This window comes from Oncorhynchus mykiss, unplaced genomic scaffold (assembly GCF_013265735.2).
Source record: "Oncorhynchus mykiss isolate Arlee unplaced genomic scaffold, USDA_OmykA_1.1 un_scaffold_119, whole genome shotgun sequence".
NCBI classification, from domain to species: domain Eukaryota; kingdom Metazoa; phylum Chordata; class Actinopteri; order Salmoniformes; family Salmonidae; genus Oncorhynchus; species Oncorhynchus mykiss.
The window spans coordinates 656,192-800,370 of NW_023493660.1; the positions used below are offsets into that span (position 1 = coordinate 656,192).

At 45.3% G+C, this 144,179-nt stretch overlaps 3 protein-coding genes across 19 annotated transcripts; 1 reads left to right on the plus strand and 2 right to left on the minus strand.

The window, feature by feature from the left end:
• Positions 1–2,163: 2,163 nt before the first annotated feature.
• LOC110514595 (rho-related BTB domain-containing protein 1-like) lies at positions 2,164–92,263 on the minus strand. Of its 16 annotated transcripts, none has more exons than XR_005041646.1 (12): positions 89,256–89,293; positions 67,672–67,867; positions 66,176–66,279; positions 19,094–19,279; positions 17,392–17,800; positions 16,637–17,186; positions 14,333–14,451; positions 12,603–12,753; positions 9,107–9,195; positions 6,733–6,838; positions 4,937–6,373; positions 2,164–3,911 (listed from the first exon to the last, which is right to left on the minus strand). XR_005041646.1 is itself a non-coding variant. In XM_036972042.1 (12 exons), exons 3-12 carry the CDS (start codon positions 67,849–67,851, stop codon positions 6,204–6,206), a joined length of 2,064 nt encoding a protein of 687 aa, XP_036827937.1. In that variant the 5' UTR covers positions 67,852–67,867; positions 70,899–70,973; positions 92,221–92,263; the 3' UTR covers positions 2,164–6,203. The 16 variants fall into 16 exon arrangements, 4 of the variants coding, with proteins under 4 accessions (XP_036827937.1, XP_036827935.1, XP_036827936.1 ...); XR_005041643.1 differs by having other exon boundaries at positions 2,164–4,684; XR_005041645.1 differs by having other exon boundaries at positions 2,164–3,945; positions 4,845–6,373.
• On the minus strand, positions 91,898–99,103 carry LOC118947020 (transmembrane protein 26-like). Its single transcript, XM_036972044.1, has 6 exons — positions 98,785–99,103; positions 98,396–98,492; positions 97,983–98,072; positions 97,017–97,225; positions 96,001–96,080; positions 91,898–92,478 (listed from the first exon to the last, which is right to left on the minus strand). Exons 1-6 carry the CDS (start codon positions 98,970–98,972, stop codon positions 92,216–92,218), a joined length of 927 nt encoding a protein of 308 aa, XP_036827939.1. The 5' UTR covers positions 98,973–99,103; the 3' UTR covers positions 91,898–92,215.
• Positions 99,104–100,195: 1,092 nt separating this feature from the next.
• Positions 100,196–114,294, plus strand: cabcoco1 (ciliary associated calcium binding coiled-coil 1). 2 transcript variants are annotated; one of them, XM_036972085.1, is made up of 8 exons: positions 100,196–100,930; positions 101,093–101,187; positions 101,269–101,438; positions 103,628–103,766; positions 103,939–104,011; positions 108,073–108,180; positions 112,261–112,419; positions 114,118–114,294. In XM_036972085.1, the coding sequence occupies exons 1-8, from the start codon at positions 100,856–100,858 to the stop codon at positions 114,199–114,201; spliced, it is 903 nt and encodes a 300-aa protein (XP_036827980.1). In that variant the 5' UTR covers positions 100,196–100,855; the 3' UTR covers positions 114,202–114,294. The 2 variants fall into 2 exon arrangements, with proteins under 2 accessions (XP_036827980.1, XP_036827981.1); XM_036972086.1 differs by having other exon boundaries at positions 100,196–100,835.
• Positions 114,295–144,179: the final 29,885 nt, after the last annotated feature.

Genomic DNA, 144,179 nt, shown 5'->3' on the forward strand with positions numbered 1-144,179 from the left:
GCTGCTAGAATCCTGACTAGAACCAAAACATTTGATCATATTACTCCAGCCTCTCTACACTGGCTTCCTGTTAAGGCAAGGGCTGATTTAAAGGTTTTACTGCTAACCTACAAAGCATTACATGAGCTTGCTCCTACCTATCTCTCTGATTTGGTCCTGCCATACATACCTACACGTACGCTACGGTCACAAGACGCAGGCCTCCTTACTGTCCCTAGAATTTCTAAGCAAACAGCTGGAGGCAGGGCTTTCTCCTATAGAGCTCAATTTTTATGGAATGGTTTGCCTACCCATGTGAGAGACGCAGACTCGGTCTCAACCTTTAAGTCTTTACTGAAGACTCATCTCTTCAGTGGGTCATATGATTGAGTGTAGCCTGGCCCAGGAGTGTGAACGTGAACGGAAATCCTCTGGAGCAACGAACCGCCCTTGCTGTCTCTGCCTGGCCGGTTCCCCTCTTTCCACTGGGATTCTCTGCCTCTAACCCTATTACAGGGGCTGAGTCACTGGCTTACTGGTGCTCTTTCATGCCGTTCCAAGGAGGGGTGCGTCACTTGTGTGGGTTGAGTCACTGATGCCCCCCCTTGGGTTGTGCCGTGGTGGAGATAGTTGTGGGCTATACTCGGCCTTGTCTCAGGATGGTAAGTTGGTGGTTGAAGATATCCCTCTAGTGGTGTGGGGGTTGTGCTTTGGCAAAGTGGTTGGGGTTATATCCTTCCTGTTTGGCCCTGTCCGGGGGTGTCATCGGATGGGGCCACAGTGTCTCCTGAACCCTCCTGTCTCAGCCTCCAGTATTTATGCTGCAGTAGTTCATGTGTCGGGGGGCTAGGGTCAGTTTGTTATATCTGGAATACTTCTCCTGTCTTATCCGGTGTCCTGTGTGAATTTAAGTATGCTCTCTCTAATTCTCTCTTTCTTTCTCTCTCGGAGGACCTGAGCCCTAGGACCATGCCTCAGGACTACCTGGCATGATGACTCCTTGCTGTCCCCAGTCCACCTGGCCGTGCTGCTGCTCCAGTTTCAAATGTTCTGCCTGTGATTATTATTATTTGACAATACTGGTAATTTATGAACATTTGAACATCTTGGCCATGTTCTGTTATAATCTCCACCCGGCAGAGCCAGAAGAGGACTGGCCACCCCTCATAGCCTGGTTCCTCTCTAGGTTTCTACCTAGGTTTTGGCCTTTCTAGGGAGTTTTTCCTAGCCACCGTGCTTCTACACCTGCATTGCTTGCTGTTTGGGGTTTTAGGCTGGGTTTCTGTACAGCACTTTGAGATATCAGCTGATGTATGAAAGGCTATATAAATAAATTTGATTTGTACCCTGTCCCACCCTAACACCACCCTGTATCTGTCCCACCCTAACACCACCCTGCTCCCTGTCCCACCCTAACACCACCTTGCTCCCTGTACCACCCTAACACCACCCTGTCTCTGTGCCACCCTAACACCACCCTGTCTCTGTACCACCCTAACACCACCCTGTCTCTGTCCCACCCTAACACCACCCTGTACCACCCGAACACCACCCTGTACCACCCGAACACCACCCTGTACCCTGTCCCACCCTAACACCACCTTGCTCCCTGCCCAGCAGCTCAGAATGTGATTACCGCTCCTCTTCCTGCGGTTTATCCCGGTAGTGTCCCGCCGTAACTCCTCTCATCCTGCCAAGCCTGGGACTTAGTGCAATCTTCAGTTGACACACAATCCAGCACCACATACACGGTCAGTGGCAGTGCACCCTGCTCTGCACCACTCCTCTTATGTAATAGGAGTTTCCTCTTCTCTCACAAACAAGACACGATGAATGTGGGATGTGCAAAGCAGAGATCGCAAGGGCCAACGTTCCAGAACGCGGACAACATTCTAGAATGCAGAGAGCATATTCTATAGTGCAGACAACATTCTACAATGCAGACAACATTCTATAATGCAGAGAACATTCTATAATGCAGAGAACATTCTACAGTGCCGACAACATTCTATAATGCCGACAACATTCTATAATGCCATCAAAGTTCTAGAATGTTAACAAGGTTCTGGAATACAAATCTTCTAGAAGGTTAACGATGTTCTAGAATATTAACATGAATAACAGCTGTTATAATAGGTTGGGACTTAAGACAGGAAGGAAATGAAGACACTCTTACAGTCCATATACTGGAACTACAACTTACTTTTATTGTAAGTTGATTATAATACACTCATGTTGACATTGGTTATAGAATCACCAGACAATATAATAATGATCATTACTAATAATAGAATGTGACATTGTGTTCCAAAGCTGTTATGTATACAGTGTTGGTCTGCCTCCTCAGTGACAGCTTGGGTACAGGCTGCTCTGCTCCCCTCCTCTCCTCTCCTGACAGAGTGAGGCTGAGTGGTTGTTGCCAAACCTTTCTCTCTCCCTCTGATGTTTACACTTTCATAACAGCAACATATCCTTCTATATAACAGTGTTGTACTGAACTCTAATCAGTTGAATAACTTGTTCTACATGACGGGTTCAGCTGATGGTGCTCCACTCAAAAGCATAAACCCATGATTACAATAGCATTATTAATAGATATGTGAAACAAACATTACATCTGAATTTGATTCATATAGTATTATTGACAGGTATGTGAAACAAACATTACATCTGAATTTGATTCATATAGTATTATTGACAGGTATGTGAAACAAACATTACATCTGAATTTGATTCATATAGTATTATTGACAGGTATGTGAAACAAACATTACTGCTCTCTTGCCAACTCCTTATTGAATTGTCAACCCAAACACATTAACAGGAACAGACTGGCACTCAGGCTCGTCTCAGTATGAGGATTGAAACAGTACATATTGTCTGCATTAAACTTTAGACCAACAGTCCAGACCCTAGGATATACACTGGGCAGTTCAAAGGAAAACTAGAATAAAGCAATTAAGTCAAATAATTTATTCAACAACATTCCCTTTAAATAAGAAAAAGAAGATGAAGGATGATGAGCAGCTAGATCAAAGACCTTTGACAGCTGGAACCAAGAGAACCAGCCACTTGGTTATAAAGAAGATGAAGGATGATGAGCAGCTAGATCAAAGACCTTTGACAGCAGGAACCAAGAGAACCAGCCACTTGGTTATAAAGAAGATGAAGGATGATGAGCAGCTAGATCAAAGACCTGTGACAGCAGGAACCAAGAGAACCAGCCACTTGGTTTCTATAGTAAATATCACCAACAAATAAATAATCACATGGTATATATATTAAAATATGATAAACTGACTAGTTATGGCTTTGGTTAACTAAAGAAAGCCTACTATACAGCTGATGAATAAAAACACATTGATTTCAAGTATAGAGTTTCCCCTTTACCATCACCAGGTGGGTTAAAGGAACAATCAGGTGTTTCAGAATACAGAGAAACACCTCCAGCTGGGTTCAATATACCGACCTGGGGATCGATTCAATCAGGAGCTCTGTTTATCCCTGGAGCTGTATCGGTATCCCAGTGAGCACAAGACGTACTTTCAACGTTGTTGTTGTTGATATTCCAAGGCTGCATGAAGCCCCGTCTATGAACAGGTCCTGTGTTTCATCAGGTTCAGAGTTATTTTTGCATCATTTATGATTCAGACTTAGATCCAGGGCTGGTGTCGGTGGCTGCAGCTAACATCAACAATCACAATTTACATCCATAATGTTACATGTCTAACAGAAAGCACATACCACACTACGTTGACAGGTTGAACAACGTAGCTAGAATACTTCATTTTTATAGGTGCACTGGTGCTCCTAAATTCAAATTGCAGGTTGCACAGCAAAATATTTAGGCGCAAATGTAAGTAAAATGTACCCTCTGTAGAGCCCTGCCATGTGGAGGTTATTCATGTGGACCCAAGCAGAGAGGGTTGGACCTGACAGTGTATCATCAAGAGAAGAGGGTTGGACCTGACAGTGCATCATCAAGAGAAAAGGGTAGGGCCAGACAGTGTATCATCAAGAGGGTAGGGCCAGACAGTGCATCAAGAGAAGAGGGTTGGACCTGACAGTGTATCATCAAGAGGGTAGGGCCTGACAGTGTATCATCAAGAGAAGAGGTTTGGACCTGACAGTGTATCATCAAGAGGGTAGGACCTGACAGTGTATCATCAAGAGGGTAGGGCTTGACAGTGTATCATCAAGAGAAGAGGGTTGGACCTGACAGTGTATCATCAAGAGAAAAGGGTAGGGCCTGACAGTGTATCATCAAGAGGGTAGGGACAGACAGTGTATCATCAAGAGAAGAGGGTAGGGCCTGACAGTGTATCATCAAGAGAAAAGGGTAGGGCCAGACAGTGTATCATCAAGAGAAGAGGGTAGGGCCTGACAGTGTATCATCAAGAGAAAAGGGTAGGGACAGACAGTGTATCATCAAGAGAAGAGGGTAGGGCCTGACAGTGTATCATCAAGAGGGTTGGACCTGACAGTGTATCATCAAGAGGGTAGGGCCTGACAGTGTATCATCAAGAGAAGAGGGTTGGACCTGACAGTGTATCATCAAGAGAAAAGGGTAGGGCCTGACAGTGTATCATCAAGAGGGTAGGGACAGACAGTGTATCATCAAGAGAAGAGGGTAGGGCCTGACAGTGTATCATCAAGAGAAAAGGGTAGGGCCAGACAGTGTATCATCAAGAGAAGAGGGTAGGGCCTGACAGTGTATCATCAAGAGAAAAGGGTAGGGACAGACAGTGTATCATCAAGAGAAGAGGGTAGGGCCTGACAGTGTATCATCAAGAGGGTTGGACCTGACAGTGTATCATCAAGAGGGTAGGGCCTGACAGTGTATCATCAAGAGAAGAGGTTTGGACCTGACAGTGTATCATCAAGAGGGTAGGGCCTGACAGTGTATCATCAAGAGAAGAGGTTTGGACCTGACAGTGTATCATCAAGAGGGTTGGACCTGACAGTGTATCATCAAGAGGGTAGGGCCAGACAGTGTATCATCAAGAGAAGAGGGTTGGACCTGACAGTGTATCATCAAGAGGGTAGGGACAGACAGTGTATCATCAAGAGAAGAGGGTAGGGCCTGACAGTGTATCATCAAGAGGGTAGGGCTTGACAGTGTATCATCAAGAGGGTAGGGACAGACAGTGTATCATCAAGAGAAGAGGGTTGGACCTGACAGTGTATCATCAAGAGGGTAGGGACAGACAGTGTATCATCAAGAGAAGAGGGTAGGGCCTGACAGTGTATCATCAAGAGGGTAGGGCTTGACAGTGTATCATCAAGAGGGTAGGGACAGACAGTGTATCATCAAGAGAAGAGGGTTGGACCTGACAGTGTATCATCAAGAGAAAAGGGTAGGGCCAGACAGTGTATCAAGAGAAGAGGGTAGGACCAGACAGTGTATTGTCAAGAGAAGAGGGTTGGACCTGACAGTGTATCATCAAGAGAAAAGGGTAGGGCCGGACAGTTCATCAAGAGAAGAGGGTAGGACCAGACAGTGTATTGTCAAGAGAAGAGGGTAGGACCTGACAGTTCATCAAGAGAAGAGGGTAGGGCCGGACAGTGTATCAAGAGAAGAGGGTAGGACCAGACAGTGTATTGTCAATAGAAGAGGGTAGGGCCTGACAGTGTATCATCAAGAGAAGAGGGTAGGACCTGACAGTGTATCATCAAGAGAAGAGGGTAGGACCAGACAGTGTATTGTCAAGAGAAGAGGGTAGGGCCAGACAGTTCATCAAGAGAAGAGGGTAGGACCAGACAGTGTATTGTCAAGAGAAGAGGGTGGGACCTGACAGTGCATCAAGAGAAGAGGGTGGGACCTGACAGTGCATCAAGAGAAGAGGGTGGGACCTGACAGTGCATCAAGAGAAGAGGGTAGGACCTGACAGTGCATCAAGAGAAGAGGGTAGGACCAGACAGTGTATTGTCAAGAGAAGAGGGTGGGACCTGACAGTGCATCAAGAGAAGAGGGTGGGACCTGACAGTGCATCAAGAGAAGAGGGTGGGACCTGACAGTGCATCAAGGGAAGAGGGTAGGACCTGACAGTGCATCGTCAGATAGTTATTTCCTGTTTTGATGCTCAGGTGATCTAACAGTAAAACATTGGTACAGCGTGTGTTGTTGGGACCTCTTTGCGGGGTGCAGGGTTAGAAGCTGGAGCACGGGGTAGGAGGCAGATTCCCTGGGCGGTTTGGGGCTAGGCAGACCCTTCTCAGACCTCTCAGGCCACGGCAGGGGAGGTGCTCCAGAAGCACCAACGTCGTCTGCTGTGGTGTTTGTTGAGAACCACGTCCTCTTTCTCCCTCTCCTTCCTCACCCGCTGGTAGTGGTCCTCCTCCTTCAGGTACCACACTGGGGGCCAGCGGTGCTTCTCAAAATATTCCTGGTTCTCTGGGAGGGAAACACAACACCGACAGACCATCAGACAACATGTAGTGTAGCTACCACAGACTGGGCAGTACAGAGCACAGGTGGCAAACTCATTCCATAGACGGTTTTCACTCTTCCCTTGGACTTGATTGATCCATTAAGGTCACTGATTAGTTAGGCAGTCCAATCACCTTGTTTTCTAGGTCTTCATTAAACACAAATGGAAAGGAAATAACAAAAAGCAGCAGACATTATCAAGAGAAGAGGGTATCTGACAGGAAACACATGAATAGAAGTCCAAAACCAAACTGTTCAGTGTTCACCGTTCATTGATTGTGATTGGTTGTGTGCTGATCAGAACCAGCGGACGAATAACTCACCTGCAGATTTGGCCTTGATCTCTTTGCGATAGTTGGCACAGACATTGTTGTAGTGAGTGCAGATGTGATGTAAGCACCAAGCTGCTAACTGGTTAGCATTATGGAACTGGAAGAAAAACAAAACGAAGGGAAATACATTGAAACCTGCAGAACAATCATCCTATATTTAAAACTGTAGATCAATCATCCTATATTTAAAACTGCAGAACAATCATCCTATATTTAAAACTGTAGATCAATCATCCTATATTTAAAACTGCAGAACAATCATCCTATATTTAAACTGCAGAACAATCATCCTATATTTAAACTGCAGAACAATTATCCTATATTTAAAACTGTAGATCAATCATCCTATATTTAAAACTGTAGATCAATCATCCTATATTTAAAACTGTAGATCAATCATCCTATATTTAAACTGCAGAACAATCATCCTATATTTAAACTGCAGAACAATTATCCTATATTTAAAACTGCAGAACAATCATCCTATATTTAAAACTGTAGATCAATCATCCTATATTTAAAACTGCAGAACAATCATCCTATATTTAAACTGCAGAACAATCATCCTATATTTAAAACTGTAGATCAATCATCCTATATTTAAAACTGCAGATCAATCATCCTATATTTAAAACTGTAGATCAATCATCCTATATTTAAAACTGTAGATCAATCATCCTATATTTAAAACTGCAGAACAATCATCCTATATTTAAACTGCAGAACAATCATCCTATATTTAAAACTGTAGATCAATCATCCTATATTTAAAACTGCAGAACAATCATCCTATATTTAAACTGCAGAACAATCATCCTATATTTAAAACTGTAGATCAATCATCCTATATTTAAAACTGCAGAACAATCATCCTATATTTAAACTGCAGAACAATCATCCTATATTTAAAACTGCAGAACAATCATCCTATATTTAAACTGCAGAACAATCATCCTATATTTAAAACTGTAGATCAATCATCCTATATTTAAAACTGCAGAACAATCATCCTATATTTAAACTGCAGAACAATCATCTTATATTTAAAACTGTAGATCAATCATCCTATATTTAAAACTGCAGAACAATCATCCTATATTTAAAACTGCAGAACAATCATCCTATATTTAAACTGCAGAACAATCATCCTATATTTAAACTGCAGAACAATCATCCTATATTTAAAACTGCAGAACAATCATCCTATATTTAAAACTGCAGAACAATCATCCTATATTTAAACTGCAGAACAATCATCTTATATTTAAAACTGTAGATCAATCATCCTATATTTAAAACTGCAGAACAATCATCCTATATTTAAACTGCAGAACAATCATCCTATATTTAAACTGCAGAACAATCATCCTATATTTAAAACTGCAGAACAATCATCCTATATTTAAAACTGCAGAACAATCATCCTATATTTAAAACTGTAGATCAATCATCCTATATTTAAAACTGCAGAACAATCATCCTATATTTAAACTGCAGAACAATCATCCTATATTTAAACTGCAGAACAATCATCCTATATTTAAAACTGTAGATCAATCATCCTATATTTAAAACTGCAGAACAATCATCCTATATTTAAACTGCAGAACAATCATCCTATATTTAAACTGCAGAACAATCATCCTATATTTAAACTGCAGAACAATCATCTTATATTTAAAACTGTAGAACAATCATCCTATATTTAAAACTGCAGAACAATCATCCTATATTTAAAACTGCAGAACAATCATCCTATATTTAAACTGCAGAACAATCATCCTAGGTGAATACCTCTGTCTATATCCTGTTCTAGTAAACCAACCTGAGCCAGTTCTAGACAGGTGAGTACCTCTCCGTCTATATCCCGTTCTAGTAAACCAACCTGAGTAAGTTCCAGAGAGGTGAGTACCTCTCTGTCTATATCCTGTTCTAGTAAACCAACCTGAGCCAGTTCCAGATAGGTGAGTACTTCGCCGTCTATATCCTGTTCTAGTAAACCAACCTGAGCCAGTTCTAGACAGGTGAGTACCTCTCCGTCTATATCCCGTTCTAGTAAACCAACCTGAGTAAGTTCCAGACAGGTGAGTACCTCTCTGTCTATATCCTGTTCTAGTAAACCAACCTGAGCCAGTTCCAGAGAGGTGAGTACCTCTCTGTCTATATCCTGTTCTAGTAAACCAACCTGAGCCAGTTCCAGACAGGTGAGTACTTCGCCGTCTATATCCTGTTCTAGTAAACCAACCTGAGCCAGTTCCAGACAGGTGAGTACTTCACCGTCTATATCCTGTTCTAGTAAACCAACCTGAGCCAATTCCAGACAGGTGAGTACCTCTCTGTCTATATCCTGTTCTAGTAAACCAACCTGAGCCAGTTCCAGATAGGTGAGTACTTCGCCATCTATATCCTGTCCATCTTTGGAGGCTTTCACCAGCTCACTCACAGCATAGTGTTCTGTGGAGCAGACAGAGGAAACCTCTTCAGACAACCTTTAAAATAAACTACATAGAGTTTCAGAACCCAAGTTGAAAGCAATATTCTATAGACGATGCTTCACGGTCACAAGGCACCCAAGAAAAACAATACAGAAAGGGTTAAAAAGGGTTCACTCCGGCAGTATGCAATCCCAGCTACCGCAGCACTGTAGTTACAGTTTTAATACTGTAGTAATACTGTAACTACAATGACACAGGTACAAATACACTGTGAATCTCAGAATACACAGAGCTAGGAGACAAAGGTGTTTCTATATTAAGGCCTGTCTGCTGTCCTAAAGCCCTGCCTGTCTACCGAGCTCTACAGAGCAGAGGACGTTTGTTGTTGTTGATGTTTCCATTCTGTTTGGTATGTTGTTGTTGATGTTTCCATTCAGTTTGTTGTTGTTGTTGTTGTTTCCATTCCGTTTGGTTTGTTGTTGTTGTTTCCATTCAGTTTGGTTTGTTGTTGTTGTTGTTTCCATTCCGTTTGTTGTTGTTGATGTTTCCATTCCGTTTGTTTTTTTGTTGATGTTGATGTTTCCATTCTGTTTGGTTTGTTGTTGTTTCCATTCCGTTTGTTTTTTTGTTGATGTTTCCATTCTGTTTGGTATGTTGTTGTTGTTGATGTTTCCATTCTGTTTGGTATGTTGTTGTTGTTGATGTTTCCATTCCGTTTGGTTTGTTGTTGATGTTTCCATTCCGTTTGGTATGTTGTTGATGTTGTTGTTGATGTTTCCATTCCGTTTGGTATGTTGTTGTTGTTGTTGTTGTTGATATTTCCATTCCGTTTGGTATGTTGTTGTTGTTGATGTTTCCATTCTGTTTGGTATGTTGTTGTTGTTGTTGTTGATGTTTCCATTCCGTTTGGTATGTTGTTGTTGTTGTTGTTGTTGATATTTCCATTCCGTTTGGTATGTTGTTGTTGTTGATGTTTCCATTCGGTTTGGTATGTTGTTGTTGTGGATGTTTCCATTCTGTTTGGTATGTTGTTGTTGTTGATGTTTCCATTCCGTTTGGTTTGTTGTTGTTGATGTTTCCATTCCGTTTGTTTTTTTGTTGATGTTGATGTTTCCATTCTGTTTGGTATGTGGTTGTTGTTGTTGATGTTTCCATTCTGTTTGGTATGTTGTTGTTGATGTTTCCATTCCGTTTGGTATGTTGTTGTTGTTGTTGATGTTTCCATTCTGTTTGGTATGTTGTTGTTGTTGATGTTTCCATTCTGTTTGGTATGTTGTTGTTGTTGATGTTTCCATTCCGTTTAGTTTGTTGTTGTTGTTGTTTCCATTCCGTTTGGTTTTTGTTGTTTCCATTCTGTTTGTTTTTTTGTTGATGTTTCCATTCAGTTTGGTATGTTGTTGTTGTTGTTGTTGATGTTTCCATTCCGTTTGGTATGTTGTTGATGTTTCCATTCCGTTTGGTTTGTTGTTGTTTCCATTCCGTTTGTTTTTTTGTTGTTGTTTCCATTCCGTTTGGTTTGTTGTTGTTGTTGTTGATGTTTCCATTCTGTTTGGTATGTTGTTGTTGATGATTCCTTTCCGTTTGGTGTGTTGTTGTTGTTGTTTCCATTCCGTTTGGTTTGTTGTTGTTGTTGTTGTTTCCATTCCGTTTGGTTTGTTGTTGTTGATGATGTTTCCATTCCGTTTGGTTTGTTGTTGATATTTCCATTCCGTTTGGTTTGTTGTTGTTGTTTCCATTCCGTTTGGTTTGTTGTTGATGTTTCCATTCTGTTTGGTATGTTGTTGATGTTTCCATTCCGTTTGGTTTGTTGTATGTTCTGTTGTCATGTTCCAAAAGAAGCACAGGAATCATCTTGTACATACAGTAATATGCCTGATTTAATAAGCTTCAAAATAAAATCATTTTGAAACAGAAATGGCTGCCAGCAGAACAGTTACAGTCACTCACCCTCAAGACAACATGAAAACAGTTCAACCAGTTTTGCTAGAGAAAGTAAAATGGTCAATGATCAAAAGGTCAGAATGATCAGCTCAACTCTCCTCCTCAGCCAGTGTGTCCTGATCGACCCCGCTCCTCAGCCAGTGTGTCCTGATCGACCCCGCTCCTCAGCCAGTGTCCCCTGATCGACCCCGCTCCTCAGCCAGTGTCCTGATCGACCCCGCTCCTCAGCCAGTGTCCCCTGATCGACCCCGCTCCTCAGCCAGTGTGTCCTGATCGACCCCGCTCCTCAGCCAGTGTGTCCTGATCGACCCCGCTCCTCAGCCAGTGTGTCCTGATCGACCCTGCTCCTCAGCCAGTGTCCTCTGATCAACCATGCTCCTCAGCCAGTGTCCTCTGATCAACCATGCTCCTCAGCCAGTGTCCCCTGATCGACCCTGCTCCTCAGCCAGTGTCCTCTGATCAACCATGCTCCTCAGCCAGTGTGTCCTGATCGACCCTGCTCCTCAGCCAGTGTCCCCTGATCGACCCTGCTCCTCAGCCAGTGTCCTCTGATCAACCATGCTCCTCAGCCAGTGTCCTCTGATCAACCATGCTCCTCAGCCAGTGTCCTCTGATCAACCATGCTCCTCAGCCAGTGTCCCCTGATCGACCCTGCTCCTCAGCCAGTGTCCTCTGATCAACCATGCTCCTCAGCCAGTGTGTCCTGATCAACCCTGCTCCTCAGCCAGTGGATTTCGAACAAACAATCTATGAATGACCCAGAATGCACTGAGGAGCATTAACACATTGGAGTCAATTTAGGAACACCCCCTTAGAGAGTTGGGACATTGGAGTTCTGCATTGTGATGCACTGCAGCCATGTTATCTCCCCATTGACATTACATGGGGATAGTGAATGCTATGTAACTGAAGGTCTAGAACTAGAACAATATTCTACTGTCTAAAAGCCCAAATCTCGAAACAGATGGCTCTGGACAGAGCAGACTGCTGATGGATCAAGCACCTGTGAGGGCGGTCAGTCTGGGGAGACAGTCTGTTAGCCAGGGTTATGGTTAGTACCTGTCAGAGCAGTCAGTCTGGGGAGACAGTCTGTTAACCAGGGTTAGTACCTGTCAGAGCAGTCAGTCTGGGGAGTCAGTCTGTTAGCCAGGGTTAGTACCTGTCAGAGCAGTCAGTCTGGGGAGACAGTCTGTTAGCCAGGGTTATGGTTAGTACCTGTCAGAGCAGTCAGTCTAGGGAGACAGTCTGTTAGCCAGGGTTATGGTTAATACCTGTCAGAGCAGTCAGTCTGGGGAGACAGTCTGTTAACCAGGGTTATGGTTAGTACCTGTCAGAGCAGTCAGTCTGGGGAGACAGAGTCTGTTAACCAGGGTTAGTACCTGTCAGAGCAATCAGTCTGGGGAGTCAGTCTGTTAACCAGGGTTAGTACCTGTCAGAGCAGTCAGTCTGGGAAGACAGTCTGTTAACCAGGGTTATGGTTAGTACCTGTCAGAGCAGTCAGTCTGGGGAGACAGAGTCTGTTAGCCAGGGCCGTCAACTCCATAGGATCCAGCTCTGCCATGGGACAAAGCTGATTGGTGTAGAGATACTCCAGAACAGCCTGCATACACACCCTGCTGGTGCCTGGGAACGAGACCTAAACACACAGATACACACAGACACACACGCAGGCAGACACAGACACACACAGGAAAGAACAGAGACATCATTTGACAACATCTAAATGTCCTGTTTCACTGTCAGTAAAGACCAACATTAGAGACAACAGGGGCTCTGTAAAGACTACAGAGGCCCTGCAAAGACTAGCAGCAGACTACAGAGGCTCTGTAAGGACTAGCAGCAGACTAGAGGCTCTGTAGAAACTAGGACACCGGGTAGTAGCTTGCTACCACACTAAAATAAAGATGTCCCCATGGTTAAAGAGAGAGGTAGTGTTAGACTGTTAGCCTGCTGGTCTGCCTGTCTGCCTGCCTGAGAGCAGTGAAACAGAACAGGACTCTGTTCAGAGAGAGGTAGTGTTAGCCTGCTGGTCTGCCTGTTAGGCTGCTGGTCTGCCTGTTAGTCTGCTGGTCTGCCTGTTAGTCTGCTGGTCTGCCTGTTAGCCTGCTGGTCTGCCTGTTAGCCTGCTGGTCTGCCTGTTAGCCTGCTGGTCTGCCTGTCTGCCTGTCTGAGAGCAGTGAAACAGAACAGGACTCTGTTCAGAGAGAGGTAGTGTTAGCCTGCTGGTCTGCCTGTTAGGCTGCTGGTCTGCCTGTTAGCCTGCTGGTCTGCCTGTTAGCCTGCTGGTCTGCCTGTTAGCCTGCTGGTCTGCCTGTTAGCCTGCTGGTCTGCCTGCCTGCCTGCCTGAGAGCAGTGAAACAGAACAGGACTCTGTGTTCAGACAGTGTCCTTGTCCTAACGGCTATTTAAAGATCTCTGAATGACGTCTATTTTTACTCGTTACTCTGATGAACCGGTCATGTCACTGTTCCTACTGCTACCTGGGGTTTAATCAATGAACTGGAGACAACATCCCATATTCCCTATGGATCCTGGTCAACTGGAGACAACATCCCATATTCCCTATAGATCCTGGTCAACTGGAGACAACATCCCATATTCCCTATGGATCCTGGTCAACTGGAGACAACATCCCATATTCCCTATAGATCCTGGTCAACTGGAGACAACATCCCATTCCCTATATTCCCTATGGATCCTTGTAATCCCTATGGATCCTGGTCAGGTGTGTGCCTTTCCAAATCATATCCAATCAATTGAATTCACCACAGGTGGACTCCAATCAAGTTGAAGAAACATCAAGGACGATCAATGGAAACAGGATGCACCTGAGCTCAATTTCGAGTTTCATAGCAAAGGGTCCGAATACTTATGTAAATAAGGTATTTCTATATTTAATTTTGTATAAAAGTGCAATAAAATAAAAATATGTATTTTCTCTTTGTCATTATAGGGTATTGTATGTGGAGTGATGACTTCGTCAATGTACTTATTAATGAAGCCAACTCCTCACTGGTACTTCCTGTTTTAGTGTTTGCTTGTAAATAAAATACCCTGCTCAAAAGTAGTTTACTACATAGGGAATAGGGTGCCATTTGGGACAAAGATAACCCTAACCCAGACTGTGATGCAGACAAGTTAACTCTCCATGAAGGATCCTTCGAACACAGCATCCTAACCCCAACACTAGATATTACTCTGTGTTGTCGACTCACCTCGTTGTTAGCACTCTCCATGAAGGATCCTCCGAACACAGCAGCCATCCAATCACAGGAGGAGATGAGCAGAGGTCTGTGAGCATTGATGGTTCCATCCTCCAACCTGAAGGTGACGTCTGAGACAGAGACATTATAACAACAACCTGAAGGTGACGTCTGAGACAGAGACATTATAACAACAACCTGAAGGTGACGTCTGAGACAGAGACATTATAACAACAACCTGAAGGTGACGTCTGAGACAGAGACATTATAACAACAACCTGAAGGTGATGTCTGAGACACATTATAACAACAACCTGAAGGTGACGTCTGAGACATTATAACAACAACCTGAAGGTGACGTCTGAGACAGAGACATTATAACAACAACCTGAAGGTGACGTCTGAGACAGAGACATAACAACAACCTGAAGGTGATGTCTGAGACAGAGACATTATAACAACAACCTGAAGGTGACGTCTGAGACAGAGACATTATAACAACAACCTGAAGGTGACGTCTGAGACATTATAACAACAACCTGAAGGTGACGTCTGAGACAGAGACATTATAACAACAACCTGAAGGTGACGTCTGAGACAGAGACATTATAACAACAACCTGAAGGTGATGTCTGAGACAGAGACATTATAACAACAACCTGAAGGTGATGTCTGAGACAGAGACATTATAACAACAACCTGAAGGTGATGTCTGAGACAGAGACATTATAACAACAACCTGAAGGTGACGTCTGAGACAGAGACATTATAACAACAACCTGAAGGTGATGTCTGAGACAGAGACATTATAACAACAACCTGAAGGTGATGTCTGAGACAGAGACATTATAACAACAACCTGAAGGTGATGTCTGAGACAGAGACATTATAACAACAACCTGAAGGTGATGTCTGAGACAGAGACATTATAACAACAACCTGAAGGTGATGTCTGAGACAGAGACATTATAACAACAACCTGAAGGTGACGTCTGAGACAGAGACATTATAACAACAACCTGAAGGTGACGTCTGAGACAGAGACATTACAACAACAACCTGAAGGTGATGTCTGAGACAGAGACATTATAACAACAACCTGAAGGTGACGTCTGAGACAGAGACATTATAACAACAACCTGAAGGTGACGTCTGAGACAGAGACATTATAACAACAACCTGAAGGTGATGTCTGAGACAGAGACATTATAACAACAACCTGAAGGTGACGTCTGAGACAGAGACATTACAACAACAACCTGAAGGTGACGTCTGAGACAGAGACATAACAACAACCTGAAGGTGACGTCTGAGACAGAGACATTATAACAACAACCTGAAGGTGACGTCTGAGACACATTATAACAACAACCTGAAGGTGATGTCTGAGACAGAGACATTATAACAACAACCTGAAGGTGACGTCTGAGACAGAGACATTATAACAACAACCTGAAGGTGACGTCTGAGACAGAGACATTATAACAACCTGAAGGTGACGTCTGAGACAGAGACATTATAACAACAACCTGAAGGTGACGTCTGAGACAGAGACATTACAACAACAACCTGAAGGTGACGTCTGAGACAGAGACATTATAACAACCTGAAGGTGACGTCTGAGACAGAGACATTACAACAACAACCTGAAGGTGACGTCTGAGACAGAGACATTATAACAACCTGAAGGTGACGTCTGAGACAGACATTATAACAACAACCTGAAGGTGACGTCTGAGACAGAGACATTACAACAACCTGAAGGTGACGTCTGAGACAGAGACATTATAACAACAACCTGAAGGTGATGTCTGAGACAGAGACATTATAACAACCTGAAGGTGATGTCTGAGACAGAGACATTACAACAACAACCTGAAGGTGACGTCTGAGACAGAGACATTATAACAACAACCTGAAGGTGATGTCTGAGACAGAGACATTATAACAACCTGAAGGTGATGTCTGAGACAGAGACATTATAACAACAACCTGAAGGTGACGTCTGAGACAGAGACATTACAACAACAACCTGAAGGTGACGTCTGAGACAGAGACATTATAACAACAACCTGAAGGTGACGTCTGAGACAGAGACATTACAACAACAACCTGAAGGTGACGTCTGAGACAGAGACATTATAACAACAACCTGAAGGTGACGTCTGAGACAGAGACATTACAACAACAACCTGAAGGTGATGTGTGCCCCAGAGAAACACATCACATCAACCCCATCCACATTTCCAAACACATGATAACTTCCTAGTCAAAAGCAACAGAAAACACTTTGATCTACGATGCAGCATGGTTTACCTGTGAATGTGTTCTTGTTGAGACACTCCTTGATGCGGTTGGATTTCCTGACGTGGAAGGCCTTGGTGATCTCCTGGTTCATGAAGCCTTCATGGTTCATGATGTTCTCCACCATCATCCTCAGGTCAAACACCTCCAGGACCTCCGCGATCTGGGCGATCTTCATCAGATCCCGCTCCTCTTCATCCAGCTCCCCAGTGTAGAGGAACCTCAACACGGCACTGAACGGACCCAGCTGGATGGAGTAGTCCATCTTCACCACCGTCATGTGAGCCGGGGAGCCCGTCACAGGGTTGGTCACGCTCTCCTTGTGGATGCTGTAGAAGGCCTTGCTCCAGGAGGCCAAGGACAGCTTGGTGCGCCGGTGCTTACCAGAGAAGCTCATCATCTTCAGGGTGCCGTCACTCTTAGAGGCCCGGAGGGAGCAGGGGGAGAGGTTGGGGAGCACAGCCACGTCCTCCTCTGTGTCCAGACTAAGGGTCCTGAGGAGAGAGTCCCGGGCATGCCGCTCCGTCACCACCAGGCACTGGGACTCGTCACTGAAGTCCATCTGGAAACAATCACATTTATAACAGGTTTTTTTTATGTCACAAAGTGCTCTACAGAAACCCAACCGGAAACCACAGAGAGCAAGCAATACTGAGGCAGAAGCACAGTGGCTAGGAATAAAAACCTAGAAGGAAGGAATCCGAGAGAGGAACCTAGAGAGGAACCTAGAGAGGAACCTAGAGAGGAACCAGGCAAAGAGACACTACCTGGAACAGGTCATAAAACTTGGAGGAGGAGGTGGAGAGGTAGATCTTGTGGGCGAAGATGTGGATGTGGTCCTGGAGGATGAACATGACGTCAGCACAAAGAGGACTGTCCAATAGGAGGCCAGGACCCTCCCCGTTGTTGATGACACACTCTGGAATCTTGATGAGAGGGGGCGGTGCTTTGGGCGGCAGGAAGGGCGCCTGGAGGAGGGGCTTCTGGACCTTCCGGAGGTGGGACTTCCAGAACTGCAGGTGTCGACGGGAGATGAGCGCGGCTCGAATGGCATTGTCGAAGATGTCCTTGATGCCAAACTGGTCGAACACACTGGTCTCATAGTAGGAGATGCCCAGCTCCTTGGCCACCTCCCGGCCACTCTCTGGAGGAAGGATGTCTCCGGGCTTTATCGGCCTGGTGGGGAGGAAATAAGAGCGATTCTCAATATGGAAGAATACAAAGTCATTATCTATTAAATGTATGTAAACCGGTTTGCTTAATTTAATAAAATGTCAGTAGTTACTGCACATAGAGTTTCAACTAGCACGAAAATGTATAGATCTCGTCAATCAAAACCAGCTACATGATGACGTAACGCTGATTTTATACCTGGCTAGTGGCCTCCTGGCCCTGTTGACAGTCACATGGTGACATAATGCTGATTCTATACCTGGCTAGTGGCCTCCTGGCCCTGTTGACAGCCACATGGTGACATAATGCTGATTCTATACCTGGCTAGTGGCCTCCTGGCCCTGTTGACAGCCACATGGTGACATAATGCTGATTTTATACCTGGCTAGTGGCCTCCTGGCCCTGTTGACAGCCACATGGTGACATAATGCTGATTATATACCTGGCTAGTGGCCTCCTGGCCCTGTTGACAGCCACATGGTGACATAATGCTGATTCTATACCTGGCTAGTGGCCTCCTGGCCCTGTTGACAGCCACATGGTGACATAATGCTGATTCTATACCTGGCTAGTGGCCTCCTGGCCCTGTTGACAGCCACATGGTGACATAATGCTGATTCTATACCTGGCTAGTGGCCTCCTGGCCCTGTTGACAGCCACATGGTGACATAATGCTGATTCTGTACCTGGCTAGTGGCCTCCTGGCCCTGTTGACAGCCACATGGTGACATAATGCTGCTTTTATACCTGGCTAGTGGCCTCCTGGCCCTGTTGACAGCCACATGGTGACATAATGCTGATTCTATACCTGGCTAGTGGCCTCCTGGCCCTGTTGACAGGCACATGGTGACATAATGCTGATTATATACCTGGCTAGTGGCCTCCTGGCCCTGTTGACAGCCACGTGGTGACATAATGCTGATTTTATACCTGGCTAGTGGCCTCCTGGCCCTGTTGACAGCCACATGGTGACATAATGCTGATTCTATACCTGGCTAGTGGCCTCCTGGCCCTGTTGACAGCCACATGGTGACATAATGCTGATTTTATACCTGGCTAGTGGCCTCCTGGCCCTGTTGACAGCCACATGGTGACATAATGCTGATTCTGTACCTGGCTAGTGGCCTCCTGGCCCTGTTGACAGCCACATGGTGACATAATGCTGATTCTGTACCTGGCTAGTGGCCTCCTGGCCCTGTTGACAGCCACATGGTGACATAATGCTTATTCTGTACCTGGCTAGTGGCCTCCTGGCCTTGTTGACAGTCACATGGTGACATAATGCTGATTCTATACCTGGCTAGTGGCCTCCTGGCCCTGTTGACGGCCTCCAGATCAGCGTAACGCAGGTCCAGCTGACAACCCACCAGGATGACAGGCGTCCTGGGACAAAAGTGCTTGATCTCCATGTGCCACATGGTCTTGACGTGATGCAGAGAGTTGGGGTTGGCGATGGAGAAACACAGCACAACCACGTCTGACCTGGAGAGAACAGAGAGGAGCCAGAAAGACACACCAGATAATCAAAGCCAGAAAGACACACAGAAAGCTACTGTTTACAGGCCTCCTGGGCCGTATGCAGCGTCACTAACTGAGTTCCCTGAATTCCTATCAGACCTTGTTGTCAGGGCAGATAATATTCTAGTTTTTGGTGACTTTAATATTCACATGGAAAAGTCCACAGACCCACTCCAAAAGGCTTTCGGGGCCATCATCAACTCAGTGGGTTTTGTCCAACATGTCTCGAGACTTACTCACTGCCACAGTCAAACTCTGGATCTAGTTTTGTCCCGTGGAATAAATGTTGTGGATCTTAATGTTTTCCTCATAATCGTGGACAAATGACCACGATGTTATTACATTTGCAACAAATAATCTGCTCAGACCCCAACCAAGGATCATCAAAAGCCGTGCTATGAATTCTCAGACAACCCAAATATTCCTAAATTCCCTTCCAGACTCCCTCCACCTACACAAGGACGTCGGAGTACAATTATCGGTTAACCACCTAACTGAGGAACTAAATTTAACCTGGTCTCTGACAAGACAACAGCTACAGTAGTACACCAAACAGAACACCACTCTGACAAGACAACAGCTACAGTACTACACAAAACAGATCATTAACAGTCAGACTGGATCACAGTGTATTGTCATGGCCAGGATCACAGTGTATTGTCATGGCCAGGATCACAATGTATTGTCATGGCCAAAGCCATAGTGTATTGTCATGGCCAAGGCCATATTGTATTGTCATGGCCAGGATCACAGTGTATTGTCATGGCCAAAGCCATAGTGTATTGTCATGGCCAAAGCCATAGTGTATTGTCATGGCCAAAGCCATAGTGTATTGTCATGGCCAAGGCCATAGTGTATTGTCATGGCCAAGGCCATAGTGTATTGTCATGGCCAAGGCCATAGTGTATTGTCATGGCCAAGGCCATAGTGTATTGTCATGGCCAAGGCCACATTGTATTGTCATGGCCAAGGCCTTAGTGTATTGTCATGGCCAAGGCCATAGTGTATTGTCATGGCCAGGATCAGTGTATTGTCATGGCCAAAGCCATAGTGTATTGTCATGGCCAAGGCCATAGTGTATTGTCATGGCCAAGGCCATAGTGTATTGTCATGGCCAAGGCCATAGTGTATTGTCATGGCCAAGGCCATAGTGTATTGTCATGGCCAAGGCCACATTGTATTGTCATGGCCAAGGCCACATTGTATTGTCATGGCCAAGGCCTTAGTGTATTGTCATGGCCAAGGCCATAGTGTATTGTCATGGCCAGGATCAGTGTATTGTCATGGCCAAAGCCAAAGTGTATTGTCATGGCCAAGGCCATAGTGTATTGTCATGGCCAAGGCCATAGTGTATTGTCATGGCCAGGATCACAGTGTATTGTCATGGCCAGGATCACAGTGTATTGTCATGGCCAAGGCCATAGTGTATTGTCATGGCCAGGATCACAGTGTATTGTCATGGCCAAGGCCATATTGTATTGTCATGGCCAAGGCCTGCATTACGATCATACTGTAGAAGGCCTATAACCAAACAGGTACAGAACACAACAATAGTACTAGGTACTCTGGAATATTTAGGGACAACTCATATTCTTGTTGAATATAGTGTTTTCACATCATAACACGATGTGCCTGTGCCTTTAAGTACAGTGATTTAAGTCTTAAGACAGAACTAAGGCAAATAAGTGCTAACCAAGTCCCCTCTCAAGCAAACCTGGGCTCAGGTGCCAAAGCAGAACTTATAATGGGGTCTAGAACCAGTAGACCTTGATTAGAGTCAGAAATCAATGTGTCAGGTGTTCAGCAGCTATCACAGAGGTTATAATGAATGATTAGAGGGGTGTGGGTTTAAACTGCCTACTAGGTAAACAGACAGACAGATCAATGTGTCAGGTGTTCAGCAGCTATAACAGAGGTTATAATGAATGATTAGATAGGTGTGGGTTTAAACTGCCTTCAAGGTAAACAGACAGACCGACCTCATGTCTCGCCGACATAAACAGAGATGTTAGAGGATGATGGTGGCAGCTTGACAACGATCAATCCACCAATCAATGAAAGCTCATCGAAGGCACCAGTTCCATTAAGACCGTCTGAGGCATCATTTAAGAATAACACAGTCGGATACTAAGATCGAGAGTAAACTAATTTACAGGAAATCTAAAACCAGCTGAATATTTTAGTGTCCAGAGGGCCAGAGCCGGGAACCCAGGTCGCTGGCATTGGGCCAATAGGGTTAACCCACTCGGTGGGAATTGTAACATGGCTCATTAGACAGGATCACTACACTATGCATGCAGCCATCAGTCCATGCCAAATACATCAGGACTCACGTCTATTATGCTACACTGTAAATGACTACACCAAACCAGACCCTAGCAGGGTAGTAGATACTACCTAACCAAGCAGAGTAACAGACACTACCTAACCTAGCAGATACTACCTAACCTAGCAGATACTACCTAACCAAGCAGAGTAGCAGACACTACCTAACCTAGCAGGGTAGTAGATACTACCTAACCAAGCAGAGTAGCAGACACTACCTAACCTAGCAGAGTAGCAGATACTACCTAACCTAGCAGATACTACCTAACCTAGCAGATACTACCTAACCAAGCAGAGTAGCAGACACTACCTAACCTAGCAGAGTAGCAGATACTACCTAACCTAGCAGAGTAGCAGATACTACCTAACCTAGCAGATACTACCTAGCAGAGTAGCAGACACTACCTAACCTAGCAGAGTAGCAGACACTACCTAACCTAGCAGAGTAGCAGATACTACCTTACCTAGCAGAGTAGAAGATACTACCTAACCTAGCAGAGTAGCAGATACTACCTAACCTAGCAGAGTAGCAGATACTACCTAACCTAGCAGAGAAGCAGATACTACCTTACCTAGCAGAGTAGCAGATACTACCCAACCTAGCAGATACTACCTTACCTAGCAGAGTAGCAGATATTACCTAACCTAGCAGATACTACCTAACCTAGCAGAGTAGCAGACACTACCTAACCTAGCAGAGAAGCAGATACTACCTTACCTAGCAGAGTAGCAGATACTACCTAACCTAGCAGATACTACCTAACCTAGCAGAGTAGAAGATACTACCTTACCTAGCAGAGTAGCAGATACTACCTTACCTAGCAGAGAAGCAGATACTACCTTACCTAGCAGAGTAGCAGATACTACCTAACCTAGCAGATACTACCTAACCTAGCAGAGTAGCAGACACTACCTAACCTAGCAGAGTAGAAGATACTACCTTACCTAGCAGAGTAGCAGATACTACCTTACCTAGCAGAGTAGCAGATACTACCTTACCTAGCAGAGTAGCAGATACTACCTTACCTAGCAGATACTACCTAACCTAGCAGAGTAGCAGATACTACCTAACCTAGCAGATACTACCTAACCAAGCAGAGTAGCAGGTACTACCTAACATAGCAGAGAAGCAGATACTACCTAACCAAGCAGAGTAGCAGACACTACCTAACCTAGCAGGAACTACCTAACCTAGCAGTGAAGCAGATACTACCTAACCTAGCAGATACTACCTAACCTAGCAGATACTACCTAACCAAGCAGAGTAGCAGACACTACCTAAACTAACAGAGAAGCAGATACTAGCAGATACTACCTAACCTAGCAGAGTAGCAGATACTAGCAGACACTACCTAACCTAGCAGAGAAGCAGATACTAGCAGATACTACCTAACCTAGCAGAGAAGCAGATACTAGCAGATACTACCTAACCTAGCAGATACTACCTAGCAGAGTAGCAGACACTACCTAACCTAGCAGAGTAGCAGATACTACCTAACCTAGCAGAGTAGCAGATACTACCTAACCTAGCAGAGTAGCAGATACTACCTTACCTAGCAGAGTAGAAGATACTACCTTACCTAGCAGAGTAGCAGATACTACCTAACCTAGCAGAGTAGCAGACACTACCTAACCTAGCAGAGAAGCAGATACTAGCAGATACTACCTAACCTAGCAGATACTACCTAGCAGAGTAGCAGACACTACCTAACCTAGCAGAGTAGCAGATACTACCTAACCTAGCAGAGTAGCAGATACTACCTAACCTAGCAGAGAAGCAGATACTACCTAACCTAGCAGAGAAGCAGATACTACCGAACCTAGCAGATACTACCTAACCTAGCAGATACTACCTAACCTAGCAGATACTACCTAACCTAGAAGATACTACCAAACCAAGCAGAGTAGCAGATACTACCTAACCAAGCAGAGTAGCAGATACTACCTAACCTAGCAGATACTACCGAACCTAGCAGAGTAGCAGATACTACCTAACCTAGCAGATACTACCGAACCTAGCAGAGTAGCAGACACTACCTAACCTAGCAGATACTACCTAACCTAGCAGAGTAGCAGATACTACCTTATCTAGCAGAGTAGCAGATACTACCTTACCTAGCGGATACTACCTAACCAAGCAGATACTACCTAACCTAGCAGATACTACCTAACCTAGCAGATACTACCTAACCTAGCAGAGTAGCAGATACTACCGAACCTAGCAGATACTACCTAACCTAGCAGAGTAGCAGGTACTACCTAACCTAGCAGATACTACCGAACCTAGCAGAGTAGCAGACACTACCTAACCTAGCAGATACTACCTAACCTAGCAGAGTAGCAGATACTACCTAACCTAGCAGAGTATCAGATACTACCGAACCTAGCAGATACTACCTAACCTAGCAGAGTAGCAGGTACTACATAACCTAGCAGAGTAGCAGACACTACCTAACCTAGCAGAGAAGCAGATACTACCTAACCTAGCAGATACTACCTAACCTAGCAGAGTAGCAGATACTAGATAATACCTAGATACTACCTAGATACTACCTAACCTAGCAGATGCTACCTAGCCTAGCAGAGTAGCAGATACTTCCTAACCTAGCAGATACTACCTAACCTAGCAGACACTACCTAACCTAGCAGACACTACCTAAACTAGCAGAGGAGCAGGTACTACCTAACCTAGCAGATACTACCTAACCTAGCAGAGTAGCAGATACTAGATACTACCTAGATACTACCTAGATACTACCTAACCTAGCAGATGCTACCTAGCCTAGCAGAGTAGCAGATACTTCATAACCTAGTAGATACTACCTAACCTAGCAGACACTACCTAACCTAGCAGACACTACCTAACCTAGCAGACACTACCTAACCTAGCAGACACTACCTAAACTAGCAGATACTACCTAACCTAGCAGACACTACCTAACCTAGCAGAGAAGCAGATACTAGCAGATACTACCTAACCTAGCAGATACTACCTAGCAGAGTAGCAGACACTACCTAACCTAGCAGAGTAGCAGATACTACCTAACCTAGCAGAGTAGCAGATACTACCTAACCTAGCAGAGAAGCAGATACTACCTAACCTAGCAGAGAAGCAGATACTACCGAACCTAGCAGATACTACCTAACCTAGCAGATACTACCTAACCTAGCAGATACTACCTAACCTAGCAGATACTACCTAACCTAGAAGATACTACCAAACCAAGCAGAGTAGCAGATACTACCTAACCAAGCAGAGTAGCAGATACTACCTAACCTAGCAGATACTACCGAACCTAGCAGAGTAGCAGATACTACCTAACCTAGCAGATACTACCGAACCTAGCAGAGTAGCAGACACTACCTAACCTAGCAGATACTACCTAACCTAGCAGAGTAGCAGATACTACCTAACCTAGCAGAGAAGCAGATACTACCTTATCTAGCAGAGTAGCAGATACTACCTTACCTAGCGGATACTACCTAACCAAGCAGATACTACCTAACCTAGCAGATACTACCTAACCTAGCAGATACTACCTAACCTAGCAGAGTAGCAGATACTACCGAACCTAGCAGATACTACCTAACCTAGCAGAGTAGCAGGTACTACCTAACCTAGCAGATACTACCGAACCTAGCAGAGTAGCAGACACTACCTAACCTAGCAGATACTACCTAACCTAGCAGAGAAGCAGATACTACCTTATCTAGCAGAGTAGCAGATACTACCTTACCTAGCGGATACTACCTAACCAAGCAGATACTACCTAACCTAGCAGATACTACCTAACCTAGCAGATACTACCTAACCTAGCAGAGTAGCAGATACTACCGAACCTAGCAGATACTACCTAACCTAGCAGAGTAGCAGGTACTACCTAACCTAGCAGATACTACCGAACCTAGCAGAGTAGCAGACACTACCTAACCTAGCAGATACTACCTAACCTAGCAGAGTAGCAGATACTACCTAACCTAGCAGAGTATCAGATACTACCGAACCTAGCAGATACTACCTAACCTAGCAGAGTAGCAGGTACTACCTAACCTAGCAGAGTAGCAGACACTACCTAACCTAGCAGAGAAGCAGATACTACCTAACCTAGCAGATACTACCTAACCTAGCAGAGTAGCAGATACTAGATAATACCTAGATACTACCTAGATACTACCTAACCTAGCAGATGCTACCTAGCCTAGCAGAGTAGCAGATACTTCCTAACCTAGCAGATACTACCTAACCTAGCAGACACTACCTAACCTAGCAGACACTACCTAAACTAGCAGAGGAGCAGGTACTACCTAACCTAGCAGATACTACCTAACCTAGCAGAGTAGCAGATACTAGATACTACCTAGATACTACCTAGATACTACCTAACCTAGCAGATGCTACTTAGCCTAGCAGAGTAGCAGATACTTCATAACCTAGTAGATACTACCTAACCTAGCAGACACTACCTAACCTAGCAGACACTACCTAACCTAGCAGACACTACCTAACCTAGCAGACACTACCTAAACTAGCAGATACTACCTAACCTAGCAGACACTACCTAACCTAGCAGACACTACCTAAACTAGCAGAGGAGCAGGTACTACCTAACCTAGGAGATACTACCTAACCAAGAAGGTACTACCTAACCTAGCAGAGTAGCAGATACTACCTAACCAAGCAGATACTACCTAACCTACAGGTTCTGCCCATACAGTATTCTGTGTACAGGTTCTGCCCATACAGTATTGCCAGTGGAGCCATATAGCCCATCATCTAACAGAGTAGAACAGAGCTCCAGATACTACCTAACCTAGGAGATACTACCTAACCAAGAAGGTACTACCTAACCTAGCAGAGTAGCAGATACTACCTAACCAAGCAGATACTACCTAACCTACAGGTTCTGTCCATACTGTCCCATCCTTACTCATCCCATCCTTACCAGTCCCTACCCATCCCATCCTTACCCATCCCATCCTTACCCATCCTTCCTCATCGCATCCTAACTCATCCCATCCTAACTCATCCCATCCTAACTCATCCCATCCCATCCTTACCCATCCCATCCTTACTCATCCCATCTTAACTCATCCCATCCTTACCCATCCCATCCTTACCCATCCTTACCCATCCCATCCCTACCCATCCTTACCCATCCATCCCATCCTTACCCATCCCATCCTTACCCATCCCATCCCTACCCATCCTTACCCATCCATCCCATCCTTACCCGTCCCATACTTACCCCTCCCATACTTACCCATCCCATCCTTACACATACCATCCTTACACATCCTTACACATCCCATCCTTACCCATCCCATCATTACACATCCCATCCTTACCCATCCCATCCTTACACATCCTTACCCATCCCATCCTTACCCAACCTTACCCATCCCATCCTTACCCATCCCTACCCAACCCTACCTGTCCCATCCTTACCCATCCCATCCTTACCCATCCCATCCACCCTTACCCATCCTTACCCATCCCATCCTTACCCATCCCATCCTTACCCATCCTTACCCATCCCATCCTTACCCATCCCATCCTTACCCATCCCATCCTTACTCATCCTTACACATCCCATCCTTACCCATCCCATCCTTACCCATCCTTACCCATCCCATCCTTACCCATCCCATCCTTACCCATCCTTACCCATCCCATTCTTACTCATCCTTACCCATTCCATCCTTACCCATCCTTACCCATCCTTACCCATCCCATCCTTACCCGTCCCATACTTACCCATCCCATACTTACCCATCCCATCCTTACACATCCATACCCATCCCACCCTTACACATACCATCCTTACCCATCCTTACACATCCTTACACATCCCATCCTTACCCATCCCATCCTTACCCATCCCATCCTTACACATCCTTACCCATCCCATCCTTACCCATCCCATCCTTACCCATCCCTACCCAACCCTACCTGTCCCATCCTTACTCATCCCATCCTTACCCATCCCATCCTTACCCATCCATCCTTACCCATCCTTACCCATCCCATCCTTACCCATCCCATCCTTACTCATCCCATCCTTACTCATCCCATCCTTACCCATCCCATCCTTACCCATCCCATCCTATCCTTACTCATCCCATCCTTACCCATCCTTACACATCCCATCCTTACCCATCCCATCCTTAACCATCCCATCCTTACCCATCCCATCCTTACCCATCCTTAATCATCCCATCCTTACCCATCCCATCCTTACCCATCCCATTCTTACTAATCCTTACCCATCCCATCCTTACCCATCCCATTCTTACCCATCCCATCCATCCATCCTTACCCATCCCATCCTTACCCATCCCATCCTTACCCATCCTTACCCATCCCGTCCTTACCCATCCCGTCCTTACCAATCCCGTCCTTACCCATCCCGTCCTTACCCATCCCGTCCTTACCCATCCCGTCCTTACCCATCCCGTCCTTACCCATCCCGTCCTTACTCATCCCGTCCTTACTCATCCCATCCCTATCATCCATCCATCCTTACCCATCCCATCCTTACACATCCCATCCTTACACATCCCTAACCATACTTACCCAACCCTACCCATCCTTACCCTCCCTACCCATCCCATCCTTACCCATCCTTACCCATCCCATCACTACCCATCATTACCCATCCATCCCATCCTGCCCATCCCATCCTTACCCATCCCATCCTTACCCATCCCATCCAATCCCATCCCATCCTTATCCATCCCATCACTACCCATCATTACCCATCCATCCCATCCTGCCCATCCCATCCTTACCCATCCCATCCTTACCCATCCCATCCAATCCCATCCTTATCCATCCCATCCTTACCCATCCTTACCCATCCATCCCATCCATCCCATCCCATCCAATCCCATCCTTACCCATCCCATCCTTACCCATCCTTACCCATCCATCACATCCATCCCATCCCATCCTTACCCATCCCATCCTTAACCATCCCATCCTTAACCATCCCATCCTTACACATCCCATCACTACCCATCCCCATCAATCCCATCCATTCCATCGTTACCCATCCCATCCCATCCTTACCCATCCCATCCTTAACCATCCCATCCTTACACATCCTTACTCATCCCATCCTTACCCATCCCTACACATCCTTACCCATTCCATCCTTACCCATCCTTACCCATCCCATCCCTACCCATCCTTACCCATCCATCCCATCCTTACCCGTCCCATACTTACCCATCCCATACTTACCCATCCCATCCTTACACATCCATACCCATCCCACCCTTACACATACCATCCTTACCCATCCTTACACATCCTTACCCATCCCATCCTTACCCATCCCATCCTTACCCATCCTTACACATCCTTACCCATCCCATCCTTACCCAACCTTACCCATCCCATCATTACCCATCCCATCCTTACCCATCCCTACCCAACCCTAACTGTCCCATCCTTACTCATCCCATCCTTAGCCATCCTTACACATCCCATCCTTACCCATCCTTACCCATCCCATCCTTACCCATCCTATCCTTACCCATCCCATCCTTACTCATCCCATCCTTACACATCCCATCCTTACCCATCCCATCCTTACCCATCCCATCCTTAACCATCCCATCCTTACCCATCCCATCCTTACCCATCCCATCCTTACCCATCCTTAATCATCTCATCCTTACCCATCCTTACTCAACCCATCCTTACCCATCCCATTCTTACTCATCCTTACCCATCCCATCCTTACTCATTCCATCCTTACCCATCCTTACCCATCCCGTCCTTACCCATCCCGTCCTTACCATCCCGTCCTTACCCATCCCGTCCTTACCCATCCCGTCCTTACTCATCCCATCCTTACCCACCAATCCCGTCCTTACTCATCCCATCCTTACCCATCCATCCCCAGCCCATCCTTACTCATCCTTACCCATCCCATCCTTACCCATCCTTACTCATCCCATCCTTACCCACCAATCCCATCCTTACACATCCCTAACCATACTTACCCATCCCTACCCATCCCATCCTTACTCATCCTTACCCATCCCATCCTTACCCATCCTTACCATCCCATCCTTACCCATCCCATCCTTACCCATCCTTACCCATCCCATCCCATCACTACCCATCATTACCCATCCATCCCATCCATCCCATCCCATCCTTACCCATCCCATCCTTACCCATCCCATCCAATCCCATCCTTACCCATCCATTCCATCCATCCCATCCTTACCCATCCCATCCTTAACCATCCCATCCTTACCCATCCCATCCTTACCCATCCCATCACTACCCATCCCCATCAATCCCATCCATTCCATCCTTACCCATCCCATCCCATCCTTAGCCATTCTTAACCATCCCATTCTTACACATCCTTACTCATCCCATCCCTACACATCCTTACCCATCCCATCCTTACCCATCTCATCCTTACCCATCCCATTCTTACCCATCCCATTCTTACCCATCCCGTCCTTACCCATCCCGTCCTTACCCATCCCGTCCTTACCCATCCCGTCCTTACCCATCCCGTCCTTACCCATCCCGTCCTTACCCATCCCGTCCTTACTCATCCCGTCCTTACTCATCCCGTCCTTACCCATCCATCCCCAGCCCATCCTTACACATCCCATCCTTACACATCCCTAACCATACTTACCCATCCCTACCCATCCCATCCTTACTCATCCTTACCCATCCCATCCTTACCCATCCTTACCCATCCCATCGTATCCCATCCTTACCCATCCCATCCTTACCCATCCTTACCCATCCCATCCCATCACTACCCATCATTACCCACCCATCCCATCCAATCCCATCCTTAACCATCCATTCCATCCATCCCATCCATCCCATCCTTAACCATCCCATCCTTACCCATCCCATCCTTACCCATCCCATCACTACCCATCCCCATCAATCCCATCCATTCCATCCTTACCCATCCCATCCCATCCTTAGCCATTCTTAACCATCCCATCCTTACACATCCTTACTCATCCCATCCCTACACATCCTTACCCATCCCATCCTTACCCATCTCATCCTTACCCATCCCATTCTTACCCACCCTTACCCATCCCGTCCTTACCCATCCCATCCTTACCCATCCCTACCAAACCCTACCCATCCCATTCTTACTCATCCCATCCTTAGCCATCCTTACACATCCCATCCTTACCCATCCCATCCTTACCCATCCCATTCTTACTAATCCTTACCCATCCCATCCTTACCCATCCCATTCTTACCCATCCCATCCATCCATCCTTACCCATCCCATCCTTACCCATCCCATCCTTACCCATCCTTACCCATCCCGTCCTTACCCATCCCGTCCTTACCAATCCCGTCCTTACCCATCCCGTCCTTACCCATCCCGTCCTTACCCATCCCGTCCTTACCCATCCCGTCCTTACTCATCCCGTCCTTACTCATCCCGTCCTTACTCATCCCATCCCTATCATCCATCCATCCTTACCCATCCCATCCTTACACATCCCATCCTTACACATCCCTAACCATACTTACCCAACCCTACCCATCCTTACCCTCCCTACCCATCCCATCCTTACCCATCCTTACCCATCCCATCACTACCCATCATTACCCATCCATCCCATCCTGCCCATCCCATCCTTACCCATCCCATCCTTACCCATCCCATCCAATCCCATCCTTATCCATCCCATCACTACCCATCATTACCCATCCATCCCATCCTGCCCATCCCATCCTTACCCATCCCATCCTTACCCATCCCATCCAATCCCATCCTTATCCATCCCATCCTTACCCATCCTTACCCATCCATCCCATCCATCCCATCCCATCCAATCCCATCCTTACCCATCCCATCCTTACCCATCCTTACCCATCCATCACATCCATCCCATCCCATCCTTACCCATCCCATCCTTAACCATCCCATCCTTAACCATCCCATCCTTACCCATCCCATCCTTACACATCCCATCACTACCCATCCCCATCAATCCCATCCATTCCATCCTTACCCATCCCATCCCATCCTTACCCATCCCATCCTTAACCATCCCATCCTTACACATCCTTACTCATCCCATCCTTACCCATCCCTACACATCCTTACCCATTCCATCCTTACCCATCCTTACCCATCCCATCCCTACCCATCCTTACCCATCCATCCCATCCTTACCCGTCCCATACTTACCCATCCCATACTTACCCATCCCATCCTTACACATCCATACCCATCCCACCCTTACACATACCATCCTTACCCATCCTTACACATCCTTACCCATCCCATCCTTACCCATCCCATCCTTACCCATCCTTACACATCCTTACCCATCCCATCCTTACCCAACCTTACCCATCCCATCATTACCCATCCCATCCTTACCCATCCCTACCCAACCCTAACTGTCCCATCCTTACTCATCCCATCCTTAGCCATCCTTACACATCCCATCCTTACCCATCCTTACCCATCCCATCCTTACCCATCCTATCCTTACCCATCCCATCCTTACTCATCCCATCCTTACACATCCCATCCTTACCCATCCCATCCTTACCCATCCCATCCTTAACCATCCCATCCTTACCCATCCCATCCTTACCCATCCCATCCTTACCCATCCTTAATCATCTCATCCTTACCCATCCTTACTCAACCCATCCTTACCCATCCCATTCTTACTCATCCTTACCCATCCCATCCTTACTCATTCCATCCTTACCCATCCTTACCCATCCCGTCCTTACCCATCCCGTCCTTACCCATCCCGTCCTTACCCATCCCGTCCTTACCCATCCCGTCCTTACTCATCCCATCCTTACCCACCAATCCCGTCCTTACTCATCCCATCCTTACCCATCCATCCCCAGCCCATCCTTACTCATCCTTACCCATCCCATCCTTACCCATCCTTACTCATCCCATCCTTACCCACCAATCCCATCCTTACACATCCCTAACCATACTTACCCATCCCTACCCATCCCATCCTTACTCATCCTTACCCATCCCATCCTTACCCATCCTTACCATCCCATCCTTACCCATCCCATCCTTACCCATCCTTACCCATCCCATCCCATCACTACCCATCATTACCCATCCATCCCATCCATCCCATCCCATCCTTACCCATCCCATCCTTACCCATCCCATCCAATCCCATCCTTACCCATCCATTCCATCCATCCCATCCTTACCCATCCCATCCTTAACCATCCCATCCTTACCCATCCCATCCTTACCCATCCCATCACTACCCATCCCCATCAATCCCATCCATTCCATCCTTACCCATCCCATCCCATCCTTAGCCATTCTTAACCATCCCATTCTTACACATCCTTACTCATCCCATCCCTACACATCCTTACCCATCCCATCCTTACCCATCTCATCCTTACCCATCCCATTCTTACCCATCCCATTCTTACCCATCCCGTCCTTACCCATCCCGTCCTTACCCATCCCGTCCTTACCCATCCCGTCCTTACCCATCCCGTCCTTACCCATCCCGTCCTTACCCATCCCGTCCTTACTCATCCCGTCCTTACTCATCCCGTCCTTACCCATCCATCCCCAGCCCATCCTTACACATCCCATCCTTACACATCCCTAACCATACTTACCCATCCCTACCCATCCCATCCTTACTCATCCTTACCCATCCCATCCTTACCCATCCTTACCCATCCCATCGTATCCCATCCTTACCCATCCCATCCTTACCCATCCTTACCCATCCCATCCCATCACTACCCATCATTACCCACCCATCCCATCCCATCCCATCCTTACCCATCCCATCCAATCCCATCCTTAACCATCCATTCCATCCATCCCATCCATCCCATCCTTAACCATCCCATCCTTACCCATCCCATCCTTACCCATCCCATCACTACCCATCCCCATCAATCCCATCCATTCCATCCTTACCCATCCCATCCCATCCTTAGCCATTCTTAACCATCCCATCCTTACACATCCTTACTCATCCCATCCCTACACATCCTTACCCATCCCATCCTTACCCATCTCATCCTTACCCATCCCATTCTTACCCACCCTTACCCATCCCGTCCTTACCCATCCCATCCTTACCCATCCCTACCAAACCCTACCCATCCCATTCTTACTCATCCCATCCTTAGCCATCCTTACACATCCCATCCTTACCCACCCTTACCCATCCCATCCTTACCCATCCCATCCTTACCCATCCCATCCTTACCCATCCCATCCTTACTCATCCCACCCATCCCATCCTTACCCATCCCATCCTTACCCATCCCATCCTTACCAATCCTTAAATCATCCCATCCTTACCCATCCCATCCTTACCCATCCCATTCTTACTCATCCTTACCCATCCCATCCTTACCCATCCCATCCTTACCCATCCCATCCATTCATCCTTACCCATCCCATCCTTACCCAACCCATCCTTACCCATCCTTACTCAATCCATACTTACCCATCCCATTCTTACTCATCCTTACCCATCCCATCCTTACTCATTCCATCCTTACCCATCCCATCCCTACCATCCCGTCATTACTCATCCCGTCCTTACTCATCCCATCCCTACCATCCATCCATCCTTACCCATCCCGTCCTTACTCCTCCCATCCTTACCCATCCCGTCCTTACTCCTCCCATCCTTACCCATCCCATCCTTACCATCCTTACCCATCCCATATTTACTCATCCCATCCTTACTCATCCCATCCTTACCCATCCCATCCTTACTCATCCCATCCTTACACATCCACTCATCCAATTCCTACCCATCCCCATCCATCCTTACCCATCCCAACCCATCCTTACCCATCCTTACTCAACCCATACTTACCCATCCCATTCTTACTCATCCTTACCCATCCCATCCTTACTCATTCCATCCTTACCCATCCCATCCTTACCCATCCCATCCTTACCCATCCCATCCCTACCCATCCCATCCCTACTCATCCCGTCCTTACTCATCCCGTCCTTACTCATCCCATCCCTACCATCCATCCATCCTTACCCATCCCATCCTTACTCATCCCATCCTTACTCCTCCCATCCTTACTCCTCCCATCCTTACTCCTCCCATCCTTACTCCTCCCATCCTTACTCCTCCCATCCCATCCTTACCCATCCTTACCCATCCCATCCCATTCTTACCCATCCCATCCTTATCCATCCTTGTCCATCCTTACCCATCCTTACCCATCCCATCCTTACCCATCCCTACCCATCCCATCCTTACCCATCATCCCATCCTTACTCATCCCATCCTTACTCATCATCCCATCCTAACTCATCCCATCCTAACTCATCCCATCCTTACCCACCCCTACACATCCTTACCCATCCCTACCCATCCTTACCCATCCCATCCTTACCCATCCCATCCTTACTCATCCTTACTCTACCCATCCTTACTCTACCCATCCTTACTCTACCCATCCTTACTCATCCCATCCTTACCCATCCCATCCTTACCCATCCCATCCTTACCCATCCTTACCCATCCCATCCTTACTCATCCCATCCTTACTCATCCCATCCTTACCCATCCCATCCTTACCCATCCCATCCTTACCCATCCCATCCTTACCCATCCTTACCCATCCCATCCTTACCCATCCTTACTCATCTCATCCCATCCTTACTCATCCCATCCTTACCCATCCCATCCTTACCCATCCCATCCTTACCCATCCCATCCTTACTCATCCCATCCTTACTCATCCCATCCTTACTCATCCCATCCTTACTCATCCCATCCTTACTCATCCCATCCTTACACATCCTTACCCATCCCATCCTTACTCATCCCATCCTTACACATCCAATCCTTACACATCCTTACTCATCCCATCCTTACTCATCCCATCCTTACCCATCCCATCCTTACCCATCCCATCCTTACCCATCCTTACCCATCCCATCCTTACTCATCCCATCCTTACTCATCCCATCCTTACCCATCCCATCCTTACCCATCCCATCCTTACCCATCCCATCCTTACCCATCCTTACCCATCCCATCCTTACCCATCCTTACTCATCTCATCCCATTCTTACTCATCCCATCCTTACCCATCCCATCCTTACCCATCCCATCCTTACCCATCCCATCCTTACTCATCCCATCCTTACTCATCCCATCCTTACTCATCCCATCCTTACTCATCCCATCCTTACACATCCTTACCCATCCCATCCTTACTCATCCCATCCTTACCCATCCCATCCCTACCCATCCTTACCCATCCCATCCTTACCCATCCCATCCTTACTCATCCTTACTCTACCCATCCTTACTCTACCCATCCTTACTCTACCCATCCTTACTCATCCCATCCTTACCCATCCCATCCTTACCCATCCCATCCTTACTCATCCCATCCTTACCCATCCCATCCTTACCCATCCCATCCTTACCCATCCCATCCTTACCCATCCCATCCTTACCCATCCCATCCTTACCCATCCTTACTCATCTCATCCCATCCTTACTCATCCCATCCTTACCCATCCCATCCTTACCCATCCCATCCTTACCCATCCCATCCTTACCATCCCATCCTTACTCATCCCATCCTTACTCATCCCATCCTTACTCATCCCATCCTTACTCATCCCATCCTTACTCATCCCATCCTTACACATCCTTACCCATCCCATCCTTACTCATCCCATCCTTACACATCCCATCCTTACACATCCTTACTCATCCCATCCTTACCCATCCCATCCTTACCCATCCCATCCTTACCCATCCTTACCCATCCCATCCTTACCCATCCTTACTCATCCCATCCCATCCTTACCCATCCCATCCTTACCCATCCCATCCTTACCCATCCCATCCTTACTCATCCCATCCTTACTCATCATCCCATCCTAACTCATCCCATCCTAACTCATCCCATCCTTACCCACCCCTACACAACCTTACCCATCCCTACCCATCCTTACCCATCCCATCCTTACCCATCCCATCCTTACTCATCCTTACTCTACCCATCCTTACTCTACCCATCCTTACTCTACCCATCCTTACTCATCCCATCCTTACCCATCCCATCCTTACCCATCCCATCCTTACCCATCCTTACCCATCCCATCCTTACTCATCCCATCCTTACTCATCCCATCCTTACCCATCCCATCCTTACCCATCCCATCCTTACCCATCCCATCCTTACCCATCCTTACCCATCCCATCCTTACCCATCCTTACTCATCTCATCCCATCCTTACTCATCCCATCCTTACCCATCCCATCCTTACCCATCCCATCCTTACCCATCCCATCCTTACTCATCCCATCCTTACTCATCCCATCCTTACTCATCCCATCCTTACTCATCCCATCCTTACTCATCCCATCCTTACACATCCTTACCCATCCCATCCTTACTCATCCCATCCTTACACATCCAATCCTTACACATCCTTACTCATCCCATCCTTACTCATCCCATCCTTACCCATCCCATCCTTACCCATCCCATCCTTACCCATCCTTACCCATCCCATCCTTACTCATCCCATCCTTACTCATCCCATCCTTACCCATCCCATCCTTACCCATCCCATCCTTACCCATCCCATCCTTACCCATCCTTACCCATCCCATCCTTACCCATCCTTACTCATCTCATCCCATTCTTACTCATCCCATCCTTACCCATCCCATCCTTACCCATCCCATCCTTACCCATCCCATCCTTACTCATCCCATCCTTACTCATCCCATCCTTACTCATCCCATCCTTACTCATCCCATCCTTACACATCCTTACCCATCCCATCCTTACTCATCCCATCCTTACCCATCCCATCCCTACCCATCCTTACCCATCCCATCCTTACCCATCCCATCCTTACTCATCCTTACTCTACCCATCCTTACTCTACCCATCCTTACTCTACCCATCCTTACTCATCCCATCCTTACCCATCCCATCCTTACCCATCCCATCCTTACCCATCCCATCCTTACTCATCCCATCCTTACCCATCCCATCCTTACCCATCCCATCCTTACCCATCCCATCCTTACCCATCCCATCCTTACCCATCCCATCCTTACCCATCCTTACTCATCTCATCCCATCCTTACTCATCCCATCCTTACCCATCCCATCCTTACCCATCCCATCCTTACCATCCCATCCTTACTCATCCCATCCTTACTCATCCCATCCTTACTCATCCCATCCTTACTCATCCCATCCTTACTCATCCCATCCTTACACATCCTTACCCATCCCATCCTTACTCATCCCATCCTTACACATCCTTACTCATCCCATCCTTACCCATCCCATCCTTACCCATCCTTACCCATCCCATCCTTACCCATCCTTACTCATCCCATCCCATCCTTACCCATCCCATCCTTACCCATCCCATCCTTACCCATCCCATCCTTACTCATCCCATCCTTACTCATCCCATCCTTACTCATCCCATCCTTACTCATCCCATCCTTACTCATCCCATCCTTACCCATCCTTACCCATCCCATCCTTACCCATCCTTACTCATCCCATCCCATCCTTACCCATCCCATCCTTACCCATCCCATCCTTACCCATCCCATCCTTACCCATCCCATCCTTACTCATCCCATCCTTACCCATCCCATCCTTACCCATCCTTAGCCATCCCGTCCTTACCCATCCCGTCCTTACCAATCCCGTCCTTACCCATCCCGTCCTTACCCATCCCGTCCTTACCCATCCCGTCCTTACTCATCCCGTCCTTACTCATCCCGTCCTTACTCATCCCATCCCTATCATCCATCCATCCTTACCCATCCCATCCTTACACATCCCATCCTTACACATCCCTAACCATACTTACCCAACCCTACCCATCCTTACCCTCCCTACCCATCCCATCCTTACCCATCCCTACCCATCCCATCCTTACTCATCATCCCATCCTAACTCATCCCATCCTAACTCATCCCATCCTTACCCACCCCTACACATCCTTACCCATCCCTACCCATCCTTACCCATTCCATCCTTACCCATCCCATCCTTACTCATCCTTACTCTACCCATCCTTACTCTACCCATCCTTACTCTACCCATCCTTACTCATCCCATCCTTACCCATCCCATCCTTACCCATCCCATCCTTACCCATCCTTACCCATCCCATCCTTACTCATCCCATCCTTACTCATCCCATCCTTACCCATCCCATCCTTACCCATCCTTACCCATCCCATCCTTACCCATCCTTACTCATCTCATCCCATCCTTACTCATCCCATCCTTACCCATCCCATCCTTACCCATCCCATCCTTACTCATCCCATCCTTACTCATCCCATCCTTACTCATCCCATCCTTACTCATCCCATCCTTACACATCCTTACCCATCCCATCCTTACTCATCCCATCCTTACACATCCCATCCTTACACATCCTTACTCATCCCATCCTTACTCATCCCATCCTTACCCATCCCATCCTTACCCATCCCATCCTTACCCATCCTTACCCATCCCATCCTTACTCATCCCATCCTTACTCATCCCATCCTTACCCATCCCATCCTTACCCATCCCATCCTTACCCATCCCATCCTTACCCATCCTTACCCATCCCATCCTTACCCATCCTTACTCATCTCATCCCATTCTTACTCATCCCATCCTTACCCATCCCATCCTTACCCATCCCATCCTTACCCATCCCATCCTTACTCATCCCATCCTTACTCATCCCATCCTTACTCATCCCATCCTTACTCATCCCATCCTTACACATCCTTACCCATCCCATCCTTACTCATCCCATCCTTACCCATCCCATCCCTACCCATCCTTACCCATCCCATCCTTACCCATCCCATCCTTACTCATCCTTACTCTACCCATCCTTACTCTACCCATCCTTACTCTACCCATCCTTACTCATCCCATCCTTACCCATCCCATCCTTACCCATCCCATCCTTACCCATCCTTACCCATCCCATCCTTACTCATCCCACCCTTACTCATCCCATCCTTACCCATCCCATCCTTACCCATCCCATCCTTACCCATCCCATCCTTACCCATCCCATCCTTACCCATCCTTACTCATCTCATCCCATCCTTACTCATCCCATCCTTACCCATCCCATCCTTACCCATCCCATCCTTACTCATCCCATCCTTACTCATCCCATCCTTACTCATCCCATCCTTACTCATCCCATCCTTACTCATCCCATCCTTACACATCCTTACCCATCCCATCCTTACTCATCCCATCCTTACACATCCCATCCTTACACATCCTTACTCATCCCATCCTTACCCATCCCATCCTTACCCATCCCATCCTTACCCATCCTTACTCATCCCATCCCATCCTTACCCATCCCATCCTTACCCATCCTTACCCATCCCATCCTTACCCATCCCATCCTTACTCATCCCATCCTTACTCATCCCATCCTTACTCATCCCATCCTTACTCATCCCATCCTTACTCATCCCATCCTTACACATCCTTACCCATCCCATCCTTACTCATCCCATCCTTACACACCCCATCCTTACACATCCTTACTCATCCCATCCTTACTCATCCCATCCTTACCCATCCCATCCTTACCCATCCTTACCCAGCCCTACCCATCCATCCTTACCCATCCCTACCCATCCTTACCCATCCCTACCCATCCTTACCCATCCATCCCATCCCTACCCATCCATCCCATCCTTACACATCCCATCCCTACCCATTCAACCCATCCATCTCATCCATCCCATCCTTACCCATCCCTACCCATCCTTACTCATCCCATCCTTACTCATCCCATCCTTACCCATTCTTACTCATCCCATCCTTACTCATCCCATCCTTACCCCTACCTACCCCTCACTACCCATCCATCCATCCTTATCCATCCCATCCCTACCATCCATCCCATCCTTACCCATACCTACCCACCCTTACCCATCCCATCCTTACCCATCCCACCCTTACCCATCCTTACTCATCCCACCCTTACCCATCCCATCCTTACTCATCGCACCCTCACCCATCCTTACCCATCCTTACTCATCCCACCCTTACCCATCCCATCCTTACCCATCCTTACTCATCCCATCCTTATCCCATCCTTACACATCCCATCCTTACTCCTCCCATCCTTACCCATCCCATCCTTACCCATCCCATCCTTACTCCTCCCATCCTTACTCCTCCCATCCTTACCCATCCCATCCTTACCCATCCTTACCCATCCTTACCCATCCCATCCTTACTCCTCCCATCCTTACTCCTCCCATCCCATCCTTACCCATCCCATATTTACTCATCCCATCCTTACCCATCCCATCCTTACCCATCCCACCCTTACTCATCCCACCCTTACCCATCCCATCCTTACTCATCCCACCCTCACCCATCCTTACCCATCCTTACTCATCCCACCCTTACCCATCCTTACTCATCCCATCCTTATCCCATCCTTACACATCCCATCCTTACTCATCCCATCCTTACTCATCCCATCCTTACTCATCCCATCCTTACCCATCCCATCCTTACTCCTCACATCCTTACCCATTCTTACTCATCCCACCCTTACCCATCCCATCCTTATCCCATCCTTACACATCCCATCCTTACTCTACCCATCCTTACTCATCCCATCCTTACCCATCCCATCCTTACCCATCCCATCCTTACCCATCCTTACCCATCCCATCCTTACTCATCCCATCCTTACTCATCCCATCCTTACCCATCCCATCCTTACTCATCCCATCCTTACCCATCCCATCCTTACCAATCCTTACCCATCCCATCCTTACTCATCCCATCCTTACCAATCCTTACTCATCTCATCCCATCCGTACTCATCCCATCCTTACCCATCCCATCCTTACTCATCCCATCCTTACCCATCCCATCCTTACACAGCCCATCCTTACACATCCTTACTCATCCCATCCTTACTCATCCCATCCTTACCCATCCTATCCTTACCCATCCTTACCCATCCCTACCCATCCATCCTTACCCATCCCTACCCATCCTTACCCATCCCTACCCATCCTTACCCATCCATCCCATCCCTACCCATCCATCCCATCCTTACTCCTCCCATCCCATCCTTACCCATCCCATATTTACTCATCCCATCCTTACCCATCCCACCCTTACTCATCCCACCCTTACTCATCCCACCCTTACCCATCCCATCCTTACTCATCCCACCCTCACCCATCCTTACCCATCCTTACTCATCCCACCCTTACCCATCCTTACTCATCCCATCCTTATCCCATCCTTACTCATCCCATCCTTACTCATCCCATTCTTACTCATCCCATCCTTACCCATCCCATCCTTACTCCTCACATCCTTACCCATTCTTACTCATCCCACCCTTACCCATCCCATCCTTATCCATCCTTACTCATCCCATCCTTACACATCCCATCCTTACTCATCCCATCCTTACTCATCCCATCCTTACTCATCCCATCCTTACCCATCCCATCCTTACTCCTCACATCCTTACCCATTCCATCCGTTCCCATCCTTACCCATCCCATCCTTACTCATCCAAGCCCTACCCATCCTTACCCATCCCTACCCATCCTTACCCATCCATCCTTACCCATCCCATCCTTACCCATCCTTAACCATCCCATCCTTACCCATCCCTACCCATCCTATCCTTACCCATCCTTGCCCATCCCATCCTTACCCATCCCATATTTACTCATTCCATCCTTACTCCTCCCATCCTTACTTCTCCCATCCTTACTCCTCCCATCCTTACTCCTCCCATCCTTGCCCATCCTTACCCATGCCCATCCTTACCCATCCCATCCTTACCCATCCTTACTCATCCCATCCTTACTCATCCCATCCTTACTCATCCCATCCTTAACCATCCCATCCCATCCCTACCCATCCCCATCCATCCTTACCCATCCCTATCCATCCTTACCCATCCCTACCCATCCTTACCCATCCCTACCCATCCTTACCCATCCATCCCATCCCTACCCATCCATCCCATCCTTACACATCCCATCCCTACCCATCCAACCCATCCATCTCATCCATCCCATCCTAACCCATCCCATCCTTACCCATCCCATCCTTACCCAACCCTACCAATCCTTACTCATCCCATCCTTACTCATCCCATTCCTACCCATCCCATCCTTACCCCTACCTACCCCTCCCTACCCTTCCATCCATCCTTACCCATCCCATCCATACCATCCATCCCATCTTTACCCATACCTACCCATCCCATATTTACTCATCCCATCCTTACTCATCCCATCCTTACCCATCCTTACTCATCCCACCCTTACCCATCCCATCCTTACTCATCCCACCCTCTCCCATCCTTACCCATCCTTACCCATCCTTACTCATCCCATCCTTATCACATCCCATCCTTACTCATCCCATCCTTACTCCTCCCATCCTTACTCCTCCCATCCTTGCCCATCCCATCCTTACCCATCCTTACCCATCCCATATTTACTCATCCCATCCTTACTCATCCCATCCTTACCCATCCCATCCTTACCCATCCTTACCCATCCCATCCTTACTCATCCCATCCTTACACATCCTTACTCATCCAATCCCTACCCATCCCCATCCATCCTTACCCATCCCTACCCATCCTTACCCATCCCTACCCATCCTTACCCATCCTTACCCATCCTTACCCATCCATCCCATCCTTACCCATCCCATCCTTACCCATCCCATCCCATCCTTAACCATCCCATCCTTACCCATCCCTACCCATCCTTACCCATCCCTACCCATCCTATCCTTACCCATCCTTGCCCATCCCATCCTTACCCATCCCATATTTACTCATTCCATCCTTACCCATCCCATCCTTACCCATCCTTACCCATCCCATCCTTACCCATCCTTACACATCACATCCTTACTCATCCAATCCTTACACATCCTTACCCATCCCATCCTTAACCATCCTTACCCATCCCATCCTTACTCATCCCATCCTTACACATCCTTACCCATCCCATCCTTACCCATCCTTACACATCCCAACCAATCCTTACTCACCCCATCCTTACCCATCCTCATCCATCCTTACCCATCCTTACCCATCCCATCCTTATCCATCCTTACCCATCCTTATCCATCCTTACCCATCCTTACCCATCCCATATTTACTCATTCCATCCTTACCCATCCCATCCTTACCCATCCTTACCCATCCCATCCCATCCTTACACATCACATCCTTACTCATCCAATCCTTACTCATCCAATCCTTATCCATCCTTACTCATCCCATCCTTACCCATCCCATCCTTACTCATCCCATCCTTACACATCCTTACCCATCCCATCCTTACCCATCCTTACACATCCCAACCAATCCTTACTCATCCCATCCTTACCCATCCCATCCTTACCCATCCTTACCCATCCTTACTCATCCCACCCTTACCCATCCCATCCTTACCCATCCTTACTCATCCCATCCTTACCCATCCTTACTCATCCCATCCTTATCCCATCCTTACACATCCCATCCTTACTCATCCCATCCTTACTCATCCCATCCTTACTCATCCCATCCTTACCCATCCTTACCCATCCTTACCCATCCCATCCTTACCCATCCTTATCCATCCTTACCCATCCTTACCCATCCCATCCCTACCCATCCTTACCCATCCCTACCCATCCCATCCTTACCCATCCCATCCTTACACATCCTTTCCTTACCCATCCCATCCTTACCCATGCCTACCCATCCTTACCCATCCCATCCTTACCCATCCCATCCTTACCCATCCTTACCCATCCCATATTTACTCATCCCATCCTTACTCATCCCATCCTTACCCATCCCATCCTTACCCATCCTTACCCATCCCATCCTTACTCATCCCATCCTTACACATCCTTACTCATCCAATCCCTACCCATCCCAATCCATCCTTACCCATCCCTACCCATCCTTACCCATCCCTACCCATCCTTACCCATCCATCCCATCCTTACCCATCCCATCCCATCCTTACCCATCCCTACCCATCCTTACCCATCCCTACCCATCCTATCCTTACCCATCCTTGCCCATCCCATCCTTACCCATCCCATATTCACTCATTCCATCCTTACCCATCCCATCCTTACCCATCCTTACACATCCCATCCCATCCTTACCATCACATCCTTACTCATCCCATCCTTATTTATCCTTACGCATCCCATCCTTAAACATCCTTACTCATCCCATCCTTACCCATCCCATCCTTACTCATCCCATCCTTACACATCCTTACCCATCCCATCCTTACCCATCCTTACACATCCCAACCAATCCTTACTCACCCCATCCTTACCCATCCTTATCCATCCTTACCCATCCTTACCCATCCCATCCTTACCCATCCCATCCTTATCCATCCTTACCCATCCTTATCCATCCTTATCCATCCTTAACCATCCTTACCCATCCTTACCCATCCCATATTTACTCATCCCATCCTTACTCATCCCATCCTTACCCATCCCTACCCATCCTTACCCATCCCTACCCATCCTATCCTTACCCATCCTTGCCCATCCCATCCTTACCCATCCCATATTTACTCATTCCATCCTTACCCATCCCATCCTTACCCATCCTTACCCATCCCATCCTTACACATCACATCCTTACTCATCCAATCCTTACTCATCCAATCCTTACTCATCCCATCCTTATCCATCCTTACTCATCCCATCCTTAACCATCCTTACTCATCCCATCCTTACCCATCCCTTCCTTACTCATCCCATCCTTACACATCCTTACCCATCCTATCCTTACCCATCCTTACACATCCCAACCAATCCTTACTCACCCCATCCTTACCCATCCTTACCCATCCTTACCCATCCCATCCTTACCCATCCTTATCCATCCTTACCCATCCTTACCCATCCCATCCCTACCCATCCTTACCCATCCCTACCCATCCCATCCTTACCCATCCCATCCTTACTCATTATCCCATTCTTACTCATCCCATTCTAACTCATCCCATCCTTACTCATCCCATCCTTACACATCCTTTCCTTACCCATCCCATCCTTACCCATGCCTACCCATCCTTACCCATCCCATCCTTACCCATCCCATCCCATTCTTACCCATCCCATCCTTATCCATCCTTAAACATCCTTATCCATCCTTATCCATCCTTACCCATCCCATCCTTACCCATCCCTACCCATCCCATCCTTACCCATCATCCCATCCGTACTCATCATCCCATCCTAACTCATCCCATCCTAACTCATCCCATCCTTACCCATCCCATCCTTACCCATCCCATCCTTACACATCCTTACCCATCCCACCCTTACCAATCCCACCCTTACCCATCCTTACCCATCCATACCCATCCCATCCTTACTCTACCCATACTTACTCTACCCATCCTTACTCTACCCATCCTTACTCTACCCATCCTTACTCATCCCATCCTTACCCATCCCATCCTTACCCATCCTTACTCATCCCACCCTTACCCATCCCACCCTTACTCATCCCACCCTCACCCATCCTTACCCATCCTTACTCATCCCACCCTTACCCATCCCATCCTTACCCATCCTTACTCATTCCATCCTTACACATCCCATCCTTACTCCTCCCATCCTTACCCATCCCATCCTTACCCATCCCATCCTTACTCCTCCCATCATTACCCATCCCATCCTTACCCATCCCATATTTACTCATCCCATCCTTACTCATCCCATCCTTACCCATCCCATCCTTACCCATCCTTACCCATCCCATCCTTACTCCTCCCATCCTTACCCATCCCATCCTTACTCCTCCCATCCTTACCCATCCCATCCTTACCCCTCCCATCCTTACCCCTCCCATCCTTAGCCATCCCATATTTACTCATCCCATCCTTACTCCTCCCATCCTTACCCATCCCATATTTACTCATCCCATCCTTACCATCCCATCCTTACCCATCCCACCCTTACCCATCCTTACTTATCCCACCCTTACCCATCCCATCTTTACTCATCCCACCCTCACCCATCCTTACCCATCCTTACTCATCCCACCCTTACCCATCCCATCCCATCCTTACTCATCCCATCCTTATCCCATCCTTACACATCCCATCCTTACTCACACCATCCTTACTCATCCCATCCTTACTCATCCCATCCTTACCCATCCCATCCTTACTCATCCCATCCTTACCCTTACCCATCCCATCCTTACCCATCCTTACCCATCCCATCCTTACTCATCCCATCCTTAAACATCCAAACCTTACCCATCCCATCCTTACCCATCCTTACCCATCCATACCCATCCCATCCTTACTCATCCCATCCTTACCAATCCTTACTCATCCCATCCTTACCCAATCTTACTCATCTCATCCCATCCTTACCCATCCCATCCTTACTCATCCCATCCTTACACATCCTTACTCATCCCATCCTTACTCATCCCATCCTTACCCAGCCCTACCCATCCCCATCCATCCTTACCCATCCCTACCCATCCTTACCCATCCTTACCCATCCCTACCCATCCCTACCCATCCATCCCATCCTTACACATCCCATCCCTACCCATCCAACCCATCCATCTCATCCATCCCATCCTTACCCATCCCATCCTTACCCATCCCTACCCATCCTTACTCATCCCATCCTTACCCATTCTTACTCATCCCATTCCTACCCATCCCATCCTTACCCCTCCCTACCCATCCATTCATCCTTACCCATCCCATCCCTACCATCCATCCCATCCTTACCCATACCTACCCATCCTTACCCATCCCATCCTTACCCATCCCACCCTTACCCATCCTTACTCATCCCACCCTTACCCATCCCACCCTTACTCATCCCACCCTCACCCATCCTTACCCATCCTTACTCATCCCACCCTTACCCATCCCATCCTTACCCATCCTTACTCATTCCATCCTTACACCTCCCATCCTTACCCATCCCATCCTTACCCATCCCATCCTTACCCATCCCATCCTTACTCCTCCCATCATTACCCATCCCATCCTTACCCATCCCATATTTACTCATCCCATCCTTACCATCCCATCCTTACCCATCCCACCCTTACCCATCCTTACTTATCCCACCCTTACCCATCCCATCTTTACTCATCCCACCCTCACCCATCCTTACCCATCCTTACTCATCCCACCCTTACCCATCCCATCCCATCCTTACTCATCCCATCCTTATCCCATCCTTACACATCCCATCCTTACTCACACCATCCTTACTCATCCCATCCTTACTCATCCCATCCTTACCCATCCCATCCTTACTCATCCCATCCTTACCCTTACCCATCCCATCCTTACCCATCCTTACCCATCCCATCCTTACTCATCCCATCCTTAAACATCCAAACCTTACCCATCCCATCCTTACCCATCCTTACCCATCCATACCCATCCCATCCTTACTCATCCCATCCTTACCAATCCTTACTCATCCCATCCTTACCCAATCTTACTCATCTCATCCCATCCTTACCCATCCCATCCTTACTCATCCCATCCTTACACATCCTTACTCATCCCATCCTTACTCATCCCATCCTTACTCATCCCATCCTTACCCAGCCCTACCCATCCCCATCCATCCTTACCCATCCCTACCCATCCTTACCCATCCTTACCCATCCCTACCCATCCCTACCCATCCATCCCATCCTTACACATCCCATCCCTACCCATCCAACCCATCCATCTCATCCATCCCATCCTTACCCATCCCATCCTTACCCATCCCTACCCATCCTTACTCATCCCATCCTTACCCATTCTTACTCATCCCATTCCTACCCATCCCATCCTTACCCCTCCCTACCCATCCATTCATCCTTACCCATCCCATCCCTACCATCCATCCCATCCTTACCCATACCTACCCATCCTTACCCATCCCATCCTTACCCATCCCACCCTTACCCATCCTTACTCATCCCACCCTTACCCATCCCACCCTTACTCATCCCACCCTCACCCATCCTTACCCATCCTTACTCATCCCACCCTTACCCATCCCATCCTTACCCATCCTTACTCATTCCATCCTTACACCTCCCATCCTTACCCATCCCATCCTTACCCATCCCATCCTTACCCATCCCATCCTTACTCCTCCCATCATTACCCATCCCATCCTTACCCATCCCATATTTACTCATCCCATCCTTACTCATCCCATCCTTACTCATCCCATCCTTACCCATCCCATCCTTACCCATCCTTACCCATCCCATCCTTACTCCTCCCATCCTTACCCATCCCATCCTTACTCCTCCCATCCTTACCCATCCCATCCTTACCCCTCCCATCCTTACCCCTCCCATCCTTAGCCATCCCATATTTACTCATCCCATCCTTACTCCTCCCATCCTTACCCATCCCATATTTACTCATCCCATCCTTACCATCCCATCCTTACCCATCCCACCCTTACCCATCCTTACTTATCCCACCCTTACCCATCCCATCTTTACTCATCCCACCCTCACCCATCCTTACCCATCCTTACTCATCCCACCCTTACCCATCCCATCCCATCCTTACTCATCCCATCCTTATCCCATCCTTACACATCCCATCCTTACTCACACCATCCTTACTCATCCCATCCTTACTCATCCCATCCTTACCCATCCCATCCTTACTCCTCCCATCCTTACCCATCCCATCCTTACCCATCCCATCCTTACCCATCCCATATTTACTCATCCCATTCTTACTCATCCCATCCTTACCCATTCCATCCGTTCCCATCCTTACCCATCCCATCCTTACCCATCCTTACCCATCCCATATTTACTCATCCCATTCTTACTCATCCCATCCTTACCCATTCCATCCGTTCCCATCCTTACTCATCCCATCCTTACACATCCTTACTCATCCAATCCCTACCCATCCCCATCCATCCTTACCCATCCCTACCAATCCTTACCCATCCCTACCCATCCTTACCCATCCATCCCATCCCTAACCATCCATCCCATCCTTACACATCCCATCCCTACCCATCCAACCCATCCATCTCATCCATCCCATCCTTACCAATCCCATCCTTACCCATCCCTACCCATCCTTACTCATCCCATCCTTACCCATCCCGTCCTTACCCATCCCATCCCTACCCATCCCGTCATTACTCATCCCGTCCTTACTCATCCCGTCCTTACTCATCCCGTCCCTACCATCCATCCATCCTTACCAATCCCATCCTTACTCCTCCCATCCTTACTCCTCCCATCCTTACTCCTCCCATCCTTACTCCTCCCATCCTTACTCCTCCCATCCTTGCCCATCCTTACCCATCCCATCCTTACCCATCCTTACCCATCCTTACTCATCCCGTCCTTACTCATCCCATCCTTACTCCTCCCATCCTTACTCCTCCCATCCTTACTCCTCCCATCCTTACCCATCCCATCCTTACCCATCCCATCCTTACCCATCCCATCCCATTCTTACCCATCCCATCCTTATCCATCCTTATCCATCCTTACCCATCCCTACCCATCCCATCCTTACCCATCATCCCATCCTTACTCATCATCCCATCCTAACTCATCATCCCATCCTTACCCATCCCATCCTTACACATCCTTACCCATGCCAACCTTACCCATCCCATCCTTACCCATCACTACCCATCCTTACCCATCCCATCCTTACTCTACCCATCCTTACTCATCCCATCCTTACCCATCCCATCCTTACCCATCCCATCCTTACTCATCCCATCCTTACCCTTACCCATCCCATCCTTACCCATGCTTACCCATCCCATCCTTACTCATCCCATCCTTACACATCCAAACCTTACCCATCCCATCCTTACCCATCCTTACCCATCCTTACCCATCCCATCCTTACCAATCCTTACTCATCCATCCTTACACATCCCATCCTTACACATCCTTACTCATCCCATCCTTACTCATCCCATCCTTACCCATCCCTACCCATCCTTACCCATCCCTACCCATCCTTACCCATCCCTACCCATCCCTACCCATCCATCCCATCCTTACACATCCCATCCCTACCCATCCAACCCATCCTTACCCATCCCATCCTTACCCATCCCTACCCATCCTTACTCATCCCATCCTTACCCATTCTTACTCATCCCATTCCTACCCATCCCATCCTTACCCCTACCTACCCCTCCCTACCCATCCATCCATCCTTACCCATCCCATCCCTACCATCCATCCCATCCTTACCCATACCTACCCATCCTTACCCATCCCATCCTTACCCATCCCACCCTTACCCATCCTTACTCATCACACCCTTACCCATCCCATCCTTACTCATCCCACCCTTACCCATCCTTACTCATCCCACCCTTACCCATCCCATCCTTACCCATCCTTACTCATTCCATCCTTACACATCCCATCCTTACCCATCCCATCCTTACTCCTCCCATCCTTACCCATCCCATCCTTACTCCACCCATCCTTACTCCTCCCATCCTTACCCATCCCATATTTACTCATCCCATCCTTACTCATCCCATCCTTACCCATCCCATCCTTACCCATCCTTACCCATCCCATCCTTACTCCTCCCATCCTTACTCCTCCCATCCTTACCCATCCCATCCTTACCCATCCCAAATTTACTCATCCCATCCTTACTCCTCCCATCCTTACCCATCCCATCCTTACCCATCCCATATTTACTCATCCCATCCTTACCCATCCCATCCTTACCCATCCCACCCTTACCCATCCTTACTCATCCCACCCTTACCCATCCCATCTTTACTCATCCCACCCTCACCCATCCTTACCCATCCTTACTCATCCCACCCTTACCCATCCCATCCCATCCTTACTCTTCCCATCCTTATCCCATCCTTACACATCCCATCCTTACTCATCCCATCCTTACTCATCCCATCCTTACTCATCCCATCCTTACCCATCCCATCCTTACTCCTCCCATCCTTACCCATCCCATCCTTACCCATCCTTACCCATCCCATATTTACTTATCCCATTCTTACTCATCCCATCCTTACCCATTCCATCCGTTCCCATCCTTACCCATCCCTACCCATCCTTACCCATCCCTACCCATCCTTACACATCCATCCCATCCCTACCCATCCATCCCATCCTTACACATCCCATCCCTACCCATCCAACCCATCCATCTCATCCATCCCATCCTTACCCATCCCATCCTTACCCATCCCTACCCATCCTTACTCATCCCATCCTTACTCATCCCATCCTTACCCATTCCTACCCATCCCATCCTTACCCCTACCTACCCCTCCCTACCCATCCATCAATCCTTACCCATCCCATCCCTACCATCCATCCCATCTTTACCCATACCTACCCATCCCACCCTTACCCATCCTTACTCATCCCACCCTTACCCATCCCATCCTTACTCATCCCACCCTCACCCATCCTTACTCATCCCATCCTTACCCATCCTTACTCATCCCATCCTTACCCATCCCATCCTTACTCATCCCATCCTTACTCATCCCATCCTTACTCCTCCCATCCTTGCCCATCCCATCCTTGCCCATCCCATCCTTAACCATCCCATCCTTACCCATCCTATCCTTACCCATCCTTGCCCATCCCATCCTTACCCATCCCTACCCATCCTTACCCATCCCTACCCATCCTATCCTTACCCATCCTTGCCCATCCCATCCTTACCCATCCCATCCTTACCCATCCCATCCTTACCCATCCTTACACATCACATCCTTACTCATCCCTTCCTTACTCATCCCATCCTTACACATCCTTACCCATCCCATCCTTACCCATCCTTACACATCCCAACCAATCCTTACTCACCCCATCCTTACCCATCCTTTTCCATCCTTACCCATCCCATCCTTATCCATCCTTACCCATCCTTATCCATCCTTACCCATCCCATCCTTACTAATCCCATCCTTACCCATCCCATCCTTACCCATCCCATCCTTACCCATCCCATCCTTACCCATCCCATCCTTACCCATCCCATCCCTACCCATCCTTACCCATCCCTACCCATCCTTACCCATCCATCCCATCCTTACCCATCCCATCCTTAACCATCCCATCCTTACCCATCCCTACCCATCCTTACCCATCCCTACCCATCCTATCCTTACCCATCCCATCCTTACCCATCCCATATTTACTCATTCCATCCTTACCCATCCCATCCTTACCCATCCTTACACATCACATCCTTACTCATCCAATCCTTACTCATCCCATCCTTATCCATCCTTACTCATCCCATCCTTAACCATCCTTACTCATCCCATTCTTACACATCCTTACCCATCCCATCCCAACCAATCCTTACGCATCCCAACCAATCCTTACTCACCCCATCCTTACCCATCCTTACCCATCCTTACCCATCCTTACCCATCCTTACCCATCCCATCCTTACCCATCCCATCCTTATCCATCCTTACCCATCCTTACCCATCCTTACCCATCCCTACCCTTCCCTACCCATCCCATCCTTACCCATCCCTACCCATCCCATCCTTACCCAGCCCATCCTTACTCAGCCCATCCTTACTCAGCCCATCCTTACTCAGCCCATCCTTACTCAGCCCATCCTTACCCATCCCATCCTTACACATCCTTACACATTCTTTCCTTACCCATCCCATCCTTACCCATGCCTACCCATCCTTACCCATCCCATCCTTACCCATCCCATCCTTACTCTACCCATCCTTACTCTACCCATCCTTACTCATCCCATCCTTACCCATCCCTACTCATCCCATCCTTACTCATCCCATCCTTACCCATCCCTACTCATCCCATCCTTACCCATCCCATCCTTACCCATCCCCATCCTTACCCATCCCCATCCTTACTCATCCCATCCTTACTCATCCCATCCTTACCCATCCCATCCTTACCCATCCTTACCCATCCCATCCTTACTCATCCCATCCTCACACATCCCATCCTTACTCATCCCATCCTTACCCATCCCATCCTTACCCATCCCATCCCATCCCTACCCATCCCATCCCTACCCATCCCCATCCATCCTTACCCATCCCTACCCATCCCTACCCATCCTTACCTATCTTTACCCATCCATCCCATCACTACCCATCCATCCCATCCTTACACAACCCATCCCAACCCATCCATCTCATCCATCCCATCCTTACCCATCCCATCCTTACCCATTCCTACCCATCCTTACTCATCCCATCCTTACCCATTCTTACTCATCCCATTCCTACCCATCCCATCCTTACCCCTACCTACCCCTCCCTACCCATCCATCCATCCCCACCCATCCCATCCCTACCATCCATCCCATCCTTACCCATACCTACCCATCCTTGCCCATCCCATCCTTACCCATCCCATCCTTACTCATCCCATCCTTACTCATCCCACCCTTACCCATCCCATCCTTACTCATCCCACCCTTACCGATCCCATCCTTACCCATCCTTACTCCTCCCATCTTTACTCCTCCCATCTTTACTCCTCCCATCCTTACTCCTCCCATCCTTACTCTTCCCAAACTTGCCCATCCGTACCCATCCAATACGTACCCATCCTTACTCCTCCCATCCTTACTCCTCCCATCCTTACTCCTCCCATCCTTACTCCTCCCATCCTTACTCCTCCCATCCGTACCCATCCCATACGTACTCATCCCATCCTTACTCATCCCATCCTTACCCATCCCATCCTTACCCATCCTTACCCATCCCATCCTTACCCATCCTCACTCATCCCACCCTTACTCATTCCATCCTTATCCCATCCTTGCCCATCCCATCCTTGCCCATCCCATCCTTACCCATCCCATCCTTACCCATCCTTACTCATCCCACCCTTACCCATCCCACCCTTACTCATCCCACCCTCACCCATCCTTACTCATCCCACCCTTACCGATCCCATCCTTACCCATCCTTACTCCTCCCATCTTTACTCCTCCCATCCTTACTCCTCCCATCCTTACTCCTCCCAAACTTGCCCATCCGTACCCATCCAATACGTACCCATCCTTACTCCTCCCATCCTTACCCATCCCATCCTTACTCCTCCCATCCTTACCCATCCCATCCTTACTCCTCCCATCCTTACCCATCCCATATTTTCTCATCCCATCCTTACTCATCCCATCCTTACCCATCCCATCCTTACCCATCCCATCCTTACCGATCCCATCCTTACCCATTCCATCCTTACCCATCCCATCCTTACTCCTCCCATCCTTACCCATCCCATCCTTATCCATCCTTATCCATCCTTATCCATCCTTATCCATCCTTACCCATCCTTACCCATCCTTACCCATCCCTACCCATTCCTACCCATCCCATCCTTACCCATCCCTACCCATCCCATCCTTACCCATCCCATTCTAACTCATCCCATCCTTACTCAGCCCATCCTTACTCAGCCCATCCTTACTCAGCCCATCCTTACTCAGCCCATCCTTAATCAGCCCATCCTTACCCATCCCATCCTTACACATCCTTACACATTCTTTCCTTACCCATCCCATCCTTACCCATGCCTACCCATCCTTACCCATCCCATCCTTACCCATCCCATCCTTACTCTACCCATCCTTACTCTACCCATCCTTACTCATCCCATCCTTACCCATCCCTACTCATCCCATCCTTACTCATCCCATCCTTACTCATCCCATCCTTACCCATCCCTACTCATCCCATCCTTACCCATCCCTACTCAGCCCATCCTTACTCATCCCATCCTTACCCATCCCTACTCAGCCCATCCTTACCCATCCCATCCTTACCCATCACCATCCTTACCCATCCCCATCCTTACCCATCCCCATCCTTACCCATCCCCATCCTTACCCATCCCCATCCTTACCCATTCCCATCCTTACCCATCCCCATCCTTACCCATCCCCATCCTTACTCATCCCATCCTTACTCATCCCATCCTTACCCATTCCTACCCATCCCATCCTTACCCCTACCTACCCCTCCCTACCCATCCATCAATCCTTACCCATCCCATCCCTACCATCCATCCCATCTTTACCCATCCCACCCTTACCCATCCTTACTCATCCCACCCTTACCCATCCCATCCTTACTCATCCCACCCTCACCCATCCTTACTCATCCCATCCTTACCCATCCTTACTCATCCCATCCTTACCCATCCCATCCTTACTCATCCCATCCTTACTCATCCCATCCTTACTCCTCCCATCCTTGCCCATCCCATCCTTGCCCATCCCATCCTTACCCATCCTATCCTTACCCATCCTTGCCCATCCCATCCTTACCCATCCCTACCCATCCTTACCCATCCCTACCCATCCTATCCTTACCCATCCTTGCCCATCCCATCCTTACCCATCCCATCCTTACCCATCCCATCCTTACCCATCCTTACACATCACATCCTTACTCATCCCTTCCTTACTCATCCCATCCTTACACATCCTTACCCATCCCATCCTTACCCATCCTTACACATCCCAACCAATCCTTACTCACCCCATCCTTACCCATCCTTTTCCATCCTTACCCATCCCATCCTTATCCATCCTTACCCATCCTTATCCATCCTTACCCATCCCATCCTTACTAATCCCATCCTTACCCATCCCATCCTTACCCATCCCATCCTTACCCATCCCATCCTTACCCATCCCATCCTTACCCATCCCATCCCTACCCATCCTTACCCATCCCTACCCATCCTTACCCATCCATCCCATCCTTACCCATCCCATCCTTAACCATCCCATCCTTACCCATCCCTACCCATCCTTACCCATCCCTACCCATCCTATCCTTACCCATCCCATCCTTACCCATCCCATCCCATCCGTACCCATCCTTACACATCACATCCTTACTCATCCAATCCTTACTCATCCCATCCTTATCCATCCTTACTCATCCCATCCTTAACCATCCTTACTCATCCCATTCTTACACATCCTTACCCATCCCATCCCAACCAATCCTTACGCATCCCAACCAATCCTTACTCACCCCATCCTTACCCATCCTTACCCATCCTTACCCATCCTTACCCATCCTTACCCATCCTTACCCATCCCATCCTTACCCATCCCATCCTTATCCATCCTTACCCATCCTTACCCATCCTTACCCATCCCTACCCTTCCCTACCCATCCCATCCTTACCCATCCCATCCTTACCCAGCCCATCCTTACTCAGCCCATCCTTACTCAGCCCATCCTTACTCAGCCCATCCTTACTCAGCCCATCCTTACTCAGCCCATCCTTACTCAGCCCATCCTTACCCATCCCATCCTTACACATCCTTACACATTCTTTCCTTACCCATCCCATCCTTACCCATGCCTACCCATCCTTACCCATCCCATCCTTACCCATCCCATCCTTACTCTACCCATCCTTACTCTACCCATCCTTACTCATCCCATCCTTACCCATCCCTACTCATCCCATCCTTACTCATCCCATCCTTACTCATCCCATCCTTACCCATCCCTACTCATCCCATCCTTACCCATCCCATCCTTACCCATCCCCATCCTTACCCATCCCCATCCTTACTCATCCCATCCTTACTCATCCCATCCTTACCCATCCCATCCTTACCCATCCTTACCCATCCCATCCTTACTCATCCCATCCTCACACATCCCATCCTTACTAATCCCATCCTTACCCATCCCATCCTTACCCATCCCATCCCATCCCTACCCATCCCATCCCTACCCATCCCCATCCATCCTTACCCATCCCTACCCATCCTTACCCATCCCTACCCATCCTTACCTATCTTTACCCATCCATCCCATCACTACCCATCCATCCCATCCTTACACAACCCATCCCAACCCATCCATCTCATCCATCCCATCCTTACCCATCCCATCCTTACCCATTCCTACCCATCCTTACTCATCCCATCCTTACCCATTCTTACTCATCCCATTCCTACCCATCCCATCCTTACCCCTACCTACCCCTCCCTACCCATCCATCCATCCCCACCCATCCCATCCCTACCATCCATCCCATCCTTACCCATACCTACCCATCCTTGCCCATCCCATCCTTACCCATCCCATCCTTACTCATCCCATCCTTACTCATCCCACCCTTACCCATCCCATCCTTACTCATCCCACCCTTACCGATCCCATCCTTACCCATCCTTACTCCTCCCATCTTTACTCCTCCCATCTTTACTCCTCCCATCCTTACTCCTCCCATCCTTACTCCTCCCAAACTTGCCCATCCGTACCCATCCAATACGTACCCATCCTTACTCCTCCCATCCTTACTCCTCCCATCCTTACTCCTCCCATCCTTACTCCTCCCATCCTTACTCCTCCCATCCTTACTCCTCCCATCCGTACCCATCCCATACGTACTCATCCCATCCTTACTCATCCCATCCTTACCCATCCCATCCTTACCCATCCTTACCCATCCCATCCTTACCCATCCTCACTCATCCCACCCTTACTCATTCCATCCTTATCCCATCCTTGCCCATCCCATCCTTACCCATCCCATCCTTACCCATCCTTACTCATCCCACCCTTACCCATCCCACCCTTACTCATCCCACCCTCACCCATCCTTACTCATCCCACCCTTACCGATCCCATCCTTACCCATCCTTACTCCTCCCATCTTTACTCCTCCCATCCTTACTCCTCCCATCCTTACTCCTCCCAAACTTGCCCATCCGTACCCATCCAATACGTACCCATCCTTACTCCTCCCATCCTTACCCATCCCATCCTTACTCCTCCCATCCTTACCCATCCCATCCTTACTCCTCCCATCCTTACCCATCCCATATTTTCTCATCCCATCCTTACTCATCCCATCCTTACCCATCCCATCCTTACCCATCCCATCCTTACCGATCCCATCCTTACCCATCCCATCCTTACCCATCCCATCCTTACTCCTCCCATCCTTACCCATCCCATCCTTATCCATCCTTATCCATCCTTATCCATCCTTACCCATCCTTACCCATCCTTACCCATCCCTACCCATTCCTACCCATCCCATCCTTACCCATCCCTACCCATCCCATCCTTACCCATCCCATTCTAACTCATCCCATCCTTACTCAGCCCATCCTTACTCAGCCCATCCTTACTCAGCCCATCCTTACTCAGCCCATCCTTACTCAGCCCATCCTTACTCAGCCCATCCTTAATCAGCCCATCCTTACCCATCCCATCCTTACACATCCTTACACATTCTTTCCTTACCCATCCCATCCTTACCCATGCCTACCCATCCTTACCCATCCCATCCTTACCCATCCCATCCTTACTCTACCCATCCTTACTCTACCCATCCTTACTCATCCCATCCTTACCCATCCCTACTCATCCCATCCTTACTCATCCCATCCTTACTCATCCCATCCTTACCCATCCCTACTCATCCCATCCTTACCCATCCCTACTCAGCCCATCCTTACTCATCCCATCCTTACCCATCCCTACTCAGCCCATCCTTACCCATCCCATCCTTACCCATCCCCATCCTTACCCATCCCCATCCTTACCCATCCCCATCCTTACCCATCCCCATCCTTACCCATCCCCATCCTTACCCATTCCCATCCTTACCCATCCCCATCCTTACTCATCCCATCCTTACTCATCCCATCCTTACTCATCCCATCCTTACTCATCCTTACCCAACCTTACCCATCCCATCCTTAGTCATCCCATCCTTACCCATCCTTACCCATCCCATCCTTACTCATCCCATCCTTACTCATCCCATCCTTACTCATCCCATCCTCACACATCCTTACCCATCCCATCCTTACTCATCCCATCCTTACCCATCCCATCCTTACCCATCCCATCCCATCCCTACCCATCCCATCCCCATCCATCCATCCCATCACTACCCATCCATCCCATCCTTACACAACCCATCCCAACCCATCCATCTCATCCATCCCATCCTTACCCATCCTTACCCATTCCTACCCATTCTTACTCATCCCATTCCTACCCATCCCATCCTTACCCCTACCTACCCCTCCCTACCCATCCATCCATCCCCACCCATCCCATCCCTACCATCCATCCCATCCTTACCCATACCTACCCATCCTTGCCCATCCCATCCTTACCCATCCTTACTCATCCCACCCTTACCCATCCCATCCTTACTCATCCCACCCTTACCAATCCCACCCTTACCCATCCTTACTCCTCCCATCTTTACTCCTCCCATCCTTACTCCTCCCATCCTTACTCCTCCCAAACTTGCCCATCCGTACCCATCCAATACGTACCCATCCTTACTCCTCCCATCCTTACTCCTCCCATCCTTACTCCTCCCATCCTTACTCCTCCCATCCTTACTCCTCCCATACGTACCCATCCCATACGTACCCATCCCATCCTTACTCATCCCATCCTTACTCATCCCATCCTTACCCATCCCATCCTTACCCATCCTTACCCATCCCATCCTTACCCATCCTCACTCATCCCACCCTTACTCATTCCATCCTTATCCCATCCTTGCCCATCCCATCCTTACCCATCCTTACTCATCCCACCCTTACCCATCCCACCCTTACTCATCCCACCCTCACCCATCCTTACTCCTCCCATCCTTACTCCTCCCATCCTTACTCCTCCCATCCTTACTCCTCCGTACCCATCCAATACGTACCCATCCTTACTCCTCCCATCCTTACCCATCCCATCCTTACTCCTCCCATCCTTACCCATCCCATCCTTACTCCTCCCATATTTTCTCATCCCATCCTTACTCATCCCATCCTTACCCATCCCATCCTTACCCATCCCATCCTTACCCATCCCATCCTTACCCATCCCATCCTTACTCATCCCATCCTTACTCATCCCATCCTTACCCATCCCATCCTTACCCATCCTTACCCATCCCATCCTTACTCCTCCCATCCTTACCCATCCCATCCTTACTCCTCCCATCCTTACCCATCCCATCCTTACCCATCCTTACCCATCCCATATTTACTCATCCCATTCTTACTCATCCCATCCTTACCCATTCCATCCGTTCCCATCCTTACCCATACCATCCTTACCCATCCTTACCCATCCCATATTTACTCATCCCATTCTTACTCATCCCATCCTTACCCATTCCATCCGTTCCCATCCTTACCCATCCCATCCTTACTCATCCCATCCTTACACATCCTTACTCATCCAATCCCTACCCATCCCCATCCATCCTTACCCATCCTTACCCATCCCTACCCATCCTTACCCATCCCTACCCATCCTTACCCATCCATCCCATCCCTACCCATCCATCCCATCCTTACACATCCCATCCCTACCCATCCAACCCATCCATCTCATCCATCCTTACCCATCCCATCCCTACCCATCCCTACCCATCCTTACTCATCCCATCCTTACCCATTCCTACCCATCCCATCCTTACCCCTCCCTACCCATCCATCCATCCTTACCCATCCCATCCCTACCATCCATCCCATCTTTACCCATACCTACCCATCCCACCCTTACCCATCCTTACTCATCCCACCCTTACCCATCCCATCCTTACTAATCCCACCCTCACCCATCCTTACCCATTCTTACTCATCCCATCCTTACCCATCCTTACTCATCCCATCCTTACCCATCCCATCCTTACCCATCCCATCCTTACCCATCCTTACCCATCCCATCCTTACCCATCCTCACTCATCCCACCCTTACTCATTCCATCCTTATCCCATCCTTGCCCATCCCATCCTTACCCATCCTTACTCATCCCACCCTTACCCATCCCACCCTTACTCATCCCACCCTCACCCATCCTTACTCCTCCCATCCTTACTCCTCCCATCCTTACTCCTCCCATCCTTACTCCTCCGTACCCATCCAATACGTACCCATCCTTACTCCTCCCATCCTTACCCATCCCATCCTTACTCCTCCCATCCTTACCCATCCCATCCTTACTCCTCCCATATTTTCTCATCCCATCCTTACTCATCCCATCCTTACCCATCCCATCCTTACCCATCCCATCCTTACCCATCCCATCCTTACCCATCCCATCCTTACTCATCCCATCCTTACTCATCCCATCCTTACCCATCCCATCCTTACCCATCCTTACCCATCCCATCCTTACTCCTCCCATCCTTACCCATCCCATCCTTACTCCTCCCATCCTTACCCATCCCATCCTTACCCATCCTTACCCATCCCATATTTACTCATCCCATTCTTACTCATCCCATCCTTACCCATTCCATCCGTTCCCATCCTTACCCATACCATCCTTACCCATCCTTACCCATCCCATATTTACTCATCCCATTCTTACTCATCCCATCCTTACCCATTCCATCCGTTCCCATCCTTACCCCTCCCATCCTTACTCATCCCATCCTTACACATCCTTACTCATCCAATCCCTACCCATCCCCATCCATCCTTACCCATCCTTACCCATCCCTACCCATCCTTACCCATCCATCCCATCCCTACCCATCCATCCCATCCTTACACATCCCATCCCTACCCATCCAACCCATCCATCTCATCCATCCTTACCCATCCCATCCTTACCCATCCCTACCCATCCTTACTCATCCCATCCTTACCCATTCCTACCCATCCCATCCTTACCCCTCCCTACCCATCCATCCATCCTTACCCATCCCATCCCTACCATCCATCCCATCTTTACCCATACCTACCCATCCCACCCTTACCCATCCTTACTCATCCCACCCTTACCCATCCCATCCTTACTAATCCCACCCTCACCCATCCTTACCCATTCTTACTCATCCCATCCTTACCCATCCTTACTCATCCCATCCTTACCCATCCCATCCTTACTCATCCCATCCTTACTCCTCCCATCCTTGCCCATCCCATCCTTGCCCATCCCATCCTTGCCCATCCTATCCTTACCCATCTTTGCCCATCCCATCCTTACCCATCCCTACCCATCCTTACCCATCCCTACCCATCCTATCCTTACCCATCCCATCCTTACCCATCCCATATTTACTCATTCCATCCTTACCCATCCCATCCTTACCCATCCCATCCCATCCTTACCCATCCTTACACATCACATCCTTACTCATCCAATCCTTACTCATCCCATCCTTACACATCCTTACCCATCCCATCCTTACCCATCCTTACACATCCCAACCAATCCTTACTCACCCCATCCTTACCCATCCTTATCCATCCTTACCCATCCTTACCCATCCCATCCTTACCCATCCCATCCTTATCCATCCTTACCCATCCTTATCCATCCTTACTCATCCCATCCTTACCCATCCCATCCCTACCCATCCTTACCCATCCCTACCCATCCTTACCCATCCTTACCCATCCATCCCATCCTTACCCATCCCATCCTTACCCATCCCTACCCATCCTTACCCATCCTATCCTTACCCATCCTTGCCCATCCCATCCTTACCCCTACCTACCCCTCCCTACCCATCCATCCATCCTTACGCATCCCATCCCTACCATCCATCCCATCTTTACCCATACCTACCCATCCCACCCTTACCCATCCTTACTCATCCCACCCTTACCCATCCCATCCTTACTAATCCCACCCTCACCCATCCTTACCCATCCTTACTCATCCCATCCTTACCCATCCTTACTCATCCCATCCTTACCCATCCCATCCTTACTCATCCCATCCTTACTCATCCCATCCTTACTCCTCCCATCCTTGCCCATCCCATCCTTGCCCATCCCATCCTTAACCATCCCATCCTTACCCATCCTATCCTTACCCATCTTTGCCCATCCCATCCTTACCCATCCCTACCCATCCTTACCCATCCTATCCTTACCCATCCCATCCTTACCCATCCCATATTTACTCATTCCATCCTTACCCATCCCATCCTTACCCATCCCATCCCATCCTTACCCATCCTTACACATCACATCCTTACTCATCCAATCCTTACTCATCCCATCCTTACACATCCTTACCCATCCCATCCTTACATATCCCAACCAATCCTTACTCACCCCATCCTTACCCATCCTTATCCATCCTTACCCATCCTTACCCATCCTTACCCATCCCATCCTTATCCATCCTTACCCATCCTTATCCATCCTTACCCATCCCATCCTTACTCATCCCATCCTTACCCATCCCATCCTTACCCATCCCATCCCTACCCATCCTTACCCATCCCTACCCATCCTTACCCATCCATCCCATCCTTACCCATCCCATCCTTACCCATCCCTACCCATCCTTACCCATCCTATCCTTACCCATCCTTGCCCATCCCATCCTTACCCATTCCATATTTACTCATTCCATCCTTACCCATCCCATCCTTACCCATCCTTACCCATCCCATCCTTACACATCACATCCTTACTCATCCAATCCTTACTCATCCCATCCTTATCCATCCTTACTCATCCCATCCTTAACCATCCTTACTCATCCCATCCTTACACATCCTTACCCATCCCATCCCAACCAATCCTTACGCATCCCAACCAATCCTTACTCACCCCATCCTTACCCATCCTTATCCATCCTTACCCATCCTTACCCATCCCATCCTTATCCATCCTTATCCATCCTTACCCATCCTTACCCATCCTTAAACATCCTTAAACATCCCTACCCATCCCATCCTTACCCATCCCTACCCATCCCATCCTTACCCATCCCATCCTTACTCATTATCCCATCCTTACTCATCCCATTCTAACTCATCCCATCCTTACTCAGCCCATCCTTACTCAGCCCATCCTTACTCATCCCATCCTTACCCATCCCATCCTTACACATTCTTTCCTTACCCATCCCATCCTTACCCATCCCATCCTTACTCTACCCATCCTTACTCTACCCATCCCTACTCATCCCATCCTTACTCATCCCATCCTTACTCATCCCATCCTTACTCATCCCATCCTTACCCATCCCTACTCATCCCATCCTTACCCATCCCATCCTTACCCATCCCCATCCTTACCCATCCCCATCCTTACCCATCCCCATCCTTACTCATCCCATCCTTACTCATCCTTACCCAACCTTACCCATCCCATCCTTAGTCATCCCATCCTTACCCATCCTTACCCATCCCATCCTTACTCATCCCATCCTTACTCATCCCATCCTTACTCATCCCATCCTCACACATCCTTACCCATCCCATCCTTACTCATCCCATCCTTACCCATCCCATCCTTACCCATCCCATCCTTACCCATCCCATCCCCTCCCTACCCATCCCATCCCTACCCATCCCCATCCATCCTTACCCATCCCTACCCATCCTTACCCATCTTTACCCATCCATCCCATCCCTACCCATCCATCCCATCCTTACACAACCCATCCCAACCCATCCATCTCATCCATCCCATCCTTACCCATTCCTACCCATCCTTACTCATCCCATCCTTACCCATTCTTACTCATCCCATTCCTACCCATCCCATCCTTACCCCTACCTACCCCTCCCTACCCATCCATCCATCCCCACCCATCCCATCCCTACCATCCATCCCATCCTTACCCATACCTACCCATCCTTACCCATCCCATCCTTACCCATCCCATCCTTACCCATCCTTACTCATCCCACCCTTACCCATCCCACCCTTACTCATCCCACCCTCACCCATCCTTACTCATCCCACCCTTACCGATCCCATCCTTACCCATCCTTACTCCTCCCATCCTTACTCCTCCCATCCTTACTCCTCCCATCCTTGCCCATCCGTACCCATCCTTACTCCTCCCATCCTTACTCCTCCCATCCTTACTCCTCCCATCCTTACTCCTCCCATCCGTACCCATCCCATACGTACCCATCCCATCCTTACTCATCCCATCCTTACCCATCCCATCCTTACCCATCCCATCCTTACCCATCCTTACACATCCTTACTCATCCCATCCTTACCCATCCCACCCTTACTCATCCTTACCCATCCTTACTCAGCCCACCCTTACCCATCCCATCCTTACCCATCCATCCCACCCTTACCCATCCCACCCTTACCCATCCCATCCGTACCCAATCCACCCCTACTCATCCTTAGCCATTCCAGAAAAAAAAACACTCCTCAGCCCCAGCCCCAGCCCCAGCCCCAGCCCCAGCCCCAACCTCAGCCCCAACCTCAGCCCCAACCTCAGCCCCAACCTCAGCCCCAACCTCAGCCCCAACCTCAGCCCCAACCTCAGCCCCAACCTCAGCCCCAACCTCAACCCCAGCCCCAGCCCCAGCCCCAGCCCCAACCTCAGCCCCAGCCCCAACCTCAGCCCCAGCGCCCAAGCATCTCAGCCCCAGCATCTCAGCCCCAGCATCTCAGCCCCAGCATCTCAGCCCCAGGTGTCAGCTTACCTTCCGTATGCGAAGCGTCTGTCTTTATGATGATCGCCAAAGGTGTCCCACAGCCTGAGAGACACACTGACCTCATCCACCACATCCCTGGAGCGCTCCAACACCTACAGCGGGTCACACAGAGACACATATTAGAAAACATACAGATTTTTAAACAAGATTCATTTAAAATACTGTACATAGAATGCAGGTGGGGGTGAGTGATGACAAGTGGGAGGTGAGTGATGACAGGCGGGGGGTGAGTGATCAAGTAAGTCTTGAATTAGAGGGTGATGCCTTTAAATTTATACACTGATTGAGTCGGTGAAGTAATGGAGATTGTACTCCTGTTAGAGAGGCAGTTCCTCAGTTTAGGGTTCTATAATGTTGATTGGAGATTAACAATGTTTGCAGATCTGTGCCATGTCACTCAGCTGTGATTATCCAATTAACTGTCCATTTATCCATGTGGTCTGGAAATAATAAACATGAATACAATGGCATCAATACTAAGATAAGGCACATTAATTTAGCAATAACAAGATACAGTCTCCATCTGTTAAAATAATCCAATGAGTGAAACAAAAATACAAGTAGCTAGCAACATCCGACTAACCAGCTAACAATTATAGGCGAAAATGTAGCTAATAATGGTAGATAGCTAGCATAAAAACAAGATATATAATGCTGTAATAATGACAGAAATATTCTTAAACTATTGACATCTTTCATCAGTAAAACATATACCTTAGCTGTGACATCATCACTGAGTTCTTAAAGGGACAGGCTTTCTTAGGGACAGGCTTTCTTAGGTGGGGCTGTTTGTTGACAGTAGGGCTGTTTGGTGACAGGTAGGGCTGTTTGGTGACAGGTAGGGCTGTTTGGCGACAGGTAGGGCGACAGGTAGGGCTGTTTGTTGACAGGTAGGGCTGTTTGATGACAGGTAGGGCTGTTTGATGACAGGTAGGGCTGTTTGATGACAGGTAGGGCTGTTTCAGCTGCAGTGTAGAGAGACAGGTAGTGACAGACTGTATTGGTCTATAGCCCAGACCGTAGGGACGTGCGTTGGGGTTAGGGGTCGTCAGGGTTCAGGGTTTATACCTCTTGACAGACTCTGTACTGGTCTATAGCCCAGACTGTAGGGATGTGTGTTGGGGTTAGGGGTCAGGGTTAGGTTTGTACCTCTTGACAGACTCTATACTGGTCTATAGCCCAGACCGTAGGGACGTGCGTTGGGGTTAGGGGTCGTCAGGGTTCAGGGTTAGGTTTATACCTCTTGACAGACTCTGTACTGGTCTATAGCCCAGACTTTAGGGATGTGTGTTGGGGTTAGGGGTCAGGGTTAGGGTTGTACCTCTTGACAGACTCTGTACTGGTCTATAGCCCAGACCGTAGGGATGTGTGTTGGGGTTAGGGGTTAGGGTTGTACCTCTTGACAGACTCTATACTGGTCTATAGCCCAGACCGTAGGGATGTGTGTTGGGGTTAGGGGTCAGGGGTCAGGGTTAGGTTTGTACCTCTTGACACACTCTGTACTGGTCTATAGCCCAGACCGTAGGGACGTGTGTGGCCAGTAGTTGGTACTGGTTCAGAGTGGTGTTGCAGGCCCGAGCACAGATCAGCCGTGTCTTCCCTACGGCGTTGTCTCCCACCACAACACACTTAATGGTCTCAACATTGGGTCTCTCGTAGTCCATACTACTGTTCAGGGCCCTGTGTGACAGGAAAGAAAACAGGCTCAATCACGTTGGATGATGATGATGCAACGTCAGGTAGTAGATCGCCTAAACAACGCAGATGAACAACATAATGTAGGTACACGTTTAAATTAAGACTTCATTTTCACTCAGTTCATTCAAAACAACCCTGAAACACGTTCTAATAAGCAGCTATTCACATTCTTATGATTATACTGATGACATGGCGACAGGATAGTATTAACACTGAGGTCCACTAATCTGTCACTCTGCTGCTCTAGAACCACACTACTGCAGAACACATCCAGAGGTCAGGGAATAGAGGGAGGAGGAGGAAACTGGCTCTAATCCGCAGCCCTGCATCCAAAACAAATCAGTTTAGCTCTTCAACCGAGAAGGGACTATGGACCAACCAAGCTTTGTGTTTGCTTCAGCCGTTACACTACTGTTGAATTTACACTTGTTGTTTAGTATTGTCTGAGGTCAGAAGAGGGGCCAGCCGAAAGGTCTCGGGTAAAGAGGGGCCAGCCGAAAGGTCTCGGGTAAAGAGGGGCCAGCCGAAAGGTCTCGGGTAAAGAGGGGCCAGCCGAAAGGTCTCGGGTAAAGAGGGGCCAGCCGAAAGGTCTCGGGTAAAGAGGGGCCAGCCGACAGGTAGGATTTAGTCCTACTGTATGGCATTCAGAACAGTTGACCTCAGTAGCTAAGAGGAGGAAACGGGCCTAGTCAGCACCAGTGATGCTACTCTGAAAGAGGAGTTAACGGGCCTAGTCAGCACCAGTGATGCTACTCTGAAAGAGGAGTTAACGGGCCTAGTCAGCACCAGTGATGCTACTCTGAAAGAGGAGTTAACGGGCCTAGTCAGCACCAGTGATGCTACTCTGAAAGAGGAGTTAACGGGCCTAGTCAGCACCAGTGATGCTACTCTGAAAGAGGAGGGCACGGAGCGTAACAACACGTCAGAGGTTTGATGACACGAGATATTCCCCAAAATGGGCCTGAGTGTAACATCATGTCAGAACTTAAGAATTTCACTGTACCCTGCAATTACATTTGTGACCCTGTGCATGTGACTAATAAACTAATCTAATTAGCTACATACATTTTTTAAATAATTAAACATGACTTGTTTATCATTTCTGAAGATAGTTGATGGGAGTCTGCTGCTTGGCATAATCACTCTGTGATGTCATTTAGGTGCAAAGTCTTTAAACGTTTCCAAACCTCCACAATGTGTTTCACAACCAGACTGCTGTAGTTTACTCGAAATTGACACTAACCTGGGAGTCAAATAATGAAATCAATCAAATAATGTAACAAGAACGATGTCCTTGCATGATATAATTTGTATCCACATTAAAATGAGTTAAAGTGCCTCTCGACTCAACTACCGTGTAAGTGCCAGGCACAGCTCTGTAGTGAAATAACAGGGAGGACGACACCCTAGTCTTCGTTCCAGTTGGCCAAGATGTCATAACAGAAGCACCTACCGTTCTCTAGGGCTGAGTGAGTGTGATCTGGTCAACCAAAACTACAGGCAGGAGTTCAGAGTGCGATTCAATAATTGCAGGTAGCTCGATGGCTCCTGTACAAATAAGAATCGCTCGCCGCTAGCTAGGCAAATACTGCAAAATCATTTCGTAACTGGTATCGCGCCCCAGCTTGTTGAACGTTAATCCTTTTCTCCCAATGTAACAATAACCACTACTATGTATCTAGCTTGATTGTTCGGGCTGCCTTCAGAAGTACTCCGTCCGTCCCCATCCGAAAGCGCTTCGGGAAAAAAATAATCTGCAGACACAACAGCACGGAACAAAACGACGTGATGCGGCTTCCTTGGTGACGTCAAAGCCCCGTCCGTTCTATTTATAGCGCGAGGCGAGCTACGGTTTCATTCAGAAAACCAGGTGGTTCAGCCCGCGACGGGAGAGGTTATAAGCGTACGCCGGGTGCCTAAATTGATGACGTTTGGAGCGCAGTTGAGAGTCGAGTGGAGACAAACGGATTCGGTTCAGTCGGTCATCCTGATTCTCAGTTAGCGGATTTATGTTTTTGTCTAGAAATGTCAGTGATCATTTGAAACGTGTCTGTCGAAGTTGGGACGTGGGAGTGTTCAGAATCATTCCGTTCTATCGGACTAATAGTGTTATTTATTTATTTAGACATAAATGTCTCTTTAGACCGACATTAATGCCATAGTTGTACATTTTCGGCGAAAACCACTACAATGAATGTGCTTTAGCTTTCACCCTGGCCTGATATTGGCTACACTATATCTATCTACTTCCACCTCCAGCAGGAGCAATGACACTGATGTGGCCCATGTTGTATCACATCCGGCCGTGATTAGGAGTCCCATAGAGCGGCACACAATTGGCCCAGCGTCGTCCAGGTTTGGCCGGGGTAGGCCGTCATTGTAAATAATAATTTGTTCTTAACAGACTTTCCTTGTTAAATAAAATAAAAATGTTGTGATGTCGGCTTGCAGCGCAAACTCTCCCCATTGAGCAGTGTAGACTGTATCACGGTGACATCCCGACAGTTACTACCACTATTACAAGTTATTTATCGTGTAGGCTGCTATCCTACTCGTAATAAAATCAAGTGGGATGGAACAAATTGAAGATGGTGACCAATACTACAAGTAATTTCTCCCTCGGCCATCTAAATAAACATCACTTTCTTTTACAAGTTTGAACTAGTGCCATGCTGCGTCTGTTGCTAAACTTTATCGGAAGGGCTTATCAGGACGACTGACTGAACCGAATTCATTTGTCTCCACACACCCTTGACTTTTAAACTGCGCAACATACATCATCCATGTGGCCACCAGGCTTGTCTGTATAGCCTGTCCCGCTGGAGACAGAGAGAGACCGGGCAGGGAGGGACGCTGCTGAGCTGAGCGTTTCGACCGACGCCATCTGTGAATATAGGAGACATGTTTATCATTTTAGAAATATGTTATACAGAATGTAAACATTTGATAAAGTTATAACCGAAGTGGTATTGACAACAAGGTAAATATCTTGTGCACTAATGATATACTGTACCGGGCAAGCAGCAATATCTGGACCACTATGTTTCAACTGACACTGCCATTGAAGTCCAGGCACTAAAAAGGACAGCTGCAAAAAGCATCATTAATATTAAAATTAGTTATGTAAGCCTTCCATTGTAATAATGCAGAGATTGGAAACGGAACATAATCATGTGATAGACTAGACAGAGCGGTTGGAAGGGCTGAAGTAGAGACAAGGACCAATCAGAATCATTCAAGCTTTCCGCATCCTGTTGTTTGCATCCATTCAAATTCTGTCAAGTAAAACTGTCTTAACTAAACTAACAGGTTAAAGCAGTGATCCGTTAGATATGAGCCGCAGCAATTTAAATGAATGGGACGCAATTAGCTTTTTCCTTGTATATAAGATGACAACACATCAAAACAACATGGCATTTTATAGATATGTCAGACACATCAGAACAACACAGCATTCTGTAGATATGTCAGACACATCAGAACAACACAGCATTCTGTAGATATGTCAGACACATCAGAACAACACAGCATTTTGTAGATATGTCAGACACATCAGAACAACACAGCATTCTGTAGATATGTCAGACACATCAGAACAACACAGCATTCTGTAGATATGTCAGACACATCAGAACAACACAGCATTCTGTAGATATGTCAGACACATCAGAACAACACAGCATTCTGTAGATATGTCAGACACATCAGAACAACACAGCATTCTGTAGATATGTCAGACACATCAGAACAACACAGCATTCTGTAGATATGTCAGACACATCAGAACAACACAGCATTCTGTAGATATGTCAGACACATCAGAACAACACAGCATTCTGTAGATATGTCAGACACATCAGAACAACACAGCATTCTGTAGATATGTCAGACACATCAGAACAACACAGCATTCTGTAGATATGTCAGACACATCAGAACAACACAGCATTCTGTAGATATGTCAGACACATCAGAACAACACAGCATTCTGTAGATATGTCAGACACATCAGAACAACACAGCATTTTATAGATATGTCAGACACATCAGAACAACACAGCATTCTGTAGATATGTCAGACACATCAGAACAACACAGCATTCTGTAGATATGTCAGACACATCAGAACAACACAGCATTCTGTAGATATGTCAGACACATCAGAACAACACAGCATTCTGTAGATATGTCAGACACATCAGAACAACACAGCATTCTGTAGATATGTCAGACACATCAGAACAACACAGCATTTTATAGATATGTCAGACACATCAGAACAACACAACATTCTGTAGATATGTCAGACACATCAGAACAACACAGCATTTTATAGATATGTCAGACACATCAGAACAACACAGCATTTTATAGATATGTCAGACACATCAGAACAACACAGCATTCTGTAGATATGTTAGACACATCAGAACAACACAGCATTCTGTAGATATGTCAGACACATCAGAACAACACAGCATTCTGTAGATATGTCAGACACATCAGAACAACACAGCATTCTGTAGATATGTCAGACACATCAGAACAACACAGCATTCTGTAGGTATGTCAGACACATCAGAACAACACAGCATTCTGTAGATATGTCAGACACATCAGAACAACACAGCATTCTGTAGATATGTCAGACACATCAGAACAACACAGCATTCTGTAGATATGTCAGACACATCAGAACAACACAGCATTCTGTAGATATGTCAGACACATCAGAACAACACAGCATTCTGTAGATATGTCAGACACATCAGAACAACACAGCATTTTATAGATATGTCAGACACATCAGAACAACACAGCATTCTGTAGATATGTCAGACACATCAGAACAACACAGCATTTTATAGATATGTCAGACACATCAGAACAACACAGCATTTTATAGATATGTCAGACACATCAGAACAACACAGCATTCTGTAGATATGTTAGACACATCAGAACAACACAGCATTCTGTAGATATGTCAGACACATCAGAACAACACAGCATTCTGTAGATATGTCAGACACATCAGAACAACACAGCATTCTGTAGATATGTCAGACACATCAGAACAACACAGCATTCTGTAGGTATGTCAGACACATCAGAACAACACAGCATTCTGTAGATATGTCAGACACATCAGAACAACACAGCATTCTGTAGATATGTCAGACACATCAGAACAACACAGCATTCTGTAGATATGTCAGACACATCAGAACAACACAGCATTCTGTAGATATGTCAGACACATCAGAACAACACAGCATTTTATAGATATGTCAGACACATCAGAACAACACAGCATTTTATAGATATGTCAGACACATCAAAACCAAACAGTATTCTTCAGATAGCTGGGACTGGGAGCACTGAACAGCCTCTCTACTATAGCTGGGACTGGGAGCACTGAACAGCCTCACTGCTATAGCTGGGACTGGGAGCACTGAACAGCCTCTCTGCTATAGCTGGGACTGGGAGCACTGAACAGCCTCTCTGCGACTGGGACTGGGACTGGGAGCACTGAACAGCCTCTCTGCTATAGCTGGGACTGGGAGCACTGAACAGCCTCTCTGCTATAGCTGGGACTGGGAGCACTGAACAGCCTCTCTACTATAGCTGGGACTGGGAGCACAGAACAGCCTCTCTACTATAGATGGGACTGGGAGCACTGAACAGCCTCTATACTATAGATGGGACTGGGAGCACTGAACAGCCTCTCTACTATAGCTGGGACTGGGAGCACTGAACAGCCTCGCTACTATAGCTGGGACTGGGAGGACTGAACAGCCTCTCTACTATAGCTGGGACTGGGAGCACTGAACAGCCTCTCTGCTATAGCTGGGACTGGGAGCACTGAACAGCCTCTCTGCGACTGGGACTGGGACTGGGAGCACTGAACAGCCTCTCTGCTATAGCTGGGACTGGGAGCACAGAACAGCCTCTCTGCTATAGCTGGGACTGGGAGCACTGAACAGCCTCTCTGCTATAGCTGGGACTGGGAGCACTGAACAACCTCTCTACTATAGGTGGGACTGGGACTGGGAGCACTGAACAGCCTCTCTGCTATAGCTGGGACTGGGAGCACAGAACAGCCTCTCTACTATAGCTGGGACTGGGAGCACTGAACAGCCTCTCTACTATAGATGGGACTGGGAGCACTGAACAGCCTCTCTGCTATAGCTGGGACTGGGAGCACTGAACAGCCTCTCTACTATAGCTGGGACTGGGAGCACTGAACAGCCTCTCTACTATAGCTGGGACTGGGAGCACTGAACAGCCTCTCTACTATAGCTGGGACTGGGAGCACTGAACAGCCTCTCTACTATTGCTGGGACTGGGAGCACTGAACAGCCTCTCTACTATAGATGAGACTGGGAGCACTGAACAGCCTCTCTGCTATAGATGGGACTGGGAGCACTGAACAGCCTCTCTACTATAGATGGGACTGGGAGCACTGAACAGCCTCTCTACTATAGCTGGGACTGGGAGCACAGAACAGCCTCTCTACTATAGATGGGACTGGGAGCACTGAACAGCCTCTCTACTATAGATGGGACTGGGAGCACTGAACAGCCTCTCTACTATAGCTGGGACTGGGAGCACTGAACAGCCTCTCTACTATAGATGGGACTGGGAGCACAGAACAGCCTCTCTACTATAGCTGGGACTGGGAGCACAGAACATCCTCTCTACTATAGCTGGGACTGGGAGCACAGAACAGCCTCTCTACTATAGATGGGACTGGGAGCACTGAACAGCCTCTCTACTATAGCTGGGACTGGGAGCACTGAACAGCCTCTCTGCTATAGCTGGGACTGGGAGCAGTGAACAGCCTCTCTGCTATAGCTGGGACTGGGAGCACTGAACAGCCTCTCTACTATAGCTGGGACTGGGAGCACTGAACAGCCTCTCTACTATAGCTGGGACTGGGAGCACTGAACAGCCTCTACTATAGCTGGGACTGGGAGCACTGAACAGCCTCTCTCCTATAGATGGGACTGGGAGTACTGAACAGCCTCTCTGCTATAGCTGGGACTGGGAGCACTGAACAGCCTCTCTGCTATAGCTGGGACTGGGAGCACAGAACAGCCTCTCTGCTATAGCTGGGACTGGGAGCACTGAACAGCCTCTCTGCTATAGCTGGGACTGGGAGCACAGAACAGCCTCTCTACTATAGATGGGACTGGGAGCACTGAACAGCCTCACTACTATAGATGGGACTGGGAGCACTGAACAGCCTCTCTGCTATAGCTGGGACTGGGAGCACTGAACAGCCTCTCTGCTATAGCTGGGACTGGGAGCACTGAACAGCCTCTCTGCTATAGCTGGGACTGGGAGCACAGAACAGCCACTCTGCTATAGCTGGGACTGGGAGCACTGAACAGCCTCTCTACTATAGCTGGGACTGGGAGCACTGAACAGCCTCTCTACTATAGCTGGGACTGGGAGCACTGAACAGCCTCTACTATAGCTGGGACTGGGAGCACTGAACAGTCTCTCTACTATAGCTGGGACTGGGAGCACTGAACAGCCTCTCTGCTATAGCTGGGACTGGGAGCACTGAACAGCCTCTCTACTATAGATGGGACTGGGAGCACTGAACAGCCTCTCTACTATAGCTGGGACTGGGACTGGGAGCACTGAACAGCCTCTCTACTATAGCTGGGACTGGGAGCACTGAACAGCCTCTCTACTATAGCTGGGACTGGGAGCACTGAACAGCCTCTCTGCTATAGCTGGGTCTGGGAGCACTGAACAGCCTCTCTACTATAGATGGGACTGGGACTGGGAGCACAGAATAGCCTCTCTGCTATAGCTGGGACTGGGACTGGGAGCACTGAACAGCCTCTCTACTATAGCTGGGACTAGGAGCACTGAACAGCCTCTCTGCTATAGCTGGGACTGGGACTGGGAGCACAGAATAGCCTCTCTGCTATAGCTGGGACTGGGAGCACTGAACAGCCTCTCTGCTATAGCTGGGACTGGGAGCACAGAACAGCCTCTCTACTATAGATGGGACTGGGAGCACTGAACAGCCTCACTACTATAGATGGGACTGGGAGCACTGAACAGCCTCTCTGCTATAGCTGGGACTGGGAGCACTGAACAGCCTCTCTGCTATAGCTGGGACTGGGAGCACTGAACAGCCTCTCTGCTATAGCTGGGACTGGGAGCACAGAACAGCCACTCTGCTATAGCTGGGACTGGGAGCACTGAACAGCCTCTCTACTATAGCTGGGACTGGGAGCACTGAACAGCCTCTCTACTATAGCTGGGACTGGGAGCACTGAACAGCCTCTACTATAGCTGGGACTGGGAGCACTGAACAGTCTCTCTACTATAGCTGGGACTGGGAGCACTGAACAGCCTCTCTGCTATAGCTGGGACTGGGAGCACTGAACAGCCTCTCTACTATAGATGGGACTGGGAGCACTGAACAGCCTCTCTACTATAGCTGGGACTGGGACTGGGAGCACTGAACAGCCTCTCTACTATAGCTGGGACTGGGAGCACTGAACAGCCTCTCTACTATAGCTGGGACTGGGAGCACTGAACAGCCTCTCTGCTATAGCTGGGTCTGGGAGCACTGAACAGCCTCTCTACTATAGATGGGACTGGGACTGGGAGCACAGAACAGCCTCTCTGCTATAGCTGGGACTGGGACTGGGAGCACTGAACAGCCTCTCTACTATAGCTGGGACTAGGAGCACTGAACAGCCTCTCTGCTATAGCTGGGACTGGGACTGGGAGCACTGAACAGCCTCTCTACTATAGCTGGGACTGGGAGCACTGAACAGCCTCTCTACTATAGCTGGGACTGGGAGCACTGAACAGCCTCTCTGCTATAGCTGGGACTGGGACTGGGACTAGGACTGGGAGCACTGAACAGCCTCTCTACTATAGCTGGGACTGGGAGCACTGAACAGCCTCTCTACTATAGCTGGGACTGGGAGCACTGAACAGCCTCTCTACTATAGCTTGGACTGGGAGCACTGAACAGCCTCGCTACTATAGCTGGGACTGGGAGCACTGAGCAGCCTCTCTACTATAGCTGGGACTGGGAGCACAGAACAGCCTCTCTGCTATAGCTGGGACTGGGACTGGGACTAGGACTGGGAGCACTGAACAGCCTCTCTACTATAGCTGGGACTGGGACTGGGAGCACTGAACAGCCTCTCTGCTATAGCTGGGACTGGGAGCACTGAACAGCCTCTCTGCTATAGCTGGGACTGGGACTAGGACTGGGAGCACTGAACAGCCTCTCTGCTATAGCTGGGACTGGGACTGGGACAGGGAGCACTGAACAGCCTCTCTACTATAGCTGGGACTGGGAGCACTGAACAGCCTCTCTGCTATAGCTGGGACTGGGAGCACTGAACAGCCTCTCTGCTATAGCTGGGACTGGGACTGGGACTAGGACTGGGAGCACTGAACAGCCTCTCTACTATAGCTGGGACTGGGACTGGGACTGGGAGCACTGAACAGCCTCTCTACTATAGCTGGTACTGGGAGCACTGAACAGCCTCTCTACTATAGCTGGGACTGGGACTGGGACTGGGAGCACTGAACAGCCTCTCTACTATAGCTGGGACTGGGAGCACTGAACAGCCTCTCTGCTATAGCTGGGACTGGGAGCACTGAACAGCCTCTCTACTATAGATGGGACTGGGAGCACTGAACAGCCTCTCTACTATAGCTGGGACTGGGACTGGGAGCACTGAACAGCCTCTCTACTATAGCTGGGACTGGGAGCACTGAACAGCCTCTCTACTATAGCTGGGACTGGGAGCACTGAACAGCCTCTCTGCTATAGCTGGGTCTGGGAGCACTGAACAGCCTCTCTACTATAGATGGGACTGGGACTGGGAGCACAGAACAGCCTCTCTGCTATAGCTGGGACTGGGACTGGGACTGGGAGCACTGAACAGACTCTCTACTATAGCTGGTACTGGGAGCACTGAACAGCCTCTCTACTATAGCTGGGACTGGGAGCACTGAACAGCCTCTCTGCTATAGCTGGGACTGGGACTGGGAGCACTGAACAGCCTCTCTACTATAGCTGGGACTGGGAGCACTGAACAGTCTCTCTACTATAGCTGGGACTGGGAGCACTGAACAGCCTCTCTGCTATAGCTGGGACTGGGACTGGGACTAGGACTGGGAGCACTGAACAGCCTCTCTACTATAGCTGGGACTGGGAGCACTGAACAGCCTCTCTACTATAGCTGGGACTGGGAGCACTGAACAGCCTCTCTGCTATAGCTGGGACTGGGACTGGGACTGGGAGCACTGAACAGCCTCTCTGCTATAGCTGGTACTGGGAGCACTGAACAGCCTCTCTACTATAGCTGGGACTGGGAGCACTGAACAGCCTCTCTGCTTTCCCGGGCTGTATCATAACCGTCAGTGATCGGGAGTCCCATAGGGCAGCTCACAATTGGCCCAGCATTTTCCAAGTTATGGGAAGGTTTGACCGGGGTAGGCGGTCATTGTAAATAAGAATTTGTTCCTAACTGACTTGCCTTGTTAAATAAAATCTACACACAGTACCCCATAATGACATCAGAGTACCCTAAAATGACATCACAGCACCCCATAAGGACATCACAGTACCCCATAATGACATCACATTACCCCATAATTACATCACAGTACCCCATAATGACATCACATTACCCCATAATGACATCACAGTACCCCATAATGACATCACAGTACCCCACAATGACATCACAGTACCCCATAATGACATCACAGTACCCCATAATGACATCACATTACCCCATAATGACATCACAGTACCCCATAATTACATCACAGTACCCGATAATGACATCACAGTACCCCATAATGACATCACATTACCCCATAATGACATCACAGTACCCCATAATGACATCACATTACCCCATAATGACATCACAGTACCCCATAATGACATCACAGTACACCATAATGACATCACAGTACCCCATAATGACATCACAGTACCCCATAATGACATCACAGTACCCCATAATGACATCACATTACCCCATAATGACATCACAGTACCCCATAATTACATCACAGTACCCGATAATGACATCACAGTACCCCATAATGACATCACATTACCCCATAATGACATCACAGTACCCCATAATGACATCACATTACCCCATAATGACATCACAGTACCCCATAATGACATCACAGTACCCCATAATGACATCACAGTACCCCATAATGACACAGCAAAAACAGTTTTTTAGACATTTTAGCACATTTATGAAAAATATTACATTTACTTATGTAATATTTCAGTTTTCTGTCTTTATGAGGTACTGTGTGTAGATTGATGATGGGTAAAATTCTATTACCTGCTGTTTGTTCACCCGTTCAACCGCAATTGCTGAAAACTCATCCACAACAGCCCAAATATATTTGAGGAAGTTTAAACCTGAAGCCCCATCTGACCCTAACCCACTAATATAGAACATGAGCTGTAGACTACAGTCAGAGACCCTAACCCACTAATATAGAACATGAGCTGTAGACTACAGCCAGAGACCCTAACCCACTAATATGAGCTGTAGACTACAGTCAGAGACCCTAACCCACTAATATGAGCTGTAGACTACAGTCAGAGACCCTAACCCACTAATATAGAACATGAGCTGTAGACTACAGCCAGAGACCCTAACCCACTAATATGAGCTGTAGACTACAGTCAGAGACCCTAACCCACTAATATTAGCTGTAGACTACAGCCAGAGACCCTAACCCACTAATATGATCTGTAGACTACAGTCAGAGACCCTAACCCACTAATATAGAACATGAGCTGTAGACTACAGTCAGAGACCCTAACCCACTAATATGAGCTGTAGACTACAGTCAGAGACCCTAACCCACTAATATGATCTGTAGACTACAGTCAGAGACCCTAACCCACTAATATAGGATATGAGCTGTAGACTACAGTCAGAGACCCTAACCCACTAATATAGAACATGAGCTGTAGACTACAGTCAGAGACCCTAACCCACTAATATAGGATATGAGCTGTAGACTACAGTCAGAGACCCTAACCCACTAATATAGGATATGAGCTGTAGACTATATCTGTGTCAGTCTGCTGCATGATGTATCAGTCTGCTGCATGATGTATCAGTCTACTGTATAATGTATCAGTCTACTGTACTGTATGATGTAGCAGTCTGCTGTATGATGTAACAGTCTACTGTACTGTATGATGTAGCAGTCTACTGTACTGTATGATGTATCAGTCTACTGTACTGTATGATGTAACAGTCTACTGTACTGTATGATGTAACAGTCTACTGTACTGTATGATGTATCAGTCTACTGTACTGTATGATGTAACAGTCTACTGTACTGTATGATGTAACAGTCTACTGTACTGTATGATGTATCAGTCTACTGTACTGTATGATGTAACAGTCTACTGTATGATGTAAAAGTCTACTGTACTGTATGAATTGGCAGTCTACTGTACTGTATGATGTAACAGTCTACTGTACTGTATGATGTATCAGTCTACTGTACTGTATGATGTAACAGTCTACTGTATGATGTATCAGTCTACTGTACTGTATGATGTAACAGTCTACTGTACTGTATGATGTATCAGTCTACTGTACTGTATGATGTAACAGTCTACTGTACTGTATGATGTATCAGTCTACTGTACTGTATGATGTAACAGTCTACTGTACTGTATGATGTATCAGTCTACTGTACTGTATGATGTAACAGTCTACTGTACTGTATGATGTAACAGTCTACTGTACTGTATGATGTAACAGTCTACTGTACTGTATGATGTATCAGTCTACTGTACTGTATGATGTAACAGTCTACTGTACTGTATGATGTATCAGTCTACTGTACTGTATGATGTATCAGTCTACTGTATGATGTAAAAGTCTACTGTACTGTATGAATTGGCAGTCTACTGTACTGTATGATGTAACAGTCTACTGTACTGTATGATGTAGCAGTCTACTGTACTGTATGATGTAACAGTCTACTGTACTGTGGGATGTAGCAGTCTACTGTACTGTGTGATGTAGCAGTCTACTGTACTGTATGAATTGGCAGTCTACTGTACTGTATGATGTAACAGTCTACTGTACTGTATGATGTAGCAGTCTACTGTACTGTATGATGTAACAGTCTACTGTACTGTGGGATGTAGCAGTCTACTGTACTGTGTGATGTAGCAGTCTGCTGTATGATGTAACAGTCTACTGTACTGTATGATGTAACAGTCTACTGTACTGTATGATGTAACAGTCTACTGTACTGTATGATGTAACAGTCTACTGTACTGTATGATGTAACAGTCTACTCTATGATGTAGCAGTCTACTGTACTGTATGATGTAACAGTCTACTTTACTGTTTTATGTAGCAGTCTACTGTACTGTATGATGTAACAGTCTACTGTACTGTATGATGTAGCCGTCTACTGTACTGTATGATGTATCAGTCTACTGTACTGTATGATGTATCAGTCTACTGTACTGTATGATGTAGCAGTCTACTGTACTATATGATGTAGCAGTCTACTGTACTGTATGATGTAACAGTCTACTGTACTGTATGATGTAGCAGTCTGCTGTATGATGTAACAGTCTACTGTACTGTATGATGTAACAGTCTACTGTACTGTATGATGTAACAGTCTACTGTACTGTATGATGTAACAGTCTACTGTACTGTATGATGTAACAGTCTACTGTACTGTATGATGTAACAGTCTACTGTACTGTATGATGTAACAGTCTACTGTACTGTATGATGTATCAGTCTACTGTACTGTATGATGTAGCAGTCTACTGTACTATATGATGTAGCAGTCTACTGTACTGTATGATGTAACAGTCTACTGTACTGTATGATGTAACAGTCTACTGTACTGTATGATGTAGCAGTCTGCTGTATGATGTAACAGTCTACTGTACTGTATGATGTAACAGTCTACTGTACTGTATGATGTAACAGTCTACTGTATGATGTATCAGTCTACTGTACTGTATGATGTAAAAGTCTACTGTACTGTATGATGTAACAGTCTACTGTACTGTATGATGTAGCAGTCTGCTGTATGATGTATCAGTCTACTGTATGATGTAGCAGTCTACTGTACTGTATGATGTATCAGTCTACTGTTCTGTATGATGTAGCAGTCTACTGTATGATGTAACAGTCTACTGTACTGTATGATGTAACAGTCTACTGTACTGTATGATGTAGCAGTCTGCTGTATGATGTATCAGTCTACTGTATGATGTATCAGTCTACTGTACTGTATGATGTATCAGTCTACTGTACTGTATGATGTAGCAGTCTACTGTATGATGTATCAGTCTACTGTATGATGTAGCAGTCTACTGTACTGTATGATGTAACAGTCTACTGTACTGTATGATGTATCAGTCTACTGTACTGTATGATGTAGCAGTCTACTGTATGATGTAGCAGTCTACTGTATGATGTATCAGTCTACTGTATGATGTAGCAGTCTACTGTACTGTATGATGTAACAGTCTACTGTACTGTATGATGTATCAGTCTACTGTACTGTATGATGTATCAGTCTACTGTACTGTATGATGTAACAGTCTACTGTACTGTATGATGTATCATTCTACTGTACTGTATGATGTATCAGTCTACTGTACTGTATGATGTATCAGTCTACTGTATGATGTAGCAGTCTACTGTACTGTATGATGTAACAGTCTACTGTACTGTATGATGTATCAGTCTACTGTACTGTATGATGTATCAGTCTACTGTACTGTATGATGTAGCAGTCTACTGTACTGTATGATGTAACAGTCTACTGTACTGTTTGATTCTGTATTCAGACACAAAATATTTATGTACTCTGTAGAATGACTATTATGACTGTAACTTAACTCATGTGGCCTTGTTGTTTAGTGACCCATACCTCCTCCTGGAGGACAGATTATGTCATTACTATTATTGTTTAGTGACCCATACCTCCTCCTGGAGGACAGATGATGTCATTACTATTGTTGTTTAGTGACCCAATACCTCCTCCTGGAGGACAGATGATGTCATTACTATTGTTGTTTAGTGACCCAATACCTCCTCCTGAAGGACAGATGATGTTATTACTATTGTTGTTTAGTGACCCAATACCTCCTCCTGGAGGACAGATGATGTCATTGCTATTGTTTTTTAGTGACCCAATACCTCCTCCTGGAGGACAGATGATGTCATTACTATTGTTGTTTAGTGACCCAATACCTCCTCCTGGAGGACAGATGATATCATTACTATTGTTGTTTAGTGACCCAATACCTCCTCCTGGAGGACAGATGATGTCATTACTATTGTTGTTTAGTGACCCATACCTCCTGGAGGACAGATGTCATTACTATTGTTGTTTAGTGACCCAATACCTCCTCCTGGAGGACAGATGATGTCATTACTATTGTTGTTTAGTGACCCATACCTCCTGGAGGACAGATGTCATTACTATTGTTGTTTAGTGACCATACCTCCTGGTGGACAGATGTCATTACTATTGTTGTTTAGTGACCCATACCTCCTCCTGCAGGACAGATGATGTCATTACTATTGTTGTTTAGTGACCCATACCTCCTGGAGGACAGATGTCATTACTATTGTTGTTTAGTGACCATACCTCCTGGTGGACAGATGTCATTACTATTGTTGTTTAGTGACCCATACCTCCTCCTGGAGGACAGATGATGTCATTACTATTGTTGTTTAGTGATCCATACCTCCTGGAGGACAGATGTCATTACTATTGTTGTTTAGTGACCATACCTCCTCCTGGAGGACAGATGATGTCATTACTATTGTTGTTTAGTGACCATACCTCCTCCTGGAGGACAGATGATGTCATTACTATTGTTGTTTAGTGACCATACCTCCTCCTGGAGGACAGATGATGTCATTACTATTGTTGTTTAGTGACCCAATACCTCCTCCTGGAGGACAGATGATGTCATTACTATTGTTGTTTAGTGACCCATTACCTCCTCCTGAAGGACAAATGATATCATTACTTTTCCTTGAACAGTATAATGATTCTGTCCTACATCTACACTGAGTGGACAAAACATTAGGAACCTAAGATTCCCAATATGGAATTGCACCCCGTTTTGCCCTCAGAACAGCCTCAAGTCATCATCGGGGCATGGACTCTAGAAGTTGATGAAAGCGTTCCACAGGGATGCTGGCCCATGTTGACTCCAATGCTTCCCACTTGTATCAAGTTGGCTGGATATCTTTTGGGTGGTTGACCATTCTTGATCCACACAGGAAAGTGTTGAGTGTGAAAAAAGTATACTGTACTGTATGATGTAACAGTCTACTGTACTGTATGATGTAACAGTCTACTGTATGATGTATCAGTCTACTGTACTGTATGATGTAACAGTCTACTGTACTGTATGATGTAACAGTCTACTGTACTGTATGATGTAACAGTCTACTGTACTGTATGATGTAACAGTCTACTGTACTGTATGATGTAGCAGTCTACTGTACTGTATGATGTAACAGTCTACTGTAGTGTATGATGTAGCAGTCTACTGTACTGTATGATGTAGCAGTCTACTGTACTGTATGATGTAGCAGTCTACTGTACTGTATGATGTAACAGTCTACTGTACGATGTAAAAGTCTACTGTATGATGTAGCAGTCTACTGTACTGTATGATGTAACAGTCTACTGTACTGTATGATGTAGCAGTCTACTGTACTGTATGATGTAGCAGTCTACTGTACTGTATGATGTAGCAGTCTACTGTACTGTATGATGTAACAGTCTACTGTACTGTATGATGTATCAGTCTACTGTACTGTATGATGTAGCAGTCTACTGTACTGTATGATGTAGCAGTCTACTGTACTGTATGATGTAACAGTCTACTGTACGATGTAAAAGTCTACTGTATGATGTAGCAGTCTACTGTACTGTATGATGTAACAGTCTACTGTACTGTATGATGTAGCAGTCTACTGTACTGTATGATGTAGCAGTCTACTGTACTGTATGATGTAGCAGTCTACTGTACTGTATGATGTAGCAGTCTACTGTACTGTATGATGTAACAGTCTACTGTACGATGTAAAAGTCTACTGTATGATGTAGCAGTCTACTGTACTGTATGATGTATCAGTCTACTGTACTGTATGATGTAACAGTCTACTGTACTGTATGATGTAACAGTCTACTGTACTGTATGATGTAGCAGTCTACTGTACTGTATGAATTGGCAGTCTACTGTACTGTATGATGTAGCAGTCTACTGTACTGTATGATGTAGCAGTCTACTGTACTGTATGATGTATCAGTCTACTGTACTGTATGATGTAGCAGTCTACTGTACTGTATGATGTAGAAGTCTACTGTACTGTGTGATGTAACAGTCTACTGTACGATGTAAAAGTATACTGTATGATGTAGCAGTCTACTGTACTGTATGATGTAGAAGTCTACTGTACTGTGTGATGTAACAGTCTACTGTACGATGTAAAAGTCTACTGTGTGATGTAACAGTCTACTGTACGATGTAAAAGTCTACTGTATGATGTAGCAGTCTACTGTACTGTATGATGTAACAGTCTACTGTACTGTATGATGTAGCAGTCTACTGTACTGTATGATGTAGCAGTCTACTGTACTGTATGATGTAGCAGTCTACTGTACTGTATGATGTAGCAGTCTACTGTACTGTATGATGTAGCAGTCTACTGTACTGTATGATGTAACAGTCTACTGTACGATGTAAAAGTCTACTGTATGATGTAGCAGTCTACTGTACTGTATGATGTAACAGTCTACTGTACTGTATGATGTAGCAGTCTACTGTACTGTATGATGTAGCAGTCTACTGTACTGTATGATGTAGCAGTCTACTGTACTGTATGATGTAACAGTCTACTGTACGATGTAAAAGTCTACTGTATGATGTAGCAGTCTACTGTACTGTATGATGTATCAGTCTACTGTACTGTATGATGTAACAGTCTACTGTACTGTATGATGTAACAGTCTACTGTACTGTATGATGTAGCAGTCTACTGTACTGTATGATGTATCAGTCTACTGTACTGTATGAATTGGCAGTCTACTGTACTGTATGATGTAGCAGTCTACTGTACTGTATGATGTAGCAGTCTACTGTACTGTATGATGTATCAGTCTACTGTACTGTATGATGTAGCAGTCTACTGTACTGTATGATGTATCAGTCTACTGTACTGTATGAATTGGCAGTCTACTGTACTGTATGATGTAGCAGTCTACTGTACTGTGTGATGTATCAGTCTACTGTACTGTATGATGTATCAGTCTACTGTACTGTATGATGTATCAGTCTACTGTACTGTATGATGTAGCAGTCTACTGTACTGTATGATGTAACAGTCTACTGTATGATGTAACAGTCTACTGTATTGTATGATGTAACAGTCTACTGTACTGTTTGATTCTGTATTCAGACACAAAATATTTATGTACTCTGTAGAATGACTATTATGACTGTAACTTAACTCATGTGGCCTTGTTGTTTAGTGACCCATACCTCCTCCTGGAGGACAGATTATGTCATTACTATTGTTGTTTAGTGACCCATACCTCCTCCTGGAGGACAGATGATGTCATTACTATTGTTGTTTAGTGACCCATACCTCCTCCTGGAGGATAGATGATGTCATTAGTATTGTTATTTAGTGACCCAATACCTCCTCCTGGAGGACAGATGATGTCATTACTATTGTTGTTTAGTGACCATACCTCCCATAGCTCCCATAACAGACCAGAGTTAGAGACATTATAGCTCCCATAACAGACCAGAGTTACAGAGACATTATAGCTCCCATAATAGACCACAGAGTTACAGAGACATTATAGCTCCCATAACAGACCACAGAGTTACAGAGACATTATAGCTCCCATAACAGACCACAGAGTTAGAAACATTATAGCTCCCATAACAGACCACAGAGTTACAGAGACATTATAGCTTCTATAACAGACCAGAGAGTTACAGAGACATTATAGCTCCCATAACAGACCACAGAGTTACAGAGACATTATAGCTCCCATAACAGACCACAGTTACAGAGACATTATAGCTCCCATAACAGACCACAGAGTTAGACATTATAGCTCCCATAACAGACCACAGAGTTACAGAGACATTATAGCTCCCATAACAGACCACAGAGTTAGAGACATTATAGCTCCCATAACAGACCACAGAGTTACAGAGACATTATAGCTCCCATAACAGACCACAGAGTTAGAGACATTATAGCTCCCATAACAGACCACAGAGTTAGAGACATTATAGCTCCCATAACAGACCACAGAGTTACAGAGACATTATAGCTCCCATAACAGACCACAGAGTTAGAGACATTATAGCTCCCATAACAGACCACAGAGTTAGAGACATTATAGCTCCCATAACAGACCACAGAGTTAGAGACATTATAGCTCCCATAACAGACCACAGAGTTAGAGACATTATAGCTCCCATAACAGACCACAGAGTTAGAGACATTATAGCTCCCATAACAGACCACAGAGTTACAGAGACATTATAGCTCCCATAACAGACCACAGAGTTAGAGAGACATTATAGCTCCCATAACAGACCACAGAGTTACAGAGACATTATAGCTCCCATAACATACCACAGAGTTAGAGACATTATAGCTCCCATAACAGACCACAGAGTTACAGAGACATTATAGCTCCCATAACAGACCACAGAGTTACAGAGACATTATAGCTCCCATAACAGACCACAGAGTTACAGAGACATTATAGCTCCCATAACAGACCACAGAGTTACAGAGACATTATAGCTCCCATAACAGACCACAGAGTTAGAGACATTATAGCTCCCATAACAGACCACAGAGTTACAGAGACATTATAGCTCCCATAACAGACCACAGAGTTACAGAGACATTATAGCTCCCATAACAGACCACAGAGTTACAGAGACATTATAGCTCCCATAACAGACCACAGAGTTAGAGACATTATAGCTCCCATAACAGACCACAGAGTTACAGAGACATTATAGCTCCCATAACAGACCACAGAGTTAGAGAGACATTATAGCTCCCATAACTGAGGACAGAGTTAGAGACATTATACAGTGCATTCCCAAAGTATTCAGACCCCCTAATACTGCAGAAATGTTTTGGTATCCCCTTCCCCAGATCTGTGCCTCGACACAATCCATTCTCAGAGCTCTACGGACAATTCATTTGACCTCATGGCTTGGTTTTTGCTCTGACTTGAACTGTAAACTGTGGGACCTTATATAAACAGGTGTGTGCCTTTCCAAATCATGTCCAATCAATTGAATTTACCACAGGTTCACTCTAATCAAGTTGTAGAAACATCTCAAGGATGATCAATGGAAACAGAATGCACCGGAGATCAATTTCAAGTCTCATAGCAAAGGGTCTGAATACTTATATATTTAAGGTATTTCTGTTTTTGCTTTGTCATTAGGGGGTATTATGATGTCATTAGGGGGTATTATGATGTCATTAGGGGGTATTGTGATGTCATTATGGGGTATTTTGATGTCATTATGGGGTATTGTGATGTCATTATGGGGTATTTTGATGTCATTAGGGGGTATTGTGATGTCATTAGGGGGTATTATGATGTCATTAGGGGGTATTGTGTGTAGATTGATGAGGAAAACGGGCTGTAACGTAACAAAAGGTGGAAAAAGTCAAGGGGTCTGAATATTTTCTGAATGCACTGTATATTCCAAAATGTTATAACCACCCATATATAATCACCCTTCAGCTCCCCTCAACCCCTCCCATCTATCTCTGACCACCATCCAGTCCCCCCCTTCAGCTCCCCTCAACCCCTCCCATCTATCTCTGACCACCATCCAGTCCCCCCCTTCAGCTCCCCTCAACCCCTCCCATCTATCTCTGACCACCATCCAGTCCCACCCTTCAGCTCCCCTCAACCCCTCCCATCCATTTCGTTTATATTTGTCATATAGTTTTTTCTCAACTGTGCTGTGATGTTTCACACAAGTTCTAAAACGTTCTATTCTCATAGTTTCTACAGATTGTAAATGAAAAATAAAATATTTGTACAGTACTTGATTGAACTGCTAAGGCAACGGTTGGCCATACATTCAACTGTTGAATAAAATAAAGATGCAGCATAATACAACGACATGGAATTACATTCTTCTGTTATGAGCGTTGCTACTATCTAGCTATACTGACTACTGATTAAAACCATTCACTGACATTCCCCACACAGGCTGTACAAATCAGTTGCTTACCACCCCAATAGATCCACAAACGATGCAATCGCCATCACTCTGCCTTATCCCATCTGGACAAGAGGAATACCTATGTAACAATGCTGTTCATTGACTATAGGTCAGCATTCAACACCACAGTACACTCCAAGCTCATCATTAAGCTCGAGGCACTGGGTCTGAGCACCGCCCTGTGCAATTGGGTCCTGGACTTCCTGACGGGCCGCCGCCAGGTGGTGAAGGTAGGTAACAACACCTCCACTTCACTGAACCTCAACACTGGGGCCCCACGGGGGGACGAGACAGCCTACAGGGAGGAGGTGAGGGCTCTGGGAGTGTGGTGCCAGGAAAATAACCTTTCACTCAACGTCAACAAAACAAAGGAGATGATTGTGGAAACAGCAGGGAGCACCCCCCTATCCACATCTACAGGACCGCAGTGGAGAAGGTGGAAAGCCTCAAGTTCCTAGGCATCACATCACTGACAAAATGAAATGTTCCACCCACACAGTGTGGTGAAGGTGCAACAGCTTGGCACCTAAAACCCTCAGACACTTTTATAGATACACAATTGAGAGCATCCTGTCGGGCTGTATCACCGCTTGGTACGGAAACTGCACCTCCCACAACCGTAGGGCTCTCCAGAGGGTAGTGAGGTCTGCACAACGCATCACCGGGGACAAACTACCTGCCCTCCAGGACACCTACACCACCAGATGTCACAGGAAGGACAAAAATATCAAGGACAACAACAACCCAAGCCACTGCCTGTTCACCCCATTACCATCCAGAAGGCGAGGTCAGTACAGTTGCATCAAAGCAGGGACCGAGAGACTGAAAAACACCTATCTCAAGGCCATCAGACTGTTGAACAGCCATCACTAGCATGGAGAGGCTGCTGCCTACACAGACTCGAAATCATTGGGCAATTGAATAAATGGATCACTAGTCACTTTAATAATGTTTACATATCTTGCATTACTCACCTACACACTCTTAGTCTATGCCGCTCTGACATTACTCACCTACACACTCTTAGTCTATGCCGCTCTGACATTACTCATCCATATATTTCTATATTCCAATCCTTTACTTAGATTTGTGTGTATATGTTGTGAAATTGTTAGATATTACTGCACTGTAAGGGTTTTGACTTGAGGTTATTGTTTATAGGGGTGCCAGGTAGGTTGTGCCTACCAGAGAAAACATTGCTTTCTCCTTTTAGTTTGGGAGGGAATGAGTCCCATCTGGACCGTCAAGTCTACACCAATACAAAGGACCCTTAAAACATTGAAAAGAACTTCAAAAACAACTATATTCTTTTGTGTGTTGTATTACCAACAAATGATCACACACACATAACAAAATAACACAATGAGTTCTGGTTCCTCCAGAAATGTCCTGTACCTCGGGCCTAAAAGAGTCCAGCCCGGTAAAGGACTGTTAAAAATCCAGACAGACACCTCTGCTGTCAGCCCTCTACCACCCTAACCCAGAGATATTTATCAGTTCAGACAGACACCTCTGCTGTCAGTGTTACGATTTTCTTTAGGTGAAGGAGAGTCAGACCAAAATGCGGCGTGGTTATTTAGATACATCTTTAATGAAGATGAAACACGAACAATACAAAAACCATAAACGTAAAAACCAAAACCGCCTAAACTGGTGCAAACTAACACAGAGACAGGAACAATCACCCACGAAACACTCAAAGAATATGGCTGCCTAAATATGGTTCCCAATCAGAAACAACAATAAACACCTGCCTCTGATTGAGAACCACTCCAGACAGCCATAGACTATGCTAGAACACCCCACTAAGCCACAATCCCAATACCTACGAAAACCCCAAGACAAAACACACCACATAAATAAATCCATGTCACACCCTGGCCTGACCAAAATAATAAAGAAAACACAAAATACTAAGACCAGGGCTTGACAGTCAGCCCTCTATCCACCCTAACCCAGAGATATTTATCAGTTCAGACAGACACCTCTGCTGTCAGCCCTCTATCCACCCTAACCCAGAGATATTTATCAGTTCAGACAGACACCTCTGCTGTCAGCCCTCTATCCACCCTAACCCAGAGATATTTATCAGTTCAGACAGACACCTCTGCTGTCAGCCCTCTATCCACCCTAACCCAGAGATATTTATCAGTTCAGACAGACACCTCTGCTGTCAGCCCTCTATCCACCCTAACCCAGAGATATTTATCAGTTCAGACAGACACCTCTGCTGTCAGCCCTCTATCCACCCTAACCCAGAGATATTTATCAGTTCAGACAGACACCTCTGCTGTCAGCCCTCTATCCACCCTAACCCAGAGATATTTATCAGTTCAGACAGACACCTCTGCTGTCAGCCCTCTATCCACCCTAACCCAGAGATATTTATCAGTTCAGACAGACACCTCTGCTGTCAGCCCTCTATCCACCCTAACCCAGAGATATTTATCAGTTCAGACAGACACCTCTGCTGTCAGCCCTCTATCCACCCTAACCCAGAGATATTTATCAGTTCAGACAGACATCTCTGCTGTCAGCCCTCTATCCACCCTAACCCAGAGATATTTATCAGTTCAGACAGACACCTCTGCTGTCAGCCCTCTATCCACCCTAACCCAGAGATATTTATCAGTTCGCAGGAGAGCAAAAACAGTGTTTCCAACGGCGCAGTTTAATCATAAAAAACACCGGAAAACAGAACAATCAATAAATGGTACAAAAACCCGTCGCACACCAGTATAACTTGCACAAGCCCTTACAAACATAATTCTGGACAAGGACATGGGGTTAAATAAACAACATGTAATGAATGGAATTGGAACCAGGTGTGTGGAAAGACAAGACAAAAAACTAATGGAAAATGAAAGGTGGATCGGCGATGGCTAGAAGACCGGTGACGTCGACCGCCGAACGTCGCCCGAACAAGGAGAGGGACTGACTTCGGAGGAAGTCGTGACAATAACCCCAGATCAACCTGAAGCCTTGTAGTCGCAGTAGATGGCAAACAGACGGTAGAAGTTCAGAATGACCACCAGGAAGTTCTTGATGGCGAAGAAGATGAGCATGTGGTGTATGACGTGGAAGTAGAGGATGAGGGTGAGGCGGACCACCAGGAAGGGTCCGTCCTGGACGAAGAGGCTCTCCACCATGCTCCAGATATCTGTCCTTAGTCTGGCCAGCAGAGACACACCCTGGTCCCCCTCTGAATATTCATCAGGTCTGGAGGTAGACACTGGGGAGAGAAGAGACATTGGTCAGCTGGTCATGTGGGATAAGTTAGTGACATTGAAATCCAGAATCTGTGTCTAAATATCGCCACATACATACATACTGACTGAATAAAATAAATATAAATATATTTCCTGGGGTCCCAAGAAATTCTGGTGGAAAATATTGTCATTACCATAAATCCCTGTATAACAGAGCAATAACATTATGGTTACCATAAATCCCTGTATAACAGAGCAATAACATTATGGTTACCATAAATCCCTGTATAACAGAGCAATAACATTATGGTTACCATAAATCCCTGTATAACAGAGCAATAACATTATGGTTACCATAAATCCCTGTATAACAGAGCAATAACATTATGGTTACCATAAATCCCTGTATAACAGAGCAATAACATTATGGTTACCATAAATCCCTGTATAACAGAGCAATAACATTATGGTTACCATAAATCCCTGTATAACAGCACAATAACATTATGGTTACCATAAATCCCTGTATAACAGAGCAATAACATTATGGTTACCATAAATCCCTGTATAACAGTACAATAACATTATGGTTACCATAAATCCCTGTATAACAGAGCAAGCAGAAATGTGTATTCTGTAGCACAAACTCAAAAAAGTTCTGGAGAATAAGAGCACCTCCTCCCAGCTGCCCACTGCACTGAGGCTAGGAAACACTGTTACCACCGATAAATCCACAATAATTGAGAATTTCAATAAGCATTTTTCTACGGCTGGCCATGCTTTCCCCCTGGCTACCCCTACCCTGGTCAACTGCCCGGCACCCTCCACACACCCCATTTCTCCTTCACCCAAATCCAGATAGCTGATGTTCTGAAAGAGCTGCAAAATCTGGACCCCTACAAATCAGCCGGGCTAGACAATCTGGACCCCCTCTTTCTAAAATTATCTGCCGAAATTGTTGCAACCCCTATTACTAGCCTGTTCAACCTCTCTTTCGTATCGTCTGAGATTCCCAAAGATTGGAAAACTTCCGTGGTCATCCTCCTCTTCAAAAGGGGGAGACACTCTAGACACAAACTGCTACAGACCTATATCTATTCTACCCTGCCTTTCTAAGGTCTTTAAAAGCCAAGTTAACAAACAGATTACTGACCATTTCGAATCTCACTGTACCTTCTCCACTATGCAATCTGGTTTCAGAGCTGGTCATGGGTGCACCTCAGCCACGCTCAAGGTACTAAAAGATATCAGAACCGCCATCAATAAGAGACATTACTGTGCAGCCGTATTCATCGACCTGGCCAAGGCTTTCGACTCATTTACAAAATAGCCTCCAATACTCTACTCAACAAATTGGATGCAGTCTATCACAGTGCCATCCGTTTTGTCACCAAAGCCCCATATACTACCCACCACTGCGACCTGTATGCTCTCGTTGGCTGGCCCTCACTACATACTCGTCGCCAAACCCACTGGCTCCAGGTCATCACCAAGTCTCTGCTAGCTAAAACCCCACCTTATCTCAGCTCACTGGTCACCATAGCAGCACCCACCCATAGCACGTGCTCCAGCAGGTATATCTCACTGGTCACCCCCAAAGCCAATTCTTCCTTTGGCCGCCTCTCCTTCCAGTTCTCTGCCAATGACTGGAACGAACTGCAAAAACCTCTGAAGCTGGAGACTCTTACCTGCCTCACTAACTTTAAGCGCCAGCTGTCAGAGCAGCTCACAGTTCCCTGCACCTGTACGTAGCTCATCTGTAAATAGCCCATCCAATCGACCTCATCCCCATTCTGTATTTATTTATTTATCTTTCTCCTTTTCACCCCATTATCTCTACTTGCACATTAATCTTCTGCACATCCTACCATCCTACCATTCCAGTGTTTAATTTAATTTTTATGGAATGGTCTGCCTATCCATGTAAGAGACGCAAACTCGGTCTCAACCTTTAAGTCTTTACTGAAGACTCATCTCTTCAGTGGGTCATATGATTGAGTGTAGTTTGGCCCAGGAGTGGGAAGGTGAATGGAAAGGCTCTGGAGCAACGAACCGCCCTTGCTGTCTCTGCCTGGCCGGTTCCCCTCTTTCCACTGGGATTCTCTGCCTCTAACCCTATTACAGGGGCTGAGTCACTGGCTTACTGGGGCTCTTTCATACCGTCCCTGGGAGGGATGCGTCACTTGAGTGGGTTGAGTCACTGATGTGATCTTCCTGTCTGGGTTGGCGCCCCCCCTTGGGTTGTGCCGTGGTGGAGATCTTTGTGGGCTATACTCGGCCTTGTCTCAGGATGGTAAGTTGGTGGTTGAAGATATCCCTCTAGTGGTGTGGGGCTGTGCTTTGGCAAAGTGGGTGGGGTTATATCCTTCCTGTTTGGCCCTGTCCGGGGGTGTCCTCGGATGGGGCCACAGTGTCTCCTGACCCCTCCTGTCTCAGCCTCCAGTATTTATGCTGCAGTAGTTTATGTGTCGGGGGGCTAGGGTCAGTTTGTTATATCTGGAGTACTTCTCCTGTCCTATTCGGTGTCCTGTGTGAATTTAAGTATGCTCTCTCTAATTCTCTTTCTCTCTTTCTTTCTCTCTTTCGGAGGACCTGAGCCCTAGGACCATGCCTCAGGACTACCTGACATGATGACTCCTTGCTGTCCCCAGTCCACCTGGCCGTGCTGCTGCTCCAGTTTCAACTGTTCTGACTTATTATTATTGGACCATGCTGGTCATTTATGAACATTTGAACATCTTGGCCATGTTCTGTTATAATCTCCACCCGGCACAGCCAGAAGAGGACTGGCCACCCCACATAGCCTGGTTCCTCTCTAGGTTTCTTCCTAGGTTTTGGCCTTTCTAGGGAGTTTTTCCCTGCCACCGTGCTTCTACACCTGCATTGCTTGCTGTTTGGGGTTTTAGGCTGGGTTTCTGTACAGCACTTTTAGATATCAGCTGATGTACGAAGGGCTATATAAATACATTTGATTTGATTTGATTTTGATAATTCCCTGTAGAACAGAGCAATAACATTATGGTTACCATAATTCCCTGTAGAACAGAGCAATAACATTGTGGTTACCGTAATTCCCTGTATAACACAGCAATAACATTATGGTTACCCTAATTCCCTGTATAACACAGCAATAACATTATGGTTACCATAATTCCCTGTATAACAGAGCAATACCATGATGGTTACCGTAATTCCCTGTATAACAGTACAATAACATTATGGTTACTGTAATTCCCTGTATAACAGAGCAATAACATTATGGTTACCGTAATTCCCTGTATAACAGAGCAATAACATTATGGTTACCGTAATTCCCTGTATAACACAGCAATAACATTATGGTTACCATAATTCCCTGTATAACAGAGCAATACCATGATGGTTACCGTAATTCCCTGTATAACAGTACAATAACATTATGGTTACTGTAATTCCCTGTATTACAGAGCAATAACATTATGGTTACCGTAATTCCCTGTATAACAGAGCAATAACATGATGGTTACCGTAACCATAAGAAGAGCCAGGATAGAAACACACAGTACCTGACAGGTGGAGAGGAAACTGGAACATACTCCATGTCCAGACTCCGAGGATGACGTACACCATGCTGGGACTGCTGTCCCTGTGGGAGACATGGTTTAACAGTGTTAAGGGTGTGAAGCTGCAGAAACATTCACATGTATGTTTCTCTGCACTGGTACTATAGCCTGGGTCCAGTCTGTTTCTGTTCCTAATGGAATTGTCATGGTACTGTAGCCTGGGTCCAGTCTGTTTCTGTTCCTAATGGAATTGTCATGGTACTATAGCCTGGGTCCAGTCTGTTTCTGTTCCTAATGGAATTGTCATGGTACTGTAGCCTGGGTCCAGTCTGTTTCTGTTCCTAATGGAATTGTCATGGTACTATAGCCTGGGTCCAGTCTGTTTCTGTTCCTAATGGAATTGTCATGGTACTGTAGCCTGGGTCCAGTCTGTTTCTGATCCTATTGGAATTGTCATGGTACTGTAGCCTGGGTCCAGTCTGTTTCTGTTCCTAATGGAATTGTCATGGTACTATAGCCTGGGTCCAGTCTGTTTCTGTTCCTAATGGAATTGTCATGGTACTGTAGCCTGGGTCCAGTCTGTTTCTGTTCATTATGGAATTGTCATGGTACTGTAGCCTGGGTACAGTCTGTTTCTGTTCATTATGGAATTGTCATGGTACTGTAGCCTGGGTCCAGTCTGTTTCTGTTCATTATGGAATTGTCATGGTACTGTAGCCTGGGTCCAGTCTGTTTCTGTTCATTATTGAATTGTCATGCCAAGAGTGCAGAAACAGACTGGCACCCAGGCTACATATAATGTCTACTGACTTAAAATATCTACATCAAACAGTATCTCTGAGGTTAAGGGTTAGGGGTCGGGGTTAAGGTACTGACTTGACATTAGACAGTATCTCTGAGGTTAGGGTTAGGGGTTAGAGGTCAGGGAGTGTCTCTGAGGTGAACTCCAGGATGCCAGGTTATGGTTAGGGGTTAAGGGTTAGAGTTTAGGGGTTAGAGGTCAGGGTTTAGGGACTCACTTGACATCCAACAGTGTCTCTGAGGTGAACTCCAGGATGTCAGCGGCAGTGCCTACGAAGATGAGGAGGAGCTGAGACAGTTCATCCCTGGTCACCCCTCCTGCAACAGGGAGCAGCCACTTCCCTATGACCAGCAGGATCAACAGGGTCTGGTGCAGGGCCAGGATCCAGTCGTTAGCGCACACTGACGACAACAGAGATACTGAACCCTGTTGGGCCAAGCAGAGAGACACATAGTGGTTAGTATAACTGATTAGAGGTTATTAATGGCTAGGTAACTCCAACCAGAGAGACACATAGTGGTTAGTATAACTGATTAGAGGTTATTAATGGCTAGGTAACTCCAACCAGAGAGACACATAGTGGTTAGTATAACTGATTAGAGGTTATTAATGGCTAGGTAACTCCAACCAGAGAGACACATAGTGGTTAGTATAACTGATTAGAGGTTATTAATGGCTAGGTAACTCCAACCAGAGAGACACATAGTGGTTAGTATAACTGATTAGAGGTTATTAATGGCTAGGTAACTCCAACCAGAGAGACACATAGTGGTTAGTATAACTGATTAGAGGTTATTAATGGCTAGGTAACTCCAACCAGTGTTGTTATTATTAAAGATCAGTATCTCAAAATCTCCCTTAAAAAACATGAATGAATGTTTTCTAAGAGGTTAAGGGAGAGCCCAGTTCAGGCCAGGGGAGGGTACTACAGCCAGCAGCAGAGTCTGCCACATGAATAAAAGTCCTGTGTGACTAAGCTTGTAATAGTTTTTATTAAGGGTTGTTTAGTTAAAAAACAACTTCTGTAGATGTATTTTAGTTATAAAAAGTCAGAGCTCACAATAAAGTATTTGAGGTGCACCAGCAGCATTACCAAACAAACTGGTGTTAAAGACAGCCTCTGTCTAGTTAGGCCTGTAGGAAAAACCTGCAGGACACAGGAAACACTGTGGCTTCTGCCCACCTGGAGTAACGTCTCGCTGCCATTGGTGGAAATCCCTCTCCACATGTTTAACAGGCTCTTTATGTTTTCAGATGAATACAGTTTGTCACACTGAGGATGAACAGACATACAGTACACAAGTTAAATTGATACGATACTATGTGTTCTAGCCTACAGTATGGACAATAGAAAAGAAACAGCATCATTTACACACAGTATATGATTTCATTCACCATCATTTACACAGAGTACAGTATATGATTTCATTCACCATCATTTACACAAAGTACAGTATATGATTCCATTCAGCATTATTTACACAGAGTACAGTATATGATTTCCGCTCATTATGCAAGTTACAAATAAATGTACAACTAAAGTAAAGGAATAAATGATTAAAAATCCTAAATAAAACAGAACATCAAAGTCCTTACCCTGGAATCAGTAGCTTTGTTCTGTTGATGATGTAACTCTAGAATCCACAGAGATGGAATGATACTGATGAGGAACAGGAAGATGGCAGGAGAAAACCTGGAGACAGGGAAAGATAACATGAAAAGGTATTAAAAACAAACAGTCAAGGCTACTAAACTTTAAAAAAAAAAAGTAATTTCACAGTTCTATGCTACTTAGATTTACCATTTACAATCCTGTAATTTCACAGTTCTATGTTATTTAGATTTACCATTTACAATCCTGTAATTTCACAGTTCTATGTTATTTAGATTTACCATTTACAATCCTGTAATTTCACAGTTCTATGTTATTTAGATTTACCATTTACAATCCTGTAATTTCACAGTTCTATGTTATTTAGATTTACCATTTATAATCCTGTAATTTTTTTCTCTTCAGGGTTAAAATCATCTCGACAACCAGAGGAAGATAAAGGATCGTCAAGAACCAATAAAGAGCATTATTCTTAACCCAGACCACCCTCCATACTCCTATCAGAGAGATGAGGAGGAATAGCGACCGGGTAACAACCGCACAGATAAACTTCACGATCATCTTTTTGTCTGGGTCGGAGAAATACTATACAACTCCAGCTGCCTCATTAACGGGGCATGCTTCTAGTCTGCTCGCTGTCAGCCACTTCACCACACCGTTGAAAAAGTGACCGTTTAGGCACGCCTCCGCACAACGAATACCCAATGCGTGCTGCCGGTGGCAAAATGCTGCGCTTGACGCGCGACATTGCAAAGCAATTAGTTGAGTAAAAGTAAATGTTACATGTTTAAGGGAGTTGCATGTAGGAAGTATTATTATACGGTGCATTCGGAAAGTATTCAGACCCGTTTCTACATTTTGTTACGTTACAGCCTTATTCTAAAATTGATACAATTCTTTTTTTTCTCATCAATCTACACTACACTACACCATGATGACAAATCGAAAACAGTTTTTTAATTTGAGCAAATGTATAAAAAATTAACACATAAATACCTTATTTACATTAGTATTCAGACCTTTGACTACGAGACTCAAAATTGAGCTCAGGTGCATCCTGTTTCCATTGATCATCCTTGAGACGTTTCTACAACTTGATTGGAGTCCAACTGTGGTAAATTAAATTGATTGGTCATGATTTGGAAAGGCACACACCTGTCTATATAAGGTCCCACAGTTGACAGTGCAAGTCAGAGCAACCCCCCCAAATAATAATTTTAAACTACATTGTTGGCTAGAGGCTCGTAAGTAAGCATTGTAAGTAGTAAGGTTGTATTCGGCGCATGTGACTTATACAATTGGATTTGATGGAGCAGTGTGATGGCGATTGCATTGTCTGTAATGCACGAACACGTCTCATAAAAGTCATGATGTTTTTGTTTGGTTAGCTTTTGGAAATTGTAGAAATAAAAACATTTCCTTCTTCAGAAGTTCCAACTAGGCAGGCTAACGTTAGTTAATTTGCTAGGTATCATACAGTAGGCGTATATTAATAATGATATAGTTAATATAAGTAGACATGCAATCATAATTGACTGTAGCGTATGTAAAGCACCCATAAACTACCGGTGGCTGAAAGCACAATCGTCGCGGAACGAACGAGTGACACCTTTCCGGGAAAGGCCGGTCCATTTTTTAAAAATCATTCCTGCCTCCTTCGCCCTGCAAGTGTATACTCGTCAGACGTTATGAAACGTTATCAGAAGCGTCCACTTAATTTGAGGGCTGAGGGGACAGGGGGTGTCGTTTAAGTGTTTGGAAAGCAACCCTAAAGCAAATACGAAGCTGAATCAGGAAATTAATGTCCACTCTTCATTGCAGATCCCGCCTTCATTCTTGTTTGATAATTTCTCGAAATCTAAAAGCACAACATAGATTTAAGCTAGTGTCTTAAGTAGCTGAACATGTTATTACTCCAACCAAGTGAAAGAGAGAAATTACACGTTTTCATTTTCATCAAAAAGTTCGGTGCGAGACAACCGTTAACCCGAAGACATATCTCTACCCATGAGTTCAGCCAGTCACCATGTCAACGCCTGGTTTTCTATTGGAGAAGCAGCTTCTGCGCCTCTTCCATACTGTACTTTCATTGACTTTGTTTTATAGAGGAGACGGTATGCTATTCGGCCAAAATTAGAAGTACCAGTACGGCGCTCCGGACCGCACTGGTTACAGGTTGACTAGACAGATCTAACACAGTGTTGCCAACTCCTCAGTATGGAAAGTAGCTATTGGCGGTTCGCTTTTTAATTTATTTTTATTTGTCGCTAGAGGGGTCTGAATACTCGCTAAGTTGACAACACTGCGATTCTAGAATCAGCTTTATCCATCTCGATAGACCAGACTGCCCAGAAGCTCACCGCCCGGAAGCTCATCACCCGGACCGGAAGCTCACCGCCCGTCCACTGTGGACATGTTGCCATGGTAACGCCGGTGACTAAAACATGTCTGCAAAAGGGAAACAAAGCAACAAATCAGCGGATAAAAATGCAAACGATAGAAATGACGTTGAGTCCAAAGTAGGAAGATATGTTAAAACCCTATTAATATTGAATATTATTTTAAATATTTACTATATCATTTGTCTGGTTATTATTTGACAAACTGTTATCATAGCCAGAGCTAACCTAGTTTGGCCTGCTAACCAAACTCAACTTGTGTTCTGAATCCAATTAATACAGGAAAATTATGCTGAAAAAGCCAACCCTCAATGGAAACTTATTTCCCATGAACAAATCAACACGCTGTTGGATTTGACAGTGGAACAAGTGCAATTGTAAGTAACGAGGATATATAGGCCTACTGGCCAGTTTATTTGGAAGTGTTTCATGTATGCCAACCTTTTGTTTTACAACAGCCAGTTTGAAGAAATACTTGGTTTGAAGAACTACCAGACGTGTCTGAAGGAGGCTTCCCTGTTGGACTACTTTGTCTCTGGCTTCTGGTGGACCAGGGAGATGAACTACACCTGTCAACAGATCTCATTCATCATGGCTCTACTGCAATTGTTACTGGACAATATCAGTGGTAAGTCAGAGGATTTATAGGTAACAGACAGTATCAAATCAAATTTTATACGTCACAGATCGAATCCCCGAGCTGACAAGTTACAAATCTGTCGTTCTGCCCCTGAACAAGGCAGTTAACCCACTGTTCCAAGGCCGTCATTGAAAATAAGAATTTGTTCTTAACTGACTTGCCTATTTAAATAAAGGTAAAATAAAAAATAAATAAAATTAGCAGATGTTATTGCGGGTGTAGCGAAACGCTTGTGCTTCTAGCTCCGACAGTGCCGTAATATTTAACAAATTACACAACATAAACCCAATACACACAAATCTAAGTAAAGGACAAGTGATGTCAGAGCGGAACGGACTAAGATAGAGTATGTCTTGCATTTCTCATCTCATATGTACATATGAGATGAGAAATATGTACATATGAGATGAGAAATGCAAGATATGTAAACATTATTAAGTTAATGAGATACCGTAGAATAGTATAGAATAAAGTATGAGATGAGTAATTTACTGTGCAACCTATTATTTTTTTATTTTACCAATTTCGTGGTATCCAATTAGCAGTATCTTGTCTCATCGCTACAACTCCCGTATGGGCTTGGGAGAGACGAAGGTTGAAAGTCAAGTGTCCTCTGATACACAATCCAAACCAAGCCGCACTGCTTCTTAACACAGCGCGCATCCAACCCGGAAGCCAGCCGCACCAATGTGTCGGAGGAAACACCGTGCACCTGGCAACCACTGCGCCCGGCCCGCCACAGGAGTCGCTGGTGCGCGATGAGGCAAGGATATCCCTACCGGCCAAGCCCTCCCTAACCCGGACGACCTAGGCCAATTGTGCGTCGCCCCACGGACCTCCCGGTCGTGGCCGGTTACGACAGAGCCTGGGCACGAATCTCTGGTGGCACAGCTGGCGCTGCAGTACAGCGCCCTTAACCACTGCGCCACCCGGGAGGCCGCAACCTATAATTTTGATTTGTTACCACGAGTGTGCCCCAACCAGGGATGGAGAAACTTGGGGTGTGGGACACAAAATCTGAACTCATCATGACCGGCCACAGTGGCTCGCAGGCCTGCATATACACATCTATACCCACACATGCAGACAGCCTTTTTGTTTGCCCTAAGTAACATTTAGTTGGGGTCCCACCCCACCCTGCGAGAATTTCTAAGTTGCCCCCTTCATGACAGCAGAGTGAAGAAAATAGAGTTAATTTCCTTCAAAACTTCACAATTTGAGATAATGTTGCCGTTTGAAAGCAAGTTTCCTGCAATTCTACTCATTTTGCCATGGAACAGAGTCATGGAGGGAAGACTGAGCAATGTATAACTAATTTCAGGCAATTCTACTCATTTTGCCCTTTATTAGGGACTGTGTGTTCACCTAATCATCAAGATAATCATCAAGACCTTCATTAGGGACTGTGTGTTCACCTAATCATCAAGACCTTCATTAGGGACTGTGTGTTCACCGCCTAATCATCAGGACCTTCATTAGGGACTGTGTGTTCACCACCTAATCATCAAGACCTTCATTAGGGACTGTGTTTGTTGTGGAATTCATCAATATAGCCATAAGAATCCAACCAGACGTGTAATACTTCTCTCTCTAGCTGAGTGGTGCTCTGCCAGATTGTGGAAACCACGGAGCCGGCGCGAGATATGGCTCGGACAACGTTCCTCAATCCATGAATGGGAGATGGCGCTGTATTCCTAATTATCCCAACGGACAAATCGAGAAGATTGAAATACTGCTAGTTTGTAATGAAACCCTTTTTGTCAGCATTGAAAGCCATTTTGTCAGCATGCTAGGCTAGCTAATGCTATATTCAATGCCCATTGAATTCCATTAAAATGCAATGCGTTGTGGTGAGTATCTAACGAAAGTGTTGTCGAATCTAATGGGTTGCTTTAGCATTAGCTAGCCTAGCATGCTGACAAATGGCAGTTTCATTAAAAACTAGCAGTATTTCAATCTTCTCGATTTGTCCGTTGGGATAATTAGGAATACAGCGCCATCTCCCATCCTTGGATTAAGGTATGTTTTCCGAGACACATATCACACTCTTTCCTGTCCTGATCTTGGCATGGCACCGTTCCTGCCTCAGAGAGAGAAGTAATGAACGTCCAGTCAGATTCTTATGGCTAACGTCAATATGGACTGGCTGTGGCTAATATCTGTCCTCAATGTCCCAGAGAAGCAGATGCCGTTTGTTGATAACCTGAATGAGTTTGCCAAGATGATATCAGGAACGCGCCAGTCTCCTTCTCCAGAGGTTGACTCACTGTTTGATGCTGAGCAGGCCATGTCCATCACTGACTACCTGAAGTGCAGGTAGCAAGACTCTTCTCTGTTAGCCTTTTTTAGTAAGGCCTACATGATTAATATCACATGAACACTGTCCTTACTTACCTGGTGATAATCCATTCAGAGCAGTGACCCTCATAGGGGATGTTGAAGTTCTGGTCTGTTGGTTACTTATCTTGGTTCACCTGTTTTACTATAGTCTCTTTCAGAACTACCAACTCTATGAGTTTCTCTTCAGCCAACCTAGAGAGGAGCTGCTCCTTGGGAAGAAGGTGAGACTGCCTGCGTCATTGTGTCCGTATGTATGTTGAGGTTTCCTTAAGGAAGCTAGTGAGTAACTTCTACTCCAACCTCGGCCAACAGCTCCGCCCCCCCCCCCCCCCCCGCAGCTACTCGCTCAAGCCTCTCCAGGTTCTCCTTTACCCAAATCCAAATAGCAGATGTTCTGAAAGAGCTGCAAAACCTGGACCCGTACAAATCAGCTGGGCTTGACAATCTGGACCCTCTATTTCTGAAACTATCCGCCGCCATTGTCGCAACCCCTATTACCAGCCTGTTCAACCTCTCTTTCATATCGTCTGAGATCCCCAAGGATTGGAAAGCTGCCTCAGTCATCCCCCTCTTCAAAGGGGGAGACACCCTGGACCCAAACTGTTACAGACCTATATCCATCCTGCCCTGCCTATCTAAGGTCTTCGAAAGCCAAGTCAACAAACAGGTCACTGACCATCTCGAATCCCACCGTACCTTCTCCGCTGTGCAATCTGGTTTCCGAGCCGGTCACGGGTGCACCTCAGCCACGCTCAAGGTACTAAACGATATCATAACCGCCATCGATAAAAGACAGTACTGTGCAGCCGTCTTCATCGACCTTGCCAAGGCTTTCGACTCTGTCAATCACCATATTCTTATCGGCAGACTCAGTAGCCTCGGTTTTTCGGATGACTGCCTTGCCTGGTTCACCAATTACTTTGCAGACAGAGTTCAGTGTGTCAAATCGGAGGGCATGCTGTCCGGTCCTCTGGCAGTCTCTATGGGGGTGCCACAGGGTTCAATTCTCGGGCCGACTCTTTTCTCTGTATATATCAATGATGTTGCTCTTGCTGCGGGCGATTCCCTGATCCACCTCTACGCAGACGACACCATTCTATATACTTCCGGCCCGTCCTTGGACACTGTGCTATCTAACCTCCAAACGAGCTTCTTTGCCATACAACACTCCTTCCGTGGCCTCCAACTGCTCTTAAACGCTAGTAAAACCAAATGCATGCTTTTCAACCGTTCGCTGCCTGCACCCGCACGCCTGACCAGCATCACCACCCTGGATGGTTCCGACCTTGAATATGTGGACATCTATAAGTACCTAGGTGTCTGGCTAGACTGCAAACTCTCCTTCCAGACTCATATCTAACATCTCCAATCGAAAATCAAATCAAGAGTCGGCTTTCTATTCCGCAACAAAGCCTCCTTCACTCACGCCGCCAAATTTACCCTAGTAAAACTGACTATCCTACCGATCCTCGACTTCGGCGATGTCATCTACAAAATTGCTTCCAACACTCTACTCAGCAAACTGGATGCAGTTTATCACAGTGCCATCCGTTTTGTCACTAAAGCACCTTATACCACCCACCACTGCGACTTGTATGCTCTAGTCGGCTGGCCCTCGCTACATATTCGTCGCCAGACCCACTGGCTCCAGGTCATCTACAAGTCCATGCTAGGTAAAGCTCTGCCTTATCTCAGTTCACTGGTCACGATGGCAACACCCATCCGTAGCACGCGCTCCAGCAGGTGTATCTCACTGATCATCCCTAAAGCCAACACCTCATTTGGCCGCCTTTCGTTCCAGTTCTCTGCTGCCTGTGACTGGAACGAATTGCAAAAATCGCTGAAGTTGGAGACTTTTATCTCCCTCACCAACTTCAAACATCTGCTATCTGAGCAGCTAACCGAGCGCTGCAGCTGTACATAGTCTATCGGTGAACAGCCCACCCATTTTTACCTACCTCATCCCATACTGTTTTTATTTATTTACTTTTCTGCTCTTTTGCACACCAATATCTCTACCTGTACATAACCATCTGATCATTTATCACTCCAGTGTTGTTAATCTGCAAAATTGTAATTATTCGCCTACCTCCTCATGCCTTTTGCACACAATGTATATAGACTCCCCTTTTTTTTCTACTGTGTTATTGACTTGTTAATTGTTTACTCCATGTGTAACTCTGTGTTGTCTGTTCACACTGCTATGCTTTATCTTGGCCAGGTCGCAGTTGCAAATGAGAACTTGTTCTCAACTAGCCTACCTGGTTAAATAAAGGTGAAATAAAAATTTAAAAAAATTAAAAACTTGGAAGGTCAGTGACCATAAAGAGTCCTTTCCTGTCATTGTCCCTAACCATTTATCTGTCATCTCTGACTAACTCACCATCAGGACATTTATCTGTCATCTCTGTCTAACTCACCATCAGGAGAAGTCAAACTAGTGGAACCACTTTACTGTAAATGTACTGGCCCTATACTGCATGTACTGTGCTGAAACAAAAGTCAATCACAACAGTTCACTCTGTTCCTCTCACAACATGTATGGAGCCTATAATAACATTAGATCTCATTATCACAACATGTATGGAGCCTATAATAACATTAGATATCATTATCACAACATGTATGGAGCCTATAATAACATTAGATATCATTATCACAGCATGTATGGAGCTTATAATAACATCAGATCTCATTATCACAGCATGTATGGAGCCTATAATAACATCAGATCTCATTATCACAGCATGTATGGAGCCTATAATAACATCAGATCTCATTATCACAACATGTATGGAGCCTATAATAACATTAGATCTCATTATCACAACATGTATGGAGCCTATAATAACATTAGATCTCATTATCACAGCATGTATGGAGCCTATAATAACATCAGATCTCATTATCACAGCATGTATGGAGCCTATAATAACATATCTCATCACAGCATGTATGGAGCCTATAATAACATCAGATCTCATTATCACAACATGTATGGAGCCTATAATAACATCAGATCTCATTATCACAACATGTATGGAGCCTATAATAACATTAGATATCATTATCACAACATGTATGGAGCCTATAATAACATTAGATCTCATTATCACAGCATGTATGGAGCCTATAATAACATCAGATCTCATTATCACAACATGTATGGAGCCTATAATAACATCAGATCTCATTATCACAACATGTATGGAGCCTATAATAACATCAGATCTCATTATCACAACATGTATGGAGCCTATAATAACATTAGATATCATTATCACAACATGTATGGAGCCTATAATAACATTAGATATCACTATCACAGCATGTATGGAGCCTATAATAACGTATCTCATTATCACAGCATGTATGGAGCCTATAATAACATTAGATCTCATTATCACAGCATGTATGGAGCCTATAATAACATTGGATCTCATTATCACAGCATGTATGGAGCCTATAATAACATCAGATCTCATTATCACAACATGTATGGAGCCTATAATAACATCAGATCTCATTATCACAACATGTATGGAGCCTATAATAACATTAGATATCATTATCACAACATGTATGGAGCCTATAATAACATTAGATCTCATTATCACAGCATGTATGGAGCCTATAATAACATCAGATCTCATTATCACAACATGTATGGAGCCTATAATAACATCAGATCTCATTATCACAACATGTATGGAGCCTATAATAACATCAGATCTCATTATCATAACATGTATGGAGCCTATAATAACATTAGATATCATTATCACAACATGTATGGAGCCTATAATAACATATCTCATTATCACAGCATGTATGGAGCCTATAATAACATTAGATCTCATTATCACAGCATGTATGGAGCCTATAATAACATTGGATCTCATTATCACAGCATGTATGGAGCCTATAATAACATTGGATCTCATTATCACAGCATTTATGGAGCCTATAATATCAGAGCCCATTAAATTGATTTGTTCAACCAGAGCTCTTTTCTAGGAGCTGCAACATTCCAGGATGTGACATAATAAACTACTCATCATTTCCAGATCGAGCTGTAGTATAGTGATTCATCCCTGACAGTTTGGAGCTATTATGAATGAGTCTGTTTGATTTCCCATTGATACCTTAACAAGGTCTGTCACCAGTTAATATGATCCTTTTCTTAATATATTCACAAATGTGAAGGCAAACATCCAACATATTCTACTGTAAGATCATGGGTGAGACTACAACCTCTGTTTCCTGACTTACTGTATTCCAGAGGACCATAGAGGTGATCAGCTCAGCAGACTTTGTAGCCCCACTGGAGGAAGGCATGAATACTGATGACTACCTCCATTACATGACTCCTGTTGAACAGCAGGAAGAGGTACTGTACTGTACTGTAGGACTACTGATGACTCCTGTTGAACAGCAGGAAGAGGTACTGTACTGTAGGACTACTGATGACCACCTCATTACATGACTCCTGTTGAACAGCAGGAAGAGGTACTGTACTGTAGGACTACTGATGACTACCTCCATTACATGACTCCTGTTGAACAGCAGGAAGAGGTACTGTACTGTAGGACTACTGATGACTACCTCCATTACATGACTCCTGTTGAACAGCAGGAAGAGGTACTGTACTGTAGGACTACTGATGACTACCTCCATTACATGACTCCTGTTGAACAGCAGGAAGAGGTACTGTACTGTAGGACTACTGATGACTACCTCCATTACATGACTCCTGTTGAACAGCAGGAAGAGGTACTGTACTGTAGGACTACTGATGACTACCTCCATTACATGACTCCTGTTGAACAGCAGGAAGAGGTACTGTACTGTAGGACTACTGATGACTACCTCCATTACATGACTCCTGTTGAACAGCAGGAAGAGGTACTGTACTGTAGGACTACTGATGACTATCTCCATTACATGACTCCTGTTGAACAGCAGGAAGAGGTACTGTACTGTAGGACTACTGATGACTACCTCCATTACATGACTCCTGTTGAACAGCAGGAAGAGGTACTGTACTGTAGGACTACTGATGACTACCTCATTACATGACTCCTGTTGAACAGCAGGAAGAGGTACTGTACTGTAGGACTACTGATGACTACCTCATTACATGACTCCTGTTGAACAGCAGGAAGAGGTACTGTACTGTAGGACTACTGATGACTACCTCATTACATGACTCCTGTTGAACAGCAGGAAGAGGTACTGTACTGTAGAACTACTGATGACTACCTCATTACATAACTCCTGTTGAACAGCATGAAGAGGTACTGTACTGTAGGACTATTGATGACTACCTCATTACATGACTCCTGTTGAACAGCATGAAGAGGTACTGTACTGTAGGACTACTGATGACAACCTCATTACATAACTCCTGTTGAACAGCATGAAGAGGTACTGTACTGTAGGACTACTGATGACTACCTAATTACATGACTCCTGTTGAACAGCAGGAAGAGGTACTGTACTGTAGGACTACTGATGACTACCTAATTACATGACTCCTGTTGAACAGCAGGAAGAGGTACTGTACTGTACTGTAGGACTACTGATGACTACCTCATTACATGACTCCTGTTGAACAGCAGGAGGAGGTACTGTACTGTAGGACTACTGATGACTACCTCATTACATGACTCCTGTTTAACAGCAGGAAGAGGTACTGTACTGTAGGACTACTGATGACTACCTCATTACATGACTCCTGTTGAACAGCAGGAAGAGGTACTGTACTGTAGGACTACTGATGACAACCTCATTACTCCTGTTGAACAGCAGGAAGAGGTACTCTACTATAGGACTACTGATGACTACCTCATTACATGACTCCTGTTGAACAGCATGAAGAGGTACTGTATTGTAGAAATACTGATGACTACCTCATTACGTGACTCCTGTTGAACAGCAGGAAGAGGTACTGTAGGACTACTGATGACTGCCTCATTACATGACTCCTGTTTAACAGCAGGAAGAGGTACTGTAATTGACTCTACCATGGGCTCTGCTTAGGTTACTTCTCACAGCTGATGTTTTTATATTTTCGTGTACTATCTGGATTTAAAAGACAAGTAGATTAATAAATAATACAGATTGTATTATTGTGTATTATTTCTGAGTTAGTGTCACTCCTATTCCAAAACTCCTATTCCAAGTCAGTGATCCTGCTATTTCCCATAAGACCACAGGTGGGTGCTGTCACACTGTTGAAGACCTCTTCACTGAGAACTGAAGCTTGACTTTATGACTGATCAATGTGTTACCACTACTACTAGTACATACCATAACGGTTGATTTGAACATGTAGCAACAGAATGTAAGGGTAGGAGATTGTAGTTAAATACCATAACGGTTGATTTGAACATGTAGCAACAGAATGTCTGATACTGACCCAGGGACAGAGGACCAGCCTGTCTGATAGGTGGTGTTCTGTTGACCCAGGGACAGAGGACCAGCCTGTCTGATAGGTGGTGTTCTGTTGACCCAGAGGACCAGCCTGTCTGATAGGTGGTGTTCTGTTGACCCAGAGGACCAGCCTGTCTGATAGGTGGTGTTCTGTTGACCCAGGGACAGAGGACCTTCCTGTCTGATAGGTGGTGTTCTGTTGACCCAGGGACAGAGGACCAGCCTGTCTGATAGGTGGTGTTCTGTTGACCCAGGGACAGAGGACCAGCATGTCTGATAGGTGGTGTTCTGTTGACCCAGAGGACCAGCCTGTCTGACAGGGGGTTTTCTGTTGACCCAGGGACAGAGGACCAGCCTGTCTGATAGGTGGTGTTCTGTTGACCCAGAGGACCAGCCTGTCTGATAGGTGGTGTTCTGTTGACCCAGGGACAGAGGACCAGCCTGTCTGATAGGTGGTGTTCTGTTGACCCAGAGGACCAGCCTGTCTGATAGATGGTGTTCTGTTGACCCAGGGACAGAGGACCTTCCTGTCTGATAGGTGGTGTTCTGTTGACCCAGGGACAGAGGACCAGCCTGTCTGATAGGTGGTGTTCTGTTGACCCAGGGACAGAGGACCAGCCTGTCTGATAGATGGTGTTCTGTTGACCCAGGGACAGGACCAGCCTGTCTGATAGGTGGTGTTCTGTTGACCCAGGGACAGAGGACCAGCATGTCTGATAGGTGGTGTTCTGTTGACCCAGAGGACCAGCCTGTCTGATAGGTGGTGTTCTGTTGACCCAGAGGACCAGCCTGTCTGATAGGTGGTGTTCTGTTGACCCAGAGGACCAGCCTGTTTGATAGGTGGTGTTCTGTTGACCCAGAGGACCAGCCTGTCTGATAGGTGGTGTTCTGTTGACCCAGGGACAGAGGACCTTCCTGTCTGATAGGTGGTGTTCTGTTGACCCAGGGACAGAGGACCAGCCTGTCTGATAGGTGGTGTTCTGTTGACCCAGGGACAGAGGACCAGCATGTCTGATAGGTGGTGTTCTGTTGACCCAGAGGACCAGCCTGTCTGATAGGTGGTGTTCTGTTGACCCAGAGGACCAGCCTGTCTGATAGGTGGTGTTCTGTTGACCCAGAGGACCAGCCTGTTTGATAGGTGGTGTTCTGTTGACCCAGAGGACCAGCCTGTCTGATAGGTGGTGTTCTGTTGACCCAGGGACAGAGGACCTTCCTGTCTGATAGGTGGTGTTCTGTTGACCCAGGGCAGAGGACCAGCCTGTCTGATAGGTGGTGTTCTGTTGACCCAGGGACAGAGGACCAGCATGTCTGATAGGTGGTGTTCTGTTGACCCAGAGGACCAGCCTGTCTGATAGGTGGTGTTCTGTTGACCCAGAGGACCAGCCTGTCTGATAGGTGGTGTTCTGTTGACCCAGAGGACCAGCCTGTCTGATAGGTGGTATTCTGTTGACCCAGAGGACCAGCCTGTCTGATAGGTGGTGATCTGTTGACCCAGGGACAGAGGACCAGCATGTCTGATAGGTGGTGTTCTGTTGACCCAGAGGACCAGCCTGTCTGATAGGTGGTGTTCTGTTGACCCAGGGACAGAGGACCAGCCTGTCTGATAGGTGGTGTTCTGTTGACCCAGGGACAGAGGACCTTCCTGTCTGATAGATGGTGTTCTGTTGACCCAGGGACAGAGGACCTTCCTGTCTGATAGGTGGTGTTCTGTTGACCCAGGGACAGAGGACCAGCCTGTCTGATAGGTGGTGTTCTGTTGACCCAGGGACAGAGGACCTTCCTGTCTGATAGGTGGTGTTCTGTTGACCCAGGGACAGAGGACCTTCCTGTCTGATAGGTGGTGTTCTGTTGACCCAGGGACAGAGGACCTTCCTGTCTGATAGATGGTGTTCTGTTGACCCAGGGACAGAGGACCAGCCTGTCTGATAGGTGGTGTTCTGTTGACCCAGAGGACCAGCCTGTCTGATAGATGGTGTTCTGTTGACCCAGGGACAGAGGACCAGCCTGTCTGATAGATGGTGTTCTGTTGACTCAGGGACAGAGGACCAGCCAGGAGGAGGATGGAGAGGTACCAGGTGAAACAGCTCTGGAGCAGGAGAAGGAGAACAAGGCTACAGGGTTGGAAGGATACAACGTTCAGGATGTCAAAGACGTGCTGGGAGACCTGACCAAAGAGATGCTGGGAACCCTACAGGTAGGATTTCATGATGAATCTGAATCCTTTAAAGCTGTTGTTGTCTAGTTTTTATTGAAATGAACAACCTTCATGTATTCTGGTGTTTCGTACAGTTGAATTTGATCATTGTTCCCGACCGACCCACCCACCCACTGGCATACTGGCTGACTGTCTATGTTGTATACTGACTGACATACTGACTGACATACTGACTGACATACTGACTGACTGTCTATGTTGTATACTGACTGACTGACTGACACACTGGCATACTGGCTGACTGTCTATGTTTTATACTGACTGACTGACTGACACACTGGCATACTGGCTGACTGACATACTGACTGACATACTGACTGACTGTCTATGTTGTATACTGACTGACATACTGACATACTGACTGACATACTGACTGACTGTCTATGTTGTATACTGACTGACATACTGACTGACATACTGACATACTGACTGACGTACTGACTGTCTATGTTGTATACTGACTGACATACTGACTGACACACTGGCATACTGGCTGACTGACATACTGACTGACATACTGACTGACATACTGACTGACTGTCTATGTTGTATACTGACTGACATACTGACATACTGACTGACATACTGACTGTCTATGTTGTATACTGACTGACATACTGACTGACATACTGACTGACTGACATACTGACTGACTGACATACTGACTGACTGTCTATGTTGTATACTGACTGACATACTGACTGACTGTCTATGTTGTATACTGACTGACATACTGACTGACATACTGACTGACTGTCTATGTTGTATACTGACTGACATACTGACTGACTGACATACTGACTGACTGTCTATGTTGTATACTGACTGACATACTGGCTGACTGTCTATGTTGTATACTGACTGACATACTGACTGACTGACATACTGACTGACTGACATACTGACTGACTGACATACTGACTGACATACTGACTGACTGTCTATGTTGTATACTGACTGACATACTGACTGACTGACATACTGACTGACTGACATACTGACTGACTGACTGACATACTGACTGACTGACTGACTGTCTATGTTGTATACTGACTGACATACTGACTGACTGTCTATGTTGTATACTTACTGACATACTGACTGACACACTGGCATACTGACTGACTGTCTATGTTGTATACTGACTGACATACTGACTGACACACTGACATACTGACTGACTGTCTATGTTGTATACTGACTGACATACTGACTGACATACTGACTGACATACTGACTGACACACTAACATACTGACTGACTGTCTATGTTGTATACTGACTGACTGACTGTCTATGTTGTATACTGACTGACTGTCTATGTTGTATACTGACTGACTGACTGTCTATGTTGTATACTGACTGACTGTCTATGTTGTATACTGACACACTGACTGACTATGTTGTATACTGACTGACCGACCGTCACGCTGACCGCCACGCTGACCGGCACGCTCAGGGATACATGGAGACAGGGGGAATACACGGAGCCAGGGGGAGTACACGGAGCCAGGGGGAATACACGGAGCCAGGGGGAATACACGGAGCCAGGGGGAATACACGGAGTCAGGGATATACAATGGTCTTTTGGATGACAACGTTGAAACACTCTTCATGTGGTAAATAATGAGTAATTATCCAAACTATTATCAATGGCTTTCCTCTTGTGTTGTTACAGGCTGAATTCACAGAGAAGCTGAGAGTCCAGGAGGAGAGTTTCAGTACCAGACTAGAACCACTGAAACATTCTGCCTGCAAATAGCTACAATACACCTCATAGTATAACATATCCACTATGAACACAATACACCACACAGTCTATAATATATCCACAATACACCACACAGTCTCTAACATATCCACAATACACCACACAGTCTATAATATATCCACAATACACCACACAGTCTCTAACATATCCACAATACACCACACAGTCTCTAACATATCCACAATAAAACACACAGTCTATAATATATCCACAATACACCACACAGTCTATAATATATCCACTATGAACACAATATACCACACAGTCTATAACATATCCACAATAAACCACACAGTCTATAATATATCCACTATGAACACAATACACTACACAGTCTATAATATATCCACTATGAACACAATACACCACACAGTCTATAATATATCCACTATGAACACAATATACCACACAGTCTATAATATATCCACAATACACCACACAGTCTATAATATATCCACAATACACCACACAGTCTATAATACATGCACAATACACCACACAGTCTATAATATATCCACAATACACCACACAGTCTATAATATATCCACAATACACCACACAGTCTATAACATATCCACAATACACCACACAGTCTATAATATATCCACAATACACCACACAGTCTATAATATATCCATAATACACCACACAGTTTATAATATATCCACTATGAACACAATACACCACACAGTCTATAATTTATCCACAATACACCACACAGTCTATAATATATCCACAATACACCACACAGTCTATAATATATCCGCAATACACCACACAGTCTATAACATATCCACAATACACCACACAGTCTATAATATATCCACTATGAACACAATACACCACAGTCTATAATATATCCACAATACACCACACAGTCTATAACATATCCACTATGAACACAATACACTACACAGTCTATAATATATCCACAATACACCACACAGTCTATAATATATCCACAATACACCACACAGTCTATAATATATCCACTATGAACACAATACACCACACAGTCTATAATATATCCACAATACACCACACAGTCTATAATATATCCACAATACACCACACAGTCTATAATATATCCACAATACACCACGCAGTCTATAATATATCCACTATGAACACAATACACCACACAGTCTATAATATATCCACAATATACCACACAGTCTATAATATATCCACTATGAACACAATACACCACACAGTCTATAATATATCCACAATACACCACACAGTCTATAATATATCCACAATACACCACGCAGTCTATAATATATCCACTATGAACACAATACACCACAGAGTCTATAATATATCCACAATATACCACACAGTCTATAATATATCCACAATATACCACACAGTCTATAATATATCCACAATACACCACACAGTCTATAATATATCCACAATATACCACACAGTCTATAATATATCCACAATACACCACACAGTCTATAATATATCCACAATACACCACACAGTCTATAATATATCCACTATGAACACAATACACCACACAGCCTATAACATATCCACAATACACCACACAGTCTATAATATATCAACTATGAACACAATACACCACACAGTCTATAATATATCCACAATACACCACACAGTCTATAATATATCCACAATACACCACGCAGTCTATAACATATCCACAATACACCACACAGTCTATAATATATCCACAATACACCACGCAGTCTATAATATATCCACTATGAACACAATACACCACACAGTCTATAATATATTCACAATACACCACACAGTCTATAATATATCCACAATACACCACACAGTCTATAATATATCCACTATGAACACAATACACCACACAGTCTATAACATATCCACAATACACCACACAGTCTATAATATATCAACTATGAACACAATACACCACACAGTCTATAATATATCCACAATACACCACACAGTCTATAATATATCCACAATACACCACACAGTCTCTAACATATCCACAATACACCACACAGTCTATAATATATCCACAATACACCACGCAGTCTATAATATATCCACTATGAACACAATACACAACATAGTCTATAATATATCCACAATACACCACACAGTCTATAATATATCCACTATGAACACAATACACCACATAGTCTATAATATATCCACAATACACCACACAGTCTATAATAGATCCACTATGAACACAATACACCACACAGTCTATAATATATCCACAATACACCACGCAGTCTATAATATATCCACTATGAACACAATACACCACATAGTCTATAATATATCCACAATACACCACACAGTCTATAATAGATCCACTATGAACACAATACACCACACAGTCTATAATATATCCACAATACACCACACAGTCTATAATATATACACAATACACCACACAGTCTATAATATATCCACTATGAACTCAATACACCACACAGTCTATAATATATCCACAATACACCACACAGTCTATAATATATACACAATACACCACACAGTCTATAATATATCCACTATGAACACAATACACCACACAGTCTATAATATATCCACAATACACCACACAGTCTATAATATATACACAATACACCACACAGTCTATAATATATCCACTATGAACTCAATACACCACGCAGTCTATAATATATCCACAATACACCACACAGTCTATAATATATCCACAATACACCACACAGTCTATAATAGATCCACTATGAACACAATACACCACACAGTCTATAATATATCCACAATACACCACACAGTCTATAATATATACACAATACACCACACAGTCTATAATATATCCACAATACACCACACAGTCTCTAATATATCCACAATACACCACACAGTCTATAACATATCCACAATACACCACACAGTCTATAATATATCCACTATGAACACAATACACCACGCAGTCTATAATATATCCACAATACACCACACAGTCTATAATATATCCACTATGAACACAATACACCACACAGTCTATAATAGATCCACTATGAACACAATACACCACACAGTCTATAATATATCCACAATACACCACACAGTCTATAATATATCCACTATGAACACAATACACCACACAGTCTATAATATATCCACTATGAACACAATACACCACACAGTCTATAATATATCCACTATGAACACAATACACCACACAGTCTATAATATATCCACTATGAACACAATACACCACATAGTCTATAATATATCCACAATACACCACACAGTCTATAATAGATCCACTATGAACACAATACACCACACAGTCTATAATATATCCACAATACACCACACAGTCTATAATATATACACAATACACCACACAGTCTATAATATATCCACAATACACCACACAGTCTATAATAGATCCACTATGAACACAATACACCACACAGTCTATAAAATATCCACAATACACCACACAGTCTATAATATATCCACAATACACCACACAGTCTATAATAGATCCACTATGAACACAATACACCACACAGTCTATAATATATCCACAATACACCACACAGTCTATAATATATACACAATACACCACACAGTCTATAACATATCCACAATACACCACACAGTCTATAATATATCCACTATGAACACAATACACCACGCAGTCTATAATATATCCACAATACACCACACAGTCTCTAATATATCCACAATACACCACACAGTCTATAACATATCCACAATACACCACACAGTCTATAATATATCCACTATGAACACAATACACCACGCAGTCTATAATATATCCACAATACACCACACAGTCTATAATATATCCACTATGAACACAATACACCACACAGTCTATAATATATCCACTATGAACACAATACACCACACAGTCTATAATATATCCACTATGAACACAATACACCACACAGTCTATAATATATCCACAATACACCACACAGTCTCTAATATATCCACAATACACCACACAGTCTATAACATATCCACAATACACCACACAATCTATAATATATCCACAATACACCACACAGTCTATAACATATCCACTATGAACACAATACACCACACAGTCTATAATATATCCACTATGTACACAATACACCACACAGTCTTTAATATATCCACAATACACCACAGTCTATAATATATCCACTATGAACACAATACACCACACAGTCTATAATATATCCACTATGTACACAATACACCACACAGTCTATAATATATCCACAATACACCACACAGTCTATATTATGTCCACAATACACCACACAGTCTATAATATATCCACTATGTACACAATACACCACACAGTCTATAATATATCCACAATACACCACAGTCTATAATATATCCACTATGAACACAATACACTACACAGTCTATAATATATCCACAATACACCACAGTCTATAATATATCCACTATGAACACAATACACTACACAGTCTATAATATATGCACAATACACCACACAGTCTATAATATATCCACAATACACCACACAGTCTATAATATATCCACTATGAACACAAACTATCTGATCTTCCCTGAAGGGTTTACTAAATATACAGGACATCAACCAGACTATGCCAAACTGAATTATTTTATTGGATAAAAGGACAGTGGATTGTAGTCAGGGTGGGAAATTTACTCATTTTTGTCAGGAAAAATAAATAATGAAGATTAATCATTACGCTTTCAGCATGGTGGTATTGAGATTCTCTCTTAAAGGGTTAGGGTTAGATACATCACAGAAAACACTGTTACCCCGCTTTCAGCATGGTGGTATTGAGATTCTCTCTTAAAGGGTTAGGGTTAGATACATCACAGAAAACACTGTTACCCCGCTTTCAGCATGGTGGTATTGAGATTCTCTCTTAAAGGGTTAGGGTTAGATACATCACAGAAAACACTGTTACCCCGCTTTCAGCATGGTGGTATTGAGATTCTCTCTTAAAGGGTTAGGGTTAGATACATCACAGAAAACACTGTTACCCCGCTTTCAGCATGGTGGTATTGAGATTCTCTCTTAAAGGGTTAGGGTTAGATACATCACAGAAAACACTGTTACCCCGCTTTCAGCATGGTGGCATTGAGATTCTCTCTTAAAGGGTTAGGGTTAGATACATCACAGAAAACACTGTTACCCCGCTTTCAGCATGGTGGTATTGAGATTCTCTCTTAAAGGGTTAGGGTTAGATACATCACAGAAAACACTGTTACCCCGCTTTCAGCATGGTGGTATTGAGATTCTCTCTTAAAGGGTTAGGGTTAGATACATCACAGAAAACACTGTTACCCCGCTTTCAGCATGGTGGTATTGAGATTCTCTCTTAAAGGGTTAGGGTTAGATAAATCACAGAAAACACTGTTACCCCGCTTTCAGCATGGTGGTATTGAGATTCTCTCTTAAAGGGTTAGGGTTAGATACATCACAGAAAACACTGTTACCCCGCTTTCAGCATGGTGGTATTGAGATTCTCTCTTAAAGGGTTAGGGTTAGATACATCACAGAAAACACTGTTACCCCGCTTTCAGCATGGTGGTATTGAGATTCTCTCTTAAAGGGTTAGGGTTAGATACATCACAGAAAACACTGTTACCCCGCTTTCAGCATGGTGGTATTGAGATTCTCTCTTAAAGGGTTAGGGTTAGATACATCACAGAAAACACTGTTACCCCGCTTTCAGCATGGTGGTATTGAGATTCTCTCTTAAAGGGTTAGGGTTAGATACATCACAGAAAACACTGTTACCCCGCTTTCAGCATGGTGGCATTGAGATTCTCTCTTAAAGGGTTAGGGTTAGATACATCACAGAAAACACTGTTACCCCGCTTTCAGCATGGTGGTATTGAGATTCTCTCTTAAAGGGTTAGGGTTAGATACATCACAGAAAACACTGTTACCCCGCTTTCAGCATGGTGGTATTGAGATTCTCTCTTAAAGGGTTAGGGTTAGATACATCACAGAAAACACTGTTACCCCGCTTTCAGCATGGTGGTATTGAGATTCTCTCTTAAAGGGTTAGGGTTAGATAAATCACAGAAAACACTGTTACCCCGCTTTCAGCATGGTGGTATTGAGATTCTCTCTTAAAGGGTTAGGGTTAGATACATCACAGAAAACACTGTTACCCCGCTTTCAGCATGGTGGTATTGAGATTCTCTCTTAAAGGGTTAGGGTTAGATACATCACAGAAAACACTGTTACCCCGCTTTCAGCATGGTGGTATTGAGATTCTCTCTTAAAGGGTTAGGGTTAGATACATCACAGAAAACACTGTTACCCCGCTTTCAGCATGGTGGTATTGAGATTCTCTCTTAAAGGGTTAGGGTTAGATACATCACAGAAAACACTGTTACCCCGCTTTCAGCATGGTGGTATTGAGATGACACACACACATTCACACTCAAATATATATATATTTATATATATTTTTTAAATGTTTTTTTTACATGTGGGCTTTGATAAAAACACATTTAACTGTTCCCAAATGCTCTGTGTGACCACCCGCCAATGTGGCCAGTAAGAATACACATTCTACCAGCCAATGCCAGAATCTAGCACCATTTGGCTGGTGGCTGGTGGCTGGTGACTGGTGACTGGTGACTGGTAACTGGTGACTGGTGACTGGTAACTGGTGACTGGTAACTGGTGGCGGGTAACTGGCTGGTGGCTTGTAACTGGTGGCTGGTAACTGGTGACTGGTGGCGGGTAACTGGTGACTGGTAACTGGTGACTGGTAACTGGTGACTGGTGGCGGGTAACTGGTGACTGGTGGCGGGTAACTGGTGACTGGTGGCGGGTAACTGGTGACTGGTAACTGGTGACTGGTGGCGGGTAACTGGTGGCTGGTAACTGGTGGCGGGTAACTGGTGACTGGTAACTGGTGACTGGTGGCGGGTAACTGGTGGCTGGTGACTGGTGGCTGGTGACTGGTGGCGGGTAACTGGTGACTGGTGACTGGTGGCGGGTAACTGGTGGCTGGTAACTGGTGGCTGGTAACTGGTAACTGGTGACTGGTGACTGGTGGCGGGTAACTGGTGGCTGGTAACTGGTGGCTGGTAACTGGTGACTGGTGACTGGTGGCGGGTAACTGGTGGCTGGTAACTGGTGGCTGGTAACTGGTGACTGGTGGCTGGTAACTGGTGGCTGGTGGCTGGTGTTAATTTCTAACCCTTATTGTAGTCGTTTAAGGTATAGCTTTATTGATTTAATTAAAGCAGAACCACTCTTTAACAGTCAGTGAGCAGGTCAAGAATCTAATTAGGAAGGTTATATTTACTGGAAGAATTAGCTGACTGAAAGAGCTTCAGCACTGTGGCATCCTGTCGGGCTTTATCACCGCCTGGTACAACAACTCCTCCTCACGCAGCCGCAGGGCTCTCCAGAGGGTGGTGTGGTCTGCCCAACGCATCACTGGGGGCACACTGCCTGCCCTCCAGGACACCTACAGCACCTGATGTCACAGGAATGCCAAGAACATTATCAAGGGCATCAACCACCCGAGCCACTGCCTGTTCACCCCGCTACCATCCAGAAGGCGAGGTCAGTACAGGTGCATCAAAGCTGGGACCAAGAGACTGAAAAACACCTATTTCAAGGCAATCAGACTTAAATAACCATCACTAGCCAGCTACCACCCAGTTACTCATCCCTGCACCTTAGAGGCTGCTGCCCTATATACAAAGACATGGAATCACTGGTCACTATAATAATCGAACACTAGTCTGTTTAATAATGTTTACATACTTCTTTACTCATTTCATATGTATATAGGACCTATGTTCGACTGTATTTTAGTCAATGCCGCTCTGACATTGCTTGTCCTAGTATTAATATATTTCTTAATTCCATTATTTTACTTTTAGATGTGTGTGTATGGTTGTGAATTGTTAGATATTACTGCACTGTTGGAGCTAGGAACACAAGCATTTAGTTAGATATTACTGCACTGTTGGAGCTAGAAACACAAGCATTTAGTTAGATGTTACTGCACTGTTGGAGCTAGAAACACAAGCATTTAGTTAGATGTTACTGCACTGTTGGAGCTAGAAACACAAGCATTTAGTTAGATATTACTGCACTGTTGGAGCTAGAAACACAAGCATTTAGTTAGATATTACTGCACTGTTGGAGCTAGAAACATAAGCATTTAGTTAGATACTACTGCACTGTTGGAGCTAGAAACACAAGCATTTAGTTAGATATTACTGTACTGTTGGAGCTAGGAACACAAGCATTTAGTTAGATATTACTGCACTGTTGGAGCTAGGAACACAAGCATTTAGTTAGATATTACTGCACTGTTGGAGCTAGAAACACAAGCATTTAGTTAGATATTACTGTACTGTTGGAGCTAGGAACACAAGCATTTAGTTAGATATTACTGCACTGTTGGAGCTAGGAACACAAGCATTTAGTTAGATATTACTGCACTGTTGGAGCTAGAAACACAAGCATTTAGTTAGATATTACTGCACTGTTGGAGCTAGGAACACAAGCATTTAGTTAGATATTACTGTTGGAGCTAGAAACACAAGCATTTAGTTAGATATTACTGCACTGTTGGAGCTAGGAACACAAGCATTTAGTTAGATATTACTGCACTGTTGGAGCTAGAAACACAAGCATTTAGTTAGATATTACTGCACTGTTGGAGCTAGGAACACAAGCATTTAGTTAGATATTACTGTTGGAGCTAGAAACACAAGCATTTAGTTAGATATTACTGCAATGTTGGAGCTAGGAACACAAGCATTTAGTTAGATACTACTGCACTGTTGGAGCTAGGAACACAAGCATTTAGTTAGATATTACTGCACTGTTGGAGCTAGGAACACAAGCATTTAGTTAGATATTACTGCACTGTTGGAGCTAGGAACACAAGCATTTAGTTAGATATTACTGTTGGAGCTAGAAACACAAGCATTTAGTTAGATATTACTGTTGGAGCTAGGAACATAAGCATTTAGTTAGATATTACTGCACTGTTGGAGCTAGGAACACAAGCATTTAGTTAGATATTACTGCACTGTTGGAGCTAGAAACACAAGCATTTAGTTAGATATTACTGCACTGTTGGAGCTAGGAACACAAGCATTTAGTTAGATATTACAGCACTGTTGGAGCTAGGAACACAAGCATTTAGTTAGATATTACTGCACTGTTGGAGCTAGAAACACAAGCATTTAGTTAGATATTACTGCACTGTTGGAGCTAGGAACACAAGCATTTAGTTAGATATTACTGCACTGTTGGAGCTAGAAACACAAGCATTTAGTTAGATATTACTGCACTGTTGGAGCTAGGAACACAAGCATTTAGTTAGATATTACTGTTGGAGCTAGAAACACAAGCATTTAGTTAGATATTACTGCACTGTTGGAGCTAGGAACACAAGCATTTAGTTAGATATTACTGCACTGTTGGAGCTAGAAACACAAGCATTTAGTTAGATATTACTGCACTGTTGGAGCTAGGAACACAAGCATTTAGTTAGATATTACTGTTGGAGCTAGAAACACAAGCATTTAGTTAGATATTACTGCAATGTTGGAGCTAGGAACACAAGCATTTAGTTAGATACTACTGCACTGTTGGAGCTAGGAACACAAGCATTTAGTTAGATATTACTGCACTGTTGGAGCTAGGAACACAAGCATTTAGTTAGATATTACTGCACTGTTGGAGCTAGGAACACAAGCATTTAGTTAGATATTACTGTTGGAGCTAGAAACACAAGCATTTAGTTAGATATTACTGTTGGAGCTAGGAACATAAGCATTTAGTTAGATATTACTGCACTGTTGGAGCTAGGAACACAAGCATTTAGTTAGATATTACTGCACTGTTGGAGCTAGAAACACAAGCATTTAGTTAGATATTACTGCACTGTTGGAGCTAGGAACACAAGCATTTAGTTAGATATTACAGCACTGTTGGAGCTAGGAACACAAGCATTTAGTTAGATATTACTGCACTGTTGGAGCTAGAAACACAAGCATTTAGTTAGATATTACTGCACTGTTGGAGCTAGAAACACAAGCATTTAGTTAGATACAACTGCACTGTTGGAGCTAGAAACACAAGCGTTTAGTTAGATACTACTGCACTGTTGGAGCTAGAAACACAAGCATTTAGTTAGATACTACTGCACTGTTGGAGCTAGGAACACAAGCATTTAGTTAGATATTACAGCACTGTTGGAGCTAGAAAAACAAGCATTTAGTTAGATTATTACTGCACTGTTGGAGCTAGGAACACAAGCATTTAGTTAGATACTACTGCACTGTTGGAGCTAGGAACACAAGCATTTAGTTAGATATTACAGCACTGTTGGAGCTAGAAAAACAAGCATTTAGTTAGATTATTACTGCACTGTTGGAGCTAGGAACACAAGCATTTAGTCAGATATTACTGCACTGTTGGAGCTACAAACACAAGCATTTAGTTAGATATTACTGCACTGTTGGAGCTAGGAACACAAGCATTTAGTTAGATACTACTGCACTGTTGGAGCTAGGAACACAAGCATTTAGTTAGATATTACTGCACTGTTGGAGCTAGAAACACAAGCATTTAGTTAGATGTTACTGCACTGTTGGAGCTAGGAACACAAGCATTTAGTTAGATATTACTGCACTGTTGGAGCTAGAAACACAAGCATTTAGTTAGATGTTACTGCACTGTTGGAGCTAGAAACACAAGCATTTAGTTAGATATTACTGCACTGTTGGAGCTAGGAACACAAGCATTTAGTTAGATATTACTGTTGGAGCTAGAAACACAAGCATTTAGTTAGATATTACTGTTGGAGCTAGGAACATAAGCATTTAGTTAGATATTACTGCACTGTTGGAGCTAGGAACACAAGCATTTAGTTAGATATTACTGCACTGTTGGAGCTAGAAACACAAGCATTTAGTTAGATATTACTGCACTGTTGGAGCTAGGAACACAAGCATTTAGTTAGATATTACAGCACTGTTGGAGCTAGGAACACAAGCATTTAGTTAGATATTACTGCACTGTTGGAGCTAGAAACACAAGCATTTAGTTAGATATTACTGCACTGTTGGAGCTAGAAACACAAGCATTTAGTTAGATACAACTGCACTGTTGGAGCTAGAAACACAAGCGTTTAGTTAGATACTACTGCACTGTTGGAGCTAGAAACACAAGCATTTAGTTAGATACTACTGCACTGTTGGAGCTAGGAACACAAGCATTTAGTTAGATATTACAGCACTGTTGGAGCTAGAAAAACAAGCATTTAGTTAGATTATTACTGCACTGTTGGAGCTAGGAACACAAGCATTTAGTTAGATACTACTGCACTGTTGGAGCTAGGAACACAAGCATTTAGTTAGATATTACAGCACTGTTGGAGCTAGAAAAACAAGCATTTAGTTAGATTATTACTGCACTGTTGGAGCTAGGAACACAAGCATTTAGTCAGATATTACTGCACTGTTGGAGCTACAAACACAAGCATTTAGTTAGATATTACTGCACTGTTGGAGCTAGGAACACAAGCATTTAGTTAGATACTACTGCACTGTTGGAGCTAGGAACACAAGCATTTAGTTAGATATTACTGCACTGTTGGAGCTAGAAACACAAGCATTTAGTTAGATGTTACTGCACTGTTGGAGCTAGGAACACAAGCATTTAGTTAGATATTACTGCACTGTTGGAGCTAGAAACACAAGCATTTAGTTAGATGTTACTGCACTGTTGGAGCTAGAAACACAAGCATTTAGTTAGATATTACTGCACTGTTGGAGCTAGGAACACAAGCATTTAGTTAGATATTACTGCACTGTTGGAGCTAGAAACACAAGCATTTAGTTAGATATTACTGTACTGTTGGAGCTAGGAACACAAGCATTTAGTTAGATATTACTGCACTGTTGGAGCTAGGAACACAAGCATTTAGTTAGATATTACTGTTGGAGCTAGAAACACAAGCATTTAGTTAGATATTACTGCACTGTTGGAGCTAGGAACACAAGCATTTAGTTAGATATTACTGCACTGTTGGAGCTAGAAACACAAGCATTTAGTTAGATATTACTGCACTGTTGGAGCTAGGAACACAAGCATTTAGTTAGATATTACTGTTGGAGCTAGAAACACAAGCATTTAGTTAGATATTACTGCAATGTTGGAGCTAGGAACACAAGCATTTAGTTAAATACTACTGCACTGTTGGAGCTAGGAACACAAGCATTTAGTTAGATATTACTGCACTGTTGGAGCTAGGAACACAAGCATTTAGTTAGATATTACTGCACTGTTGGAGCTAGGAACACAAGCATTTAGTTAGATATTACTGTTGGAGCTAGAAACACAAGCATTTAGTTAGATATTACTGTTGGAGCTAGGAACATAAGCATTTAGTTAGATATTACTGCACTGTTGGAGCTAGGAACACAAGCATTTAGTTAGATATTACTGCACTGTTGGAGCTAGAAACACAAGCATTTAGTTAGATATTACTGCACTGTTGGAGCTAGGAACACAAGCATTTAGTTAGATATTACAGCACTGTTGGAGCTAGGAACACAAGCATTTAGTTAGATATTACTGCACTGTTGGAGCTAGAAACACAAGCATTTAGTTAGATATTACTGCACTGTTGGAGCTAGAAACACAAGCATTTAGTTAGATACAACTGCACTGTTGGAGCTAGAAACACAAGCGTTTAGTTAGATACTACTGCACTGTTGGAGCTAGAAACACAAGCATTTAGTTAGATACTACTGCACTGTTGGAGCTAGGAACACAAGCATTTAGTTAGATATTACAGCACTGTTGGAGCTAGAAAAACAAGCATTTAGTTAGATTATTACTGCACTGTTGGAGCTAGGAACACAAGCATTTAGTTAGATACTACTGCACTGTTGGAGCTAGGAACACAAGCATTTAGTTAGATATTACAGCACTGTTGGAGCTAGAAAAACAAGCATTTAGTTAGATTATTACTGCACTGTTGGAGCTAGGAACACAAGCATTTAGTCAGATATTACTGCACTGTTGGAGCTACAAACACAAGCATTTAGTTAGATATTACTGCACTGTTGGAGCTAGGAACACAAGCATTTAGTTAGATACTACTGCACTGTTGGAGCTAGGAACACAAGCATTTAGTTAGATACTACTGCACTGTTGGAGCTAGGAACACAAGCATTTAGTTAGATATTAATGCACTGTTGGAGCTAGAAACACAAGCATTTAGTTAGATATTACTGCACTGTTGGAGCTAGGAACACAAGCATTTAGTTAGATATTACTGCACTGTTGGAGCTAGGAACACAAGTATTTAGTTAGATATTAATGCACTGTTGGAGCTAGGAACACAAGCATTTAGTTAGATATTACTGTACTGTTGGAGCTAGGAACACAAGCATTTAGTTAGATAATTACAGCACTGTTGGAGCTAGGAACACAAGCATTTAGTTAGATATTACAGCACTGTTGGAGCTAGGAACACAAGCATTTAGTTAGATATTACTGTACTGTTGGAGCTAGGAACACAAGCATTTAGTTAGATATTACTGCACTGTTGGAGCTAGGAACACAAGCATTTAGTTAGATATTACTGCACTGTTGGAGCTAGGAACACAAGCATTTAGTTAGATTGTACTGTTGGAGCTAGGAACACAAGCATTTAGTTAGATATTACTGCACTGTTGGAGCTAGGAACACAAGCATTTAGTTAGACAGTACTGTACTGTTGGAGCTAGAAACATAAGCATTTAGTTAGATAATTACTGCACTGTTGGAGCTAGAAACACAAGCATTTCGCAATAACTGCTAAATATGTGACCGATAACATTCTATTTGGTTTGATTTGAACCAACTCACAGCCTGAGTAGCTGAGTGGCCATATACAGACTATCTATTATTTAAGCTGAATAGTACCTTGCCGCTGCATTTGAATTAATCGACCTGAAACAACTAGAACTACTCACTGCTGCAGATGAAAAAGAATGCTGATGAAATGGTTTTATTAACTTATTTACCTATCTGGTGTTATTTCTGTCTTCTTTAGTGTTGTCCCAGCAGATTAGTAGTGCAGTAGTGCACTATATGAAATAGGGTGCAGTTTGGGAGACATTATCTGGTGTTATATCATTATCTTGGTTCTCAGGTGATTTTTCTTTTACAAATATTTAATGTTCACATCTGTTTTAATCTCCCAAAATGTTATTTTGCTTCCAACTCATTATACAGAGTCGTGTCATTTCCTCCTCCATCATGGATTGTGTCTGAATGTAAATACCAAAACCATTATTAATTTTTTTTATTTCACCTTTATTTAACCAGGTAGGCTAGTTCAGAACAAGTTCTCATTTACAACTGCGACCTGGCCAAGATGATAAAGCATAGCAGTGTGAACAGACAACAACACAGAGTTACACAGTAGAGGGGGGGAAGAGTCTATATACATTGTGTGCAAAAGGCATGAGGAGGTAGGCGAATAATTACAATTTAGCAGATTAACACTGGAGTGATAAATGATCAGATGGTCATGTCCAGGCAGAGATACTGGTGTGCAAAAGAGCATAAAAGTAAATAAATAAAAACAGTATGGGGATGAGGTAGGTAAATTGGGTGGGCTATTTACCGATGGACTATGTACAGCTGCAGCGATCGGTTAGCTGCTCAGATAGCAGATGTTTAAAGTTGGTGAGGGAGATAAAAGTCTCCAACTCCAGCGATTTTTGCAATTCGTTCCAGTCACAGGCAGCAGAGAACTGGAAGGAAAGGCTAATTAATCCTATAAAAATAGTAGATTTACTCAACAAGAAGGTCTGATTTCATTACTACTGAAACAGGACCCAGGTGGTATAAAGATCCATTTAAACAACTGGAGGCCTCTTACACTTCAATGTTGTGTTTGAAAATCCTGGTGAAATGCATAACACAGAGAATAAAAAGGTTTTACCAGGTATTGTTCATCCTGATCAGACAGATTTTACCAGGTATTGTTCATCCTGATCAGACAGGTTTTACCAGGTATTATTCATCCTGATCAGAATGGTTTTTACCGGGTATTGTTCATCCTGATCAGACAGGTTTTTACCGGGTATTGTTCATCCTGATCAGACAGGTTTTTACCGGGTATTGTTCATCCTGATCAGACTGGTTTTTACCGGGTATTGTTCATCCTGATCAGACTGGTTTTTACCGGGTATTGTTCATCCTGATCAGACAGGTTTTTACCGGGTATTGTTCATCCTGATCAGACTGGTTTTTACCGGGTATTGTTCATCCTGATCAGACTGGTTTTTACCGGGTATTGTTCATCCTGATCAGACTGGTTTTTACCGGGAATTGTTCATCCTGATCAGACAGGTTTTTACCGGGTATTGTTCATCCTGATCAGACTGGTTTTTACCGGGTATTGTTCATCCTGATCAGACAGGTTTTTACCGGGTATTGTTCATCCTGATCAGACTGGTTTTTACCGGGTATTGTTCATCCTGATCAGACTGGTTTTTACCGGGTATTGTTCATCCTGATCAGACTGGTTTTTACCGGGTATTGTTCATCCTGATCAGACAGGTTTTTACCGGGTATTGTTCATCCTGATCAGACAGGTTTTTACCAGGTATTGTTCATCCTGATCAGACTGGTTTTTACCGGGTATTGTTCATCCTGATCAGACTGGTTTTTACCGGGTATTGTTCATCCTGATCAGACAGGTTTTTACCGGGTATTGTTCATCCTGATCAGACAGGTTTTTACCGGGTATTGTTCATCCTGATCAGACAGGTTTTTACCAGGTATTGTTCATCCTGATCAGACTGGTTTTTACCGGGTATTGTTCATCCTGATCAGACAGGTTTTTACCAGGTATTGTTCATCCTGATCAGACAGGTCTTTTACATGGACGATACATTGGAGATAATATACGACAACTACTGGAACCAACTGAACATTACGAAACATATAAGATACCAGGCCTGGTCTGCATAGCAGATTTTTAAAAGGTGTTTGATAAAGTACAACAAAAATGTATATACATAACATTCAGAAAGTATTCATACCACTTGACTTTTCCCACATTTTGTTATGTTAAAGCTTTATTCTAAAATGTATTAAATCGTTTTTTCCCCTCATCAATCTACAAACAATACCCCATAATACCAAAGCATAAACAGCTTTTTTAAAACATTTTGCAAATGTATAAAAAATACAAAACTGAAACTTTACTCAGTACTTTGTTAAAATACCTTTTTCAGTAATTACTGCCTCGATTCTTGGGTATGTCGCTAAAACACCTGTATTTAGGGATTTCTCCCATTCTTCTCTTGGATGGGTTGGATGGGGAGCGTCGCTGCACAGCTATTTTCAGGTCTCTTCAGAGATGTTTGATCGTCTGGGCTCCAGCTGGGCCACTTAAGGACGTTCAGCCACTCTTGTGTTGTCTCGGCTGTGTGCTTAGGTTCGTTGTCCTGTTAGAAGTTGAACCTTCTCCCCAGTCTGAGGTCCTGAGTTCTTTGGAGCAAATTTTCATCAAGGATCTCTCTGTACTTTGCTTCGTTCAACTTTCCCTCGAGCCTGACTAGTCTCCCAGTCCCTGCCGCTGAAAAACATCCGCACAGCATGATGCTGCCACCACCATGCTTCACCGTAGGGTTGGTGCCAGGTTTCCTCCAGATGTGACACTTGGCATTCAGGCCAAAGAGTTCAATATGGGTTTCATCAGACCAGAGAATCTTGTTTCTCATGGTCTGAGAGTCCTATAGGCAAACTGTTATGAGGCTTCCGTCTGGCCACTCCACCATAAAGGCCTGATTGGTGGAGTGGTGCAGAGATGGTTGTCCTTCTGGAAGGTTCTCCCATCTCCCCAGAGGAACTCTGGAGCTCTGTCAGATTGACCATCGGGTTCTTGGTCACCTCTTTGACCAAGGCCCTTCTCCCCCGATTGCTTAGTTTGGCCGGGCGGCCAGCTCTAGAAAGAGTCTTGGTGGTTCCAAACTTCTTCCATTTAAGAATGATGGAGGCCAATGTGTTCTTGGGAACCTTCAATGCTGCAGACATGTTTTGGTACCCTTCCTCAGATCTATGCCTCAACACAATCCTGTCTCTGAGCTCTACTGACAATTCCTTCGATCTCATGGCTTGGTTTTTGCTCTGACATGTACTGTCAACTGTGGAACCTTTATATAGACAGGTGTGTGCCTTTCCAAATCATGTCCAATCAATTGAATTTACCAGAGGTGCACTCCAATCAAGTTGTAGAAACATCTCAAGGATGATCAATGGAAACAGGATGCACCTGAGCTCAATTCCGAGTCCCATAGCAAACAGTCTGAATACAGTACTTATGTAAATAAGGTATTTCTGTTTTTGTTTTTTTTAATTTGCAAACATTTCTAAAAATCTGTTTTCACTTTGTCATGATGGGGTTTTGTGTGTAGATTGATGAGGAGTTTTTAAATATATATAGTCAAGCTTAGAATAGGGCTGTGACATTACAAAATGTGGAAAAAGTCAAGGGGTCTGAATAATTTCCGAATGCAGTGTAAATGCCTGGATTACTTTAACTTTGGTGATTGTCTTATACAATATGTTAAAGTTATGTACAGCAACCCCAGGTGTAAAATAGTAAACAATGGTTACGTCTCAGAAAGTATTCAGCTTATTAAGAGGAGTCCAACAAGGTTGTCTGTCTCCATATCTATTTATTATCTCCTTTTGAATTTCTAGCTATTGATTCAACAAGAACATCAAGGGGTTGGAAATCCAGGGTTTAGAAACTAAAGTGTTACGTTTTTTCTTAAGTCAGCAATCTGGATGCCTTCTCATTGAACATCTTGGTTACTTTTCTAGCCTCTCTGGACTAAAACCTAACAAGGGTACCATATTACGTATTGGATCGTTAAAAATACAGTGTTTACACTAACTTGTAATTGACCAATAAAATGGACAGATGGTAAAGTAGACAGATTTGGTATTCACATCTCTAAAAATATAAATGAACTTACCACGATTAATTTCAGTAGAAAGTTTGCAAAAATAGATAAGATTCTGCAACCATGGAGAGGTGAATACTTGTCTATTTATGGAAAAATCATATTGATTAACTCTCTGGTCCTGTCACAGTTTACTTACTAATGGTCTTATCACATTGATTAACTCTTTGGTCCTGTCACAGTTACTGACTAGTGGCTCTGCCTACTCCAGACATCTCGTTTTGAAATCATATTGATTAACTCTCTGGTCCTGTCACAGTTACTAGTGGACTAGTGGCTCTGCCTACTCCAGACATCTCGTTTTGAAATCATATGAGCAAAACAAATATGTAACTTTATGTGGAATGCTAAACCAGATTAAATTAAACGTCCCTGTTAATATAATGAAAAGGAGTTTGGGGGCTAAACTTATTAAATATTAAAGCTTTAATCCTCTCACTAAAAGCTTCACTAAGTTAAAACTGAAACCCCAAATGGTTCTCCAGTGGATTATTAAGACTCCTCCTTTGTTAAAATGGCCTTTTTGCCTTCATACAGATTACAACTTCTCATTTCCCACTAATTAAAAATGAAATTTTGTTTAAAGTGTCACCCTTTCTTACACAAGCCATACAAAGCTGTTTACAATTTCAGTTTTATCCTGCAAAAAAGTATTTAGTCAGCCACCAATTGTGCAAGTTCTCCCACTTAAACAGATAAGAGAGGCCTGTAATTTTCATCATAGGTACACTTCAACTATGACAGAGAAAATGAGAAAAAAAATCCAGAAAATCACATTGTAGGATTTTTAATGAAATTATTTGCAAATTATGGTGGAAAATAAGTATTTACAGGCCTCTCTCATATTTTTAAGTGGCTGACTAAATACTTTTTTGCCCCACTGTATATTAATAATAATAGCGGGTAGTGAGTACGGCCCGGTACATCACTGGGGCCAAGCTTCCTGCCATCCAGGACCTATATAGCGGGTAGTGAGTACGGCCCGGTACATCACTGGGGCCAAGCTTCCTGCCATCCAGGACCTATATAGCGGGTAGTGAGTACGGCCCGGTACATCACTGGGGCCAAGCTTCCTGCCATCCAGGACCTATATAGCGGGTAGTGAGTACGGCCCGGTACATCACTGGGGCCAAGCTTCCTGCCATCCAGGACCTATATAGCGGGTAGTGAGTACGGCCCAGTACATCACTGGGGCCAAGCTTCCTGCCATCCAGGACCTATATAGCGGGTAGTGAGTACGGCCCAGTACATCACTGGGGCCAAGCTTCCTGCCATCCAGGACCTATATAGCGGGTAGTGAGTACGGCCCAGTACATCACTGGGGCCAAGCTTCCTGCCATCCAGGACCTATATAGCGGGTAGTGAGTACGGCCCGGTACATCACTGGGGCCAAGCTTCCTGCCATCCAGGACCTATATAGCGGGTAGTGAGTACGGCCCAGTACATCACTGGGGCCAAGCTTCCTGCCATCCAGGACCTATATAGCGGGTAGTGAGTACGGCCCAGTACATCACTGGGGCCAAGCTTCCTGCCATCCAGGACCTATATAGCGGGTAGTGAGTACGGCCCAGTACATCACTGGGGCCAAGCTTCCTGCCATCCAGGACCTATATAGCGGGTAGTGAGTACGGCCCGGTACATCACTGGGGCCAAGCTTCCTGCCATCCAGGACCTATATAGCGGGTAGTGAGTACGGCCCAGTACATCACTGGGGCCAAGCTTCCTGCCATCCAGGACCTATATAGAGGGTAGTGAGTACGGCCCAGTACATCACTGGGGCCAAGCTTCCTGCCATCCAGGACCTATATAGCGGGTAGTGAGTACGGCCCGGTACATCACTGGGGCCAAGCTTCCTGCCATCCAGGACCTATATAGAGGGTAGTGAGTACGGCCCAGTACATCACTGGGGCCAAGCTTCCTGCCATCCAGGACCTATATAGCGGGTAGTGAGTACGGCCCGGTACATCACTGGGGCCAAGCTTCCTGCCATCCAGGACCTATATAGAGGGTAGTGAGTACGGCCCAGTACATCACTGGGGCCAAGCTTCCTGCCATCCAGGACCTATATAGCGGGTAGTGAGTACGGCCCGGTACATCACTGGGGCCAAGCTTCCTGCCATCCAGGACCTATATAGAGGGTAGTGAGTACGGCCCAGTACATCACTGGGGCCAAGCTTCCTGCCATCCAGGACCTATATAGCGGGTAGTGAGTACGGCCCGGTACATCACTGGGGCCAAGCTTCCTGCCATCCAGGACCTATATAGCGGGTAGTGAGTACGGCCCGGTACATCACTGGGGCCAAGCTTCCTGCCATCCAGGACCTATATAGCGGGTAGTGAGTACGGCCCGGTACATCACTGGGGCCAAGCTTCCTGCCATCCAGGACCTATATAGCGGGTAGTGAGTACGGCCCGGTACATCACTGGGGCCAAGCTTCCTGCCATCCAGGACCTATATAGCGGGTAGTGAGTACGGCCCGGTACATCACTGGGGCCAAGCTTCCTGCCATCCAGGACCTATATAGAGGGTAGTGAGTACAGCCCGGTACATCACTGGGGCCAAGCTTTCTGCCATCCAGGACTCTATACTAGGTGGTGTCAGAGGAAGGCCCAAAAAGTCTACAGTCATCAAAGTCAGAGACTGTTCCCTCTGCTACGCACGGAAAGTGGTACCGGAGAGCCAATTCCAAGAGGCTTTCTACCCCCAAGCTATAAGACTGCTGAACATTTAATCAAATGGCCACCCAGCCTATTGGCCCCCCCCTTTGTTTTTAAACTGCTGCTATTCACTGTTTATTATCTATGCATATTCAATTCACCCCTACCTACATGTACAAATTACCTCGACTAACCTGTACCCCGCACATTGACTTGGTACCGGTACCCCCTGTATATAGCCTCATGATTGTTCTTTTATTGTGTTGCTTTTTAAAAATTGACTTTAGTTTATTTAGTAAATATTTGACTCTATTTTCTTAAAACGGCATTGTTGGTTAAGGGCTTGTAAGTAAGCGTTTCAGGGTAAGGTCTACCTACACCTGTTGTATTCAGCATTTCACTGTAAGGTCTACTACACCTGTTGTATTCGGCGCATGTGACAAATAAAAATGTATTTGATCATGTTTACCTCCTCAGCAGATATCATGTTTACCCCCTCAGCAGATATCATGTTTTCCTCCTCAGCAGATATCATGTTTACCTCCTCAGCAGATATCATGTTTACCTCCTCAGCAGATATCATGTTCACCTCCTCAGCAGATATCATGTTTACCTCCTCAGCAGATATCATGTTTACCTCCTCAGCAGATATCATGTTTACCTCCTCAGCAGATATCATGTTTACCCCCTCAGCAGATATCATGTTACCCCCTCAGCAGATATCATGTTTACCTCCTCAGCAGATATCATGTTTACCCCCTCAGCAGATATCATGTTACCCCCTCAGCAGATATCATGTTTACCTCCTCAGCAGATATCATGTTTTCCTCCTCAGCAGATATCATGTTTACCCCCTCAACAGATATCATGTTTACCTCCTCAGCAGATATCATGTTTACCGCCTCAGCAGATATCATGTTTACCTCCTCAGCAGATATCGTGTTTACCCCCTCAGCAGATATCATGTTACCCCCTCAGCAGATATCATGTTTACCTCCTCAGCAGATATCATGTTTACCTCCTCAGCAGATATCATGTTTACCTCCTCAGCAGATATCATGTTTACCCCCTCAGCATATATCATGTTTACCTCCTCAGCAGATATCATGTTTACCACCTCAGCAGATATCATATTTACCCCCTCAGCAGATATCATGTTACCCCCTCAGCAGATATCATGTTTACCCCCTCAGCAGATATCATGTTTACCTCCTCAGCAGATATCATGTTTACCTCCTCAGCAGATATCATGTTTACCACCTCAGCATATATCATGTTTACCTCCTCAGCAGATATCATGTTTACCACCTCAGCAGATATCATGTTTACCCCCTCAGCAGATATCATGTTTACCTCCTCAGCAGATATCATGTTTACCCCCTCAGCAGATATCATGTTTTCCTCCTCAGCAGATATTGTTTAACTCAACAGATATCATGTTTACCCCCTCAGCAGATATCATGTTTACCGCCTCAGCAGATATCATGTTTACCTCCTCAGCAGATATCATGTTTACCACCTCAGCATATATCATGTTTTCCTCCTCAGCAGATATCATGTTTACCCCCTCAGCAGATATCATGTTTACCGCCTCAGCAGATATCATGTTTACCTCCTCAGCAGATATCATGTTTACCACCTCAGCATATATCATGTTTTCCTCCTCAGCAGATATCATGTTTACCTCAGCAGATATTGTTTAACTCAACAGATATCATGTTTACCTCCTCAGCAGATATCATGTTTACCTCCTCAGCAGATATAATGTTACCCCCTCAGCAGATATCATGTTACCCCCTCAGCAGATATCATGTTTACCTCCTCAGCAGATATCATGTTTACCTCCTCAGCAGATATCATGTTTACCTCCTCAGCAGATATCATGTCTACCACCTCAGCATATATCATGTTTTCCTCCTCAGTAGATATCATGTTTACCTCAGCAGATATTGTTTAACTCAACAGATATCATGTTTACCTCCTCAGCAGATATCATGTTTACCTCCTCAGCAGATATCATGTTTACCCCCTCAGCAGATATCATGTTTACCTCCTCAGCAGATATCATGTTTACCTCCTCAGCAGATATCATGTTTACCCCCTCAGCAGATATCATGTTTACCGCCTCAGCAGATATCATGTTTACCTCCTCAGCAGAGATCATGTTTACCTCCTCAGTGATATCATGTTTACCCCCTCAGCAGATATGTTTACCCCCTCAGCAGATATCATGTTTACCTCCTCAGCAGATATCATGTTTACCTCCTCAGCAGATATCATGTTTACTTGATGAATAAAAACCATACAGCTTTTCAAGTCATTATTGGTTTACACTTTACAAACGTTAATATGGATGGATGACATTATAGAACAACAAACAGCTGCAGTTTGATGACTACTATGTCAAACATGATCTAATTGACTGAGTTACTACATCTGCCCCATTCAGGGACTTCCCCATTGTGGGTTTGATTGAATGGCGCTTGGGCCGTTCACGAGGCCAGATGGCGAACTTTCCTTTTAAGCTGGAAGTTATGAGGCTTCGGGTTTAGGATGCCTCTTGGCTCTCTCCACACATTCCCTAATTACCATGTCATTCTTCACCTTGTTTTCATTGCAAAATACCGGAATGCTGCATTGAATTCTGAGCAGTCGCAGTTGTGTTATAGGAAACACTAAACTAATATTCCCATTTGTTAGATGAAATCCCAGTAACTTCAGCATGGAGTTACTGCACTAATGTACGTGTATGGTGGGTTAAACATAATTGTAGACTTCATGTGGTGTAAATCAAAAGGAGTCAAAAGGATTGTAGAACTGAACATGACAAGGGTTTGTTTAAATCAATGTAAAGTCAGGAAGATAAACACTAAGCTCATACTCCACCGCTAACATTCAATATGTTTCTTCTCCCTCAACAAACCAGATGAAATAAAAACCCAGCCCCTGGTTCAGACCATTACTGTATTCAAGACCTGGTAGGAACCATTACTGTTGCTGACATAATGCCTTTCATTCAGTCTCTCTCTGTAGGGCTCCTTGTAGAAATCATTCATTCAGTCTCTCTGTAGGGCTCCTTGTAGAAATCATTCATTCAGTCTCTCTCTGTAGGGCTCCTTGTAGAAATCATTCATTCAGTCTCTCTCTGTAGGGCTCCTTGTAGAAATCATTCATTCAGTCTCTCTGTAGGGCTCCTTGTAGAAATCATTCATTCAGTCTCTCTCTGTAGGGCTCCTTGTAGAAATCATTCATTCAGTCTCTCTCTGTAGGGCTCCTTGTAGAAATCATTCATTCAGTCTCTCTCTGTAGGGCTCCTTGTAGAAATCATTCATTCAGTCTCTCTGTAGGGCTCCTTGTAGAAATCATTCATTCAGTCTCTCTCTGTAGGGCTCCTTGTAGAAATCATTCATTCAGTCTCTCTCTGTAGGGCTCCTTGTAGAAATCATTCATTCAGTCTCTCTCTGTAGGGCTCCTTGTAGAAATCATTCATTCAGTCTCTCTGTAGGGCTCCTTGTAGAAATCATTCATTCAGTCTCTCTCTGTAGGGCTCCTTGTAGAAATCATTCATTCAGTCTCTCTCTGTAGGGCTCCTTGTAGAAATCATTCATTCAGTCTCTCTCTGTAGGGCTCCTTGTAGAAATCATTCATTCAGTCTCTCTCTGTAGGGCTCCTTGTAGAAATCATTCATTCAGTCTCTCTCTGTAGGGCTCCTTGTAGAAATCATTCATTCAGTCTCTCTCTGTAGGGCTCCTTGTAGAAATCATTCATTCAGTCTCTCTCTGTAGGGCTCCTTGTAGAAATCATTCATTCAGTCTCTCTCTGTAGGGCTCCTTGTAGAAATCATTCATTCAGTCTCTCTCTGTAGGGCTCCTTGTAGAAATCATTCATTCAGTCTCTCTCTGTAGGGCTCCTTGTAGAAATCATTCATTCAGTCTCTCTCTGTAGGGCTCCTTGTAGAAATCATTCATTCAGTCTCTCTCTGTAGGGCTCCTTGTAGAAATCATTCATTCAGTCTCTCTCTGTAGGGCTCCTTGTAGAAATCATTCATTCAGTCTCTCTCTGTAGGGCTCCTTGTAGAAATCATTCATTCAGTCTCTCTCTGTAGGGCTCCTTGTAGAAATCATTCATTCAGTCTCTCTCTGTAGGGCTCCTTGTAGAAATCATTCATTCAGTCTCTCTATAGGGCTCCTTGTAGAAATCATTCATTCAGTCTCTCTCTGTAGGGCTCCTTGTATAAATCATTCATTCAGTCTCTCTCTGTAGGGCTCCTTGTAGAAATGATTCATTCAGTCTCTCTATAGGGCTCCTTGTAATTAATTCAGTCTCTCTCTGTAGGGCTCCTTGTATAAATCATTCATTCAGTCTCTCTCTATAGGGCTCCTTGTAGAAATCATTCATTCAGTCTCTCTCTGTAGGGCTCCTTGTAGAAATCATTCATTCAGTCTCTCTCTGTAGGGCTCCTTGTAGAAATCATTCATTCAGTCTCTCTATAGGGCTCCTTGTAGAAATCATTCATTCAGTCTCTCTCTGTAGGGCTCCTTGTATAAATCATTCATTCAGTCTCTCTCTGTAGGGCTCCTTGTAGAAATCATTCATTCAGTCTCTCTCTGTAGGGTTCCTTGTAGAAATCATTCATTCAGTCTCTCTCTGTAGGGCTCCTTGTAGAAATCATTCATTCAGTCTCTCTCTGTAGGGCTCCTTGTAGAAATCATTCATTCAGTCTCTCTATAGGGCTCCTTGTAGAAATCATTCATTCAGTCTCTCTCTGTAGGGCTCCTTGTAGAAATCATTCATTCAGTCTCTCTCTGAAAGGGCTCCTTGTAGAAATCATTCATTCAGTCTCTCTCTGTAGGGCTCCTTGTAGAAATCATTCATTCAGTCTCTCTATAGGGCTCCTTGTAATTAATTCAGTCTCTCTCTGTAGGGCTCCTTGTATAAATCATTCATTCAGTCTCTCTCTATAGGGCTCCTTGTAGAAATCATTCATTCAGTCTCTCTCTGTAGGGCTCCTTGTAGAAATCATTCATTCAGTCTCTCTCTGTAGGGCTCCTTGTAGAAATCATTCATTCAGTCTCTCTCTGTAGGGCTCCTTGTAGAAATCATTCATTCAGTCTCTCTCTGTAGGGCTCCTTGTAGAAATCATTCATTCAGTCTCTCTCTGTAGGGCTCCTTGTAGAAATCATTCATTCAGTCTCTCTCTGTAGGGCTCCTTGTAGAAATCATTCATTCAGTCTCTCTATAGGGCTCCTTGTAGAAATCATTCATTCAGTCTCTCTCTGTAGGGCTCCTTGTAGAAATCATTCATTCAGTCTCTCTCTGTAGGGCTCCTTGTATAAATCATTCATTCAGTCTCTCTCTGTAGGGCTCCTTGTAGAAATGATTCATTCAGTCTCTCTATAGGGCTCCTTGTAATTAATTCAGTCTCTCTCTGTAGGGCTCCTTGTATAAATCATTCATTCAGTCTCTCTGTAGGGCTCCTTGTAGAAATCATTCATTCAGTCTCTCTCTGTAGGGCTCCTTGTAGAAATCATTCATTCAGTCTCTCTCTGTAGGGCTCCTTGTATAAAACATTCATTCAGTCTCTCTCTGTAGGGCTCCTTGTAGAAATGATTCATTCAGTCTCTCTATAGGGCTCCTTGTAGAAATCATTCATTCAGTCTCTCTCTGTAGGGCTCCTTGTAGAAATCATTCATTCAGTCTCTCTCTGAAAGGGCTCCTTGTAGAAATCATTCATTCTCTCAGAACACTGGGCAGTAAATCAACCTTCCTGTTCTTCTCCTTCTCATTTGTTTGTCTGGCTAAATGTAATTTCTTCGTGGAAAGATAAGCTGCTGTATCCCCTTCTGTAGTGAAGGTAGCAGCGAGGGGAATATAGTAGTGGTTCATATAAACTGTTACAAAGCTCCATTCTTCTTGACATACCAGAAGCACTTCGCAGACATGTGGATACACAGAACACAACATTTCAAATCATTTGTAATCGTCTGCAACTGTTGTTTCTGATGTGATTTCTAGTCTTCTGAATTGTATCAGTCATAATAATGTTTATCTTTCTAGGTCAAAGTATTGTATGATCATGGAAAGCATTCTGGTAATATTTACAGCATAGCATTGTGATAATATTTACAACATAGCATTCTGGTAATATTTACAGCATAGCATTGTGGTAATATTTACAACATAGCATTCTGGTAATATTTACAACATAGCATTGTGGTAATATTTACAGCATAGCATTGTGGTAATATTTACAACATAGCATTCTGGTAATATTTACAACATAGCATTGTGGTAATATTTACAACATAGCATTGTGGTAATATTTACAACATAGCATTGTGGTAATATTTACAGCATAGCATTGTGGTAATATTTACAACATAGCATTGTGATAATATTTACAACATAGCATTCTGGTAATATTTACAGCATAGCATTCTGGTAATATTTACAACATAGCATTGTGATAATATTTACAACATAGCATTGTGATAATATTTACAACATAGCATTGTGTCAATGTCATTCTGTGTTTGACTTCAATCCAGTAGACTGTTAGATGTTAACATGGCTAAATGCCATTAGGCTGAACTTCCACTCAAGCATTAGACTGTTAGATGTTAACGTGGCTAAATGCCATTAGGCTGATCTTCCACTCAGCAGTAGACTGTTAGATGTTAACATGGCTAAATGCCATTAGGCTGATCTTCCACTCAGCAGTAGACTGTTAGATGTTAACATGGCTAAATGCCATTAGGCTGAACTTCCACTCAGCAGTAGACTGTTAGATGTTAACATGGCTAAATGCCATTAGGCTGATCTTCCACTCAGCAGTAGACTGTTAGATGTTAACATGGCTAAATGCCATTAGGCTGAACTTCCTCTAAAATTCCAACACCTAAAGACCGTCTCAGTAATTATTGTTGGACAGATGTTGACATATTTCACATTTGTCATGATCGTATTAATATATTTATTGTATTGTGAAATCAGTATGTTTCAACATGTGGTTGGTTGTTAATGTTGCAAGTCCAGGCTTTGCTTCTGCTGTGACTTGAAATATGTCTTTTGTCTTTCGCTGTTCAGGACCTGAACGGGGCTGACAGGGTACTGTTGCAACATGATAGGTGTGTGTCATTTAATTGAAGCAGAAATGTAGCTCAGCTTGAGTAATGATGTCTTACAGCGTTCTAGTGCCCTGCCCTGTTCTCTACCTGTCCTCTCCCTGTTCTCTACCTGTCCTCTCCCTGTTCTCTACCTGTCCTCTCCCTGTTCTCTACCTGTCCTCTCCCTGTTCTCTACCTGTCCTCTCCCTGTTCTCTACCTGTCCTCTCCCTGTTCTCTCCCTGTTCTCTACCTGTCCTCTCCCTGTTCTCTACCTGTTCTCTACCTGTCCTCTCCCTGTTCTCTACCTGTTCTCTACCTGTCCTCTCCCTGTTCTCTACCTGTCCTCTCCCTGTTCTCTACCTGTCCTCTCCCTGTTCTCTCCCTGTTCTCTACCTGTCCTCTCCCTGTTCTCAACCTGTCCTCTCCCTGTTCTCTACCTGTTCTCTACCTGTTCTCTACCTGTTCTCTACCTGTCCTCTCCCTGTTCTCTACCTGTCCTCTCCCTGTTCTCTCCCTGTTCTCTCCCTGTTCTCTACCTGTCCTCTCCCTGTTCTCTACCTGTCCTCTCCCTGTTCTCTACCTGTCCTCTCCCTGTTCTCTACCTGTTCTCTCCCTGTCCTCTCCCTGTCCTCTCCCTGTCCTCTCCCTGTCCTCTCCCTGTTCTCTCCCTGTCCTCTCCCTGTTCTCTCCCTGTTCTCTCCCTGTTCTCTCCCTGTTCTCTCCCTGTTCTCTCCCTGTCCTCTCACTGTTCTCTACCTGTCCTCTCACTGTTCTCTACCTGTTCTCTCCCTGTTCTCTCCCTGTTCTCTCCCTGTCCTCTCCCTGTCTTCTCCCTGTCTTCTCCCTGTTCTCTCCCTGTTCTCTCCCTGTTCTCTCCCTGTTCTCTCCCTGTTCTCTCCCTGTTCTCTACCTGTCCTCTCCCTGTTCTCTCCCTGTTCTCTCCCTGTTCTCTCCCTGTCTTCTCCCTGTCTTCTCCCTGTCTTCTCCCTGTCCTCTCCCTGTCCTCTCCCTGTCCTCTCCCTGTCCTCTCCCTGTTCTCTCCCTGTTCTCTCCCTGTCTTCTCCCTGTCTTCTCCCTGTCTTCTCACTGTCCTCTCCCTGTCCTCTCCCTGTCCTCTCCCTGTCCTCTCCCTGTCCTCTGAACTGCCTGATCCTCATTGAATATGATAATGGTAACGTTTTAAAATGAAACAGTAGTTCTCTGCCTGTATGAGAACCCAGATGAGTGTTGTATAACAATCTCACTATGAATGTTGACTATCCATCCTTAGAGCACGGCTCCATTGTAATGACTATCCATCCTTAGAGCACAGCTCTACTGTAATGACTATCCATCCTTAGAGCACGGCTCCACTGTAATGACTATCCATCCTTAGAGCACAGCTCTACTGTAATGACTATCCATCCTTAGAGCACGGCTCCACTGTAATGACTATCCATCCTTAGAGCATGGCTCTACTGTAATGACTATCCATCCTTAGAGCACGGCTCCACTGTAATGACTATCCATCCTTAGAGCATGGCTCTACTGTAATGACTATCCATCCTTAGAGCACGGCTCCACTGTAATGACTATCCATCCTTAGAGCACGGCTCCACTGTAATGACTATCCATCCTTAGAGCACGGCTCTACTGTAATGACTATCCATCCTTAGAGCATGGCTCTACTGTAATGACTATCCATCACGGCTCCACTGTAATGACTATCCATCCTTAGAGCATGGCTCCACTGTAATGACTATCCATCACGGCTCTACTGTAATGACTATCCATCACGGCTCTACTGTAATGACTATCCATCACGGCTCCACTGTAATGACTATCCATCCTTAGAGCATGGCTCCACTGTAATGACTATCCATCCTTAGAGCACGGCTCCACTGTAATGACTATCCATCCTTAGAGCATGGCTCTACTGTAATGACTATCCATCCTTAGAGCACAGCTCTACTGTAATGACTATCCATCCTTAGAGCACGGCTCCACTGTAATGACTATCCATCCTTAGAGCATGGCTCTACCGTAATGACTATCCATCCTTAGAGCACGGCTCCACTGTAATGACTATCCATCCTTAGAGCATGGCTCTACCGTAATGACTATCCATCCTTAGAGCACGGCTCTACTGTAATGACTATCCATCCTTAGAGCACGGCTCCACTGTAATGACTATC

Coding starts and splice junctions, on each gene's coding strand:
- LOC110514595 (XM_036972040.1), bottom strand. CDS start 89,290: ATGGCGATTGCATCGTTTGTGGATCTATTGGGGTG. Junction 14,452..16,636: donor CAACAAGAACACATTCACAG/GTAAACCATGCT, acceptor TCTCTGTCTCAG/ACGTCACCTTCAGGTTGGAG. Junction 9,196..12,602: donor CAGACTGACTGCTCTGACAG/GTACTAACCATA, acceptor TCTGCTCCACAG/AACACTATGCTGTGAGTGAG.
- LOC118947020 (XM_036972044.1), bottom strand. CDS start 98,972: ATGATCGTGAAGTTTATCTGTGCGGTTGTTACCCGGTCGCTATTCCTC. Junction 97,226..97,982: donor GCAGCGAGACGTTACTCCAG/GTGGGCAGAAGC, acceptor TTGGCCCAACAG/GGTTCAGTATCTCTGTTGTC. Junction 96,081..97,016: donor GAGACACTGTTGGATGTCAA/GTGAGTCCCTAA, acceptor TGTCTCCCACAG/GGACAGCAGTCCCAGCATGG.
- cabcoco1 (XM_036972085.1), top strand. CDS start 100,856: ATGTCTGCAAAAGGGAAACAAAGCAACAAATCAGCGGATAAAAATGCA. Junction 100,931..101,092: donor GAAATGACGTTGAGTCCAAA/GTAGGAAGATAT, acceptor CAATTAATACAG/GAAAATTATGCTGAAAAAGC. Junction 112,420..114,117: donor AGATGCTGGGAACCCTACAG/GTAGGATTTCAT, acceptor GTGTTGTTACAG/GCTGAATTCACAGAGAAGCT.